Source organism: Bos indicus x Bos taurus, chromosome 7 (genome assembly GCF_003369695.1).
Source record: "Bos indicus x Bos taurus breed Angus x Brahman F1 hybrid chromosome 7, Bos_hybrid_MaternalHap_v2.0, whole genome shotgun sequence".
Taxonomy (NCBI): domain Eukaryota; kingdom Metazoa; phylum Chordata; class Mammalia; order Artiodactyla; family Bovidae; genus Bos; species Bos indicus x Bos taurus.
Window position 1 is genome coordinate 99501031 of NC_040082.1, and position 144179 is coordinate 99645209.

The 144179-nt window shown below is 41.0% G+C and overlaps 1 protein-coding gene and 1 pseudogene across 1 annotated transcript; both read right to left on the minus strand.

Moving 5' to 3' along the window:
- Positions 1–2020: 2020 nt before the first annotated feature.
- ADGRE2 (adhesion G protein-coupled receptor E2) lies at positions 2021–68715 on the minus strand. The gene is given in 21 exon segments (XM_027548026.1): positions 2021–2697; positions 16621–16731; positions 16813–16981; positions 17872–17963; positions 18234–18300; positions 42513–42748; positions 43023–43220; positions 44831–45010; positions 45201–45421; positions 45604–45711; positions 47770–47947; positions 48347–48424; positions 48538–48605; positions 48671–48843; positions 49312–49335; positions 49337–49442; positions 50386–50517; positions 53827–53982; positions 54532–54651; positions 54966–55019; positions 68658–68715. Coding segments are annotated over 21 exon segments (2511 nt in total). The 5' UTR covers positions 68689–68715; the 3' UTR covers positions 2021–2688.
- A 1482-nt stretch (positions 68716–70197) lies between these two features.
- On the minus strand, positions 70198–71071 carry LOC113896382 (annotated as a pseudogene).
- Between the last annotated feature and the right edge of the window lie 73108 nt (positions 71072–144179).

Genomic DNA, 144179 nt, shown 5'->3' on the forward strand with positions numbered 1-144179 from the left:
ATCTGTATGCAGGTCAGGAAGCAACAGTTAGAACTGGACATGGAACAACAGACTGGTTATTTAACTTGTGTGTCTTTCCCCTGTGTTTCATGTGTACTGAAAGTCTGGTCTCAAAGAACAGGTACCAGAAAGGTTTTTCTAGAACGGGCCAGATAGTAAACAATTTTGGCTTTGTGGTCTTTCAGACTGTTTCACAAGCACTCAACTTCACACTGTAGCCTGAAAGCAACTATGCACAATAAACCAGTGAACAGTGTGGTTCTGAATCAGTAAGAGTTTATTTGCAAGACAGGCAGCTTCCTGGATTTGCTAAGCCTCGGTCTAAAGGTTAGATTAGATATAGGTTAATTGATTGGGCTTCTCCGATGGCATAGTGGGTAAAGAATCAGCCCGCAATGCAGACTGTTTCACAAGCACTCAAGACAGGCAGCTTCCTGGATTTGCTAAGCCTCGGTCTAAAGGTTAGATTATGTTAGGTAGGTAGAATAGGGAAAAGGAGTCCAAAATGGCGGTGGCTAAAAGACAAGGACAGTCAAAGGAAGGTCTGAGGACCAGAGTGAAAACTTCAGGCAGAACAAACAGCACTCCTGGCTAAGCCCAATTTGCATAGGGCAGGCCCAGGTGGAGGAAAAAAACATATAAAAGGAGGAGCCAAAGAGCTTTCTCAAGGACTCTCTCTCCCGCGTGCATGCGCACGCTCTCTCTTTTTCTCTCTCTCTCTTTCTCTCTCTCTCTTTCTCCCTCCCCACGCACTCCTCCACTCCCTTCTCTTCGAGTCTTGGATTCTCCTGCTATCTTCTAAATAAAATGGAGCTGTAACTCTGATTTGCCTAAGAGCTGTAACACGGTTTGTCCAAGACCCAAGAGCTGTGATGCGCCGAGGGCTTTAATGTCCATTGCTCCAAATCTTTGTTGTGACGAGACAAAGAACCAAGGAACATACACTCGCGTGACAATTAGATATAGGTTAAATTGACTGGGCTTCCCCAATGGCTTAGTGGGTAAAGAATCTGCCTGCAATGCAGGAAGACACAGGCAGATGAGGGTTCGATCCCTCAATCAGAAAGATGCCCTGGAAGAGATCAATACTAGAGGCAACCCACTCTGTATTCTTGCCTGGAGAGGAGCCTGGAGGGCTGGACATGACTGAAGCAACAGCACACACACACACACACACACACACACACACACACACTTATGATATGGACACAAACCTTTATTTAGCACAAACGGGATGTTTTCAGTTCATGTCTTATCAGGAAATATATAACATTAGACTGATATTATTGATGTTAAGATTGATCATTAAGTTCATTTGGTGCCTATCTGATCTAACATTACAAAAATACACTTTGGTCCTTGTAATAAATCAATAATCACTTAAGAGAATTCTTTAGCATTGTGAGATTGGCCAGTTTTTCAACAAGATTTCCCCCAGTGCTTTTAGTGGTGATTTACTGGATACTGAAAAATTGTCATTATCTACTTCTGTCATATCTTCTACACTTATTTTCAAATATGTTAAGTATCATTATGTACTCATGGATATTTTAAATTTAACACGTTATGATCATTTAAAGTCATTTTCCATTTGGTTTAAATTGATACAAATCTGGTCAGTGGATGTCCATGGGACATTTCTATGTCCCACTGGTCTTGGATCTTGCTAAGATCTCATTCTGAGAATGAAATAGTTTGTTATACATGTAAGTAAAACTTAAAAAATGTGCAGTAGCAATATACTCTTTCTAATCCAGCACACCTTACAAATGTAAGGATGTAGAGATTTTATTTATTTACAGGATTCTGATTTCATTCTTAACAAAACCTTTTCTTTAACATGTAAGCTCTGTGAAATTAGAAACTAGATCTTTTAATTTAGTGCAGTACATGGTGTGTACTGAGCTTCCATGGTGGCTCAGATGGTAAAGAATCTGCCTGCAATGCAGGAGGCCTGACATCAATCCGTGGGTCAGGAAGATCCCCTGAAGAAAGGAATAGCTATCCACTCCAGTATTCTTGCCTGGAGAATTCCATGGGCAGAAGAGCCTGGTGGGCTATGGACTATGGGGTCACAAAGAGTCAGACACTATGGAGCGACTTACAAACACCCACACATATGGTGAGTAGTAAAATATATTTTTCTCATGCATAAGTTTGAGGGTGAAGAAGTTGAAGCATGTATGTATTGAAACCAACTGTCCTGCTTGCTTGTAACTCAAGTGTTTTTAGGACATAATCCAGGAAAAATTTGGGACACCATAGCAATTGTTTACCCTCCATGTATATATTTGAATCTTACTTTCCTGTCTTATGGTATTTTAAGTCAGTTTTCTGAAGCTCATTTTCCTTGTCATATACCTTCAAATATCTTCATATACCTACAAACTTGAGGAACTTTGTAGAAAAAGGTTGAAGCAGGTGATTTAATCTAAGGCAACTGGGGAATTACATCAGAGCCCTTTGACTATGCCAAGAGTGAGGTGAGCATACCATATGGAGTAGAAAAGCAAAATTCTCCCAGCAATCTAAATATCAACAATTCCCATCATACTTCCTTACACAATGGTTCTGTGAAGAGTTCCTTTAACAAACATGAAAACATATTTTAAAAGTTTTGCCCAGAGATGACGGTTCAGAATTTTCCTTTCCGAACAGGATACAAGATCATCTGATTTAGCCGTTAATTTAAGTCTCCTGAGAAGGAATATGTAAAAATGACACTTTGTTAGAAACTGCAAAACTTTTACACCGAAAACTAAAGAAGATTGTCAAAAGAAGTCAAAGAAGACCCAAAGAAATGGATCAACATGCCACATTCATGGATCAGAAGACAATACTGTTAAAATGGTAGCATTGCAGCAAATTGACCTATAGATTCAATGCAATCCTTATCAACATCTCAGTAACCTTATGATGTTGAATAAATATCCCCAGTTTCAATCAACTGATATTACTGTGGATGTTTTGTGCACATGGCTTTGTGCTGACCCTGTGCATTAAAAATAACACAGGCAAGATTTCTGATTTCACAAACCTTACCATCTAGTGGGAAGACAAATACAAATGGTCAATTATATTTGTGAAATGGGAGGTCCCTCTGGCCTGGTCCCTCCAATGATGTCCCTATCTTTTTGCTCTCCATGAAATGACCTAGAGCATTCTCTGTCCAGATGATTCTCTCTGTGTTAATGAAAAGAAAACAAAGGACCTCCCTGGCTTCTTAAAAGATGTGATAAGTGGAAATCAGTGAACCTGAAATCAGTGAACCTGATTTCACCAGGTACAGTAGTGTGGATGAGGGTAGTGGGAAGTTCATGAATAAAGATATGGGCATGAATTGGTATGCTGGGTCCTAGGTTAGGTATGACATTTATCAGTAAAATGTCAAATAAATAACAAGCCCTCCAGATGATTTTTGATGTACTGTAAGACTTGAGAGTCTTTAGTTTCACCAACAGCATATCTTAAGAGTGTCCCCCAACCCATAAGAAAAGTACTACAAGCTAATAGAAAAATATACCAAGGATATGAACAAATTGTTTCCAGAGATTGAAATATTACTGACTCATAAAGAAAGATGTTCCCTTTCACTAATAATAAAAAGGATACAAAGATACACATCTTTCCCTAGATATGCTATTTTCCTCTCAGATGGGTAAAAGTACAAAATTGGATAATAACCTTGTGGTGAGGCTGTAGGGAAATATGTGGCTCAGGATAAAAAATCTGCCTGCCAATGCAAGAAATGCAAGAGATGTGAGTTTGACCCCTAGGTTGGCAAGATCCTGGAAGTGGACATGGCAATGCACTCTAGTGTTCTTGCCCAGAAAATCCCATGGATAGAGGAGCTTGCAGGCTACAGTACATGGAATCACAACAGAGTTCACCAAAAGTGAGCACACACACACATACTACTGTTGTCAGGGTCGATGGAGTGACCTCAAGATGTTGAAATATGGAAGTATCTACAAACATGCAGTTGTGAAATTGACGCAGTATCCAACCTAACTGCATAATCAAAAATGAGATCAATGAAGTAAGTGTAAACAGTTGCAACATTATTTGTATTAGCAAATGATCTAACAAAAACACTCACTATAAGAGCCTTGATATGTAGTTTATCCAACAGAATGCCACATGGTCAAAAAATAATGGAGAATCTCTTTGTAGACTCAAGAGAATAATCTATCAGATGTGTGAAAAAGAAGGATCAAATAAGAAATACATAGATTGTATTTACTGTGTAAAACATCTATTGACACGTGCAGGAGAAGCCAACTTTGGTTTTTGGACCAAGAGGAATTCAGTGTCTGGAGTTCGAAGTGAGATGGAGATGGTTCCTTTCTTATTGTCTTGGCATTCAAAGCCCCAATATTTTAACTCTTCAATAAATGTAAAATTGTGTATTAAGTATGGATATTTTGACATCTAGTCACATGGCTGTAGGAAACATGGCCTTGGATTGTTGTTCAAACTTCTGGGGGCTCCTGTGATTCTTAAGCATTTTGTGCTACAGTCATTTCATGCTTACGTTCATGTGAGTGCCATTTGTATTTCAGTAAATTCCCCATTGTTTCAGGTTGCCAGAGAGTGTTGGTTTTGATGAACCAGAGAAAGTAAGCAGCTCACTTGGTCAGGTGAAGAGGCAAAGATTGCTCCTGACTCACCTGTACTCACTGGTTCCTCTGGTCCCCTCTGACCTCTGCCATCATCAAATCTTTCTTTCTACAGCCCTTGTGCACTCAATTCCAGAAGACTCTCATGGTATTGAGAATTCTATTGACAACCATGTCACTGTCCCCTGTGGTATACATAACCACTTCCAGGTTTGAAATCAAATGCGAATCTGGGTGGGCTTCCAAGGTGGTGATAAAGAATGCAGTAAAGAACACAGGAGACATGAGACACAGGTTTCATCCCAGGGTTGGGAAGATCCCATGGAGAAGAGAATGGCTACCCACTCCAGTATACTTTCCTGGGAAAGTCCATGGAAAAGCAGTCTTGGGGGCTACAGCCTATTGGGTTGCAAGAGTTGGAGATGACTTAGAGACTAAACCACCATGGCTAATTCACATTGTTTTATCACTGAAGCCAAAACAACATTGTAAAGCAATTATCCTCCAGTTTGAGAAAAACAAACAAACAAACAAACAAAAAAAGAACTTCCTCTACAAAAAAAAAAAGCAAAAACACAAACTGAGCTTTCTTTGTTTTTGGAGAAAACATTCAAAGTTTAGAGAGTTTTCATGTAAGGGAGCTTCTCCTGGTGGCTTCCAGATAGAGACACTGTGAGAGGGTCCAGGAGAGGCCACCTGAGAAGGAACACATATAGGCCCTGAGAGCTATACCAGCTCCCTTGCTGACAGATAGGAAGACAATGAGACCTCAGTCCAACAACCACAGGGAACTGAACCTTGCCAGAAGTCAGAGGGTTGGATGAGGATTCCGAGCCTCAATAAGAATGCAGTCCAGGTGGACAGAATGATTTCAGCATTGTAAAAATCTGAGCATCCATCCCAGTTGTACCATGCAAGATTTAATTTTTTCTTGTTTTACATGGGTGGGAATTTGTTACCCAGCAGCACACATTGAATGTAGCCACTCTGAGGGTTCTCCTCTGCACATCATAGTGGGCCATGAGGACAGCAAAGCTGCTGAGGTGGGTGCACTGGCAGGTGGTTCCCACCATCTTGCAGCCTCTGGTGGCCTGGTGACCACTTACATTCTGGCCACACTCCCAGAAGATGCAGTATGCATTCTTCTTTGGCCCAAGGATCACTGACTATAGGGACAGGAAGTAGGTGTGAGCTGGTGGGTCTATTGCTCAGAAATGCTGACCCAGAGCTAGCTTATGCTAGGCTTTCCTGGGGATATGATGCACTTGTGGGGGAGCCCTCTGAAACCCAAGGCTCTGCCCAGGACTCAGGACTCTTCCACATCCACAGTTCCATCCCAGCAGGACTCACATGTTGGAAGACCAAGGTGACAGGGGAGCTGAGGTTCTGGGTGTTATTGTTGCTGATAAAGGTGGATATACCATCTGACATCAGGATGGGGGAGACTTCCCACAGCAAACCCCTGTATGTCTCATGTGCAATTGCCTGTTCCTCAGTATCCAGGACCAGGGGGACTTTATCCAGCAACTTTCCCATCCCAGGTGTGGAGATAAGCCCTACTACCATAGGACCTGCAGGACAAGGACAAGATTGACATCTGGGAGTGCCCAACATGACCCCTCTTTTAGATGGACTTTCTTTGTAGCCCCATCATAACCTGCAATTCCTTTTAAACTTTCATTTTGTTTCATGGTTAGTGGCCACAAAAGGCTGCTCTTAGTGGGGCAAGGTTTCTCTAATAATTAGATACAGCAAGATGACTGAGTTATGCACATATATACATTCTTTTTATATTATTTTCCATTATGATTTGTCTTAGGTGTTTACAGTTTTTTTGAATGCACTGTTCAGTTCAGTTCAGTTGCTCAGTCATGTCCGACTCTTTGTGACCTCATGAACTGCAATACGCCAGGCCTCCTTGTCCATCTCCAACTCCCGGAGTCCACCTAAACCCATGTCCACTGAGTCGGTGATGCCATCCAACTATCTTATCCTCGGTCATCCCCTTCTTCTCCTGCTCTCAATCTTTCCTAGAATCAGGGTCTTTTCAAATGAGTCAGCTCTTCGCATCAGGTGCCCAAAGTATTGGAGTTTCAGCTTCAACATCAGTCCTTGGGACACAGTAAAATTCCGGATTTGCAGGAATTGAGTAACCAATAAGTCCACCACCATGACTTCTTTCACACTGATGACATGATGAATTTCTTGAAACACACACAACTAAGTATCTTTTGTTCTCACTTAATGGCTCAAAGAATAACACTTCAGGTTTTCCATGCAATAAGAAGATACAGTTCAAATGATTTTTTTTCTGCCACTCTGCACAGCTTGAGGGATCTTAATTTCCTGAGCAGGGACTGAAGCTGGGCGCAGAGCAGTGAAAGTGCCAAGTCTTAACCACTGGACTGCCAGGGAATCCCTCCAAAGATCTTTTTAAAATTAATTAATTCATTTTAATTGGAGGCTAATCACTTTACAGTATTGGGGTGGCTTTTGCCATACATTAACATGAATCAGCCATGGATGTACATAGGTCTCCCCATCCTGAACCCCACTCCCATGTCTCCCTTCCACATCCCTCTGGGTTGTCCCAGAGCACTGGTTCTGAGTGGCCTGTTTCATGCATCAGACTTGCACTGGTCATCTATTTTACATATGTAATATACATGTTTCAATGCTCGTCTCTCAAATCACCCCACTTTCACCTTCTCCCACATAGTCCAAAAGTCTGTTCTTTACCTCTGCCTCTCTTTAGCTGTCTTGCAAATAGGGTCATCATTACCATCTTTCTACATTCTATGCTATGCTGCTATGCTATGCTAAGTCACTTCAGTCATGTCCGACTCTATGTGACCCCATAGACGGTAGCCTACCAGGCTCCCCCGTCCCTGGGATTTTCCAGGCAAGAACACTGGAGTGGGTTGCCATTTCCTTCTCCAATGCATGAAAGTGAAAAGTGAAAGTGAAGTCGCTCAGTCGTGTCTGACTCTTAGCGATCCCATGGACTACAGCCTACCAGGCTCCTCTGTCCATGGGATTTTCCAGGCAAGAGTGCTGGAGTGAGGTGCCATTGCCTTCTCCACTACATTCTATATATATGCATTAATATCCTATATTGGTGTTTCTCTTTCTGACTTATTTCACTCTATATAATAGGCTCCAACTTCATCCCCCTCATTAGAACTGACACAAATGCATTCTTTTTTATAGCTGAGTAATTTTCCATTCAGTATATGTACCACAACTTCCTTATCCATTCATCTGCCAATGGACATCTAGGTTATTTCCATGCCCTAGCTATTGTAAACAGTGCAGCAATGAACACTGGGGTACACGTGTTTCTTTCAATTCTGGTTTCTTTGGTGTGTATGCCCAGCAGTGGGATGCTGGGTCATATGGCAGTTCTATTTCCAGCTTTTTAAGGAATCTCCACACTGTTCTCCATAGAGAACAGTGGCCATACTAGTTTGCATTTCCACCAACAGTATAAGAGGGTTCCCTTTTCTTCACACCCTCTCCAGCACTTATTGTTTGTAGACTTTCTGATGGCAGCCATGCTGAAAGGTGTGAGATGGTATCTCATGGAGGTTTTGATTAGCATTTTCTGATAATGAGCAATATTGAGTATCTTTTCCTGTGTTTGTTAACCATCTATAGGTCTTCTTTGGAGAAATGTCTGTTTAGTTCTTTGGCCCAGTTTTTGATTGGGTCATTTGTTTTTCTGGTATTGAGCTGCATGAGCTGTTTGTATATTTTGGAGTTCAATTCTTTGTTGTCAGTTGCTTCATTTGCTATTATTTTCTCCCATTCTGAAGGCTGCCTTTTCACCTTGTTTATAGTTTCCTTCATTGTGCGAAAGCTTTTAAGTTTAATTAGGCCCAATTTGTTTATTTTGTTTTTATTTCCTTTACTCTGGGAGGTGGGTCATAGAGGATCCTGCTGTGATTTATGTCAGAGACTGTTCTACCTATGTTTTCTTCTAAGAGTTTTATAGTTTCTGGTCTTATGTTTAGATCTTTAATCCATTTTGAGTTTATTTTTGTGCACGGTGTTAGAAAGTGCTCTAGTTTCATTCTTGTATGGGTGGTCAGCCAGTTTTCCCAACACCACTTGTTAAAGAGATTGTCTTTTCTCCATTATATATTTTTGCCTCCTTAGTCAAAGATAAGGTGTCCATATGTGAATGGATTTATCTCTGGGCTTTCTATTTTATTCCATTGATCTATATTTCTGTCTTTGTGCCAGTACCATACTGTGTTGATGACTGTAGCTTTATAGCATAGTCTGAAGTCAGGAAGGTTGATTCCTCCAGTTCCATTCTTCTTTCTCAAGATTATTTTGGCTACTCAAAGTTTGTTATGTTTCCATACAAATTGTGAAATTATTTGTCCTAGCTCTGTGAAAAATCAAAGATCTTTTAAAGTAACTTGGAAAGGTAATATTTTAGAAATGATACATGAGACCATAGAAAGATAAATATTTTCTTTGAAAGAAAGAAAAGAAATTTAAGAATTCTTTAGTTAAAAAAAAAATCTCCTTGTCAGATGGACTTGTCAGGATAAGATCAAAATACCTATCAGACTGGATGAAATTTGGTTGAGCCTGGTCTTTCTCAGAAGTCCCATCTCCCTATGTTTCCTAACCCTGAAGTTATAGAATATAATAACAGTTAAATGTCCTTCAAAAAAAAATCTATCTGTTTCTAATTGTATGTCTTGATTCCTCTAATCAGAGTTTAGGAAATGTTTTCTTCATGGAGTCATAAAATGTCAGTTTGAAAATTGATAAAAGTCTAGAAAAGTTACCTGTTGTTAATTGCCTGAGATGTAAAGGAAAAGTCACTGAAGTCCTTTGGGACAATCCTTACCATCCCCAGTATGAGTTATGTATTGCTAGGTCTATAGAAAGCTCAGGGAAAATTCTGGTGTTTGGGATGGGCAACTTCACTCAAGAAGGTTTCAAATATTGTGCTCCAGGAAATTATGCACAATGGAACACAGATAAATTTTGTTTTTCTTGAACAAGATGACAGGAAGCCATAGAAGAAAATTCCAGAATGAAAGAAAGATATCCCTAACTTTTAAGCACTGCTGCTACTGCTAAGTCTCTTCAGTCGTGTCCAACTCTGTGCGACCCCATAGACGGCAGCCCACCAGGCTCCCCCATCCCTGGGATTCTCCAGGCAAGAACACTGGAGTGGGTTGCCATTTCCTTCTCCAGTGCATGAAAGTGAAAAAATAAAGTGAAGTTGCTCAGTCGTGTCCGACTCTTAGCGACCCCATGGACTGCAGCCCACCAGGCCCCTCCGTCCATGGGATTTTCCAGGCAAGAGTACTGGAGTGGGTTGCCATTGCCTTCTCCACTTTTAAGCACAAGAGACACCAAATTTTAGGAGAAAGTAGAAGATGTAATTTCATTAAGCCATGGATTTGTTTGGTCCTTTGCCCATAGATAGTAGAAATAGCTGACCAGATTACTTGAAGTTTAGAATCCTTCAATGGCTATCTGATGCCATTACTGTGTTTCTCTATAGAGAAAGTGTATTTCGTTTCTTCACTATGTATATCATCTCTGCAGGAAGTAGGGGACAGTGGCAAATATTTATTCACACACATTATTCACACACTTCACACATATGAAGAAGATTTCAGTATTTTTACTATAAATCATGAGATTAAAAGATGCTTACTCCTTGGAAGGAAGGTTACAACTAACCTAGACAGCATATTAAAAAGCAGAGATATTACTTTGCCAACAAAGGTCCGTCTATTCAAAGCTATGGTTTTTGCAGTAGTCATGTATGCATGTGAGAGTTGGACTATAAAGAAAGCTGAGCGCCAAAGAATTGATGCTTTTGAACTGTGGTGTTGGAGAAGACTCTTGAGAGTCCCTTGGACAGCAAGGAGATCCAACTAGTCCACCCTAAAGGAGATCAGTCCTAAGTGTTCATCTGAGGGACTGATGTTGAAGCCAAAACTCCAGTACTTTGGCCACCTGATGTGAGGAGCTGACTCATTGGAAAAGACCCTGATGCTGGGAAAGATTGAAGGCAGGAGGAGAAGGGGACAACAGAGGATGAGATGGTTGGATGGCATCACTGACTCAATGGAGATGAGTTTGAGTAAACTCCAGGAATTGGTGATAGACAGGGAGGCCTGGCGTGCTGCAGTCCATGGGGCTGCAAAGAGCTGGACATGACTGAACAACTGAACTGAACTATAAACCTAACCCACATACAATAGATGTGCTAGCAGAATAATGATCCCACAAAGATGTCAACATCTTAACTCTGGAAGCTGCAAATATATGAGCTTACATGGAAAAATGAATTTTTATGATCTTGAGGTGGAAAATGTATCCTGGATTACCCTGATGAGCCAGTGTAATGATCTGGGTCTTCATAAAGGGGAGAGGAAAATAAGAGAGTAAGACGCGGGAAAAGATATAATGATGGAGGTGAGGAAGAGAGAGAGAGAGAGAGAGAGAGAGAGAGAGAGAGAGAGAGAGAGAGAGAGAGAGATGAAAGAGGAAGAAAAGAAGAAGGGGAAGAAGGAGGAGGAGGATAGAGGTGAGCTGACTGATCTGAAAAGCTACACTAAACAGACTTTGAAGATTGAGTGAATTACGAGGCCACTAACCATGGAATGCAGGCATCACCAAGAAGTTAAAAAAAGGTGAAGAAATGTGTATTTCCCTAAAGTCTCCAGAAGGGATACAGACATTTTAATTTTAGTTCTATAAGATCCATTTTGAACTTTTGACCTCTAGATCTGTAGGATAAATTTGTTTGTTTTTAGCAGCAAGTGTGTGGTAACCTGTTACAGCAGCGGTAGGAAACTACACTATGGAAGTGTAAGTTTTCTTGGATTCTAAAGTGAGGGAAGCTCAGATTATGTTCTGTGTCTCCCAGGGACAGGGTTATGCCCTTGATGAGGCTGAGTTGACTCAAGAACATGGAGAGTCAGACACCATTACATTCCCTTAAGCAGAGACTCATGAGTTATTTGTTCTATTCTCTCTGAATGAGTGTAATCCATGAGTGGGACAGGGCTGTGGTAGAGCAAGTCATTGAATCTCTTAGATCTGTGGGGTCCTCCCCATGTGGACAGCATCAATTGTATGAGGGAAGCCACATTAACTCCCGCTAGGTTACACTCTGCAACCTTGGCTGAATCAGAATTTAGTGTGAGGAGGATGTTCAGCACCTCCCGCCCCCCACCAAGACTTGACCCACTTAGAGTCTGAAAAGGGAAGCATGTGGTTAGTTCTGATTGAGTTAATTTAAGAAAATGGTCTTAATTTGGGGGGAGGAGACAAATGAGGCAACTGAGAGTTTAAATGTTTCACAATTTTGAAACAATTTGAAAAGCAATTTGACCTAGCTCACACAGCAAACACTTGGTTGAGCTAATATTTCATTCCAGATTTGTTTCAGCCTGGGAACTAGGATCTACACAATGCTCTGGGATCATAAGGAAATACTTGGGTTTAATTGGTAGACAGGATGGTTAGTAATAAAAAAAATATAGTAGGAGAGAGAATTACCTTGATATTTCCAAAGGAAAGAGGCACCATAAAATAATCAATAATTTTGTCTGATATTTTACCCCCTTAATGATCAGTTATTCATTCATTCATTTTTGTTTAGTAAGTAATTTCTGATCATTTGGAAAATGTTAAACACTGGAGAGAGAGATTGATGAATAATACAGTTTCTGCCCCTTCTTTCAGGTGCAGATTATTCACTCATTAATTTAACCAATCATGTAGCAATTATGCATTGAGTAGTTCTACATGTCTGGCACTGTGTGAAATATTGAAGATATAACAGACAGGAAAAGCAAAATGGTGCCTGCAGATGGTAAATCTAGAAGGAAACAGATATTAATCAATTAATAGAGAAATCAATTAATAGAGAAAATCAAGAGCAAACTGACTCTGACAAAACTCTCTAGGGGCTATTGGAAAGAAACATGGAAGAATCTGATCTAACCTGAGCAGGTACAGGCTTCATGGAGGAATCAACATATAGAGATATGTCTGAAGGAGTACATAGTTTTGAGTCAAGGAATAAAAAAGAGTGTTTTAAAGAGAAGGAATATGTGCAAAGCCTTTGTCCCAAAGAGGCACACTGAATTTTCAAAATTGAAAGAAATTTGATGTGGCTGGAATAATGGTGAGTACATGGTATATGAAGCTGGAGAGGAAAGCAGGAGATGAATCAAACAAATTCTCACCGATGTATGGCTCTTGGTTTTGACCCTATATGTAATGTTTTTACCAAAGAGTGCAATGATTTTATTTGTGTTTTGAAAAGATCTTTCTGATTTCTGGGTAAAGGATGTATTGGGAGGTGACAAGGATGGAAAGAATAATCAGTGAGGTGAGCATAGCAGGTGTTTAGGCAAGCTGGCAGCCTGGCTAAGGAGGAGGTGATGGAAGTTGAGATAGCAGGAGAGATTGTGGACATATTGAAAAGATAAGAACAAAAAGATCAAAGGTGGTATGTTGTGATGGTAATAAGATAGCTGTTGAGAGTAACTTTCAGGATCCAAACTTGTGCCAAAGGATGAATGTGGTATCATGAAGATTGAGAAGGACACCATGAGAAAGAACTGGATTAGGGTAAAGACTGCAAGCCTTAAATTGGAAAGCTGAGTTGATGAAGACTTTGAGATACCAAAAATGTCAAATACTCCATACTCCTTTAGATTTAAGAGGAGAAGTAAGAGATAAAGAAACTAATGGTCACCATTTGCAGCTATTGTGACTGAATCTAAGGAATAAATGTTGTCTAGGAGAAAAGAATAAAACAGGAATTAAAGTTGTTCTGGAACCAATCACTTGTATGGAACTACAAAGGAGACAGAGATTAGCAAGAGAGAATGGAAGAAAGACAAAGAGGAATGTGTAAGTAGAATCTAGTGAGGATAAGGATGGAGTGTTTTATGAGAAAACAGCAGAGAATGATCAGAAATTGTGAAAGACTTTCTGGGAGATGGAGATCATTGTAAATCTAAGAGATATTTGTTTTGGTGAACTATAGGGGAAAGAAACTATAATTTGCATGGGAGCCAGCACGGGAGTTCCCACCCATGACAAAGGTCATGCGGAGAGGACCTGACATGCAAAGGTGAATCAGGACTCGAGAGGCCGCCTGGACCTGCCCAAGCATCTACCCCCAAACCAAAATCTGTCTGTTTTACTATTTCATGACTTTCACCAACTTTTCTGACATTAACGGGGGTGGGGGTGGGGGTGGGGGCTATCCCCGACCACCATTTCTCTGAAGAAAATAAACTTAGAGTTCTAGCTAATAAATCTCCAAGGTATAATAGGTGTGTTCCAATTCAAACCCCTCTGATGACTTTTTAGCTTGCCTGACAGGTTTGTTCAGATTCCTGCAGCTACGAATGTGATTGGCACGGGAAGCTTAAGATATTCTAACAATGCAGAGCTTCTTGGAGAGTTAAGAAATTATTAGAATAGCACTGGTGGAGGGTTTTATTGTTGAGCCAATACTTGCTGCCAAGTTTCCACATCCCCTGTATTGTGTCCTTGGGAGTATATTCATTGATATAGTTGGTATATAGGGAAAATAAATAGTAACCTTGGTGTTAATAACCTTGGACCCTTGAGTTAATTCTTTTATTGTTATAGCCCACCACTCTTTGCCCTATAGGAATGCAACTTTAATGCTTCCGGAGGGTGGCGCCTGACTTCAGAATAATCACCTTTAGAGAAAATAAGTTTTCTGATTGACTAACCATTATTCAGAAGAAAGGGTCATAAAATGTTAACAGGCCTCCTGGCCAGAAGATGATGTAAATCATCTAAAGCCATAAGTTTGCAGAAAGAAAGCCTGGCTTCAATAAGGGTCAAGGACTGCTGACCTTGCATGACTCTCTACCCCCTATTATCCTCTGTGCACAACTTAAGGTATAAAAGCTACTTTGGAAAATAAAGTTGTGGGCCTTGCTCATCAGGCTTGGTCTCCCTGTGTCATTCTTTCTTGTTTCCTTTTCTCTCGTTTTCTTCTCTGTTCTTCCTTCAGGATGACTAACTTGGAGCGTGGGGGCCCTCTGAGACCACTTATTTGCCCGGGCTTCTAAGACCCACTCGAGAAGGTGCCTAAGGTGGGGCACTTTCCACGATTTGAGAGGGCGCCTGTGGCCTCCGTGGTCAGTGCAAACCTGATGTCACAGGTTTTATTGGCTTTCTGGGTAAATCAGTTAGATCAAGCCTTTGTCTCTCCCCTTTTGCTATTCTTTTGCCAACGCTGTCCTCCCGAGGGAATCCCTGGATCCAACCAGGGCTGGGCCCCGGTAGGCTGAAGGCATGAGTTTAAGGCAGGGAAATAAAGACAGAAATGTCAACTCTTGGCTGGTAGCTAGAAGATGGCCAAGTAGTACATGTTTGTAAGACAGAAGAGAACCAAACATGTATCCACAGCTACGGGGAAAATACTGTTGAAAATGAGAGGAAAGAGTGAGGGAAGAAGGGTAAGGGGAAGAGAGAATGAGAGAATATGTGTGAAAAAGAGTATAAGGGAAATTGATAAGCGTTAATAATGGTATTCAAAGCAGAGGTGGAATAATTGTCTTCAGAGAGGAGAAGGTTCATTGTCTCAATGATATAAGAGGATGCACACTGATAGTTTTTATGGCATAGAGTTCACAAAGTATCATCACGACAAGGTTGATTTTCTTTGTGAAATAAGTGCTGAGAACATTTGTTGAGAAAGGGCAAAGTGGTAGAAGATTCAATGGTGGAATCAGTGCTTATGGAAGTTGGGGGGACAGGTAATGTGAGAAATGCAGAAGGGCTTCCAGGCAAATAGTAGTTTCCTTTTAGTGAGATGGAAGATTGAAGGCATTAAATAGAAGATGGAAGAGGTCAGAAAATATAAGGAAAATAAGTTTGTAAGTCTAAACCAGTAAGTGTTGTTTCTTGGTCATCACTTTCATGAATTATCTTGTGTCACTACTGCTTATCTTTTTCGGTTCTGTGGTGGGTAGAGGGAACCAAGGGGCTTTCCCAGTGTCTCAGGGGTAAAGAATCTGTCTGCTGTGCAGGAGACCTGCATTTGATCCCTGGATTGGGAAGATCCCTGGAGGAGTGCATGACAACCCACTCCAGTATTCTTGCTAGAGAATCCCATAGACAGAGGATCCTGGCGTGCTGTAGTCCATAGGAAGGCACGGAATCAGACACAACTGAAGCGATGGAGCACAGCACAGCACAGCACAGCACAGCATAGCACAGAGAGTGCCCCAATATCAGGCAATCTTGTTAAGAAAGTCTAAAATTCCAGCTAACACCTTTCTCTTTGGTGCACAGATAAGTACATAATCTCCCCCCATTTTCTGCATTTTTGAGGGGTGCTGCTGAGTGTTACACAGAGACAGGTGTACAGCAAAATGGTAGGATAATGTGACTCTGAATAGAATGTACCTCACCATTTCAGATCATTGATAGTTGCTTATTTAGTTGACCATGCATGGCACATAGTAAGTTTTCATTAGGAATACTGATATGAGTCAAGATGGACACAGTTCCTCAAAGGAATACAAGTGAAATACATTTTGTAAACAAACTGAGACCACTGCTAATGGTTAGTGTGTGTGTGTGTGTGTGTGTGTGTGCGCGCATGCACACATGCGTGCATGCTCAGTAGTGTCCGATTGTGTGCAACCCAATGGACTGTACCTGCCAGGCTCCTTTGTGCATGGAATTTTCCAGGCAAGAATTCTGGAGTTCATTGCCATTTTCTACCTAGGGGATCTTCCTGACTCAGAGTTCAAACCCAGGTATCTGGCATCTCCTGCATTGACAGGCAGATTCTTTACCACCAATGCCACTTGAGAATGAGTGAAACAGTAAACAAAGGGTAAGCCATCCTAAGACAGCAACAGCTCATATGCAGCTGTCCAGTGTGCTAGGCATGTGCTGATCAATGAATTGGTTAGTGAAGTGCTCTGGGGGCAGTGCATGATCTTACCTCACTGTGTTTGCAACCTTCAGACATGGTCCTGCTGGAGAGCGTGTACTTCTCAGACTCAGCTTTGCTTTTCCTGATTCTTTTCAACCACTTCCTGTATTGCTCACGGACCTGCAAAGCATGCTCTGAGTCAGCTCACCTGAGAGGAGTGAGGGTGGGATGGGTCCTGACAGGGAGTCAAGACAGTGGTACCTGCTGGCTGAGGAGGCAGTACACCAGGAAGATGAAGACGCCCTGCAGGCTGTTGATGATGGTGAAGAGGTAGGCCATGACGCGGGCAGCTAGTCCCACCTGCAGGATTCCCAGAAACCACGTGCATCCCAAGATGAAGAGCTGAGCTGTGGCTTTAAATGTCAGCATCCTGAGTAGGAGGAGAAGGTAAGTTCCTGATACAACCAGAGCCATTCTCATCTTCACTCATGGATGCTCCTTCCTTTCCCTGTTGGTAATGACTTCTCAGACTGGGTTGTGATTCGTTTTATTCTTTGCTGTCAATGATGCTCCACAATAGAAATGCCACTGAGGTCTAGAATGACATTTTGATTTGGATGGAAAGGGAAGCGACACTTCATAAGTTGCAAAATCTTTATGATCCTCTGTGGAGATACCTAATTTCATTCAACCAGTGTTCCTGAGGAAGTACCATGCATCACACTCTGTGTTGGGTCCTGGGCATTAAACATCACAAAGGCGAGATATCTATTTTCATAAAGCTCATGATCTACTCAAATGACTAATACAACAAAACAGTAAGATGCATAATTTAGAAAAGATAATGGTAGAAATGCAAAAGAAAGAGCATCAGATATGCACAAGATTTCCTGGAACAAAGGTCTGCCTAAACCTCTTAGAAGATTTAATGTTCACTGGGATTTTTACCAGGAAGAGGAGTGGGAGAGAGGTGAGAACGAGCTTGAAATGTGGGGTGTGAAAGTGTACTAGAATATGTGGAAGTGGTCACATATTCCTCTAAGTGCTTCATGGGAACATAATTGTTCTCTGCACATTTGTCATAGGACTGCTGACAAAGTCCAGAGAATGTTGCTGAGGGAGTCACAAGGTCACAAACTGGAATTAGAGATGGATAGAGAACACCACTGGGTCTGAACTTGCTGCCTTAGGACACCTCCATTCATTTTACTCTGGCTTTCCTTAGAAAACCTGAGAATGGACACAAGGACCTGTTCAGGCACATGCCTTCACTTTTGCAACCACACATCTGCAGGGCTGTCAGTCTCTTCTCCATCTTACCTCGTGTTCTGGAGGGTGGACACCTCACTATTGAGGGAACAGAGTTTTCTTTTCAAAATCCAAAGGGTCATCAGAAAGAAGGCTAAATTGACCTTCAGGAAACCAGAAAAGATTTATTGAGTAAAATTTCAGTCCCTTGTCTAGCCTGTCCAACATCATTTCCACACTTAAGTAGTTTCTATTTTTAACCATATTAGTGTGTTAAGTTTTAAGAATGGTCTTAGAAAATGCAACCAAACCCATGATAACCCAGGAACACTCCTGTTCTTGTCACCTCTGTCACCAACCCATGCCCCCCACTTTTAGTTCTCTTTAAATGATGCTTAGCTGAGTATTAAAGATGCTTTGATGTCATCACTCACAGAGAAGATGGCACAGACTGGTCCAAGGAAACCCCATTTAAATCCCTTTTCTGAGTGGAGCCAGCAGCTGAGAAGGGAGAGAATAAAAAATGCATTTGTGGTCAAGAAGATGTGGTACATATTTACGGTGGAATATTACTCAGTCAGAAGGAACTAAATAATGCCATCTGCAGTGATATGAATGGACCTAGAGATTGTCATACTAAGTGAAGTAAGTCAGATAGTGAAAGACAAATATCATATGATATTGCTTATATGCAGTATCTTAAAAAAAGTATATAAATGAGCCTCTTTACAAAACAGAAATAAAGTCGCAGATGTAGAAAACAAGCTTATAGTTACAAAGGGGAAAGGAGGGAACAAATTGGGTGACTGGGATTGACATATACACGCTATTATATTTAAAACAGATAACTAATAAGTACCTACTATAGAGCTCATGGTACTGTACTCAATACTTTGTAATGACCTATATGCAAAAAGAATCTGAAAAGGGGCTGAATATATGTATATGGATAATTGATTCACTTTGCTGTACAGCAAAAACTAACACAACATTGTAAATCAACTACAATGAAGGAACACATGTATACCTGTGGCAGATTCATTTTGATATTTGGCAAAACTAATACAATTATGTAAAGTTTAAAAAAAAGTGAATTTGCATTGCATATTAGTGCATATATATGGAATCTAGAAAAATGGTACTGGTGAATTTATTTGTAGATCAGGAAGAGAGGCACAGACATAGAGAACAGACTTGTGGACACAATGAGGGGAGAATGTGGGGTGAATTGAGAGAGCAGCATTGAAATGTGTACATTACCATGTGTAAAATAGTTAGTGGGAAATTGTGGCATAACACAGGGAACTCAACCCAATGCCCTGTGACAACCTAGAGGCATGGGATGGGGGTGGGTGGGAGGGAGTATCAAGAAGGGGAAATGTACGCATATTTATGGGTGATTCACATTGTTGTATGGCAGAAACAAATAGGACACTGCAAGACAATTATCCTCCAATTAAAAACAGATATTTAGTTTCATTTTTTTAACAAGTGGTTGACCAGTTTTCCCAGCACCACTTGTTAAAGAGATTGTCTTTAATCCATTGTATATTCCTGCCTCCTTTGTCAAAGATAAGGTGTCCCTAGGTGCGTGGATTTATCTCTGGGCTTTCTATTTTGTTCCATTGATCAATATTTCTGTCTTTGTGCCAATACCATACTGTCTTGATGACTGTGGCTTTGTAGTAGAGCCTGAAGTCAGGCAGGTTGATTCCTCCCGTTCCATTCTTCTTTCTCAAGATTGCTTTGGCTATTCGAGGTTTTTTGTATTTCCATACAAATAGTGAAATTGTTTGTTCTGGCTCTCTGAAAAATACCGTTGGTATCTTGATAGGGATTGCATTGAATCTATAAATTGCTTTGGGTAGTATACTCATTTTCACTTATTGATTCTTCCAATCCATGAACATGGTATATTTCTCCATCTATTAGTGTCCTCTTTGATTTCTTTCACCAGTGTTTTATGCTGCTGCTGCTGCTGCTAAGTCACTTCAGTCATGTCCGACTCTGTGCAACCCCACTGACGGCAGCCCGCAAGGCTCCCCCATCCCTGGGATTCTCCAGGCAAGAACACTGGAGTGGGTTGCCATTTCCTTCTCCAATGCATGAAAGTGAAAAGTGAAAGTGAAGTCGCTGAGTCTTGTCTGACTCTTAGCGACCCCATGGACTGTGGCCCACCAGGCTCCTCCGTCCATGGGATTTTCCAGGTGAGAGTGCTGCAGTGGGGTGCCATTGCCTTCTTCTAGTGTTTTATAGTTTTATATATATAGGTCTTTAGTTTCTTTAGGTAGATATATTCCTAAGTATTTTATTCTTTCCGTTGCAATGGTGAATGGAATTGTTTCCTTAATTTCTCTTTCTGTTTTCTCATTATTAGTGTATAGGAATGCAAGGGATTTCTGTGTGTTGATTTTATATCCTGCAATTTTACTATATTCATTGATTAGTTCTAGTAATTTTCTGGTGGAGTCTTTAGGGTTTTCTATGTAGAGGATCATGTCATCTGCAAACAGTGAGAGTTTTACTTCTTCTTTTCCATTTTGGATTCCTTTTATTTCTTTTTCTGCTCTGATTGCTGTGGCCAAAACTTCCAAAACTATGTTGAATAGTAATGGTGAAAGTGGGCACCCTTGTCTTGTTCCTGACTTTAGAGGAAATGCTTTCTATATTCCACCCTTGAGGATAATGTTTGCTGTGGGTTTGTCATATATAGCTTTTATTATGTTGAGGTATGTTCCTTCTATTCCTGCTTTATGGAGAGTTTTTATTATAAATGGATGTTGAATTTTGTCAAAGGCTTTCTCTGCGTCTATTGAGATAATCATATGGTTTTTATTTTTCAATTTGTTACTGTGGTGTATTACATTGATTGATTTGTGGATATTGAAGAATCCTTGCATCCCTGGGATAAAGCCCACTTGGTCATGGTGTATGATCTTTAACTTGTAAAAGAATGAAACTAGAACACTTTCTAACACCATACACAAAAATAAACTCAAAATGGATTAAAGATCTAAACGTAAGGCCCGAAACTATAGAATTCCTAGAGGAGAACATAGGCAAAACACTCTCCAATATACATCACAGCAGGATCTTCTATGACCCACCTCCCAGAATATTGGAAATAAAAGCAAAAATAAACAAATGGGACCTAATTAAACTTTAAAGCTTCTGCACAACAAAGGAAACTATAAGCAAGGTGAAAAGACAGCCTTCAGAATGGGAGAAAATAATAGCAAATGAATCAACTGACAAACAACTAATCTAAAAAATATACAAGCAACTCCTACAGCTCAATTCCAGAAAAATAAATGACCCAATCAAAAAATGGGCCAAAGAACTAAATAGACATTTCTCCAAAGAAGACATACAGATGGCTAACAAACACATGAAAAGATGCTCAACATCACTCATTATCAGAGAAATGCACATCAAAACCACTGTGAGGTACCATTTCACACCAGTCAGAATGGCTGGGATCCAAAAGTCTACAAGCAATAAATGCTGGACAGGGTGTGGAGAAAAGGGAATCCTCTTACACGGTTGGTGGGAATGTAAACTAGTACAGCCACTATGGAGAACAGTGTGGAGATTCCTTAAAAAACTGGAAATAGAACTGCCTTGTGATCCAGAAATCGCACTGCTGGGCATACACACTAAGGAAACCAGAATTGAAAGAGACACATGTACCCCAATGTTCATCACAGCACTGTTTATAATAGCCAGGATAAGGAAGCAACCTAGATGTCCATCAGCAGATGAATGGATAAGAAAGCAGTGGTACATATACACAATGGAGTATTACTCAGCCATTAAAAAGAATACATTTGAATCAGTTCTAACTAGGTGGATGAAACTGGAGCCTATTATACAGAGTGAAGTAAGCCAGAAAGAAAAACACCAATACAGTATACTAAGGCATATATATGGAATTTAGAAAGATGGTAACAATAACCATGTATACAAGACAGCAAAAGAGATGCAGATGTATAGAACAGTCTTTTGGACTCTGTGGGAGAGGTAGAAGATGGGATGATTTGGGAGAATGGCATTGAAACATGTGTAATATCATATATGAAATGAGTCGCCAGTCCAGGTTTGATGCACGATACTGGATGTTTGGGGCTGGTGCACTGGGACGACCCAGTGGGATGGTATGGGGAGGGAGGAGGGAGGAGGGTTCAGGATGGGGAACACGTGTATACCTGTGGTGGATTCATATTGATATATGGCAAAACCAATACAATATTGTAAAGTTAAAAAATAAAATATAATATATAAAAAATAAAAAGACCCAGATATTTAAAAAGTGACTCCCTTAAAAAATTAAAAAAATGCATTTATCCTTAGGGATCTATAATAATTATATAATTCACTCCTTATTCAAGACGTATTGAGCATCTCTTTTTTGATAGATTCTGTGATTTTCTCTGACAATAAAGTGGTGAAGAGACTATACATGTAAATCCCGTATTGGCAGGAGATACACAATTTAATGATAAAAAAGGGAGGTTATGACAATGTATGTTTGAATGTAATGCTCAGTTTTGGGTCTAAGGAAATAGAATGGGTTAAGGAAGATTCCCAAAGAAATCATGTTTCAGTAGAAACAAGACCGATGAATAGATGTTCCTGAGATAATCAGGGTTGAAGCAGGGAAGTCTGTAAATGTGTTAGTTTTTGAGAGTCCTCTGAACCTAACATAGTTTTAAGAGCCTTTCTTGCATTATTCAATTTAATTTTTTGTCTACTGTAAAACTCATCCACTGCTTTTTTTTAAATTATGGTTTTATTGAGATATGATTTCATATCCAATGAAATTTATCCATTAAAACTGTACAGTTGAGTGATCTCTGGATAGTCACAGAGTTGTGCAACCATCACCACAGTCTAACTTCAGAACACTTTCAACTCCTCAAACAGAAACTGCATTCACAATAGCATGAGGAAATCCTCATTCCCACTTCCATGCATCCCAACCCTGATCCTAGCCCCCGGGTACCATTAATCAACTTTCTGTCACTGTGGACCTGCCTGTTCAGGATACTCACATAAATGGAATCATACAGTACGTGGTCTTCTGTGACTAGATTCTTTCACTTAATGTTTTCAAGGTTCATTCATGTTGCAACATGGTTTTATGGCTGAAAACTCATTTTTAGTCTTTCTTCATAGCTGAATAATATTCTATTATGTGGCTATGCTACATTTTGGTATGCCTTCATCAGCTGATGGACATATGTCATTCTCAGGCTTTGGGTATTCTGAATAATGCTGAAATGAACACTGATGTGATTTTTTTGTGTGGATTTTCATGTGTTTAGGATATATGCCTAAGAGTGGAATTGCTGGGTCATTTGGTACCTACATATCAAAACTTTTGAGAAATTGTTTTCTACAAGTGGTTGCACTAATTTCATTTCAGCAAGCAATATATGAGGGTTCTAATTGTTCCATAACTTTTCATTTTTCTAATTGCCAGTCTTTATTTCCTTTAATCATTTAAGTGAATGAGTATGAAGTGACGTGTTCTTTTGTGGGTTTTAATTTGTATTTTCCTAATGACTAATGATGTTGAACATCTTTTCATGCACTTATTGTCATTTACTTATCTTTGGAGAAATCTTTATTCAAAATTAGTGTCCTTTTTTGGGGAATGGTGGCGAGTGGTAAAGAATCTGATTTCCAATGCAGGAGATGCAAGTGACTCAGGTTTGACCCAGGGTCAGGCAGATTCCCTGGGTATGCCAACCCATTCCAATATTCTTGCCTGGGAAATCCATGGGCAGAGGAGCCTGGAAAGCTACAGTCCATGGGGTTGCAAAGAGTTGGATACATCTTAGTGACTAAGCAAGCAGGCAAGGAATCACTGTTGAACTTGGTATTAGAGACAGAAATTCTGTTTTCAGAAGAACAATACTTGACATGAATACTTAACCAGATTGAGGAGAGGGTCATAACTAGCAAACAGGCAGAAAAATTGAAGAGATAGACCTGGAGTCAAACGGAATGAGGTCTTGGCCTTTCTGAGTCACAACCAAGAAGAGACCTACAAGTGAAAGGGAGCATGTCCAGGGCTTCTGGTTCAAGATGGAGGAGTAGAAGGATTCTGCTCATCTCCTGCAAAACCACCAAAATCACAACTAGCTGTTGAACAACCACAGACAGGAGGACGCTGGAATCTACCAAAGAAAGATACTCCACGCCCAAAGATAAAGAAGAAATGGCAGGAGATGGTAGGAAGGGCACAATCACGATAAAATCAAATCCTATACCCACCGGGTGGGTAACCCACAACCTGGAGAACAATAATACAAAAGAAGATCACCCACCATTGTGAAGGTTTGGAACCGCACGTCAGACTTCTAGCCTGGGAGCCCAACAAAAGAACTGGGAATCCTCAGGGAATCTGACTGGGAAGGCTAGTGGGATTTGATTACAAGACTTCCACAGAACTGGGGGAAACAGAGACTCTACTCTTGGAGGGCACAAACAAAACCTTGCATGCACCAAGACTCAAAGGAAACGAGCAGTGACTCCACAGGAAACTGAACCAAAACTACCTGCAATGTTGGAGGGTATCCTGTGGAGGTGTGGGTCAGCAGGGGCTCATCACAGGGACAGAGGGGACTGGCAGCAGCTGTCTGGGAATGTCTCCTTTGGTGTAAACCCTCTTGGAGAAATTAACCTGACCACAGAGCCCATAGACCTGAGGGTTGGGTCACCTCAGCCAAAAAACTACCAGAGAGGAAGTGCAACCCCATCCATCAGCAGATAATTGGATTAAAGCTTTATTGAGTAAGGCCCTGCCCACCAAAGCATGACCCAGGTTTTCCAACCACCAGTCCCTGCCATTAGGAAGCTTACACAAAGAGAAGAAGCAAGAAGAACCACAATCCCACAGCAACCAAAACAAAACCACACCACAGAGTTAATCAGCATGACAAAGCAGAAAGTTACATCTCAGATGAAGGGACACGATAAAACCCCAGAAAAACAGCTAAATGATGTGGATGTAGGCAACAGTCCACAAAAAGTGTTCAGAATAATGATAATGAATATGATTCAGGATATTGGGAAAAGTATGGAGGCAAAGATTGAGAAGATACAAGAAATGTTTACCAAAGGCCTACAAGAACTAAAGAACAAAGAAGCAGAGATGAATAATACCCTAGAAGGAATCTGTAACAGAATAACTGAGGCGATAAATGACCTGGAGGACAGAATGGTAGAAATCACTGCCATAGAACAGAATATAGGCAGAAAGAATGAAAGAATGAAGAAAGAATAAAAGAAATGCAGGCAGCCTAAGAGAACTCTGGGATATTAAATGCGCAAACAGTCACATTATAGGGGTCCCAGAAGGAGAAGAGAGAGATAAATGACCTGAGAATATATTTGAAGAGATAATAGCTAAAAACTTCCCTAACATGGGAAAGAAAATAGTCAACCAAGTCCAAGAAGCACATTGAGTCCAGGCAGGGTAAATCCAAGGAGGAACACACTGAGACACATGGTAATCAAATTGGCAAAAATTAAAGACAGAGATAAAATATTAAAAGCAACAAGGGAAAAATAGCAAATGACATACAAGGGAACTTCCATCAGGCTATCAGTTGATTTCTCAACAGAAACTATACAAGCCAGAAGCAAATGGTATGAAGTATTTAGAGTGATGAAAGAGAAGAATCTATAACCAAGAATACTCTATCCAGCAAGACTCTCCTTCAGATTTGATGAAGTCAAATGCTTTCCAGACAACCAAAGTTAAGAGAATTCAGCACCACCAAACCAGCTATATAACAAATGGTAAAGGAACTTCTGTAGGCTGGAAACAGAAAAGGAAAAGCCCTACATAAAGAAAATGCACCCCAAACAATTATGAAAATGATAATAGGATCATATATATCGGTAATTATCTTAAGGGTAAATGGATTAAGTGCACCAACCAAAAGACATAGACTGGCTGAGCAGATGAAAACATGTCCAGGTATGTACTTCCATTTACCACATCACTCTGCTTGACACCCCCCCCCCAATTGTATGTAATTATTTTATATTGTTAGATTAATCATGTTCCCACTATGGTTTGCAATTGTAATCATCTTTTATTTTTTGTCTGGCTATCAATTGTGAAAACTTATGAGCATCCATTCTGTGATTCTGTAACTATTAAATTGCCAACACCTGTTGGATCATAGAAAAAACAAGAGAATTCCAGAGAAACATCTACTTTTGTTTCATTAACTACACTAAAGCCTTTGACTGTGTAGATCAACACAAACTGTGGAAAATTCTTAAAGAGAGGGGATTATCAGACCACCTTACTTGCTTCCTGAAAAATCTGTATGCAGGTCAAGAAGTAACAGTTAGAACCAGACATGGTACAACTGACTGGTTCCAAGTTGGAAAAGGAGTATTTTAAGGCTGAACATTGTCACCTTGCTTATTTAACTTATATGCAGAGTACGTCTAGTGAAATGCCAGACAGGATGAAGCACAAGATGGATTCAAGACTGCAGGGAAATCAATAACCTCAGATATGCAGGTGACACCACCCTTAGGCAGAAGGCAAAGGGGGAGCTAAAGAGCCTCTTGATGAAAGTGAAAAGAGGAGAGAGAAAAGCTGACTTAAAACTCAACATTCAAAAACTAAGATCATGGCATCTGGATCCAGCACTTCACTGCAAATAGGTGGGAAAACAATGGATACAGTGACAGACTTTATTTTCTAGGGTTCAAAACCACTGCTGAATGTGACTACACCCATGAAATTAAAAGACACTTGCTCCTTAGAAGAAAAGCTATGACCAACCTAGACAGCATATTAAAAAACAGAGACATTACTTTGTCAACAAAGGTCCCTCTAGTCAAAGCTATGCTTTTTCCAGTAGTCATGTGTAGATGTGAGTGTTGGACCATAAAGAAACCTGAGCGCCAAAGAAATGATTCTTTTGTACTGTGGTGTTGGAGAAGACTCTTGAGAGTCCCTTGGACAGCAAGGAGATCCAATGAGTCCATCCTAAAGGAAATCAGTGCTGAATATTCATTGGAAGGACTGATGCTGAAGCTGAAACTCCAATACTTTGGCCACCTGATGCTAAGAATTGACTCATTGGAAAAGACCCTGATGCTGGGAAAGATTGAAGGCAGGAAGAGAAGGGGAAGACAGAGGATGAGACAGTTGAATGGCATCACTTACTCAATGGACATGAATTTGAGAAAGCTCCAGGGGTTGGTGATGGACAGGAAGCCTGAAGTTGTGCAGAATCAGTCATGACTGAGCGACTGAACTGAACTACACAATTACTCACTTAGTATTATTGTATCATGATTGGTCAACAGAAAATTATAGAATTCTATATCACCAAAACTAGTATTAATTAGAAAATCTGTAATAAGTTTTTAAAGTCCATATGTATATCAGACAGAGTGCTTGATGAACTATGGACTGAGGTTCATGACATTGTACAGGACACAGGGATCAAGACCATCCCCATGGAAAAGAAATGCAAAAAAGCAAAATGGCCTTCTGGGGAGGCCTTACAAATAGCTGTGAAAAGAAGAGAAGTGAAAAGCAAAGGAGAAAAGGAAAGACATAAGCATCTGAATGCAGAGTTCCAAAGAATAGCAAGAAGAGATAAGAAAGCTTTCCCCAGTGATCATTGCAAAGAAACAGAGGAAAACAACAGAATGGGAAAGACTAGAGATCTCTTCAAGAAAATTAGAGACACCAAGGGGACATTTCATGCAAAGACGGGCTCGATAAAGGACAGAAATGGTATGGACCTAACACAAGCAGAAGATAGTAAGAAGAGGTGGCAAGAATACACAGAAGAACTGCACAAAAAAGATCTTCATGACCCAGATAATCATGATGGTGTGATCACTGACCTAGAGCCAGACATCCTGGAATGAGAAGTCAAGTGGGCCTTAGAAAGCATCACTACGAACAAAGCTAGTGGAGGTGATAGAATTCCAGTTGAGCTATTTCAAATCCTGAAAGATGATGCTGTGAAAGTGCTGCACTCAATATGCCAGCAAATTTGGAAAACTCAGCAGTGGCCACAGGACAGGAAAAGGTCAGTTTTCATTCCAATCCCAAAGAAAGGCAGTGGCAAAGAATGCTCAAACTACCGCACAATTGCACTCATCTCACATGCTAGTAAAGTAATGGTCAAAATTCTCCAAGCCAGGCTTCAGCAATACATGAACCATGAAATTCCAGATGTTCAAGCTGGTTTTAGAAAAGGCAGGGGAACCAGAGATCAAATTGCCAACATCTGATGGATCATCGAAAAAGCAAGAGAGTTCCAGAAAAACATCTATTTCTGCTTTATTGATGATGCCAAAGCCTTTGACTGTGTGGATCACAATAAACTGTGGAAAATTCTGAAAGAGATGGGAATACCAGACCACCCGACCTGCCTTTTGAGAAACCTGTATGCAGATCAGGAAGCAACAGTTAGAACTGGACATGGAACAACAGACTAGTTCCAAATAGGAAAAGGAGTATGTCAAGGCTGTATATTGTCACCCTGCTTATTTAACTTCTATGCAGAGTACATCATGAGAAAAGCTGGGCTGGAAGAAGCACAAGCTGGAATCAAGATTGCTGGGAGAAATATCAATAACCTTAGGCATGCAGATGATACCACCCTTATGGCAGAAAGTGAAGAAGAACTAAAAAGTCTCTTGATGAAAGTGAAAGAGGAGAGTGAAAAAGTTGGCTTAAAGCTCAACATTCAGAAAACTAAGATCATGGCATCGGGTCCCATCACTTCATGGGAAATAGATCGGGAAACAGTGGAAACAGTGTCAGACTTTATTTTTTTGGGCTCCAAAATCACTGCAGATGGTGACTGCAGCCATGAAATTAAAAGACACTTACTCCTTAGAAGAAAAGTTATGATCAATCTAGATAGCATATTCAAAAGCAGAGACATTACTTTGCCAACAAATGTCCGTCTAGTCAAGGCTATGATTTTTCCTGTAGTCATGTATGGATGTGAAAGTTGGATTGTGAAGAAGGCTGAACGCCAAAGAATTGATGCTTTTGAACTGTGGTGTTGGAGAAGACTCTTGAGAGTCCTTTGGACTACAAGGAGATCCAACCAGTCCATTCTGAAGGAGATCAGCCCTGGGATATCTTTGGAAGGAATGATGCTAAAGCTGAAACTCCAGTACTTTGGCCACCTCATATGAAGAGTTGACTCATTGGAAAAGACTCTGATGCTAGGAGGGATTAGGGGCAGGAGGAGAAGGGGACGACAGAGGATGAGATGGCTGGATGGCATGACTGACTCAATGGACGCGAGTCTGTGTGAACTCCGGGAGCTGGTGATGGACAGGGAGGCCCGGCGTGCAGCCTGGTGGGCTGCAGTCCGTGGGATCGCAGAGAGTCGAACACGACTGAGCTACTGAAATGAACTGAACTGATATCAGAATTACCTTGGAATATTTGAAAATACTAATTCCCAGGTATTGCATTTCTTTCTTTCTTTTTTTTTGGCCAGAGCTCCAGATATGTTTCTAATGAGCAGCCACATTTAAAAACAACTGGAACTTTTACTTTTATCTTTTGTTTCACTTTTTCTATTTCATATTCATGGCTCCCATTTCATTTAGTTTATGTTTTCCAATTTCTTCATCTCTTCTTTTTTTGACATTCTTTCTCAGGCCTTTATCAAGTGTAGTTCAAAAGGTTTGGTATGCTGCTACTGCTGCTAATTCACTTCAGTCCTGTCTGACTCTGTGTGACCCTATAGACGGCAGCCCACCAGGCTCTCCCGTCCCTGGGATTCTACAGGCAAGAACACTGGAATGGGGTGCCATTTCCAATCCATGAAAGTGAAAAGTGAAACTGAGGTCACTCAGTCATGTCTGACTCTTAGCTAACCCATACACATATAAATAATACACATATAAATAATACACATATAAATAATATGTGTAATATATATTTTCAAAAACATTAATTTTTGCCTAACTAAAAAGTTTATGACATTTTGATTCCACTTGCTTGACTTAGTATGAAGAGAATGCTAGGTTTCTAATTTAAAAAAAAGGATATGCAACAAGAAACAAAGGTTTACTGTATAGCACAGGGAACTGTAGTCAATATCTTGTATAATGACCTATAATGAAAATAATTTAAAAAATATTATATGTGTACATGTATAACTGAATCACACACACACAAAAGAATTCTACTCTTGAAATTTAGTAATGTTTATCCTTTTGCCAGTTTTTCTAAATGTCCTATGGACATCTAAGAACAACGTATAAGATTCAAACTTTTAAATATATGTGTGTAGCATATGCTTAATATAAATGAATTAAATATGAAGGTCGACACCAAAATCTGATTGATTATATTCTTGGCAGCCAAAGATGGAGAAGCTCTACACAGTCAGCAAAAGCAAGACTGGGAGCTGACTATGGCTGGGATCATGAACTCCTTATTGCCAAATTCAGACTGAAATGGAAGAAAGTGAAGAAAACCACTAGACCATTCAGGTATGACCTAAATCAAATCCCTTATGACTATACAGTGGAAATGAGAAATAGATTTAAGGGAGTAGATCTGAATTATAGAGTGCCTGATGAACTATGGATGGAGGTTCATGACATTGTACAGGAGACAGGAATCAAGACCATCCCCAAGAAAAAGAAATGCATAAAAGCAAAATGGCTGTCTGAGGAGGCCTTACAAATAGCTGTTAAAAGACGGGAAGTGAAAAGCAAAGGAGAAAAGGAAAGGTATACCCATCTGAATGCAGATTTCCAAAGAATAGTAAAAAGAGATAAGAAAGCTTTCCTCAGTGATCAATGAAAAAAATAGAGGAAAACAATAGAGAAACAATAGGGAAAGACTAGAGATCTCTTCAAGAAAATTAGAGATACCAAGGGAACATTTCATGCAAAGATGGGCTCAATAAAGGACAGAAATGGTATGGACCTAACACAAGCAGAAGATAGTAAGAAGAGGTGCCAAGAATACACAGAAGAACTGTACAAAAAAGATCTTTATGACCAAGATAATCGTGATGGTGTGATCACTCACCTAGAGCTAGACAACCTGGAATGTGAAGTAAAGTGGGCCTTAGGAAGCATCACTACGAACAAAGCTAGTGGAGGTGATGGAATTCCAGTTGAGCTATTTCAAATCCTGAAAGATGATGCTGTGAAAGTGCTACACTCAATATGCCAGCAAATTTGGGAAACTCAGCAGTGGCCACAGGACTGGAAATGGTCAGTTTTTACTCCTGTCCCAAAGAAAGGCAATTCCAAAGAACGCTCAAACTACCACACAATTGCACTCATCTCACACGCTAGTAAAGTAATGCTCAAAATTCTCCAAGCCAGGCTTCAGCAATATGTGAACCATGAACTTCCAGATGTTCAATCTGGTTTTAGAAAAGGCAGGGGAACCAGAGATCAAATTGCCAACATCTGATGGATCATCAAAAAAGCAAGAGAGTTCCAGAAAACATCTATTTCTGCTTTATTGACTACACCAATATCTTTGACTGTGTGGATCACAGGAAACTGTGGAAAATTCTGAAAGAGATGGGAATACCAGACCACCTGACCTGCTTCTTGAGAAATCTGTATGCAGCTCAGGAAGCAACAGTTAGAACTGACCATGGAACAACAGACTGGTTCCAAAAAGGAAAAGGAGTACGTCAAGGCTGTATATTGTCACCCTGCTTATTTAACTTCTATGCAGAGTACATCATGAGAAACGCTGGGCTGGAGGAAGCACAAGCTGGAATCAAGATTGCAGGAGAAATATCAATAACCTCAGGTATGCAGATGACACCACCCTTATGGCAGAAAGTGAAGAGGAACTAAAGAGCCTCTTGATGAAAGTGAAAGAGGAGAGTGAAAAAGTTGGCTTAAAGCTCAACATTCAGAAAACTAAGATCATGGCATCTGGTCCCATCACTTCATGGTAGATAGATGTGGAAACAGTGGCTGACTTTATTTTTCTGGGCTCCCAAATCACTGCAGACAGTGATTGCAGCAATGAAATTAAAAAATACTTACTCCTTGGAAGGAAAGTTATGACCAATCTAGATAGTATATTAAAAAGCTATGGTTTTTCCAGTGGTCATGTATGGCTTTGATAGTTGGACTATAAAGAAAGCTTTAGAGTGTTGAATAATTGATGCTTTTTAACTGTGGTGTTGGAGAAGACTCTTGAGAGTCCCTTGAACTGCAAAGAGATCCAACCAGTCCATCCTGAAAGAGATCAGTCCTGGGTGTTCATTGGAAGGACTGATGTTGAAGCTGAAACTCCATACTTTGGCCACCTGATGCAAAGAGCTGACTCATTGGAAAAGACCCTGATGCTTGGAAAGATTGAGGACAGGAGGAGAAGGGGACAACAGAGGATGAGATGGTTGGATGACATCATTGACTTGATGAATATGGGTTTGGGTGAACTCTGGGAGTTGGTGATGGACAGGGAGGCTGGGCGTGCTGCAGTTCATGGGGTCGCAGAGAGTCGGACACAACTGAGTGACTGAACTGAACTGAACTATTTAAGTTATTAAGACATCATTCAAGATGCTCCTCTATTATTTTTTACACAATTGATAAAATATTCTCAGAGAAATATTAATATGTTTCACTATAATTATATATTTTTTCTTTTTCTTTATATTTCTTTTGATTCTTGCTTTATGTGTCTTTGTCTTTGTTGAAAAGGTGTTTAATGGTTTATGATGTCTACTGTCTTTGTGAATTGTACCTTTTATCATTAAAATATTAATGTTTCTTTCATTTAAAATAAGTAAAATTTAAAAATGAGCATGTCCACAGAGACTAATGGATTAATTTGTCTTAGGTTCCAGCACTGCCAAGTCTGGAGTGAGAGGCTGTTCCCACTATGAGCCTGGAGAGTGATCCCATCCTGGGAAAGATTGTGTGGTAAATGTGGGTAGAGAGTCATGACTTGGCAGTGGAGGGTATTATGAAGTCTTAGGACTTTCTCCTCTCCCAACTCCCGAATGCTGTGTCCATTGTTAAATTGAATTATTTGTCTTTTCTTGTTGAGTTATTCAATTTAATTTTAACAACAGTGAAAAACAGAAGTTCTCTTATCGAGTAACTGATTAGAAACTGAAGTATAGAGAACTGAAGTCTATTGCCCAAGGTTTTGCAGATAGAAATCACTCTTGGTCTTACAGTATGGTAAACTAGAGAGTGAGACATTCTAGAATAACAGAGAGCATGGTAGGACATTTCAGGAAAATATAGCAGCCACTGAGAAAAGTGAAGTACATTTCATTGCATTAAGCTTGAAAAAACTGAAGTGTTCGAGGATTCCTGGAGAGAGCTCAGTTGACACAGATAAGCATCAACTTTAGCAGCATGGTATGGTTAAGGGTGCACGTTCTGGGAGAATGACTTCCTGAAAAGGAGACTGAAGACCTTGGTAAACTTGAACTCCTCCGAAAACAACAAAAATACAAGCAAAATAACTAAAACCAACCATTTTAAAACTCTGGCAGTTATCCAAGGCCACAGAACAAAATGAAAATCATTGATCCAAGAGAAACTGTGGAACCCCAATAAGATGGGGGGGAAAAGTCTGTAATGTTTCCCTTTGAACTATTTCCATTCCATCTCTCCCCAGCTAAGTGGTGCAGCAGCCAAACGCTAATAGCATTGCAGGCAGTAAAGATGTGTGACTGTTTTTGGAGCTTCATTAAAAGCATCATATTATACCCAGAGCACAGTCAATATCTTTTTCTGACCCTTTAGCTCCCTGGGAACTCTTTTTTAAACTAACTAAATTTATTTTTAATTGAAGGATAATTGCTTTACAATATTGTGTTAGTTTTTGTCATATATCAACATGAATCAGCTGTCGACTGAAAAAAAAAGATGTTTAACTTGAGAGTTGTGAGTTTAGTTTTATTTAGGGCAAAATGAGGACTGCAGCCCAGGAGGGTGGGGGCAGCATCTCAGACAGCTCTGAGAGACTGCTCCAAAGAGGCAGTGGGGGAAAGTCAATATATAAGGTTTTGGTGAATGGGGAGTTCAACGCCATGAAGCACTTATTTTACAAACGGCTTTTGTTAGTCATGAGGATGTCACCATGAAGGGAGAAGCACTAAATAAGGAGATGCAAGGATTGAGATCATAAAATCTGTTCCTAAAAACATCCAACTATCTAAAGACCTGTCCCACCAGATTCCCTGGAGCACAGAGTGCCTCACTCCACCCTAAACTCCCTCAGGGATTGTTGAAGGTCAACACTATAGCAGCATGGGGTTCCATCTCCATAGAAGCAGATGGCAAATGCCTTTGTTGTTCAGCCATTAGCAATGCTCTTGGTAAGTGCCGATTTGTAGTTGACACAGCCATAGGTATACCTAAGACCCTTCCCTCTTGAACCTCTCTCCCACCACATCCCACCCTTCTAGGTTGTTACAGAGCCCCGATTTGAGATCCCTGAGCCACACAGCCAATTCCCACTGAGTATCTATTTTACATATGGTAATGTATATGTTTCCATATTGCACTCTACATACATTCCATCCTCACCTCCTTCCCCCCAACACCATCCATAAGTCTGTTCTCTGTATCTGTGTCCCGACTGCTGTTTAGTCACTCAGTCATGTCTGACTGTTTGTGATGCTCTGGACTGTAGCCCACCAGGCTCCTCTGTCCATGCAATTTAGAAGGCAAGAATACTGGAAAGGGTTGCAGTTTCCTTCTCTGGGGGATCTCCCTGACTCAGGGATTGAACCTGTGTCCCGTTTATTGGTAGGCAGATTCTGGGAAGCCATTGGTGCCCTGAAAATAGGTTCAGCGCTACCACCTTTCTAGATTCCATGTATATGTGTTAATATATGATTTTTGTTTCCTCTGACTTACTTCACTCTGTATACTGGGTTCTAGGTTCATCCACCTCACTAGCACTGACTCAAATACATTCCTTATCATGACTGAGTAATATTCCACTGTGTATATGTACCACAGCTTCTTTAGCCATTCATCTGTTGATGGACATCTAGATTGCTTCCATGTTCTAGCTATTGTAAATAGTGCTGCAGTGAACATTGGGGTACATTTATTTTTTTCAATTTTGGCTCCTTGAGAACTCTTTAGTCTCCAACTGTGGTGGTTTTTTTGATTTGGGTGACAGCTCATCTTAGTGAGGGACATAATAAAAGCCCACCTTTAGGACATTACCAAAATAATACAAATTACTGTCACATCTCCAGTTTCCCAAAGATATGATCTCAGGTGGAGTCAACTAGATTGTGAATTTAAAAGGAAGTATTGGAGAAAATCAGGGACATGGGGAACTTTGAAAAGTTCTGAAATATTCCCAGAAATCCATGGATGCACAAGGATATGCCCATGCTCAGTGAAGACCTGAGAAAGAAGACAACAGTCTCTCATCTCTGGCTGATCTTGAGGCTTGTGCAGTCAGGAAGTGAAAGCCCACACTGTTAAATAATCTTCCTGAAGTCTGAAGATGTGGCTTCTCACACAGATGCCTTTGTGGAAGTGTGCAAAACATACAGGCAAAGCATTTAAGGAAATCTCCAATTAATAAAAAAAAAAAAAAAGGAAATCTTATGGTCAAACACTGGTTGGCCACTAGATTATACTGAACCAAATATGAGATCCTAGGCACCTAGAACTAAAAAATAAAAACAAGAACCTAAACTAGAACTCAAAGGCCACACACTGCAGGCAATTATCAATACACAGAACTAGTCTAGGAATGTCATTAAACTAGTAAACAAAGAGCAGCAAACTAAAAACAAGAAATCTTCGAAGGCAGAGAGATCTGATAACTGGAGTGTTACAATGTATTATCTAAAACATCTAGTTTTAAACAATAATTATAATATTTCTGGTGGCTCAGCTGGTAAAGAATCTGCCTGCAATGTGGGAGACCTGGGTTCAATACCTGGGTTGGGAGATCCCCTGGAGAAGTGAACTGCTACCCACCTCAGTATTCTGGCCTGGAGAATTCCATGTATTCTATAGTCCATGGGGTTGCGAAGAGATGGACATGACTGAGACTTACTTCTAAGCAACATACAAAGAAACAGGAAAATATGCTACATACAGAGGAAAAAAAAAAAGGAGAAGTGTCTCTCAGAGGTGCAGATAAAGAGGATGTGGTACATATACACAATGAAATACTATCCTGCCACAAATATAATGAAACTGTGCCATTAGCAGCAACATGGCTGCAACTAGCAATTATCACACTAGAGAAGTCAGTCAGACAGAGAAAGATAAATACCATATGACATCACTTATCTATGAAATCTAAAATATGACACAAATGAATCTATCTATGAAATGGATACAGACTCATGGATGTAGTGGCCAGACTTGTGGTTGCCAAGGGGGAGGGGGTTGTGATTACATGTGGAATGGATAAACAACAAGGCCTTGTTGCATAGTACAGAGAATTCTGTTCAATATCCTATCGAATATTGGATTTCATATGTTTATCAGCATAAACATATGAAAAGATGCTCAACATCACTCATTATTAGAGAAACGCAAATCAAAACTACAGTGAGGTATCAACTCACACTGGTCAGAATTCAGTTCACTTCAGTTCAGTTCAGTCGCTCAGTTGTGTCTGACTCTTTGTGACCCCATGATTCACAGCATACCAGGAATCCATCACCAACTTCTGGAGTTCACTCAGACTCATGTCCATCGAGTCAGTGATGCCATCCAGAAATCTCATCCTCTGTCGTCCCCTTCTCCTCCTGCCCCGAATCCCTCCCAGCATCAGTTTCTTTTCCAATGAGTCAACTCTTCGCATGAGGTGGCCAAAGTATTGGGGTTTCAGCTTTAGCTGAACACCTAGGACAGATTTCCAATGAACCCTAGGACAGATTTCCTTTAGAATGGACTGGTTGGATCTCCTTGCAGTACAAGGGGCTCTCAAGAGTCTATTCCAACACCACAGTTCAAAAGTATCAATTCTTTGGTGCTCAGCTTTCTTCACAGTCCAACTCTCACATCCATACATGGCCACTGGAAAAACAGCCTTGACTAGACAGCCTTTTGTTGGGAAAGTAATGTCTCTGCTTTTTAATATGCTATCTAGGTTGGTCATAACTTTCTTTCCAAGGAGTAAGCATCTTTTAATTTCATGGCTACAATCACCATCTGCAGTGACTTTGGAGCCCCTCAAAATAAAGTCAGCCAGTTTCCACCGTTTCCCCATATATTTTCCATGAAGTGATGGGACCAGATGCCATGATCTTAGTTTTCTGAATGTTGAGCTTTAAGTCAACTTTTTCACTCTCCACTTTCACTTTCATCAAGAGGTTTTTTAGTTCCTCTTCACTTTCTGCCATAAGGGTGGTGTCATCTGCATACTGAGGTTATTGATATTTCTCTCGGCAATCTTGATTCCAACTTGTGTTTCTTCCAGTCCAGCGTTTCTCATGATGTACTCTGCATAGAAGTTAAATAAGCAGGGTGACAATATACAGCCTTGACGTACTCCTTTTCCTATTTGGAACTAGTCTATTGTTCCATGTCCAGTTCTAACTGTTGCTTCCTGACCTGCATATAGGTTTCTCAAGAGGCAGGTCAGGTGGTCTGGTATTCCCATCTCTTTCAGAATTTCCACAGTTTCCTGTGATCCACACAGTCAAAGACATTGGTGTAGTCAATAAAGCAGAAATAGATGTTTTTCTGGAACTCCCTTGCTTTTTCGATGATCCAGCAGATGTTGGCAATTTGGTCTCTGGTTCCTCTGCCTTTTCTAAAACCAGCTTGAACATCTGGGAGTTCACGGTTCATGTATTGCTGAAGCCTGGCTCGGAGAATTTTGAGCATTACTTTACTAGTGTGTGAGATGAGTGCAATTGTGTGGTAGTTTGAGCATTCTTTGGTATTTGCTTTCTTTGGGACTGGAATGAAAACTGACCATTTCCAGTCCTGTGGCCACTGCTGAGTTTCCCAAATTTGTTGGCATATTGAGTGCAGCACTTTCACAGCATCATCTTTCAGGATTTGAAATAGCTCAACTGGAATTCCATCACCTTCACTAGCTTTGTTCATAGTGATGCTTTCTAAGGCCCACTTGACTTCACATTCCAGGATGTCTGGCTCCAGGTCAGTGATAACACCATCGTGATTATCTTGGTCGTGAAGATCTTGTACAGTTCTGTGTATTCTTGACACCTCTTCCTAATATCTTCTGCTTGTGTTAGGTCCATACCATTTCTGTCCTTTATTGAGCCCATATTTGCATGAAATGTTCCCTTGGTATCTCTAATTTTTTTGAAGAAATCTCTAGTCTTTCCCCAGAGAAGGTAATGGCACCCCACTCCAGTACTCTTGCCTGGAAAATCCCATGGATGGAGGAGCCTCATAGGCTCCAGTCCATGGGGTCGCTAAGAGTCAGACACGACTGAGTGACTTCACTTTCACTTTTCACTTTCATGCATTGGAGAAGGAAATGGCAACCCGCTTCAGTGTTCTGGCCTAGAGAATCCCAGGGACGCTGAGCCTGATGGGCTGCCGTCTCTGGGGTCGCACAGAGTCGGACATGACTGAAGCGACTTAGCAGTAGCAGCTAGTCTTTCCCATTCTATTGTTTTCCTCTCTTTCTTTGCATTGATCTCTGAGGAAGGCTTTCTTATCTCTCCTTGCTGTTCTTTGGAACTCTGCATTTAGATGCTTATACCTTTCCTTTTCTCCTTTGCTTTTCGCTTCTCTTCTTTTCATAGCTATTTGTAAGGCCTCCCCAGACAGCCATTTTGCTTTTTTGCATTTCTTTTTCTTGGGGATGGTCTTGATTCCTGTCTCCTGTACAATGTCATGAACCTCCGTCCACAGTTCATCAGGCACTCTATCTATCAGATCTGGTCCCTTAAAACTATTTCTCACTTCCACTGTATAATCATAAGGGATTTGATTTAGGTCATTCCTGAATGGCCTAGTGGTTTTCCCCACTTTCGTCAACTTAAGTCTGAATTTGGCAATAAGAAGTTCATGATCTGAGCCGCAGTCAGCTCTCAATCTTGTTTTTGCTGACTGTATAGAGCTTCTCCATCTGTGGCTGCAAAGAATATAATCAATCTGATTTTGGTGTTGACCATCTGGTGATGTCCATACATAGAGTCTTCTCTTGTTGTTGGAAGAGGGTGTTTGCTATGACCTGTGCGTTCTCCTGGCAAAACTCTATTAGTCTTTGCCCTGCTTCATTCCGTAATCAAAGGCCAAATTTGCCTGTTATCCCAGGTGTTTCTTGAGTTCCTACTTTTGCATTCCAGTCCCCTATAATGAAAAGGACATCTTTTTTGGGTGTTAGTTCTGAAAGGTCTTATAGGTCTTCACAGAACTGTTCAACTTCAGCTTCTTCAGCGTTACTGGTTGGGACATAGGCTTGGATTACTGTGATATTGAATGGTTTGCCTTGGAAACGAACAGAGATCATTCTGTCGTTTTTGAGATTGCATCCAAGTGCTGCATTTCAGACTCTTTTGTTGACCATGATGGCTACTCCATTTCTTCTAAGGGATTCCTGTCCACAGTAGTAGATATAATGGTCATCTGTGTTAAATTCACAGCCATCATCAAAAAATGTACAAACAAAAATGCTGGAGAGGGTGTGGGTGCACTGTTGATGGGAATGTAAATTGATACAGACACTATGGAGAATGGTATGGAGATTCCTTAAAAATCTAGAATTAAAACAAACATATGACCCAGCAATCTCACTACTGTGCAATTACCCTGAGAAAACCATAATTTAAAAAGACACATGTACCCCAGTATTCTGCTGCTGCTAAGTCGCTTCAGTTGTGTCCGACTCTGTGCGACCCCATAGACGGCAGCCCACCAGGCTCCCCCATCCCTGGGATTCTCCACGCAAGAACACTGGAGTGGCTTGCCGTTTCCTTCTCCAATGCATGAAAGTGAAAGTGAAAGTCAAGTTGCTCAGTCATGTCTGACTCTTAGCAACCCCGTGGACTGCAGCCTTCCAGGCTCTTCCATCCATGGGATTTTCCAGGCAAGAGTACTGGAGTGGGGTGCCATTGCAGTGTTCACTGCAGTGCTATTTACAATAGCCAGGACATGGAAGCAACCTAGATATCCACTGACAGATGAATAGATAAAGAAGTTGTGGTATAAATATATAATGGAATCTTACTCAGCTGTAAAAAAGAACAAATTTGAATTAGTTGTAGTGCAGTGGATGAACCTAGAGACTGTTACCAAGAGTGAAGTAAGTCAAAAAGGGAAAACCAATATCATATAGTAATGTGGTTATATAGCATCTAGAAAAATAATACTCATGAAGCTATTTTCAGGGAATGAATGGAGATGCAGATGTGGAGAATAGAATTGTGGATACAGTGAGGGAAGAACAAGGTAGGATGAACTGAGAAAATAACATTGACATATATACACCACCATGTGTACAACAAATAGCTGATAAGAAGTTGTTGTCTAATACAGGGAGCCCAGCCTGGTGCTCTGTGATGACCTGGAGGGGTGGGATGGTGGGAAGGGAGGGAGACTCAAAGGGGCAGAGTATATATATATGTAATCATGGCTGATTCACACTGTTGTATGGCATAAACCAACACAACATTGTAAAGCAATTATCCTCCAATTTTAAAAAATGCATAATTGAAAATAGTATTGAAAATAATATATATGCATATGTTCATATATAACTGAATCAGTCTGTTGTACAGAAGAAATTAACATGACATTGTAAATCAACTATATTTCAGTTTAAAAATAAACCAAAGAAATAATGAAATACTTAATATAGGCCAGTAATTAATATAATACCCTTTGGGAGGATGTGACTTTTTATTCTGAGAAGAGTGAAAATCATTTTCACTTAAGATGGATGACTGCATCCCATAAGGTAGAAACAAAAACTATATTGCTGTTGATGATGGATATGTGGATATCTTCAAATATGTGTAGAAATATGCACATAGTTCTAAGGAGCCCAAGGAGTGGATTCTAGAAGTTACTAACTTTTTGCCTGTTGACTGCAATAACATCCTGCTTTGTTCTGCTTTGTAATATCATCTTGACCCTATAGACATTTCTTCCTTGAGAGTTGGATTCATGTCACGATTTTATGATAATCCAACACCATTTTTTTTTGAAAAGTCATTACCTGGTATTTTCAATGGCAATATTAATAAAATCAAAAGTTTCAAAAAAAGGTAAAATATTTGAATATGTGTTTCTCCAAAGGAAATATGCAAATGGTCAATAAGCAGGTGAAAAGATGCTCAACATCAATAGTCATTGGAGAAATCACAAATTGAAACCACAATGAAATTTGACTCCATTCTCATTAGGATAGCTAAATTTTTAAACATAGAATATAACTATTGATAATGACATGGAGAAACTGAAAGCCTCTTATATTGCTAGTTGGCTTGTAAAATGGTCCAGAAGCTTTGGAAAACAAGTGGTGGTTTGTCAGAAGGCTAACCAGATCTTCCCTTTGACCCCAAGATTCTACTTGTAGAGTAGATATATAACTAGGAAAAATGAAACTTGTACATTTATGTTTGTAGTGATCTCATTCATAATAGCTTTACAAAAAGGTAAATAAGCTAAATGTCTACCAGCTGATGGTTGGATAAATAAAATGTGACATATCCATATAATGGAATATTATTTGCAAAATGGTAGCAACAAAAACAACAACAAAAAGTGAGGTCATGATACATACTACGATATGAATGAACCTTGAAAACTTCAGGCTAAGTAAAAACATCCACAAAAGACCACATGCATAATTGCATTTATGTGAAATATCCAATAGAGACAGAAAGTAGATAAGCATTTGTCAGGGGTTGGGGCAGAGGAGTGGGTAGAAGGAATGAGAAGTGAATTTTATTGTGTATGAGGTTTCTTTGGGGAGTTGAAAATGTTGTAAAATTAGACTGTGATGATAGCTGCAGTACCCTGTGGCTATTCTAAAAACCACTGATTTGTACACTTTTAAAGGGTGAATTTTGCAGTGAGCAAGTGAAAGTTGCTCAGTCACGTCTGACTCTTTGTGACCCCCTGGACTATTCAATCCATGGAATTCTCCTGGCCAGAATACTGGAGTGGTAGCCTTTCCCTTCTCCAGGGTTTCTTCCCAACCCAGGGATCGAACCCAGGTGTCCCACATCTCAGGCAGATTCTTTACCAGCTGAGCCACAAGGGAAACCCTACAATATATGTAGCATATGTCAACAAAAATGCAAAAACAGTAAGTCTAGTATTAAAAGCTGAAAATAAAAGTGTAAGCTAAGAATCTTGACTCTGAATTTGAATTAAGCTTGGCTACCTACTAAACTGAATTAAACTGTGCATGTTTCTGCATTTACTTAAACTATTTGTGCTTCAGTTTACTTATCTGTAAAGTGGGGTGAATTACAGCGTCTACTATTACAAATGAAAAATTGAAACATCCTATAGAATTAGGATAAAAAAGCAGGCGATATTTTTCTAAATGGTGCCCTAAGCACTTCTTTTGATTTCCTCTTTGTTATTTCACGAACAGAGGTTGAAGGCATTCTCCTTAATTATTATCATCCTCTACCAAAGATGACCTAGGGATTATTACTTAGTGTCTATGTATTGGGATCTGTCATAGTCAAATACTACATTTGTTCTACAACACATGATTGTGCTGGAGAGATAAGAACAGTTGGAAGTTAATTTACCTGGTGGAAGTCCCATAAAGATGAGGCCTGGATGCTGCAGAAATGGCCACAATCACAGCAGGGACTCCGTAGCCAACAGGGAACATGGCCTTCTTCATGAACCTGTTGATACTGGAGTAGTTGACCACCGTCAGGTTGCGTGCAGAGAGGAAGAGGTGCAGGCCCACCAGCAGCATCCAGGTGAAGGAGGCCAGGTAGAGATAGTGTAAGGCACCTGCAATGATGGCGCACAGCACCTGCGGGAGGAGGAAGGTGTCACGAGGAGGGACTGTCAGGGTGGAGCACGGCCCCGGTACTTCTATAACTTTCCACTAGGGAGAACTTTGATGTATATGAAGAAGTTGTCAACAGAGTCTTTGTCTTCTAGTCATGGCAGTCAATGTGAGACTGGTTATTTACCAATTTAACCTTACCTGAAACCCAAGTCATTTTATTAAAGTGTCCGAAGCAGTGTGGCTCCATAAACTCAGAATCCCCTGGGGGAGGAGTATTTTGGAAAAGTATACGAACCTTGCTCTCAGTTCTGTCGATGGCTGTGAGGAAGAGCAGGTGGGCCAGGAAGAGGCAGAGTGAGAGCTGCAGGTGGAGCGAGGTGCTGGTGTTCTGGATGGCTTTGCACAGCAGGAAGGTGAGGACCGCCAGGAGGAGGCAGAGCAGAGAGAGGCTCAGCCCCACGTAGGTGATCACAGTCAGTGCGGGATCCTCCTCCTGGGACCCAGCAGAGAGGGGACCACAGTCACGCTTTCCTGCTCTGGGTAATGACCCTTCCACCATTTTTATTTTTAGACATAGAAAAATCAGAATAGAAGGCCTAGATAGAGTTAGTATATTTATGGATAGCTTTCTCCAGCTTCTGAATGTTAGAATTTTATGGGATCTGAATGATGAATTCTGTCCCTGGAAGGACAGAGGGACAGGAGAATCTTTAGTCAAGAACAAACTCTGGAACTCACAAGGGTTTATTTTCCTATAGACTTTTGTGCATGACTCAGCCTCCCAGTTACCACAGTAGGTACACAGAGGCATGAAACTTCATGCTGAACACCACCCTCCATCCCCACCATGTGATGGTGTGTGATAGAGTCTGTACCTGAGACTCTCTGTCCAGGTATTAACCACCTGCCTTGGACGTGACTCACCCATCCCTGAAATATCCATTCTTAGAAGGGAACTAATGACTATAGATTAGAACTGAACCCTTTATGGAGGACGTCTACTATATTTTGACAATGGTGGTAGCATAAAATTCATATTTTCTGCAGCCCCTGAGCACCCTGTTGTGAAGACCCCTGGGGTAAACAGAATTTTAATTTGGCAACCACAGCCTCATCTCCATCTTCTGCTCTATGTTCCGTCAAGAGCCAACCGAGGTGCTGCTGTGAGGAGAGTGTTGCAGGTGAAATTCAAGCCCTCCATCAACTGACTTAGAGAGTTTATCCTGGTTGGACCTGTTGTAACCAGAAGAGCCTTCAGAAGAGGTAGGCTCTTCTTGGATAAAATGATTCAGAGTTTGAGAGAGTTCTGACATGAGGGAGTTTCTGCTGCTGATCTCCAGACAGATTCACTGGTGCACTGTGAGAGGTCCCAGAGAATTAGGACCAGAAAGAAGGGTGAGCACTGAAGAATTGATGCTTTTGAATAGTGGTGCTGTAGAAGACTGCTGAGAGTCCCTTGGACAGCAAAGAGATCAAATCAGTCAGTCCTAAAGGAAATCAACCCTGAATATTCATTGGAAGGACTGAGCTGAAGCTCCAATACTTTGGCCCCTGATGCACACAGAGTCCACTCATTGGAGAAGACCCTGATGCTGGGAAAGAATGAAGGCAAAAGGAGAACGGGACAGCAGAGGATGGGATGGTTGGGTGGCATCAATGCCTTAGTGGATATGAATCTGAGTAAAATCTGGGAGATACTGAAGGACAGGGGAACCTGTCCTGCTATAGTATATGGGGTCGCAAGGTGTGGGACATGACTTAGCAACTGAACAACAGCAACAGATGAGAAGGAATGCAGGCAGCCATGGGAACTGAGCCTGGTTCTCTGCTGCCAGAGATAAAGAAAACACTACCTCAATCCTACTAACACCAGGAACTGAAATCTGCCATAAATCAGGGAGTTAAGGGACGACCCCAATTTTCTGATGAAAGGTTTATAAGACTTGTAGGAACCTGAACAGAAAGCTCATCTGAACCACGGCTATTTGCTAACTTGAAGAAACTATGAGATAGTAATAAATCTATGTTTCTAAAGCTGCTGTGTGTGGGGGAATTTGTTGCACAGCAGTAGCCCTTGGATGCTGCCTGTGTGAGAGTTCTCACCTGAACACTGTAGTGGGCCATGAGGACAGCAAAGATGCTGAGGTGGCTGCACTGGCAGGTGGTGCTGTTGTCTCTGGTGCTGGTCACCCGGCAGCCTCTGGTGTCCCAATGACCACTTCCATTCTGGCCATGCTCCCAATACACACAGTGCACCTTCTCTCTTGGCCCAGGGGTCACTGACTGTGTTAACAGGAAGAGGAAGTGGGTGTGAGTTCGGGGTTCTGTTGCTCAGAAATGCTGACCCAAAGCTAGCTTGTGAAGGGCTTTCCTAAACAGTTTATGCACCCATGGCACAGCCCCCTGAAGCCCAAGGCTGGGCCCAGGACTCAGGCCTGTTCCACACCCACCACTCCATCCTATCTGGACTCACATGTTGGAAGACAAAGGTGACTGGGGACCTGAGGTTCTCAGTGTCCTTGTTGGTGATAAAGGCAGATATGACATCCGACAGCAGGATGTGGGAGGTTTCCTGCAGCAAACCCCTGCGTGTCTCATGTAGAGTTGTCAGTTCCTCAGCATCCAGGACCAGAGGGGCCTCCGCCAGGAATTTGTCTATCCCTGGAGTGGACAGGAGGCCCACCACAGCAAGACCTGCAGGACAAGGCTAAGGTTGACATCTTGCAGTGCCCGAAAGGACCTCTTCTTCTACAGATGGACCATTTCCTTTTGCCCCACCATAACCCACAATTCCCTTTAAACTTCAATATCCCATTTGTCATATCCTTGGGCATCTTGACACACAGTGAAGACTTACCCGCTGTCTCAGCCATTACCTGAGTCACCAGAATCATGCACTGTATCCCAGGTCAGCATCATCTTTGTCTGTTTCTGAATCAAGGTGATATTCGTGTAGCTTGGCGCCTGCACCTCCAGTGACAGTTCTATGAATTGTGGGAGTTAGATTAGTAATTGTGATTGTTTTGATGACTACAACACCATGCTGTTCAGTTGCTAAGTCATGTCCAACTCTTTGCAACCCCATGGACTGTTTCATGTCAGGCTTCCCAGTGCTTCACTAACCCATGGAGTTTGATCAAATTCATGTCCATTGAGTCAGTGATTTCTATCTAACCATCTCATGCTCTGCTGCCTCTTTCTCCTTTTGCTTTCAATCTGTCCCAGCATCAGGGTCTTTTTCAATGAGACACAGATATACTATATGTGCTTATATAGTATATCTGTTTAATTATTATGATGGAGAATTCCTGGCCATTTAGTGGTTAGAACTTGGGCTTTCACTGTGGTGACCCGGGTTCAGTCCCTGGTCAGGGAATTAAGATCCTGCATGCTGCATGCCATGGCCAAAAGAAAAAAAAATAGGCAAAAGGACTTGAGTAGATAGACATATTTCCAAGAAAGGTACAAAAATGCTCAACAATGACATAAAAAAAAATTAAACATCCTTAGGTACTAGAGAAATGCAGATTAAACCATGATGCAATCTCTCCTGACAGCTACTAGAATGGCTATGACAGAAAAAAAAAAAAAAATGGAAGCAACAGGTGTCACTGACAATAAGGAGACTGGAACCCTTGTACATTGCTGTCGGCAATGGAAAATGGAAAAAAAGCCACTTTGCTAAAATAGGTAGGTAGTTTCTCAAAAAGTTGAAAATAAAACTACTGCATAACTCACCAATACCACTCCTAGCTTTGTGACTTAAATGAATTAAAATAGATATTCAAGCCAATACCTATACATCAATATGCACAGTAGTACTGTTCACAACAGTCAAAATGTAGAAATAACCCAAATGTTTATAGGAAATATAATATATTTATTTCTATTTATAGGAGCTATCCAGGATGGAAATCCATAGGGACAGAAAACCAATAACTGATTGCCAGGGCTGAAGGAAAGGAGAAATTTGTGACTGTTTAGTGGACAGAGAGTACCTTTGCAATTATGAAACTGTTTTAGAAATAGAGGTGAAGGTTATACACCTCTGTGAATACACTACTACATGTCTCCAAATTGTACACTCTGGTTAAAATGGTGAATTTATATTAAGTGCATTTCAACTTAATAAAACAAATCAGACTTAAATAGCAAATAATACTAGATTTATACACTTCCAAATTTAATACCTTGTTTTCTTTTGAAAAGAAAGTGAAAGTATTAGTGACTCTTGTCTGACTCTTCACGATCCCATGGACTGTAGCCCACCGGACTCTTCTGTCCTTGGAATTCTCCAGGCAGGAGTACTGGGAGTGGATTGCCTCTTCCTTCTTTAGGGGATATTACTGACCCAGGGATTGAACCCAGGTATCCTGCATTGCAGGCAGATTCTTTACCATCTGAGACAGCAGGTGGTCTTGTTTTGAAGCCATTTATATTTTATCATAAATTCTTCAGTATAATTATTTCCTTTGCTGACACTTCATTTTACAATGAAAGTTTAGTTTTTCATTTATTTTTAACCTCTTTTTCTCTCTGTTTTTCACTGAAGTGCAATTGAACTAGAATATTATAATAGTTTCAGGTGTATGATACAATGATTTGATATTATCATACATTACAACATGATCAGCACACTAACTCTAGTTACCACTCATTTCCATATATTATTGACTACATTCCCTATGCTGAACATCATTGGTGGTGGTTTAGTCACTACGTCATGTCTGACTTCTGCAAACCCCTGGACTGTAGCCCTCCAGGGTCTTCTGTCCATGGATTCCCCATGCAAGAATACTGGAGCAGGTTGCCATTTCCTTCCCCAGATTCTGTACCTTACATCCTTTTATTTATTTCACAACTACAAGTTTGTACCTATTAATCCCTCTCAACGATTTTGCCCTTAACCTTTTATTTTAATTTGTTTATGACATTAAAGGGAGATATAGGCATGGTCACTTTGCTCTAGTGGGATTGGAAGAGCAAGGAGGCAGGGAACAAGCGAAGCAGGAACCTGCGGTCAGACTCAGGTACTGACTTACCTATGCCTGCAGATGAACTGAAGGTAAATGACCCTTTAGGCAGTGCCTTGCTCACCCCTCTCAGGACATTTTCCAGGCCAAAGAGCAGGTTAGTGACCACAAAGTGCTGCTCTGAGAAGGGCAGGGTTTTCAGGTCCCCGGGGGTCTCCAGCAAATCACCCGTCTCCTGTACGAGGTCCTGGGGGGATGGGGACACAAAGCCAGTAGCCCATGCATCTGAGAGGCCGTATGAAGTTATGACCCAGTCACAGAAAACAGACTAAAGAGACTCTCTGGGTGATACAGGTGGTACTGGATGGGATTCCCTGGGTGATTTTTGCCCCTTAAATCCAGCCACTCAGAGGTCAAACTTTTTCATTAGTGTCAAGGATGATGTAAACCCAATATCCAGAAATAGGGAAAGGAAAGGGCATTAGTAGATGTGCCATGGTGTTCAGTAGTCATTACACGTATCCACTGTTCCCACCCACACTGTGGGAGAGTGCACCATTGTTGTTGGGGTGTCCCTTTCCAGATCAAATTTTCCCAAGGCTTCTATGGGATGCTTCTGCCTGCCTCCCTTGGGTCCGGCCCTTACCCGAACAGTGTTCAGGACAGAGGCTGAACTGAAGTTTCTGCCCAGATCCTGGATTCTGTTCAAGAAGTGAGAGAGTGCCTAGGGGAGAAGACAAGGTGGTCAGAGAGCCTCATGTGAGTGTGGGAGCTTGGGGGAAATGAACGGGCTTTGCGAAGAGATTTCCTGCTGCCTGTCCCTTTGGGGCCACTCACCTGGCTCTTGATTCCAGAGGGAGCAGTCCAGATGGGGAAGGAGATCTCTGCAGGGGACAGGTGAGCAACTCATTAGGTGTGGCAGTGTCTGTGTTTGCTGTGGGTGGGTCTTAGATCAGGGTAGGACAGGTACCTTTACAGATGGTGTCCTTTTGCTTATCCTTGAGTCCAGGTTTAGGCTCCCAACCTTGGCGGCAGTGGCACGTGTATGAACCCACAGTGTTGACACAGACGGTGGAGTTGTGACACTGATGCTGCCCGGAGCTGCACTCATCCACATCTGGGGACAAGAAGGAGGGGGTAAGACTCTGCCTCAGTCCTGTGAGGCCCCTGTCCTCCTTGTGCCCCTCTTTTTCCCCATATTATTTCCCCAGGAGGTGATGCCACCTCCTAGAATCAAGGACAGCACATCCTTGAGTAGTGGATGCTGTGAAAATATATATAGGAAGTGTGTAGAGTTCTGACAGACAGCAGATGAGACAAGTACAGCTTGTGAAAATACTGAAATATCCTCTTTCCAGTTGGTAATTCGCTGTTGCCTGGGGTCCCTGGGAGACTTCTGCTTGGTATCCCAGCTCCTTCTCTAGGACCCCCCACCCCTTCAAGATCTTTTCACATTTAGCCTCAAAATGTGTAACACCTTACACAGCAGGGGACCCCCAGTGATCTTTCTGTTTGATTTGTGTGGGTACCAGTGAGTATATAATTAGATGTTTTGAGTGAGGGTCTCCAAGAGTGTAGCCCCTGAGCTCTAAACCTTTAAACAATCTAAACCAGACTGTGCTGTTTGGGCCATTGGATCAGCTTCCAGCCAGTGCGACAGCAGCACTCAAAGCTGCCCACGGAGTTGAGGCAGTGGGCGGAGCTGTGGCATGGGTTTCTCCCCGAGGTGCATTCATTCACATCTGAGGAAAAAGCCAGAAGATCAGAGCTACCCCCCTTCACTCACTGCACCCATTCTTCAAGCCCCTTCTCAGATTTCTTAGTGCTGCGCTCTGAGGACACCCTCTGTCTGCAAGTTACTTGGCCTGCTGGGTTACAAATGTGTGATAGCATTTTCTAATGCAAAAGTTCCATAAGCTCAGATCCTCCCTGCAGGGTGGATGGGGACAACTTTGTGGGTGCAGGTGTAATCCCAGACCAAGCTGAATCCCTTCACGTCTGGTGCAGGAGGCTCTGTGGGCTTCTAACCAGGGAGGTTGTAGCACTGATGATGACCACGTGTGATGTGGTGGGTGAGGGGGAGGCACCACTGCCATCTGGAGCTGCATCCCTGCCTTATTAGAACAGAACCCAGAGGACCAGTCCAGTGCAGCCCAGGTCTCCTAGCTCCTCACTGTGCTGAGGACACAGCTCTCCTCATAGTGCTGCTGCCTCTTCATTGCCAAAGTTTGTCATGGCAGCTTCCCTTAAGATGACTCCAGATGGGACATTGTTCCTATTTTTAAGAAGAAAAATGAGGTAAAAATAGAAACTGGGTCATGGAAGCTCAACTTCCCCATCAAGGCTCTTACTCATGTTCTCTTTAGTCCTGGACCAAGGTTCCCCCTCTAAAAGCCAGAGGTGACACCTCCCTCTGCTCGAATGTAGCAGATGCGGAAGGGGTGAGGTCTGGGGATGTTCTTGGGGGGCAGGGAACTCTACAAAGAAACCCCAGGCCCAGAAGGCTCTGCTGTCTCCCTGGTCTGTGGTGGGGCCATTTGAGGAGGTGATCCTTGGGCAGGGCCCCAGCAGGCCCTTGGTGTCACAGGAGCCTGAGTCTCGTCTCCCTCATTCTTGGGGTCCCTGAACCACCTCAGCTCCTTCCCCAGCTCCAGGCCTGCCTCACACTGTCTTCCGAGGGTCTACATGTGCAATGCCTTTGGTCCTCTGGGGTGAACTCCAAGCCGGGTGGGCACTGGCAGGTGTAGCTGCCCTCGGTGTTGATGCAGACGCTGAGGCCTTTACAGACTCGGGGTCTGTGCTGACATTCGTCCACGTCTGCAGGGGAAGGAGAGTGTGATGGATACCTGCTGCTGTGGACAGCCTTCTGGTCTGGATGTCAGCCACGTTTCTCAGCATAGAAGCATCTAGAAGGGCCTGCTCTCTCTTCCTTGGTGAGTGGGGCCTCTCCTCATTCAGATTGAATTATGCTATGGATGAGCATGGTGACCCGGAAGTTCTGTTGTCTAGAAGTGACCGTAAGTGGCCCAGTTACCCAATCTGCTATCTCTGACTTAGTGAGCCTCCCGGGGAATAACCCAGCTGGGATAGGGGCATCACAGCTGCCCGTGTCCAAGGCTAAAGATTTGGACAAAGGCCTGGGTGGGTCTTCTTCGTAACCGAGTACAGCTTTGTTCCTTGAGCAGGGCCCATCTTGGTTCCCAGTGATGCACTTTGTCCTGACTTCCCCAGGGCAATGATGCCACTGAGTTCTCCTTAGATCCTGCTGACCCTGACAGGACAGCGCTTTTCCATTCATGCTAACTCTGAGACTCCAGCTCTGTGGACATGGATGAAGACCCACCCCTGAGTCATGCAGCTCAACGATGAGGCTTGTGGGCAGTTGCATAGAAAATGAAAGTGAAAGTGAAGTCGTTCAGTCGTGTCCGACTCTTTTCGACCCTGTGGACTGTAGCCCACCAGGCTCCTCTGTCCATGGGATTCTCCAGGCAAGAATACTGGAGTGGGTTGCCATTTCCTTCTCCAGGGGATTTTCCCGACCCAGGGCTCGAACCCAGGTCTCCTGCATTGCAGGCAGACGCTTTAACCTCTGAGCTACCAGGGAAGCTCAGTGGGCACCAGGCTGTGCTGGACATTGGGTTTGTTGTCTGGCTAGTCAGCTTTAGGGCTGTGAAGGTGCCTTTATCTGATTCCCATGAAGGCATACCCCAGACTTGCAGGAAGTGATGAGAATCCACAGCTGAGCAAGGCTCATGATGGGCGAGGGCTGGGTGGCTGGAGCAGGGAGAAGGTGCTCATGGGCGAAGGGTGGCAGGTGTTTCTGCCATCTTGACACTTGGCCTCCCACTAGAGATGTGGACATGTGCACACTGCTGGGTGGGGCTCAGCCTCTACCTTCTGTCCTCACATGGTCTGGGTCATTGTGCAGTCTGGGTTGACCTCCTTAGTAGAGGGTCAGACCGGAGGAAATGGTCCCTGGTGACAGCTTATCATTGAGGCCAGATGGAAACCTCTTCATTTACCTGATTCTTCCAGTGAGTTGGGGGTTGATGTCACCCTGCCACACCCCTGACACAACATCCTCCCAGGCCGCAGTCATCAGAGCTACCTCAGGCCCATGAACTGAAATTATGGAAGAGGGTCAGGTGGAACCTTGTGTGGGGAAATAAATGGAAGCTGAGCAGTTGAGATGTTGCATCAGGGTGCCAGGAGACATCTTCTCCAGGCAGTTTGCCGGCAGGGTCAGTGATGGGTGGGGACTCAAGGAATTCCTTGAGTCTTCCTCCTCTCACATTTCTGGATGGGGCCCCAGAGTCCACCATGACCCAGGGTCTCAGAAGCCCCAGTGGGGGCAGGTCTTCTCCCAGACAGCACTAACAGTGGCAATGAGGACAGATAGTGTTATGGAACACACGGTGCTGTGACCACACTGAGTATCTTGAATGTCACTCCCTCTTTTGTTTTAAGAAGATAAGAGGCCATGTGACAGTGGGATGTTCTGAACATCCAGAAGAGACCCTCTGCAGAGGTTCTGAGTCTTGGGGTTCAGAGAGGGTTGGGAGACTAGATAGGCACACAGGACAACCATCTGATGCCTGGAAAAGTTGAACAAGGAGCCCAGGGACCCAGCCCAGGTCTTCTTCTCATGGCAGACCTCATGGCCTGAACATGGATGGAGATGTACTTGGGTGCAGTGAGGGCTGGAATGCTGAGGTGGGGAGTGTAAGACAATCCAGCTGAGCCTGTCACAGATCTAGGTCTTCAGGCAGAAGGTTTTGATGCAAACCAGCAGGTGGCTCTCTCCCTGTCATCCACCTTGAGGTCTGTTGAGGTCCCCTCCCACATCAGTCTTCTACATCTATGTCTCTGGAGGGTCTCACAACAATGAGTGAGCAGCCCCCTTAGTGCAGACACACTGAGTGGGATCAATGATCACCATGTGCAGCTGTGCATGTTGCTTACTGCACAAGAGTATCTGGCCAATGAGGCAAATTGGGGGTGGAAAGTCAACTCAGTCTCCATTCCCCAAACACACAGTAGGCCTGGAGATGAGGGACCATTACTAATTTACTGAAGGCTCTGTCTTCTGACCAGGTCATGAGTTCAAGCACAACAGCCACCCACCAAGGCTGCTATAGGCTAGCAGGGACTCCACACAGATGCAGGTCCCCTCTTCCCTCCCACTAGGGAGGCTCTGCTGCCCTCTGTCTGCAGTGCAGGAGGGAAGGGACTGGGCCCACAGTTGCTGGCTCTTCTCCCTGTAGCAGGGTGGTCAAAGAACCCTCTTCAGAGTTCTCTGTACCCTGAGCTCAGCATTCTTCTCACCTCCCACCTTCTCTCTCCTCCCCTCCTCACCCTCAGTATTCAGGTGTACCCCTCTTCATGGACCCTCTCTGGAGTCCTGTCTGACCCACTGCTGGCCCCTTGCCCCTTTCCCTACCTGGCTGCTCCCCCTGGAAGTGGGGCAAAGCCTGGTGATGTGTGGAGGCCATGCTCCTCCTGGTCCTGGTGAGACAGTGGGCAGGACAGCTGCTTCTGAGCACCCACCTGGGGCAGAGCCCTCAGGGATGCCCATGATGGAAAGGGTATGTTAGATCATGATGACCATAATTTAAAAGCCCAACAGCCATCAGTGTTTTGTGCTTTGTGACCTCATATACCTTTCCAGCAATTCTGAGGTAAACACCATAATTCCCCTTGCCCGCATTTTTTATAGTTAGGTAAGCTGGGGCACAGAGATAGGTGAAGTAACTTGTCCAAGGTCACGTAGTGATCTTGGCAAAGTTGCTTTTGTTTTTATTTGTGCAAGATAGGGGTACTTAAAAAAGAAAATAGAAAATCATAATAATATTATCACATCTCCCATGTTAACAGTGATTTCTGAATAAGTGTTCTGGCCAGTGTCACACAGGCAGCTCTCAGGTGGCAAAGCTGGGACCTGGTTCCTTGGCTTGTACCATCTGCCTCTCTGTGCAGGTGGGACAGATACCTGTAAACTGTCCCAACTCAGACCTGGGTGCTACACCTGTAACCAAGGTCCTGTCCCCTGGATGCTTCAGAAATGACTCAGCATTTCAGCCCTGAAATGTCAAAAATGAGAGGCAGGAAATGCAGCCTCATTCTTACCTCGACATGTGTTCTCACTCTCATTCCGGAAGATCATTGCCCCAGAAACAGGCTCATATCCTGGGCTGCATGTGCAGTAGTAGCCCCCTTCCGTGTTCTGGCAGTCTGCTGAACTTCCACAGTCCACTGGTGAGGGCCGTCCACACTCATTGATGTCTGGAACACAACAGGGCAAAGGGTCACCTCCCAAAGATGTGTGTCCCCTCAAGACAGAGATCCCCATCCCCTACCTGACTCTGTAGCACTGGGCCTGATATGTAATCCATGTCTCTCTGGAACGATTTAGACTCTTGGTCAATACTGCTGAGTTTAGGATGCAGCTGGAACAAGCCATCCCTGAAGCTTGTGCAGTCAGCTCTGATCTTCCTAGCCCTCTGACTGGCACCCCAGATTGGGACACAGTGGGCAGTGCTGAAGTGGGGAGTGGGTAGAAGTTTTGCATCTCCCTCCTCAGTCCTGAAAGGACAAACTGAGGCTCAGACTCCAGACTCCTGAAGACCTAGCTCCTCCCCAGAAAGCCAGGATTATTCACGTTATTCATGTCTCATCTCTCCACCTTTGTATGTTTTTGTTTTTCTTTTTTTCTGTGCTTGACAGTTCTGAGGACAAAGCCTGAGGCACCCATCGAATATCCATGTCTCCTATGGGTACTGGGCTGTACCCCACATTCTCTGCATGTCCTGCAACCACCCCAAATCTTCGTACCATCACAGCTTTCCAAGGGGTCCGTGAAGATCTCCCCAGAAAAAGAAATGAATCCTGGAGCACAGCGGCAGGCAGTACCATTGACACATGAGGAGTTTGGAGGGCATGGCAGAGCGCAGGCTGTGGGGGGCAGAAGTGGGGATGGAGACCATCATCAGAAGTTCCAGAGAATGAAAGAAAGCTATCACCTGGGGGTCCATGGGCAGAATGGAAGGAAGCATGAATGGGAGGAAGGGAGGGAGGAAGGGGGAGAGACAATGCTATCCAAACGGGAAGAGCTCAGAACATTCTGGGCATTTGGGTAGAAGAAACAACTTCTCTTGTTCCCAGAGAACCGTTTCTGAACCTCACTTGAAAAATAAGTCTCCTTTTCTCCCTTGTCGGTGAGAGAACCCAGACCCTGGCATGCATTCTCCACCTTTCCCCAGACTCACCTTTACTGTTCTGGGCTGTAGGTCCCATTGGGAACAGCAGCAGCACCAAGAGTCCTGGGGCAGAAAGACAGAGATGACAAACATAGGAAAATGGAGCTTCAATTTCAACCCTTTCCATGTGGCCACTGCATCCTAGGGAGATGGTGGTGTCTCCACTGCCCACCACTTTCCAGCAGCCTCCCCAAGGTTCCTGTGCTTTGCACAGAACTGAGGACTCTGCCTTTCCCCTGCATCTCCTGGGACTCCACAAGGAATCAGTTACTGACAGGCACAGCCCTCATGGAGCCTCAGGTGCTAGATGTAAAGGTACAGAGTATACACAGAGAGCTGATAACAAGGACACATCTTAGAAACTCCAACCTTTCCCAAATGAGGGGGCATATTTGAAGGAGGAAGAAAGTCCTCAGATTGGTGCCTTTGCCCATACTCAGATTCTTGATCCTCTGGCAATGGCTGAAACCTCTCTGGATTTCTCTCCAGGATGGTTTCTCCTGTTGAAGTTACATGTTTCAGGACACATAGGAAAAGCATGGATATTGCAGTCCAAGATTGGAGTTATACAGTGGCCTCTCTAGGTTCAGCAGCCATAGCTGCTATGGTTCCCTGCAGATGAGCTCCTGGCCTTTCTATAGTGCACTGAGGTCACAGCTCCTCTGCTTGATTTCAGTCCAGGCCTGAAAGGAATCACTGGCAGCAGTAGGTTTTGTGATATGAAACCACTGTGGGTGTAAAGGGATCAAGTATACCTACAAAGAGTACCCAGTCTGTGATCCCATCCAAGTGAGAAGTTGAACCCTAAGAAAAATCTTTTCAGAGCTGTGTGCTTTACAGGATATTTCTTCTGAGGCAAAGATAAAAAAGAATTCCTCTTCAGGCTGTACTGCCATTTCAACACTGTTATGTGACAGAGGATCCTGGTGGAGAATGGATTTGAAGACCCAAGTCTGCATACAAACTTTCACTTGATGGCGACGTGTCTTTGGAAATGTCACCTGTCCTTTGAAGCACAATTTCCCCAATGCAAAATGAGTTGTTCTTCAGTTGTTAAGCCGTGTCCAACTCTTTGTGGCCCCATAGACTGCAGCACATCAGGCTTCTCTGTCCTCCACTACCTCCCAGAGTTTGCTGAAACTCATGTCCCTTGAGTCAATGATGCTATCCAAACATCTCCTCTTCTATTGCCCCCTTCTCCTCATGCCCTCGATTTTTCCCAGCATCAGCGTTTTTTTTTTCCCCCCCAGTGTGTCAGCTCTTTGCATCAGGTAGCCTAAGTATTGGAGCTTCAGCTTCAGCATCACTCCTTTCAAAGAATATTCAGAGTTGATTTTCTTTAGAATTGACTGGTTTGATCAAATGAGTGCAATGGTAGTAATAGCATAATGGCATAAGCTTTATTTCAGTTGTAGATGACTGAAGACTAATAAGGTTTAGTTGATATTATGGTTAATTTTATGTAGTAATGTGGCTGGGCCGCTGTACCCACATATTTGGTCTCACACTAGTCTGGATATTGCTGTGAAGGTGTTACATGAACTAGCATTGTTTGGCAGGAAAAATAATTTCTTCCATCTTTATCTTATAGTGGATCACAGTTGATTAACAATGTTGTGTTAGTTTCAAGTGTATAGCAAAGTGATTCATTACACATATACGTATATCTATTCTTTTACAAATTATTTTTGCATTTAGGCTATTACAGAATATTGAGTAGAGTTCCCTGTGCTATGCAATAGGTGCTTGTTGATTATCTATGTTAAATATAGCAGTGGGTACATGTGAATCCCAAACTCCCAATCTATCTCTCATCCCCTACTTCCCCCCTGTAATCATAAGCTTATTTTCTAAGTCAGTGAGTCTGTTTCTGAGTTAACATTTACATCAGTAGACTCTGAATAAAGCACATTACCCTCCATAATTTAGGTGAACCTCATCCAATCAGTTAAAGGCCTAAGAGGAAAAAGAAAATTGATCTCCTTGAAGAAAAAAAAAAAAAAAAAAAAGCTTCTGGAGGCCCTCGAATGTGAGATGCAACATCAGGTCATCCTGGGTTTCCAGTGTGCTGCTGGTTCTTGAGGTTTTTGGGCTTTCCAACCTCCACAATTTCATGAATCAGTTTCTTAAATAAAATCCTTTCTCACCTCTATTGATTCATCCTATTGGTTCTGTTCCTCTTGAGAACCTGGGCTAATATAGGTGGTAAAATGAGAAATCTTAGTTAAGTTTCACTAGGAATGTATTTCACCAACTTGGGACTTTCCTGGTAGTCCAATGGGCAGGAATCTGCCTGCCAATGCAGGGGACACAAATTCAATTCCTGGTCCGGATGGTCCCACATGCTGCAGAACAACTTAACCCCGTGAGCCACAGCCACACACATAGAGCCCATGCTCTGCAATGAGAAGCCACCAGAGTTTGGAGGAGAATGGGTTCATATAGATGTATGGCTGAGTCCCTTTGCTGCCCACCTGAAACTATCATAACATTGTTAATCGGCTATGAAAAGTAAAAGTGAAAGTCGCTCAGTTTTGTCCGGCTCTTTGGACCCCATGGACTATACAGTCCATGGAATTGTTCAGGCCAGAATAGCAGAGTGGGTAGCCTTTCCCTTTTCCTGGGAATCTTCCCAACCTAGGGATCAAACCCAGGTCTCCCACATTGCTTGCGATTCTTTACCAGCTGAACCACAATGGACGCCCAAGAATATTGGAGTAGCTAGCCTATCCCTTAATCAGCTATATGCCAATATGTAATACGAAGTTTTTTAAAAGAGGGAGTTGGGGGTGGTCCTAAGATGGTGGAGGAATAGGACAGGGAGACCACTTTCTCCCCCACAAATTCATGGAAAGAACATTTGAAGCCTGAGCAAATTCCACAAAACAACTTCTGAATGCTGGTAGAGGTCATCAGGCACCAGAAAGGCAGCCCATCGTCTTTGAAAGGAGATGGGACAAAATATAAAAGATATGAGAGACAAAAGAGGTAGGGACGGAGATCTGTCCCAGGAAGGGAGTCTTAAAAAAGAGAGAAGTTTCCAAACACGAGGAAACACTCTCACCTGCGGGTCTGTGGCAAGTCTTGGAATCTCATAGGGCAACATAAGTGCAAGGAAAAATAAATAAATACCTACTTAAACCTGACAGATTCTGTGCCTAACGGCAACTTCCAGCGGAAAAGCAGCCCAGATGCTAGCATCCACCGCTAGCAAGTGGGGGCTGGGCAGGGAGGCGAGGGCTGCATTGCTTAGGGTAAGGACCTGGCCTGAATGCCCCGACGACAATCTGGGGGAACTAACATGAGATATCAACCCAGACTGGGGGATAGCCAGAGAGAGAGCTAGAGAGAGAGAGAGAGAGAGAGAGAGAGAGAGAGAGAGAGAAAGAGAGAACTATCCAGTGAAAAGCTCTAACCTAAGACACTGCCAGGCCTGCTCACAGAACAAAGGACTGAGCAGAGCTAGCCAGCTGTGGACTGGCCCATCCCCCACGGGAGACAGGCAGGCGGGAGCAGCCAGAGCTGGAAGGGGGCAATCGTGGCTCCAGAGAGGCATCCTCTACCAAACTGAAACCAGGCTTCATTGCTAACCAAGACTTCTTGGGATTCTGGATGGTTGACATTCACCGGGAGGGTCATAGCCAGAGATCAGCTCCCCAGAAGAGACACACGGCACACCTGAGAAGGTGCGCCCATTGTGCACCCAGAAAACTGAGCGGCTGAGATGGGGGAGGGGATAAGACGCACCCCCCACCTGGGGGTGACTGTGCTCGCCAAGCACCTGATCATCTGAGCTGCTTGGACCTGGGACGGGCACAGAATGCAGGCCCAACCCAGTCTGTGCCTTTGTGGAGTACCTGAGAACCTGAACCTGAGTGGCTTAAGCCTGGGAAGTGCACGCAACCCAGGGCCCACCTCAGACTGTTCCAGCAGAGCAATCTAGAGCCTGAGAAGTGTAGACCATGAAAGCACACACGCTGTGAGCAGGGGCAAACCCAGTGTGGCCGAGACACTGTGAGCACTCCACACACACGCCAGTGATATTTGTTTGCAGTGTTCCTCCCTCCCCACAGCACGACTGAACAAGTGAGCCTAAGAAAGTGACCACCATCGCCCTCTTGTGTCAGGGCAGAAATTACACACTGTAGAGACCAGCAAACAGAAGAAGCTAAAATAAACAGAGGGAACCACTTTGGAAGTGACAGGTGCAAAAGATTAAAACCCTGTAGTTAGCACTGACTACATAGGAAGGGGCCTATAGATCTTGAGAAGTATAAGCTGGATCAAGGAACTATCTGAAAATGAATTGACCCCACACTGTCCGCAACAGCTCCAGAGAAATTCCTAGATACATTTTTATTATTATCATTTTTTAAATTAAAAAATTAAAAAAATTAAGTATTCCTCCTTTAATTTTCATTTTTTAAGCTACTATTACCTTGAAAAAAAAAAAGACCCTATTTTTAGGCAAACTTCACATATATATTTTATTATTTTTGTGACTTTGTTCTGTTTTTTTAATATTGTATTTTTGAGAGTCTAGCCTGTACCCTAGATTTTTAATCTTTGCTTTTGATATTTGTTATCAATTTTGTACCTTTAAGAACCCAATCTTCAGTACCCAGTTTTACTTGGGAGCAAGATTACTAGCTTGACTGATCTCTCCCCCTTTTGACTCTCCTTTTTCTCCACTAGGTTGCCTCTATCTCCTCCCTCCCACTTCTCTTCTCTACCCAACTCTGTGAATCTCTTTGTGTGTTCCAGGCTGTGGAGAACACTTAGGGAACTGATTACTGGCTGGATCTGTCTCTCTCCTTTTGATTCTCCCTTTTATCCTCCTGGCCACCTCTGTCTCTTTTCTCCCTCGTCTCTTCTCTGTGTAACTCCATGAACATCTCTAAGCAGTCCAGACTGTGGAGAGCACATAGGGAAATGATTACTAGCTAGATTGCTCTCTCTGCTTTTGATCCCCCATCTTCTTCTCCTGGTCCCCTTTATCTCCCTCCTCCCTCTTCTCTTCTCCAGGTAACACTGTGAACCTCTCTGGGTGTCCCTCACTGTGGAGAAACTTTTCATCATTAACCAAGATGTTTTATCATTGGTGCTATAGAGATGGAGAAGTCTTGAGGCTACTGTAAGAATAAGACTGAAAACCAGAGGCAGGAGGCTTAAGTCCAAAACCTGAGAACACCAGAGAACTCCTGACTCCAGGGAACATTAATCGATAAAAGCTCATCAAAAGCCTCCATACCTAAACTGAAACCAAGCACCACCCAAGAGCCAACCAGTTCCAGAGCAAGACATACCATGCAAACTCTCCAGCAACACAGGGACATAGCCCTGAGCTTCAATATACAGGCTGCCCAAAGTCACAGCAAACCCATAGATATCTCAAAACTCATTACTGGGCACTTCATTGCACTCCAGAGAGAAGAGATCGAGCTCCATCCACCAGAACACTGACATAAGATTTCCTAACCTAGAAACCTTGACAAGCCACCCTTCCAGCCCCACCGGCAGCAAGAAACCTCCACAATAAAGAGGAACCACAAACTGCCAGAATATGGAAAGGCTACCCGAAACAGAGCAATATAAACAAGATGCAAAGGCAGAGAAATACTCAGCAAGTAAAGGAACAGGATAAATGCCCACCAAACCAAACAAAAGAGGAAGAGATAGGATATCTACCTGATAAAGAAGTCCGAATGATGATAGTAAAAATGATTCAAAATCTTGAAAATAAAATGGAGTTACAGATAAATAACCTGGAGACAAGGATTGAAAAGGTGCAAGAAATGTTTAACAAGGGCCTAGAAGAAATAAAAAAGAGTCATTATATAATGAATAAGGCAATAATGAGACCAAAAACACTCTGGAGGGAACCAAAAGTAGAATAACAGAGGAGGAAGATAGGATAAGTGAGGTAGAAGATAGAATGGTGGAAATAAATGAATCAGAGAGGAAAAAAGAAAAAAGAATTAAAAGAAATGAGTACAATCTCAGAGACCTCGGGGACAATGTTAAATGCCCCAACATTCGAATCATAGGAGTCCCAGAAAAAGAAGATGAAAAGAAAGACCATGAGAAAATACTTGAGGAGATAATAGTTGAAAACTTCCTTAAAATGGGGAAGGAAATAATTACCTAAATCCAAAAAACCCAGAGAGTCCCAAACAGGATAAACTCAAGGCGAAACACCCCAAGACACATATTAATCAAATTAACAAATATCAAACACAAGAACAAATATTAAAAGCAGCAAGGGAAAAACAACAAATAACACACAAGGGGATTCCCATAAGGATAACAGCTGATCTTTCAATAGAAACTCTTCAGGCCAGAAGGGAATGGCAGGACATAGTTAAAGTGACGAAAGAGAAAAACCTACAACCCAGATTACTGTACCCAGCAAGGATCTCATTCAAATATGAAGGAGAAATCAAAAGCTTTACAGACAAGCAGAAGCTGAGAGAATTCAGCACCACCAAACCAGCTAGCTCTCCAACAAATGTTAAAGGATCTTCTCTAGACAGAAAACACAGAAAAGTGGATAAACTCGAACCCAAAACAACAAAGTAAATGGCAACTGGATCATATTTATCAATAATTACCTTAAATGTAAATGGGTTGAATGCCCCAACCAAAAGACAAAGACTGGCTGAATGGACACAAAAACAAGACCCCTATATATGCTGTCTACAAGAGACCCACCTCAAAACAAGGGAAACATACAGACTGAAAGTGAAGGGCTGAAAAAAGATGTTTCATGCAATTGGAGACAAAAAAAAAAAAAAAAAAAAAAAAAGCAAGAGCAGCAATACTCATATCAGATAAAATAGTCTTTGAAATAAAGGCTGTGAAAAGAGACAGAGAAGGATACTACATAATGATCAAAGGATCAATCCAAGAAGAATATACAACAATTATAAATATATATGCACCCAACATAGGAGCATCACATTATGTAAGGGAAATGCTAACAAGTAAAAAGGGGGAAATTAACAATAACACAATAATAGTGGGAGACTTTAATACACCACTCACACCTATGGATAGCTCAACTAAACAGAAAACTAACAAGGAAACACAAACTTTAAATGATACAATAGACAGTTAGACATAATTGATATCTATAGGACATTTTACCCCAAGACAACGAATTTCACCTTTTTCTCAAGTGCACATGGAACCTTCTCCAGGATTGATGACATCCTGGGCCATAAATCTAGTCTTGGTAAATTAAAAAAATTCAATCATTCCAAGCATCTTTTCTGAACACAGTGCAGTAAGATTAAATGTCAATTACAGGGGGAAAGCTATTAAAAATTCCAACGTATGGAGGCTGAACAACATGCTGCTGAATAACCAACAAATCACAGAAGAAATAAAAGCGAAATCAAAAGATACATAAAAATGAATGAAAATGAAAACACAACAACCCAAAACCTATGGGACACTGTAAAAGCAGTGCTAAGGGGAAGGTTCATAGCAATACAAGCTTATCTCAATATATAAGAAAAAAGTCAAACAAATAACCTAACTCTACACCTAAAGCAACTAGAAAAGGAAGAAATGAAGAACCCCAGGGTTAGTAGGAGAAAGAAATCTTAAAAACTAAGGCAGAAATAAATGCAAAAGAAACAGGAGACCACAGCAAAAATCAACAAAGCCAAGCTGGTCAGACTTTATTTTTCTGGGCTCCAAAATCACTACAGATAGTGACTGCAGCCATGAAATTAAAAGATGCTTACTCCTTGGAAGGAAAGTTATGACCAACCTAGATGGCATATTCAAAAGCAGAGACATTACTTTGCCAGCAAAGTTTCGTCTAGTCAAGGCTATGGTTTTTCCTGTGGTCATGTATGGATGTGAGAGTTGGACAATGAAGAAGGCTGAGCGCCGAAGAATTGATGCTTTTGAACTGTGGTGTTGGAGAAGACTCTTGAGAGTCCCTTGGACTTCAAGGAGATCCAACCAGTCCATTCTGAAGGAGATCAGGCCTGGGATTTCTTTGGAAGGAATGATGCTAAAGCTGAAACTGAAGTACTTTGGCCACTGTTGGGGGCCAGAGTGAGGTACTCCGCCCGTGGCAAAGGTCATGAGGAAGGAGGCTCGACATACGCAAAGGTGGGATTGAGCCTCAGGAGTCCCCCTGGAAATCCTCGAGCATCTACCCCCATAACCAGAGCCTTACTGCTTTACTACTTTGTGCTCCTACCTACACCTCTGACTTTACGGGGGGCTGTCCCCCACCACCTCTTTTGGAGAAGGAGTTAACTTAGAGCTCCAGTTAATAAAAACTCCTGGGTGTGACAAGAGTGTTTCAACCTACAAACTCCTCTCAAAGTTCTCTAGCCTGCCTGACAGGCTTGTCCGGCCACATGTGATTGCTCACAGCCTCCCAACCGTGAGAGGCACGAGATGCTTTAAACCTTCTAAAAACAGGTTCCTTAGAAAAGTTAGAAAACTATTAGTATAAGTATAATGGGCTGATTAGAAATTGTATTGGTGAAGGGTTTTTCATTTGTTGAGCCAATGTTTGTTGCTAAGTCTCCATATCCCCTGCCCTTACACACATTAATGAATATATAGAAGAAATAAGTATTAACCTTTGATATTAACCACGTTAGACCTTAGGCTAAGTAAATTCTTTCCTTAACTAAAACCCACTACACCCTCACCCTATAGGAATGTAACTTTATTTGGGTGGTGTCTGTTTTAAGAATAATCACCCCTGGAGAAATAAGTGTCCTGGCTGACTGACAGCTGTCACAAGGAGAGGGTCGTAAATTGTCAGCAGGCCCCCTGGCCAGAAGATGATGTAACACCCCTAAGACCTCTCTATACATTTGTATGAAACACCTGACTTTGATAAAAGTCAGGACTGCTGACCCCCCGTGACTTTTGCATAACATCTCAATGTATAAAAGTAGACCATGGAAAATAAAGAATTGGGATCAGTTTCTCGAAATACTGGTCTCCCCATGTCGCTCTCTCTCCCAAATTCTGGCTGAGTCTCCATCTGGAGCCCGGAACCCGCCGTGCTTGCTAAGTATGCCTGGGCTTCTAAGATCCGACTGGGGAGGCCTCAGTGTCTCCTCTCCTTTGGGAGAACGGAAGGACGCCTGTGGCCTACGTAAGTGGTGCAAACTTCTTGTCTTGAAGTTTTATTGGTCTCCCGCATAAACCAAGCTACTCAGCCTCTTTTCTCCACTGAATTTTCCTACTGAGCTATCCTTATTCTATTACTCTTTATATCCTTAATTAACGTTTAATTAAGCAATTATTTCCTGATCCTCGCCTACGCCATCTCTCCTTCAAATACCCTGGATCAGCCAGGGCTGGACCCTGGCAGGCCACCTCATGTGAAGAGTTGACTCATTGGAAAAGACTCTGATGCTGGGAGGGATTGGGGGCAGGAGGAGAAGGGGACGACAGAGGATGAGATGGCTGGATGGCATCACTGACTCGATGGACGTGAGTCTGAGTGAACTCCAGGAGTTGGTGATGGACAGGGAGGCCTGGCGTGCTGGGATTCATGGGGTTGCAAAGAGTCAAACACGACTGAGTGACTGATCTGATCTGATCTGATCTGAAGCTGGTTCTTTGAGAGGCTAAATACAATTGACAAACCATTAGACAGACTCATTAAGAAACAAAGGGAAAAGAATGAAATCAACAAAATTAGAAATGAAAATGGAGAGATCATAACAGACAACACAGAAATACAAAGGATCATAAAAGAATACTATCAGCAACTATATGCCAATAAAATGGAAAACTTGGAAGAAATGGACAAATTCTTAGAAAAGCACAACTTTCCAAAACTGAAACAGGAAGAAATAGAAAAATCTTAACAGACACACCACAAGCACGGAAATTGAAACTGTAATCAGAAATCTTCCAGCAAACAAAAGCCCAGGAAAAGACGGCTTCACAGCTGAATTCTACCAAAAATTTAGAGAAGGGCTAAAGTGAAGAGGAACTAAAAAGCCTCTTGATGAAAGTGAAAGAGGAGAGTGAAAAAGTTGGCTTAAAGCTCAACATTCAGAAAACTAAGATCATGGCATCTGGTCCCATCACTTCATGGCAAATAGATGGGGAAACAGAGGAAACAGTGTCAGACTTTAATTTTGGGGCTCCAAAATCACTCCAGATGGTGATTGCAGCCATGAAATTAAAAGACACTTACTCCTTGGAAGGAAAGTCATGACCAACCTAGATAGCATATTAAAGTGCAGAGACATTACTTTGCCAACAAAGGTCCATGTAGTCAAGGTTATGGTTTTTCCAGTGGTCATGTGTGGAAGTGAGAGTTGGACTGTGAAGAAAGCTGAGTGCCTAAGAATTAATGCTTTTGAACTGTGGTGCTGGAGAAGACTCTTGAGAGTCCCTTGGACTGCAAGGAGATCCAACCAGTCCATTCTAAAGGAGTTCAGTCCTGGGTGTTCATTGGAAGGACTGATGCTAAAGCTGAAACTCTAATACTTTGGCCACCTCATACAAAGAACTATCTCATTGGAAAAGACTGATGCTGGGAGGGATCGGGGGCAAGAAGAGAAGGGGACGACAGAGGATGTGATAGCTGGATGGCATTACCGACTTGATGTACATGAGTTTGAGTGAACTCCGGGAGTTGGTGATGGACAGGGAGGCCTGTCATGCTGCGATTCATGGGATCACAGAGTCGGACAGGACTGAACGACTGAAGTGAATTGAACTGAACACCTATCCTACTCAAACTCTTCCAGAAAATTGCAGGGGAATGTACCCTTCCAAACTCATTCTATGAGGCCACCATCACCCTAATACCAAAACTTGACAAAGATGCCACAAAAAAGAAAACTACAGGTCAATATCACTGATAAACATAGATGCAAAAATCCTTAACAAAATTCTAGCAATCAGAATCCAACAACATATGAAAAAGATCATACATCATGACCAAGTGGGCTTTATCCCAGGGATACAAAGATTGTTTAATATCCGCAAATCAATGAATGTAATACACCACATTAACTAATTGTAAGATAAAAATCATATGATTATCTCAATAGATGCAAAGAAAGCCTTTGACAAAATTCATTAACATCCATTTATGATAAAAACTCTCCAGAAAGCAGGAATAGAAAGAACATACCTCAACATAATAAAAGCTATATATGACAAACCCACACCAAACATTATCCTCAATGGTGAAAAATTGAAATAATTTCCTCTAAAGTCAGGAAAACAACAAGGGTGCCCACTCTCACGACTACTATTCAACATAGTTTTGGAAGTTTTGGCCACAGCAATCAGAGCAGAAAAAGAAATAGAAGGAATCCAAATTGGAAAAGAAGAAGTAAAACTCTCACTGTTTTCAGATGACATGATCCTCTACATAGAACCCTAAAGACTCCAGCAGAAAATTACTAGAGCTAATCAATGAATATAGTAAGGTTGCAGGATATAAAGCTAACACACAGAAATCCCTTGCATTCCTATACACTACCAATGAGAAAACAGAAAGAGAAATTAAGGAAACAATTCCATTCACCATTGCAATGAAAAGAATTAAATACTTAGGAATATATCTATCTAAAGAAATAAAAGATCTATATATATAAAACTATAAAACACTGGTGAAAGAAATTAAATAGGACATAAGTAGATGGAGAAATAGACCATGTTCATGGATTGGAAGAATCAATATAGTGAAAATGAGTATATTACCCAAAGCAATCTGTAGATTCTATGCAATCCCTATCAAGCTACCAACAGTATTTTTCAGAAAACTAGAACAAATAATTTCACAATTTGTATGGAAATACAAAAAACCTCGAATAGCCAAAGCGATCTTGAGAAAGAAGAATGGAACGGGAGGAATCAACTTGCCTGACTTCAAAGCCACAGTCATCAAGACAGTATGGTACTGGCACAAAGACAGAAATATAGATCAATGGAACAAAATAGAAAGCCCAGAGATAAGTCCACATACCTATGGACACCTTATCTTTGACAAAGGAGGCAAGAATATACAATGGAGAAAAGACAATCTCTTTAACAAGTGGTGCTGGGAAAACTGGTCAACCATTTGTAAAATAATGAAACTAGAGCATTTTCTAACACCATACACAGAAATAAACTCAAAATGGATTAAAGATATGAATGTAAGACCAGAAAATATACAACTCCTAGAGGAGAACATAGGCAAAACACTCTCCGACATAAATCACAGCAGGATCCTCTATGACCCACCTACCAGAATATTGGAAATAAAAGCAAAAATAAACAAATGGGACCTAATTAAATTTAAAAGCTTCTGCATGACAAAGAATTAATCTCAAAAATATACAAGCAACTCCTGCAGCTCAATTCCAGAAAAATAAATGACCCAATCAAAAAATGGGCCAAAGAACTAAACAGACATCTCTCCAAAGAAGACATACAGATGACTAACAAACACATGAGAAGATGCTCAACATCACTCATTATCAGCGGAATGCAAATCAAAACCACAATGAGGTACCATTTCATGCCAGTCAGAATGGCTGCTATCCAAAAGTCTATGAGCAATAAATGCTGGAGAGGGAGTGGAGAAAAGGGAACCCTCTTACACTGTTGGTGGGAATCCAGACTAGTACAGCTAGTATGGAGAACAGTGGAGATTCCTTAAAAAACTAGAAATAGAACTGCCATATGGCCCAGCAATCCCACTGCTGGGCACACACACCAAGGAAACCAGAATTGAAAGAGGCACATGTACCACAATGTTCATCACAGCACTGTTTATAATAGCCAGGATAAGGAAGCAACCTAGATGTTCATCAGCAGATGAATGGATAAGCAAGCTGTGGTACATATACACAATGGAGTATTACTCAGCCATTAAAAAGAATACATTTGAATCGGTTCTAATGAGGTGGATGAAACTGGAGCCTATTATACAGAGTGAAGTAAGCCAGAAAGAAAAACACCAATACAGTATACTAACGCATATAAATGGAATTTAGAAAGGTGGTAATGATAACCCGGTATGTGTGACAGAAGAAGAGACACAGATGTATAGAGCAGTCTTTTGGACTCTGTGGGAGAGGTTGAGGGTGGGATGATTTGCGAGAATGGCATCGAAACATGTATATTATCATATGTGAAATGGATCGCCAGTCCAGGTTCAATGCATGAGACAAGGTGCTCGGGGCTGGTGTACTGGGATGACCCAGAGGGATGGGATGGGGAGGGAGGTGGGAGGCGTGTTCAGGATGTGGAACGCATGTACACCCATGGCGGATTCATGTCAATGTATGGCAATACCACTATAATATTGTAAATTAATTAGCCTCCAATTAATATAAATACACTTATATTAAAAAAATAAAAGATGGAGTTGCCAAAAAAATGAGAAGCCCTTGCACTGCAACCAAGAGGAGCCTCCATGCACAGCAAACAGAGAAAGCCCACATACAACAGCAAGGACCCAGCACAACCAAAAATATAAATTAACTAACTAATTAAAAGTTTCACCAACCTTCTCCTTTGAGAACTTAACATAATTGAGTTAATACCCTTCTTAAATTTCCTTCCCTGCTTTCCTTTGTAAAGATAGTGGGAAAACCAGAAAAAAACTTTTAAAAGTAAAGAACAGAGGAAATTCTCAAACTGGATAAGGAGTCTTGGACAGCTTTAGTTGTCTAACTCCATCGTTATAATTCTACTTACCTGGAAGCAAACTTAGATACTTGTTTCTCATGGTGCAGAGAGCAGAAAGCCCAGCCACAGAAGATGTCTTGTCTTTCTCTGTGTGTGGGGGAGGGACTTCTGGCTTTCAGTATGACTTCTGCTTTTCATGGGGCTCATCCAGGTGGCGCTTGTGGTAAAGAATCTACCTGCCAAAGCAGGAGACTGAAGAGACATGGGTTTGATAGCTGTGTTGGGAAGATCCCCTGGACGAGGGCATGGTGATCCACTCCAGTATTATTGCCTGGAGAATCTTGTGGACAGAGGAGCCTGGCAGGCTATGGCCCATAGGGTCACATAGAGTCGGACATGACTGAAGCGACTTAGCGCACACGTATCCTGCTTTTCATTACTTAACAGGAAATCACTGGTCTGGATGTTTCTTCCTCCTGTTTTGCCTGATGATTACTTCCCTGAAATTTCTAAGCATTTGCATAGCATTACTGGTATTTGTAGCGCAAGACTCTTCAAAAGTGGTTTTTATATTGTTTTGATATATGAAGACCTCCTATATCGAACATGAAGACTCATTTTACTGGTCTTTTTGCATGTATGAGGACCTTGGTTCAGAGTGAATAGAATTATTTATTTGCTATATATTAACAGATTAAAAATATTTTTGTGTACACATTTAGTTTTATTGTAACCAAGCAACTTGTACACGTTTAACGTTTAAAACTGAGCATTATCTTTCCTTTCCAGTGAAACAAAAAGAAAAGTTTAAGAATAAACAGGGGCAAAATTACAATAGAGAACTTTGATAGCAAATAAGATCCTACAGGTTCTGCTGATTCTCCCAGCAAGCGGCAGGGCTCAAGTCATCATTAGGAGAGAATTTTATTTTAAAATGTCACCTTAAACTGCAAGGATTTGCATTAAACATCACAATTAAACATGCCAAAGGAGAAGCCATGTTGTCAAAATGCCCACTTAACCCACCCAAACATCTGAAACCCACCCTTTCTAACCTTCTATAAATCCCGTTTTTAAAGTATTTTTTCTTTTTTTTAAACAAGAGAAAGTAGACAGATACATGTTGGTAAATGCTAACTGTCCATATTCATATAGAGACACAGTGTACTCTCTGAGCCCAATATACAGAGAAGAGAGGAAAAAAGGTAGAATTCTATGCACTACTACACAGGGGCCTAGAACCCTTCAGTTTCCAGCAGAGCTAAGGGAGCAGGAGGTTTTTCTTTTTTCCCTACAGAGCATGGTGGTGTTGATTCCATAAAATTTTTGTTGAGACAGGAAGGGATAAAAATGAATTTGGAACAGAAATGGGTAGAGATTCTTTACTGAAGAATCTAGTATTCTTCTAGCATCACTGAATTCTTCTCAAGGTATTCCCCACCCCCACCCCCACCCCCCAAATAAGTTCTGAACCATGGTATAAAGGGAAAAGAGACTTCAAAAGCAGGGCTCTGAGAACAAGAGGAGAGAATAAAAAAGACTGCTACTTGCTTTCAGGGACTGGAGAAAATAAAAAAAGGTTGGAATCCACCATCGTTCCTTTCATTAGTCATCTATCTCCTTCATCTTCCTCTCCTTCCTCCCCCTCATCTTCTTCACCTTCATTCTCATTCCCTTCTTCATCAGTATCTTCCAATCCTTCATCCTCTTCATCATTGTTGTCTTCTTCTCCTTCCCCTTCCTCATCATCCATGTCAGGAACCAAGTAGTACTGTAATGGATTTGGCAAATATCATCTTTGATGACCTCTCCTAACTCATCTGTACCTGCATCAGAATGATCAGTAAACCAGGTGAAGAAGCTTTCTGGTTCCTGATGCTGTCTCTTCCTGCTGGCTTTATTCTGTGTTTGACCTGATTGTTTCATCAAATCCTTTTCAGATTTCCATTTGATTTCAGTGGACTTTGAAGATGGGTCACCACTCTCATTCAGATGAAATTCGTTGGAGAGAATTTTGTTTTCAAAGTAAGGGTTTTCATCAAAGTAAAAATCTATTCTTGAACCTGATTTAATGTTTTCAAATTCTGTCACTTTGACTCTTGTCAAATAACGTAGTGCCTCTTCATCTTCCTCCCCAAGCTGTGCAGACACTTGTGGATGATGATCAAATATTGCTACCCAAAATTTTGGGATTTTTGCCATCAATTCTGACCACTTTTGAAAAAATGGTTGGTGAAGTTTGTTATATTTCTATGCTACTTTCAAAATCTCCTCACTGGCTTGTTCATTAAGTCTATCTCATTTTGCACTTCATCAATATGCTCAATTGCTTCTTGCTATTCTTTTTCTTTCTTCAGTGAAGTTGAAGAAGCACATGCCTCGTCTGGCCTGGAGGCAGGAGTTGGCCTCGCTTTCTTTGGTTTCTTCACTTGGGATGGAAGTGAAGACTGGTGTATGGGGGCCATGCTGGGAAAAAAAAAAAAAAGAAGTCAAGAACAAGCTCAGAGAACTCAGACTTTTTTATTTTTAAGTTTTATTTTGAAATATAGATTAAGAGGAAGTTGCAAAACACTACCGAGCAGTCCTGTGTAATCTTCAGTCTTTTTCCCACAAAGATTACATTTTCATATAATGATAGTCCAATATTTAAATGAAGAAACTGACATTGGTATGATGTGTGTGTGTAATTCCATGTCATTTTATCATATATGTAGATTCCTGCAACTGTCACTGCAATCAAGATCCATCAATATTCCATCACCACAAAGATTTCCCTCATGCCACCAAAGCATCCCTAAACCTTGGCAGGTCTAAAACTAAGGATTTTATTCTTCAACAAAGCTCAACAGAGTTGAGATTCATATTTGATGGTGAAAGAAAATATTCCTGGTATGTTTTTAAAGATAAGAAAAATATATCCCTCAAATTTTCTGGAAGTCTGTGTGATGGAATTATGATAATTTTGTTTGTTTGCATTTTTAAACTTTTACTGTTTTCTATGTGACTATGATTATCAGTTCTGCTAGAGCTGCCACAACAAAATATAGAATGAGTGTCTCAAAGAGCTGAAATTTATTTTCTCACAATTCTGGGGCTGGATGTCCAAGATCAAGTGCTGGAAGGGTTGGTTTCTGATGAAAGCAAGCCCTCTCTGGGCTTGTACCTGGCCCTGTTCTCATTGTGTCCTCATATGACCCTTTCCAATCTATGTGGAAAGGCAGTGATCACTGGTGTCCTCTAGTTCTAAAAGTAAAGCTCTTCATGCTCCATCTCTTGGACATGACAACACCGGTGTCCTATTCCCTCACTCTTCCCTTGGCCTCCGTTCCCCTGATAAAGTGCTTCTGTGCTGCTCTGTAGTGTCACTGACACCCCAAATCTCCATACTGTTGTCCATAGTGGCTGTACCAGTTTACATTCCCACCAACATGTAGGAGGGGTCCCTTTCCCCCACATCTTCTCCAGCACTTGTTGTTTGTAGAATTTTGGTGATGGCCATCCTGACCAGTGTGAGGTGATACTTCTTTACAGTTTTGATTTGCATGTCTCTAATAATCAGTGATGTTGAGCATCATTCATATCCTTTTTGGCCATCTCTACAGATGGTGACGGCAGCCATGAAATTAAAAGACGCTTACTCCTTGGAAGGAAAGTTATGTCCAACCTAGATAGCATACTGAAAAGCAGAGACATTACTTTGCCAACAAAGGTTCGTCTAGTCAAGGCTATGGTTTTTCCTGTGGTCATGTATGGATGTGAGAGTTGGACTGTGAAGAAGGCTGAGCACCAAAGGATTGATGCTTTTGAACTGTGGTGTTGGAGAAGACTCTTGAGAGTTCCTTGGACTGCAAGGAGATCCAACCAGTCCATTCTGAAGGAGATCAGCCCTGGGATTTCTTTGGAAGGACTGATGCTAAAGCTGAAACTCCAGTACTTTGGCCACCTCATGCAAAGAGTTGACTCATTGGAAAAGACTCTGATGCTGGGAGGGATTGGGGGCAAGAGGAGAAGGGGATGACAGAGGATGAGATGGCTGGATGGCATCACTGACTCGATGGACGTGGGTCTCAGTGTACTCTGGGAGTTGGTGATGGACAGGGAGGCCTGGCATGCTGTTATTCATGGGGTCATAGAGAGTCAGACACGATTGAGTGACTGATCTGATCTGATCTGATGTGGGGTATTTGGGGTAGGCTTCCCAGGTGGCTCAGTGGGAAAAGAATGGTCCTGCAATGCAGGAGATGCAGGTTCACTCCCTGATTTGGGAAGATCCCCTGGAGGAGGGCATTCCATTGCAATATTCTTGCCTGGAGAATTCCATGGATAGAGGAAGCTGGTGGGCTGCAGTCCATGGGGGTGCAAAGAGTCCCACATGACTGAAGTGACTGAGCACACACCTACGCATACCTTCTTTGGAGAAATATCTATGTAGATCTTCTGCCCATTTTTGTTTTTCTTTTATTTTAGCATTGAGCTGCACAAGCTGTTTGAATATTTTGGAGATTAATGCCTTGTTGTTTGCTTCTTTGGAAAATATTTTCTCCAGTTCTGAAATGGTCTTTCTTTTGAAAAATGTTTATTTGTCTGTTTATTTGGCTATGTCAGATCTTATAAATTGTGGTGGGATGTGGGATCTTTATTGCATCACGTGGGATATTTCACTGAAATGTGGGCTCAGTAGTTGCATGTGGGCTCAGTTGCCTCCAGCATGTGAAATCATAGTTCCCCGACCAGGGATTGAACCCACTTCTCCAGCATTAACCAGTGGGCCACCAGGGATCAAAAAAGATATTGTTACAATTTATGTCAAGGAGTGTTCTGTCTATGTTTTCCTCTAAGAATCTTATAATATTTGGCCTTAAATTTAGGTGTTTAAACCATTTGAGTTTATTTTTCTGCATGGTATTTGAGAATGTTCTAATTTTATTTATTTTTTAATGTGGCTGTCCAGTTTCTCAGCACCATTTAATGAAGAGACTGTCTCTTCTCCATTGTATATTTTTGCCTTCTTTGTCATAGAGTACATAACCACAGGTGTATGTGTTTGTTTCTGGACTTTATATCCTGTTCCATTGGTGTATATTTCTGTTTTTGTGCCAGTAGCATACTGCTTTGAATAACTGTAGATTTTTAGTATAGTCTGATTTCAGGGACCCTCATCCCTCTAGTTCTGTTTTCTTTCTCAAGATTGCTTTTGCTATTTCATACAAATTACATTTTTTCTGTTTTAGTTTTGTGAAAAAGGCCATATAAGACAAATCCACAGTTAGCATCATACTCAACAGAGAAAAGCTGAGAGCACTTTCTTTAATTAAGAAAATTTTGGAGGATTCAGGATGGGGAACACGTGTATACCTGTGGCAGATGCATGTTGATATATGGCAAAACCAATACAATATTGTAAAGTTAAAAAATAAAATAAAATTAAAAAAAAGAAAATTTTGGTGAATCCTCTTCATCATTTCTGTAACAGTCATATCATTTGTGTGTGTGTGCACTGTATGTGTGAGCCAGTGTTCCTGATGGTATATTTGTGGATGATCTTTTCTTAGAGTTTAGGCTTCTTTGTTGTATATCAGCTCTCTCTGGGTTCAAGGAAAGGCATGACTTTGTAGTTTCTATGAATATTTCTCATTACTAGTTTGGTGTTACCTGTTTCCATTTTCTAGCCAGAAATCTAAGTATTCTCTATTTTCTTCTATATTTTAATAATTTTATTTTATTTCTAAGTTTTAAACTTTAAATCATCACCACATAGCCATACCAATTCATATATTTATAAGGTATCTATTTACTAAGTTAGTTTTTTATTAAAAAAGACATTTTTTTGTCTACCTAAAAATTCATGAGTATGCATGTTTTTAAGGAATTATTAACTGATTATAAATTTGTTTCTTTTGTTTCTTTTTTTTAAATTTTATTTTATTTTTAAACTTTACATAATTGTATTAGTTTTGCCAAATATCAAAATGAATCCGCCACAGGTATACATGTGTTCCCCATCCTGAACCCTCCTCCCTCCTCCCTCCCCATACCATCCCTCTGGGTCGTCCCAGTGCACTAGCCCCAAGCATCCAGTATCGTGTATCGAACCTGGACTGGCAACTCGTTTCTTACATGATATTTTACATGTTTCAATGTCATTCTCCCAAATTTTCCCACCCTCTCCCTCTCCCACAGAGTCCATAAGACTGTTCTATACATCAGTGTCTCTTTTGCTGTCTCGTACACCGGGTTATTGTTACCATCTTTCTAAATTCCATATATATGCGTTAGTATACTGTATTTATGTTTTTCCTTCTGGCTTACTTCACTCTGTATAATAGGCTCCAGTTTCATCCAGCCCATTAGAACTGGTTCAAATGTATTCTTTTTAATGGCTGAGTAATACTCCATTGTGTATATGTACCACTGCTTTCTTATCCATTCATCTGCTGATGGACATCTAGGTTGCTTCCATGTCCTGGCTATTATAAACAGTGCTGCGATGAACATTGGGGTACACGTGTCTCTTTCCCTTCTGGTTTCCTCAGTGTGTATGCCCAGCAGTGGGATTGCTGGATCATAAGGCAGTTCTATTTCCAGTTTTTAAAGGAATCTCCACACTGTTCTGCATAGTGGGTGTACTAGTTTGCATTCCCACCAACAGTGTAAGAGGGTTCCCTTTTCTCCACACCCTCTCCAGCATTTATTATTTGTAGACTTTTGGATCGCAGCCATTCTGACTGGTGTGAAATGGTACCTCGTAGTGGTTTTCAGTGGAGACTTTGCAACACTTTATTCTTTAATACATCTTCATCAAACATTGAAAAATTTATAGAATATGCTTTACATAATTATAATACTATTATTTCACCCAAGAAAATCAATAGTTTCATAAGTAACTTTAAATATCTGAGGCATACTCAAATTATCCCAACTGTGTCCAAAATATTTTTATAGCATATATCCAAACCAGAGTCCTACTAAGATTGACATTGAATTTGATTGTCATGTCACTTTTCTCACTTTGATCTAGAATAACCTTACGAACTTTTTACAAGGATACTGACATTAGAAGAGTTTCCTATGTTCTGTAATTGCCTGATTGTTTCCTCGTGATGTCATTTAACTTGTGTGCTTTCCCCCTGTATTTCAAGTGTACTGAAAACCTGGTCTCAAAGAATAGGTTCCTGTAAGCTTTTTCTAGAATGAGCCAGAAGGTAAATATTTTTGGCTTTGTGGTCTTGCATTCTCTTTCACAAGCACTCAACTTGATATTGTAACCTGAAAGCAGCTATGGGCAATGAACCAGTGAATGGTGTGGTTAGGACCCAATCAGAGTTTATTTACAAAAACAGGCAGTTTATTTCCAGATTTTTCCTGAAAATTGTAATTTGCCAAACCTTGGGGTAAAGGCTGGATTAGCTTTAGGACAGATGTATTTGTCACAATCCTTTATTTATCACAAACGAGATGCTTCTACTTCATGTCTTATCAGGAAATATTCAATGTCACACTGATATTTTTAATGTTGAGATTGATCATTAGTTCATTTGGTGGCTGTCTGATCTAACATTATTTAAAAAAAAAAAAAACAACACTTTGTTCCTCATAATTAATCAGTAATCTCTTGGGAAATTTTGTGGGATTGACCTGTCTTTCAACAAAATTTCTCCCAGTGCATTTAGTGGGCATTTACTACCGAAAAGTTATCATGATCTAGTTCTGTCATATTTTCTATATTTATTGGCAGGTATTTTACTAATATCTATCCTCCAAGCTAGGCTTCAGCAGTACATGAATTGAGAATTTCCATATGTTTGAGTTGGGTTTAGAAAAGGCAGAGTGTCCAGAGATCAAATTACCAACATTTGCTGGATCACAGAGAAAGCAAGGAAATTCCTGAAAAACATCTACCTCTATTTCATGGACCATGCTCCTGACTGTGTGGATTGTAACAAACTGGAAAACTCTTCAAGAGATGGGAATATGGGACCATCTTACCTGTCTCCTGAGAAACCTGAATATGGGTCCAGAAGCAACTGTTAGAACCCTGTATGGAACAATTGACTAGTTCAGGGTTGAGAAAGGATTGCGACACTTTATAAGGCTGTTTATTGTCACTCTGTTTACTCAACTTATATACAGAGCACATCATGCTATATGCCAGGCTGGATGAGTTACAAGCTGGAATTAAGTTCTCGGGGAGAAATAGTGAAAGGTTGTAGTTGAATCACGCGAAGACATGGGGATTCTTGGCCCCCGGAAGAGAAGAATTCAATCCAGGGCCAGAGACGAGGCTTGATCGCTCAGAGCTTTTATGTAATAAAGTTTTATTAAAGTGTAAAGGAGATAGAGAAAGCTTCTGACATAGGCATCAGAAGGGGGCAGAAAGAGTACACCCTTGCTAGTGTTAGCAATGAAGTTATATCAGTTCAGTTCAGTCGCTCAGTCATGTCCGACTCTTTGTGACCCCATGAATTGCAGCATGCCAGGCCTCCCTGTCCATCACCAACTCCTGTAGTGCACTCAGACTCACGTCCATCTAGTCAGTGATGCCATCCAGCCATCTCATCCTCTGTCGTCCCCTTCTCCTCCTGCCCCCAATCCCTCCAGCATCAGAGTCTTTTCCAATGAGTCAACTCTTTGCATGAGGTGGCCAAAGTACTGGAGTTTCAGCTTTAGCATCAGTCCTTCCAAAGAAATCCCAGGGCTGATCTCCTTCAGAATGGACTGGTTGGATCTCCTTGCAGTCCAAGGGACTCTCAAGAGTCTTCTCCAACACCACAGTTCAAAAGCATCAATTCTTCGGCGCTCAGCCTTCTTCACAGTCCAACTCTCATATCCATACATGACCACAGGAAAAACCATAGCCTTGACTAGACAAACCTTTGTTGGCAAAGTAATGTCTCTGCTTTTGAATGTGCTATCTAGGTTGGTCATAACTTTCCTTCCAAGGAGTAAGCATCTTTTAATTTCATGGCTGCAGTCAGCATCTGCAGTGATTTTGGAGCCCAGAAAAATAAAGTCTGACACTGTTTCCACTGTTTCTCCATCTATTTCCCATGAAGTGATGGGACCGGATGCCATGATCTTAGTTTTCTGAATGTTGAGCTTTAAGCCAACTTTTTCACTCTCCACTTTCACTTTCATCAAGAGGCTTTTGAGTTCCTCTTCACTTTCTGCCATAAGGGTGGTGTCATCTGCATATCTGAGGTTATTGATATTTCTCTCAGCAATCTTGATTCCAGCTTGTGCTTCTTCCAGCCCAGCGTTTCTCATGATGTACTCTGCATAGAAGTTAAATAAGCAGGGTGAATACATACTCTGCAATGAATCCAAAGAATGTCTGGAGGTTGTAAAGACCTCACCAGACCTACTTCCATAATTTACATTCTAAGATAATAGAATTAGCCAGAAGGTTTAATCCAGAGACTGTCCTCAGGCAGGATACATTATTGTTATATAATCCTAAGGAATGTAGAGAAGGAAAAAAAAAAGTTTGTCCTTTCTTCCCCCTTGAGAATTCCAGACCCCTCTCTCCTTGGGACCCCTAGACTTCTTATCTGCCTAGGAAATGACTCAATAGCAACAACCTCAGATATGTGGATGATACCCACTCTAATGTCAGAAAGCAAAGAGGAACTAAAGAGTCTCTTGATGAGGGTGAAGGAGGAGAGTGAAAAAGCTGGCTTAAAATTTAATGTTAAAAAACTAAGATCATGGCATATGGTCCTATCCCTTCATGGCAAATATAAGGGGAAAAGGTGGAAGCAGTGACATATTTCCTCTTTTTAGGCTCTAAAATCACTGTGGATAGTGACTGCAGCCATGAAATTAGAAGATGACTGCTACTTGGCAGGAAAGCTATGACAAACCTAGACAGTGTGTTGAAAACAAAGACTTCACTTTGCCATCAAAGGCGTGTATAGTCAAGGCTATGGTCTTTCCAGTAGTCATGTACTGATGTGAGAACTGGACAACAAAGAAGGCAGAGTGCTAAAGAATTAATGCTTTCAAACCATAGTGCTGGAGAAGACTCTTGAGAGTCCCTTGGAAAGCAAGGAGATCAAACTAGTCAGTCCTAAAGGAAATCAACCCTGAATGCTGATGGTGAAGGGACTGATGCTGAAGCTGAAGCTCCAACACTTTGGTCACCTGATGTGAAGAGCTGACTCATTGGAAGAGACCCTGATGCTGGGAAAGATTGATGGCAGACAGAGCAGAGGAAGACAGAGGATGAGATGGTTGGATGGCATCACCAATTCAATGGATATGAACTTAAGCAAACTCCAGGAGATAGTGAAGGACAGGATGGTGAGGGACATCTTCTGACTCCAGGAGATGGTGAGGTGTGCTGCAGTCAATGGGGTCACAAATAGTCAGACATGACATATCAACTGAACAACATATACCCATTGATGAGGCTTCCCAGGTAACTCAGTGATAAAAAATCTGCCTGCCAATGCAGGAGATATGGGTTTGATCCCCGGGATGAGAAGATCTCCCAGAGAAGAAAATGGCAACCCACTCCAGTATTCTTGCCTGGGAAATCCCATGGACAGAAGAACCTGGTGGGCTGCAGTCCACAGAGTTGAACATGACTTAGTGACAAACAACAGCAACTGAAGGGAATTTTAAATTTAGTATATTATGATCATTTCCAGTCATTTTCCATTTGGTTTAAAGAGATACAAAGGGGTCAGTGGCTGTTTGTAGGGCATTCATTGTAGGTGAAATCTTTTGGTTTAGATCTTGCTTAGGTAACATTCTGAGAAAGAAATAATTTATTATATATGTAATAATATGTTATATAAGTAAACAAAACAAAACTGTGCTGTAACAATATATATTTTTTATCCAGCTCAGCTTATAAGATGTAAGAATCACAGGGTTCCAATTTTACTCTGATAAAACATTTTATTTATCATTTAAGCTCTGTGAAATTAGAATCCTAATCTCTCAATTTAGTGCAGTGTATGATGAGTAGTAAAATATATTTTTCTAATGAAAATGTTAGTAATCTTTAGAAATGGACAGTGAAGTTGAAGCATGCATGTATGGAGACCAACTGCCCTAGGTTGCGTGTGACTCAAGTTTTTTTTAGGACATAATCCAGAAAAATCTTGGGAAACCATGTTAGTTGTTTACCCTCCATGTAGGGTTTGACCTTATTTCCTCTCTTACTGCATTTTAAGATAGACTTCTGAAGCTCAATTTCCTTGTCATATATCTTCAATTAGAGGCACTTTATAGGAAAAAAGATTGAAGCAGGTGATTTAATCCAAGGAAACTGGGAAATTGGGTTGTAACTCCTTGACTATGCTGGGAGTGAAGTGAGCATACCATGTGGAGCAGAAAACTAAAATTCTCCAGCAATCTGAATAGCAGACATTCCCTTCATGCTTTCTTCCACAATGGTTCCATGAAGAGTCACTTGTAAAAAACATGAAAAAGTATCTTTTTTTCCCACAAAGATGACGGTTCAGAATTTTCCTCATCATCCAAGACAGCAAATTATGTGGTTTACTGGTTAATCCAATTCTGAGAAGGAATGTGTGAAAAATAATACCTTGTTAGAAAGTAGTAGACTTTTACACTGGAAACTATAAAAGATCACCAAAAGAAGCCAGGGAAGACTCAAAGTAATAGATAAACATCCCATGTTCATGGATCAGAAGATAATACAGTTAATATGGCAGCATTCCACTAAATTGACCTGTAGATTCAATACAATCCTTATCAATATCTCAGTTATTTTTTTCAGAAATTGACAGGCATATCTTTGAATTTACATGGGACTTCATGGGATCCAAAATAGTTGAAAAATCTTGACAAGAACAAATTGGTAGAGTCAATTCTCCAAAGTAAAATTTACTACAAAACAACATGACTCAAGATAGATGAGTGTAACAGCCAAGGATGCAGGCATAAAAACTTATTGATAGTAACTTATTTTAACAAGGATGTCAGTACAAGTCCCTGGGGAAAGAGTAATCTTTTCAACAAGTGATGATGGGACAACTGTATAACCATATGCTGAAGGTGGACTTCACAAAAAGTTATGAAACTCATACCAATAAAAAGTTAATTCCAAATGGATATGCCTATATGCAGTTACTAAAACTACTAAAGTCTTGGAAGAAACATAAGTGTAAATTTTTGTGGTCTTGTGGTAGGTCATTGCCTTTAAAATAAGACAGCCAAAGGTGAAGTGAACATAGAGAAACTGGACTTGTTAAAAATTAAAACTTCTGTGCATCAATGAACACCATCAAGAGAGTAACAATATTGGGAGGAAGGATGGGCTAAAGTCCTTGCACAATTTATATAGACCCCATTGTTTCAGTTTTTTCCCCTATCAAAGGGAAACATAATAATACTTACCTTACCTTCAAGTGGTCATACGAAGAATATATAAAACAAAAATATGACAACTGTTTTTGTAAACACAAAAATAAAATTGCTTGGTAAGATTCACCTTGCCAGGATCTCTCCTATGCACCCTGTGATTATCAACCTGTTATGCATTGTTTGTGTGTGTTGCAAATTCCAGGAATGACTACATAATTTGAAGGAAATTCTCCAGTCTAACGTAATGCTTATGTCACCTTACTTTTATGACTAAACCACGTATTTACTGTTTTCTATATAGAGGTGGTGTTAGTGGTAAAGAACACACCTACCAATGCAGGCAGATGCCAGAGACAAGCATTTGATATCTGGGTCAGGAAGATTCCCTGGAGGAGGACATGACAACCCACTCCAGTATACATGACTGGAGAATCCCATGGAAAGAGAAGCCTGATGGGCTATGGTCCATAGGGTTGCAAAGAGTCAGACACAACTGAAGGGATTTGGCAGAAACACACACATATAGAGGGGTACCGTGGTTGACAAGAGTGTCTCTGGATTGCTTGTGCATCTCTGCTTCAGATCGAGTTACTGTTTAAGTTGAGCCTAACATAGGAACATTCTCTGTTTTTTTTTTTTTTTTTACATATTTTGTGCATGAAAAAGTCCATACAGCATGTTACAGAAAATGGGTGCTCAACCCAGGTGGAGAATAAGAAGATAGTTATGTACAAGGGTTAAGATGAGCATAGAAACACAACGAGCAGAAGTAGAGGAAGACCTTTTTCCATGACAGAGAAATGTCCTGAGTGAGCCTAGATATAAACCACTGTGAGTCATAATAGGGTATCGCCCCCTTTATACCCAATTGTCCAGTGTAATAGGCATGTGCTGCTCAATTGATCAGTGAGTGAAGTGCTCTGGGGGACAGTGCATGATCTTACCTCACTGTGTTTAGAGGGTTCTGACATAGCCCTGCTGGAGAGTGTGTACTTTGAACCTTATCTTGTATTACTTTTGCACCTGTAGAGGCAAATCATGCTCTGGATCAGCTCACAGAGAGGAGTGAGGATTGGATGAGTCCTGGGGTGGAGTCAGATAGTGGTACCTGCTGGCTGAGGAGGCAGTGCATCAGGAAGATGAAGACATCCTGCAGACCGTTGATGATGGTGAAGAGGTAGGCCATGACGTGGGCAACCAGTCCCACCTGCAGGATTTCCAGCCACCACGTGCATCCCAAGATGAAGAACTGAACTGTGGCTTTAAATGTCAGCATCCGTAGGAGGAGAAAAGAGGCTCACAATGCACCCTGAGCAACACAATCAAGGCCTTTTCTTCTCTACTGCTGGATGTCTCTGACTCGGTTGTAGCCACTCTGATCTTTACCGTGAATGATTCTCTAAATGTTTCTTTGGGTTCAGAATGGCATTTATCTTGGATTGAAGTTGGTAGTGACACTTCATAATGTGAGTTTCAGTAATACGATGTTGTATGAATATTCTGTTTCAATCAACTGATATTACCGTAGATGTCTTGTGCTGGCCCTGTGCATAAACAATAACAAAGGGAAGATTTCTGATTTCACAAACCACCTGGTAAAACCAGGTTGATATCCACATATCACATCTTCTAAGAGGCTAGGTATGTCCTTTGCTTTCTTTTCATTTACATAGAGTGAATCATCTAAACAAAGAATGGTCTAGGTCAATTCATGGAAAGGAAAAAGATAGGGACATCATTGAAGGGACAAGGGCAGAGGGATCTCCCATTTAACAAATATAATTGACTATTGTCAAATATAATTAACAAATATAAAATACCACTGTATTTGTCTTCCCACTAGATGGTAAGGTTTGTGAAATGCAGAGTTCCAAAGAATAGCAGGGAGAGATAAGAAAGCCTTCCTCAGTGATCAATGAAAAGAAATAGAGGAAAACAACACAATGGGAAAGACTAGCGAGCTCTTCAAGAAAATTAGAGATACCAAGGGAACATTTCATGCAAAGATGGGCTCGATAAAGGACAGAAATGGTATGGACCTAACAGAAGCAGAAGATATTAAGAAGAGGTAGCAAGAATACACAGAAGAACTATACAAAAAAGATCTTCATGACCCAGATCACAATGGTGTGATCACTCACCTAGTGGAAGATATCCTGGAATGTGAAGTCAAGTGGGCCTTAGAAGGCATCACTATGAACAAAGCTGGTGGGGGTGATGGAATTCTAGTTGAGCTATTTCAAATCCTGAAAGATGATGCTGTGAAAGTGCTGCACTCAATATGCCAGCGAATTTGGAAACTCAGCAGTGGCACAGGACTGGAAAAGATCAGTTTTCATCCCAATCCCAAAGAAAGGCAATGCCAAAGAATGCTCAAACTACCACGCAATTGCACTCATTTCACACACTATCAAAGAAATGCTCAAAAATTTCCAAGCCAGGCTTTAACAATACGTGAACCATGAACTACCAGATGTTCAAGCTATTCTTAGAAAAGGCAGAGGAACCAGAGATCAAATTGCCAACATCCACTAGATAATTGAAAAAGCAAGAGAGTTCCCAAAAAAGGTCTATTTCTGCTTTATTGACTATGCCAAAGCCTTTGACTGTGGATCACAATAAACTGTGGAAAATTCTGAAAGAGATGGGAATACCAGACCACTTGACCTGCCTCTTGAGAAACTTGTATGCAGGTCAGGAAGCAACAGTTAGAACTGGACATGTAACAGTAGACTGGTTCCAAATAGGAAAAGGAGTATGTCAAGGCTATATATTGTCACTGTGCTTATTTAACTTATATGCAGAGTACATCATGTGAAGTGCTGGGCTGGATGAAGCACAAGCTGGAATCAAGATTGCCGGGAGAAATATCAATAACCTCAGGTATGCAGATGACATCACCCTTATGGCAGAAAATGAAGAAGAACTAAAGAACCTCTTGATGAAAGTGAAAAAGGAGAGAGAAAAAGTTGGCTTAAAGCTCAACATTCAGAAAACTAAGATCACGGCATCTGGTCGCATCACTTCATGGTACATAGATGCAGAAACAGTGGAAACAGTGTCAGACTTTCTTTTTTTGGGCTCCAAAATCACTGCAGATGGTGATTGCAGCCATGAAATAAAAAGACACTTACTCCTTGGAAGGAAAGTTATGACCAACCTAGATAGCATATTGAAAAGCAGAGACATTACTTTGCCAACAAAGGTCCATCTAGTAAGGTTTTTCCAGGAGTCATGTATGTATGTGAGAGTTGGACTATAAAGATAGCTGAGAGCTGAAGAATAGATGTTTTTTAACTGTGGTGCTGGAGAAGACTCTTGAGAGTCCCTTGGACTGCAAGGAGATCCAACCAGTCCATCCTAAAGGAAATCAGTCCTGAATGTCCATTGGAAGGACTGATGCTAAAGCTGAAACTCCAGTACTTTGGCCACTTGATGCAAAGTGCTGACTCATTTGAAAAGACCCTGATGTTGGGAAAGATTGAAGGCAGGAGGAGAAGGGGATGACAGAGGATGAGTTGGTTGGATGGCATTAAAAAAAAAAAAAAAAAGTGTTGGCATTACTGACTGAATGGACATGAGTTTGAGTAAACTCTGGGTGTTGGTGATGGACAGGGAGGCCTGGCATGCTGCAGTCCATGGGGTCTCAAAGAGTTGGACACGATTGAGAGACTGAACTGAACTAAACCACCTGTAGTCATGATGTGCAAGTATCAACTCCTAACTCTGAATTCAACACACTTTATCCCTGTAATACTTCTTCATGGCTGGCCACTAATCCTTGCAGAATTAGAACTAAATTCTTTGGTAAAATAGGCCACTGATTCTTACAGATTTAGAACTAAATTCTTGGGTAAAAGAGGAAAACTACTATACTTAGATGATGGCGGTAGCCTAAAATTCATATTGTCTGTCTCTTTTTGGCCTGGATGCATGCTCAGTCTCTCAACTGTGTCTGACTCTTTACAGCCTCATGGACTGTAGGCTGCCAGGCTCCTCTGTCCATGGAATTTTCCAGCCAAGAATGCTGAAGTGGGTTGCCATATCCTCCCCTGGGGGATCTTCCCAACCCAGGTTTTTGAACCTGAGTCTCCTGCGTCTTCTGCATTGGTAGGTGGATTCTTTACTATTAAGCCACCTGGGAAGCTCCCCTCTTTTTGGAAATCATCCAAAGTCCTTGAGGACAAGGAAAAAATACCTGCCAATTGCCTTTTACTACTAGTCTGGGTAGGTAGACAGAGAAAGGCAGAAATAGATGCACAAAGGATGAAGAAAATGAATGTTAAAACCTGCAAATTAGGTGCTTCTGGATAAAAAGCAATTGAGTATGGTAGCACCAAATTTATTTTTGCAGCATGTCTCTATGTTTGAATTTTTTTTTTTAGGAATAAAATGTTTAAAAATAAATAACAAGCCCTCCAGATGATTCTGACGCACTTTAACTTTTGAGAATACTTGGCTTATTGCATAAAACTAATTTTTGTACTGTACTAAAGTTCCCAAGAGAGGTTCACATGGGAAGAAATGCAGGTAGCCCTAAGAGCTAAACATGGAGACCTGCTGACAGATAGGAAGTCAAGGAGACCTCAGTCCTACCACCACAAGGAACTGAATTGTGCCAAAAATTCGAGGGTTAGAGGAGGACCCCAAACCTCAGATCAGAATGCAGTCCAGGCTGACAGAATGATTTCAGCCTTGGAAGAACCTGAGCAGACAATCCAGCTATACCATGCCAGATCACTGACCTGCGATAACTGGGAGACAGTATTTTTTTCAAGTTTTACATGTGTGAGAATTTGTTCCACATCAAGATATTGAATGCAACCCCCCTGAGGGGTGTCATCTGCAATCGTAGTGGGCCATGAGGACAGCAAAGCTGCTGAAGTGTGTGCACTGGCAGGTGGTGCTGTCGTCTCTGCTGTCCATTGTCCTGCAGCCTCTGGTTGCCCAATGGCCACTTCCATTCTGGCCCTGCTCCCAGAAGACACAGTGCACCTTCCCCTTTGTTTCAGAGGTCCTTGACTGTAGAAACAGGAAGTAGGTTTGAGCTGGTGGTTCTGTTGCTCAGAAATGCTGACCCAAATCTAGCTCATGATGGACTTTCCTTGGGATATGATGCACCCGTGACAGACATCCCTGAAGCACAAAGGCTGTGCTCAGGACTCAGGTCTCTCCCACACCCACAGCTTCATCCCCCCAGGACTCAGATGTTTGAAGACAAATTTGGAGAACTGAGGTTCTGTGTGTTACTGTTGCTGATAAAGGCAGATATGACATCAGACAGCAGGGTAGGGGGGATTTCCTGCAGCATTTCCTTGTGTGTCCCATGTGGAACTGCCTGTTCCTCAGCACCCACGATTGGGGGGCTTATTCAGCAACTTTTCAATCCCAGATGTAGAGATAAGGCCCACCACAATGGGACCTGCAGGACAAGGGCAAGGTTGATATCTTGGGGTATCCAACATGACTCCTCTTTTAATGAAGCATTTCCCTGTGGCCCCACCATTACCCATAGTTCCCTTTAAAGTATACATTTCTGTTTATTTCTTCTTTGAGTATTGTGTCCTACTTTGAATCCCTAGGAACCTGTACCCTGCCACAACCATTACCTGAGTCATTAGATTCATGCACTGTATCCCAGATCAGTATCATCTTTATGTTATTCTGAATCAAGGTGACATTCTTATCTTCTTTATCCAGTCCCTTCAGTGACATTTCTAAGAGTTGTGAAGGTTATAGAAGGAAGTTAAATTAGTAATTGTGTCAATAGTGGAACACATACTTCCATTATTTGCATACATAAAAATAAAAATTTTATAAATATGTAAACATGCTATATATTACATAATGCATTTTATATACACATAATGGTATTATTTATTATAAGTAATACCATTCAGTACACATAATAATGGCATATGTGTATATCATTTGAATTTACAAATGATTGTAAGAGAACATTATAAGCAATTATTCAACAACATGTTAGGAAACCTAGGTAAAATGGAGAAATTCCTAGAGACATGGTATACCAAAAAGTGACTTAATAAATTAGAAAATCAGAACAATTCAGTAACAGGTAAGTACATTGAATCAGTATCCAAACCTCTCCAAAATGAAAAGACCAGGACATCTGGCTTCTACAGTGAATTTTCCCAGCCATGCATAAAAGAATTAACACTAATTCTTTGTAAACTCTTCCACAGAATAGAAGAGAAAGAGCACTACATAAATAATTCTATGAGACCATCATTACCAAAGAACAAAACAAGATAATATATCACAGAAATCTCAATAGAAAGCCAGTATCTATTATGAACATAGTTACACACATAGTCATCAAAATACAAGGAAAATTTTTATTCAAGGAAACTCAAGATTTGTATATTGAAAACTACAAAAGACTGTTGAAAGAAATTAGAAACTCTAAATAAGTCATAAGACGTCCTATATTTATGGATTGGAACCATCATATATCTCAAAAGTCCCTGAAATAATCTATAGATTCAATGTAATCTGTATCAAAATTCTGACATCATTTAATTAATTTTTTGTTAGAAATGGAAAGTTCATCCTATAATCTATAAATGATTACAAGTGGCCTGGAAAAAACAAAGCAATCTTAAAAATGAAAAATAAATTTGGAGGAGTTATAATTTCTGATTTCAAAACTTACTGCCAACCCACAGTATTCAAAACAGTGTGAAGTTACCATTTGAATACAGACCAGTAAAACAGAATTGAGGATCCAGTAATAAATTCATTCATCTATGGTCAGTTGATCTTCAAGAAGCAATAACAAGATCCTTCAATGGCCAAAGAAAAATCTGTTCAACAGTGATACTGAGACATTTGGCTTTTCATAAGCAAATGAAGGAATTCAATGACCTACTTCACACAATAAATGTTTAAAAAATTAACTCAAAGTAGATTGAAGATCTACATTTAAAAGTTAAAACTAGAACAAGTAGGACACAAACACAGGGGTAACTCTATATGACCTTGGGTTAGGAAATGGATTATTAGATATGAAAAAATATGCAGAACAGCAAAAGTCCCAATAGATTATATGACCTTCATCAAAATGGAAACATTTATTTTTTAAAGTGAAAAGATCACAAAAAAGTGAAAAGGCAACCTACAGAACATATTTGTTAAGACATATCGGATAGGATCTACTATTAGAATATACAAAAATCTCCTACAGCTTAAAAACCAAATGCCAAAAAAAAAAAAAAAAAAAAAAACCCAAATGCCAAATAACTGAATTTGAAAAGAAAGAAAAAAATACTTGAGTAGATATTCCTCCAATAAAAATAGACAGATTCAACAATGACATGAAAAGATGCTTTGACATCTTTAGTTACAGGGAAATGTAGATGAAACCATGAGATATCACCTGACACACACTAGAATGGCTACAAGGAAAAGAAAGCAAAATGGAAGTAACAAGTGTTGCTGAGGATGAGGAAATTGAAACCCTCGTGCATTTCTGTTGAAAATATAAAATGGAGAAATAACCACTTTGGGACACTAGTTTTGTGTTTCCTCAAAAAGCTGAAAATAGAACTACCACATCACTAAGCAATTTTAAACACTATTATGTGCCCCAAAGAACTTTATTCAACAGTTATTCAAGCCAAAACTTATACTACAGGGGTGTTTTTGAATGGAAATGAAGTGGTAAGACTCATCATCTGAGTGAGGCCAGCTTTGTGTGAGGGCTGGGTGGCCAAACAAGGGAGCAGGTGGTGATGGATGAGGAGTGGCTGGTGCTTCTGTTTTCTTAGCCCTGGGCATCCAACTAAGGATGCAAACTTGTGGGCTCCTTCTGCAGAAGGCTCAAGTGGTCTGGGTCAATATGGGGCCTTTGTTGAATTCCTAAGTAGAGAGTGGTCTAGGGTAATGAAGCCCAGTGACACTCTCTCTTTCCATCTGCTTCAGATGGGAGCCACTTTGAGTATGTGTGGTGTGGTTCATGTCATTCTGACATGAACACCCATTCTGACAACATCCTCCCAGGTCATTTGAATTTCCCATAGGCCTGTGAATTGAAATTATTGGTCAGGGGCATGGTGGATCCTTGCCAGGAGAAATAAACAAAGGCTGAGTGGCCAAGGAACTGGGCCAGGGGCCAGATGTGGTTGCTGTCCAGGGACAGGGCTGGCTGGGGAACATGGGGCCACCTTGAATATCCCCCTTCCCACATTTCTAGACAGAGTTCTTGGGTCCATCATCCCAGCAGAGTCTGAAAGGACCCCTGACTTACCCAAACCTGTATAGGATCCAGTGCAGGATGGTCTCATCTTGGCAATTGATGAAGAACACAGATAGTGCCCTAGGGCTCATTGCACTGGAGGTCAACTCCTGAAATGTCTTTAATACCACCCCTCTGTTTGTTTTAAGAAAATAAGATGCCAAGTGTCAAGGGGGCATTCCAAAATTGCAGAAATGATAATCTGTGAGAGGTTCTGACCCTTGGGGTTTGGAGAGAGAGGGGATACCAGTAGATGCTGAGAACAGACCTCTCTGGCTTGGAGTAAGTGGCCAAATCTCATGAAAGAGGAAATGAAAGAACGGATTCCTTTTTACCAGAACATGTGTTAGTACACTCATTCTCAAACACTACTTGAGAAAGAGATCTGTTTTCTCTGCATTGACGGTAGCTCTTGTTTAAGTTCTGGCAGTCTATATAAATTCCACAGGACAGTTTCCATGATGTTCCACACTTGTTGATGTCTGGAACACACAGAACAAAAGGTCACCTTACAAAGGTGTGAATTCCATTGTGAATTCACATGGCTCTGGCCTCCATCCTGATCCTGACACAAGGACTGAACTGACTCAGCTCCTCAATAGCTCTCCTGGAGTTGGACTGAGCTAGAACCAGCTGCTCTAGAAAGCTGGCTTACTATTCCATTCATCTCTGCTCTCTGGCCGTATCTGAGTGTACCTCAATTCAGACACCCATATGGGGGTTAGAAGGAAGTCTGCATCCCCAATGTAGGCCTTTTGGGGTAGACAGAGGCCATGATTCTGTTCCAGACCATCCTCTTGGTACTGTTTGCATCATCAGGGACCTGAATATGAGCTCCAGTCAGTCCTAAGTGTGAGTGACAGTGACATTTAAGGCTTTCCACGATGCTGAGGAAATGGAGGGAAGTTACGGCTGGGGGATTATCCAGAGTAATATGAATCATTTGCACTGAGGTTAGATCTAGGTGGTCAGGCTCCTACACATTGCTCTCCTCCATCTCCCCTTTAGCTATAGAATCCCTAGAATACCCTGAAATCCTCATCAGGCACTTGCCCAGTTCTCAATGTTAAGACTTCTCAAGATGCTTGAGGAAGTCTCTGGGGGAGTCTTGCTGTCTCCACTCCTGGAAAAATCCCATTTTATCAGAACCTGTTATGCATGGGAGATGAGGAAGCAACAGGAATGCTCATAGCTGAGTTGTTTTGAGTGTTTTCTGGCATCTTACCTCTTCCTGTTCCTAAACATAAGAAAAAAGGTGCCCATGACCCAGGTCTTCTTGGAGTAGGCCAGGAAACCATACAGCAAGTGTTAGACACCAATGCTAAGAACAACAACAACTTAGTAAAAATGCAGGGATAGGATGTTTGGCCTTTGTACATGTTTGAGCTCCTTGCAGTCAGGAGACTAAAGACTTTTGGAGCCTGGAAGGACTCACAGGGTCATGATCAGTCAGGGAAGACAATTGGTGTTCCCCAGGTCAGAATTTCTTATCCAGACTCTTGATGTTCCCTTCTAAGGCCCCAGGTCCAGGTTGTGGGTAGTATTAACATAAGGATATGAATGGAAGTGGGAGGGATGCTGAGGAATTCCTGTTCGGCCCCCATCTGAGCGCTGAAACTTCCTTCTCTCAGATGATGGCAATAGCTGGAGACCCGTATTAAAGGCTGAGGGATAGAAAGGAGTGAATGGGGGCATATGGGAATGAGTGCCAGAAGGGGAAGACATGAGGATGGGAGATTCCTCAACCTGACAAGCATAGTCCAAGGAAGGAGCAGGAATCCAGTTACAGCAGCAGCCAGATTTCCTCTCCATGTTCAAAAGTCTGCATATCTCTGTAAGACACAGACACACACTTTGTCTAAGTGCACAAAGGAATCTTTAGGATACCTCCAGGGTCATGTAAGGGCTGTGCAGTAACCATAACATCTTTTTTTTTCTTTTATAAAATTTACTTTCTCCCCAATTTTAAATAATACATGGATACTTGGAAAACAGAGAAAAAGTAAAAAAAATGGAAAAAAAAAATCACCCAGAAGTCTAGTATCCTAGAATATTGTAGGGTTTTTTTTTTTTTTTGTAACTCATTGTTTCAAATATACTATGAATAATTTATTTTATTACCAATAATAAAGACTATTTTAAGTAGATGAAGAGTACTTCACAATGAAAAATCATATAACTTCCCCCCCTCATTTAAAAAATAATTATGGTAAAATGCCCATAGCAAAAGTTTTCATCTTAACATTTATGTTTAATAATTTCCTTTTCTGATTCTATTTTGTTGAAGAATAAAAACTCCTTGGCTTTAAGCATGGTCTGTTTCTACCACCTTATTAGTTATATAACTTTGGACCAGTCAATCTCTTTGAGCCTGAATTTGATAACTACAAATCAAGACTATCATGAAATCATAAAATTCTAAAAAAAAAAATCAAAATGTGTAAGCTCCTTGACACTGGTCTTGGCAATAACTTTTTTTTTTTATTTGACAGCAAATGCAAACACAACAGGAGAAGGCAATGGCACCCCACTCCAGTACTCTTGCCTGGAAAATCCCATGGACGGAGGAGCCTGGTGGGCTGCAGTCCATGGGGTCGCTAAGAGTCAGACACGACTGAACAACTTCACTTTCACTTTTCACTTTCTTGCATTGGAGAAGGAAATGGCAACCCACTCCAGTGTTCTTGCCTGGAGAATTCCAGGGATGGGGCAGACTGGGGGGCTCCCGTCTATGGGGTCACACAGAGTCAGACACGACTGAAGCGGCTTAGCAGCAGCAGCAGCAGCAAACACAAGAGAAGCAAAAATAGGGAGGTGGGACTCCATCAAATTACAAAGCTGTGTACAGCAAAGAAAACTATCAAAAAATAAAAAGGCAGTCTACAATTTCAGAGAATAATTTACAAATCATATATACACAAGGGGTTAATATCCAAAATATATAAAGAACTCATACAAATCAATGGCAAAATAAACAAAGTGATTGAGTCAAAAATGGGTAGATGACCAGAAGAGACATTTTTCCAAAGAAGACTACCAGTTGGCCAACAGGTACATGAAAATGTGTTCAACATCACCAATCATCAATGAAAGGGAAATAAAAACCAGAATCAGATATCACCTCACACTTGTTAGAATAACTATTATCAAAAAGACAAGAAAGAACAAGTGTTAGCGATGATGTGGAGGAAAGGACTTTTTTCCATTGTTAGTATCAATTAAAGTTGCAGCCCCTCTGGGCCTGCTCAGTTCCTTCATGCTTTCTTAAAGTGTCTCCTTTTTATTCTCAACAAAGTGATTCTGTGCTGTCCTCAGAGCTGAATGCTCTAGATGTACCACAGCCTCTCCCCAAATATGTCTGAGCATTTCCACCACCCCAAGGCTCTGTACCATGGCAACTCTTCAAGGGGCTGGTGAAGCTGTCCTTAGATGCAGAACTGAATCCTGGAATGCAGTGGCAGGCATCAGTGTTGACACATGGAGGGTTTGGAGGGCACCACCAAGCACAGGCTGTGAGGGAAGAAGCAGTGGGGATGGAGACTTAGTCAGAAAGTCAAGGAATGAACAAAGCCCACTTCAAGCTGGTGATATAGTAGTAGAGGAAGGGAAGGAATGGATGGGGTGACTTCCATTAGAAGTTGTCGTTTAGTCACTAAGTCGTGTCTGAGTCTTTGTGACCCCATGGACTTTAGCCCGCCAGACTCCATGGGATTCTCCTGGCAAGAACACTGTCATGGGTTGCCATTTCCTTTACCGGGGGCTTTTCATTATCCAGGGATTAAACCTGTGTCTCCTACATTGGCAGGCACATTCTCTATCACTGAGTCACCTGGGAAGCCCTCTGTTGGAATAGGAAGAGACAAGAACTTCGGAGCATGTTGGGGTGGGGAGGAATAACTTCTCTTACATTCATAAAACTGTGTCTGAGCCTTACATTCAGGATAGTCCTACCTTCCTCTTCCTTTGTTGGTAAGAGGACGTAGACCCCAGCAAATACGTCACAGTTTATGTCCCTAATGGGCCTGGCTGAGCAGACTTATGTTTCTTGTTTGAGGATGTGGATTCCAATTGCAAAAACAGCAGCATCAAGAATCCTGGGACAGATAAACAGAAAGAGGACAAAAATAGTAGAGTCACACACAATTTCACCTCCTGTCCCTATAACCATTGCCTCCTGGGGAGGTGGCTTTGGGCCCTGCATCCTTCTTCTTCAATGGCACCCCATATCCTCCTGTACTGTACTCAGAATCAAGAACTCAGCCTTTCACCTCCAACTCTTGGGACTCCCTGAGGAGTCAGTCAGCAATGGACACAGTCCTCATAGAACTTCAGATGCTACAGGTAAAGGATAGAGCATACATAGACTGACAGCTGATATCAGCAGCATATCTTAGAAATTCCACCCTCTCCCAGTGGAAGTGTTAGACTGTAGAGGAGAAAGTTCTTTAGATTGGTGTACCTAGGTTCTTTGTTCTCTGGCAATGGCAGCAATCTGCTCTGAAGATTTCTCTTCCAGGATCTTTCCTCAGGTTTAAGATACATGACACAAGATGAGCATGGACAGTAGAAGTGAAACAGCCTTGAGTTTGAGCTCGAGCTCACAATTATGTCAGCAGGGCGTGGACTCCTGGAATCAGGAGACAGGGAGTTGAGGACAGGTGAGAAGTAAGAACTAAGGCAACTTCTAAGGTAGAATAACTAAGGTATAGTCACTGTCCCCTGGTTAAGTGGCTTCTCCATGTATAGCACAAATGACTTCTATGAAACTGAAAGAAAATGTTAGTCACTCAGTCATGTCCAACTCTTTGCGACCCCATGGACTGTAACCCACCAGGCTCCTCTGTCCATGAAATTCTTCAGGCAAGAATATTGGAGGGGGTAGCCATTCCTACTGATAGCTTATGGTAACGGTGTCAGATTCATGATCTCCACAGAAGATTTAACTTTGGGACCAGGGACCAGGCTTTATCACTCAAGAACTTTTGTATAGCAGAGTTTTATTAAATTATAAAAAGGGGCAGAGAAAGCATCTGACATAGACATCAGAAGGGGGGCGGAGAGTGCCCCCCCCTGCTAGTTTTAGCAAGCTGTTTTATGTCTGTTAGAAAGCTATTAATCAGATAAGAGAGCCACCTCAAGGCTGAAGGAGTTTCACCAGGCCCCTCTCCTACAATATGCATTTTTGAGGTAGGATGGCACGAGGTTTGCCATCTCCCAGCCATAAAACAATTGATATGAATACTGGTTTGTTGAGCTATTATTAGTCCAAAGTTTGAGAAAAGAAAAAAGTTAGTCTTAGGTGGAACCATTTTAAAGAAAGGCAAATTCCAAAGCAAATGCATAGTTTCATTAACACAGCTTAAGAAAAACATTTCCATAGAGAAAACTTCTTTTAATTTTGTATGGAGAAGGAAAAAAATCTGACACTTGTAGTTTGTTTCTTCCTGCTGCTTAAGAGAGAGATAAAAAATGTCTGACACTTGAAGCCTATTTCCTCCATTCGGAGATCCCTGGCCTTCCTGCCTGTTACCCTCCCACTATCTCCAGGGGATCTTTCCAACCTAGGGATCAAACCTGGGTCTCCTGCATTGCAAGGACATTCTTTACCATCTGAGCCATGAGAGAAGTCCAATGACCTCCCTGGTTCTTTCCAAGTGAGTTCCTGGTCCTGTGCATCAGGGCACAGCCTTTTTCCTTGATCTCCCAGTTCAGTCTGAGAAAATGAGTTACTGATCAAGGTTTCTGTTATGAAAACAACCCTTATATGTGGTATCTAAACAGAAATGTACAAATGAGCTAACTTATAAAACACAAAATCTCATATTTGTAGAGATGAACTTATGGTTTCCAGGGGGAACGATGGAGGGAAGGGATTGTTTGGGAGTTGGGGATGGGCATGTATGCATGGCCATATTTAAAATGCATAACCAACAAGGACCTACTGCAGAGCACATGGAAGTCTGCTCAATGTTATGTGGCATCCTGGATGGGAGGGAGTTTAGGGGAGAATGGATACATGTATATGTACGGCTGAGTCCCTTCACTGTTCGCCTGAAACTATCACAACAATGTTAATTGGCTTTACTACAATCCAAAATAAAAAGTTTAAAAAGTAAATAAAAAGAAAACAACTATGGGTGCAAATAAATAGAATTTATTCTTAGAGGCAATATGTGTACCATTTGGTAGAATCTTTCATCATATCCATATGACCCAGTGAACCCTATGAAAACCTCTTATAATTTGTGAGTCTTTACAGAATTTCCCCCAAATGTATCCAGCATTAAGAAATGTCATGTTCCACTTATCAGAAGATAAGAAATATGGCTATTCTCATAAAAACCAGGAAGCAATTTACAGCCAAGCAAGAAAATATGACTTACTAGGTAAAAGGAATTATTCTAAACAGTGAAAAAAATAAAGACACATCAGAATTAAGCTGACCTGATACAGTTTTTTCACCAATTCACTGTTGAAAGTATTAGTCTCTCAGTTGTGTCCGATTCTTTGCCTCCCCATGGGCTGTAGCCTGCTAGGCTCCTCTGTCCATGGAATTCTCCAGGCAGGAATACTGGACTGGTTTCCTTCAAATCATTCCATCCCACATAAAGCCTATAGACTATGTAATCTTGATTTTTCTTATTCCATTAGAATTTTCAAATAGTATGGTTTCCTACTCTTGTGAAAAACAAGACAAAACAAAACAGCTATTTTATCAGCTTGTCTCAGCCATAGTATCAGAAGTTTGGTCACACATTAGCCTAGATGTTGCTGTGAGGGTGTGTGTGTGTGTGTGTGTGTGTGTGTGTTTTAAATGAGATTAACATTTAAATCAGAGCTTCCCATGTCACTTAGTGGTAAAGAATCCACCTGCCAAGCAGGAGTTGTGGGTTCAGTCCCTGGGCTGGAAAGATCCCCTCAAGAAGGAATTGGAAACTTGCTGGAATATTCTTGCATGGGAAATCCCATGGACAGAGAAGCCTGGAGGGCTACAGTCCACGGGGTCCCAGAGTCCAACACAACTGAGGGACTGTGCACACATGCACACACACAGCATTTAAATCAATAGACTTTGAGTAATGCAGATTACCTTCCGTTATATAGGTGATCCTTTTTTCAAGCAGTTGAAAAACAGAGTAAAAAGATTGACCTCACCGAGGAAGAGGCAATTCTTCTTCCAGATTGCATTTGGACTTGAGAAGCAGCATCAGGTCATCCCTGCCTCTCTGCCCTGCAGATTTTCAACTTTCCAGTCTCCACAATCCCATGAGCCAATCCCTTAAATAAATCCCTTTCTCTCTTCCTCTCTATACACATTCTAGTGATGTCTGTTTATCAGGAGAACCTGGACTAATGCTTGTGGTAAAATGAGGAATCTTTAAGTCTCCAATTTGTCTAGAAGTAAGTTTCACCATTTTTCTCCTTTGAAACTTGCTATCAGATCAGATCAGATCAGTCGCTCAGTTGTGTCCAACTCTTTGCGACCCCATGAATCACAGCACGCCAGGCCTCCCTGTCCATCACCAACTCCCGGAGTTCACTGAGACTCACGTCCATTGAGTCACTGATGCCATCCAGCCATCTCATCCTCTGTCGTCCCCTTCTCCTCCTGTCCCCAATCCCTCCCAGCATCAGAGTCTTTTCCAATGAGTCAACTCTTCGCATGAGGTGGCCAAAGTACTGGAATTTCAGCTTTAGCATCATTCCTTCCAAAGAAATCTCAGGGCTGATCTCCTTCAGAATGGACTGGTTAAACTTGCTATACATGTGCTAATATTCTTAAAATTTCTACTCTCTATTCCCTTATAGAGATAGTGGGAAAGCAAGTCAAATATCAAGGAAGAAAGAAAGAAGAGATAATATTTGCAGACTGAATAGGCAGTTCTCAGACAGTTTTACTTGTCTATCCCCCATGTTATATTTCTGGACATCTGGCAGCAATCTTATGCATGCATTTTTAGTGTTGTAGAGACCAGCAAGCCCAGCCACGAAAGACATCTGATCTTGGTCTGTGTGTATTGAAAAGGCTTCTTGTTTTAAGTCTAACTTGCACCCTGGAGGCGCTGACTTAGGAAAACGCTGATCTGGATTCTTTCTTCTCCCTGATCTCTCCTCTTATTAGCTTCTTAGAAACTCCAGTCTTATTTTTAAACTATTTGCATGGTGAAAGTGAAAGTTGCTCAGTCATGTCCGACTCTTTGTGACCCTGTGAACTATATAGTCCACGGATTCCTCCAGGCCAGAATACTGGAGTGGGTAGCTGTTGCCTTCTCCAGGGGATCTTCCCAACCCAGGGATTTAACCCAGGTCTCCTGCATTGCAGGCCAATTCTTTACCAGAGCTTAACTAAATTAGGCAAGTTAACTCACAAGCAGGTGTTCTTTGATGTCCCTCACATTTATTTTCTTAGTCCTCAAGGTCCAAGATCTCTAGTTACGCACAACCACCACCATCACCTGCACCATTTCTAAGGTACATTCTGTTTGACCATAAACAATTATGGTGCCTCATCCCCAGTCAGAGATTGGTTTCAGAAAGGACTGGTGACTCATTCTTGCAATGAGGACAAAAATCCATGGGGCTTCTAGTAAGATTCTGCCTTCCTAAGAAAAAACTTAGAGCCCCTCCCTTTCTAGACATTTTTATGTCTGGATGCAATGCTGGAAAGGCTCCATCCAGCAGCCTGAAGGTGGCACCAGTCCAGTCAGAAAGGCAGAGCAGAAAAATGGACCTAGATGACACTGTTGACCAGCTAAATCACCCAGTGCTGAAGCTTGTTTGGCCTCAGAACTTCCCAATATGTAAGATAATAAATTTCCCTATTGCTTAAGCTGGGGAGTAGGGAGAGAGAGAGAGAGAGTCCATCACTGTGATTACTGTCCATAGATAAGAGTGATTTACAATGGAACATTAAAATAAAAAAAAAGAGAGGTTTACTTTGTTAGAAAATTTACAATACGGCATTATTAACTATTGTCAGTTCACTGCACGTTATTATCTGCATGACTTCTTGATCCCTTTTACCCAGTGCACCCACTCCCCCTTCCTGGCCTCTGTCCTCTGTATTTAAAAGCTTTTTTTTGGTCTTATCTTCCTTCTCTCCACCTTTTAAAGCCTTCTTTTTGTCTGATGTATGAAATGTTTGTACATATTTTAGCTATTTCTGTGTTTTAAAATAAAATTTTTTTATGCTATAAACTTTGTCCTTGAAGTTCCTTTAGTCAGTGATAGTTTTGGGGAGTTATTTAATGTCATTGAATGTAAATCCACACTTTTCTTTTTGGCTGCTGTTGCATATATCTAGATTATTCAATATGAAGAAATTATATTTTTCTGTTCTCTATTTTTTTGTGCCCATACAATAATGCTGCAGTGAAGGTCTCAAAAGTAGCACTAGGAGAACATTTGTTGTTTTCCATAGAATAGATATTATATAGTTGTAACTTTGGGTTGTTGAGTACAGTTTAGTCGCTAAGTTGTGTCCAACTCTTTGCGACCCCATGAACTGCAGCACACTAGGCCTCCCTGTCCATCACCAACTGCTGGAGTTCACCCGAACCCATGTCCATTGTGTCGGTGAAGCCATCCAACCATCTCATCCTCTCATCCCTTCTCCTCCTGCCCTCAATCTTTCCCAGCATCAGGGTCTTTGCAAATGAGTCAGCTCTTCGCATCAGGTGGCCAAAGTATTGGAGTTTCAGCTTCAACATCAGTCCCTCCAATGAACACCCAGGACTGATCTCCTTTAGGATGGACTGGCTGGACCTCCTTGCAGTCCAAGGGACTCTCAAGAGTCTTCTCCAGCAACACAGTCCAAAAGCATCAATTCTTTGGTGCTCAGCATTCTTTAAAGTCCAACTCTCACATCCATACATAACTCCTGGAAAAACCATAGCCTTGACTAGCTGGACCTTTGTTGGCAAAGTAATGGCTCTGCTTTTTATGTTGGTCTAGGTTGGTCATAACTTTCCTTCCAAGGAGTAAGCGTCTTTTAATTTCATGGCTGCAGTCACCATCTGCAGTGATTTTGGAGCCCAGAAAAATAAAGTCTGACACTGTTTCCCATCTATTTTCCATGAAGTGATGGGACTGGATGTCATGAGCTTCATTTTCTGAATGTTGAGCTTTAAGCCAACTTTTCCACTCTCCTTTTTCACTTTCATCAAGAGGCTCTTTAGTTCTTCTTCACTTTCTGTCATAAGGGTGGTGTCATCTGCATATCTAAGGTTATTGATATTTCTCCTGGCAATCTTGATTCGGCTTGTGCTTCAAGTAGCCCTCTATTTCTCATTATGTACTCTACATATAAGTTAAATAAGTAAATATATATATTTACTCTTTCTCTCTCTATATAAATATATATGCATATAAATATATATTACATTGTGATAAATTCTACACGTCTTCTATTTAATGGTACTGCATTACCCAGGTGTTATAGGATGGAATCAACTTCCTATATTCAGTTAAAACTTATGCTAATATACTTCTTTCGCTTTTCATTCTTAATATAAAAATTTTTGTTGTCATTTGGCTTCAGTGACTTATACGTACTACTTCACCATTTATCTCCTTTAGAAGAAAATGAATAGAAGACTAAGATAGAGGAACTTAAAAATTTTAGGAAGTTGTATTCATTATATATTAGATAGAAAAAAAGAGTCCAAGATGGTGGCTAAAAGTGTCACGCAAACAGCAAGTAAGAAAAAAAGCCTGTAAAAGAGGAGCCTGAGGATAGGGGTGAGAACCTGTGGTAGGAAAACACGCCCAGAGCACATCCCATTTTTTTGGTTGGCCTTGAGTATATGCCCATTTGCATTCCCTTTCCTAATTGGTGGTAGGTATATGACCTAAATCAAATCCCTTATGATTATACAGTGGAAGTGAGAAATAGATTTAAGGGCCTAAATCTGATAGATAGAGTGCCTGATGAACTATGGAATGAGGTTCATGACATTGTACAGGAGACAGGGATCAAGACCATCCCCATGGAAAAGAAAGGCAAAAAAGCAAAATGGCTGTTTGGGAGGCCTTACAAATAGCTGTGAAAAGAAGAGAAGCAAAAAGCAAAGGAGAAAAGGAAAGATATAAACCTCTGAATGCAGAGTTCCAAAGAATAGCAAGAAGAGATAAGAAAGCCTTCTTCACCAATCAATACAAAGAAATAGAGGAAAACAGCAGAATGGGAAAGACTAGAGATCTCTTCAAGAAAATCAGAGATACCAAAGGAACATTTCATGCAAAGATGGGCTCGATAAAGGACGGAAATGGTCTGGACCTAACAGAAGCAGGAGATATTAAGAAGAGATGGCAAGAATACACAGGAGAACTGCACAAAAAAGATCTTCAGGACCCAGATAATCATGATGGTGTGATCACTGACAGAGAGCCAGACATCCTGGAATGTGAAGTCAAGTGGGCCTTAGAAAGCATCACTATGAACAAAGCTAGTGGAGGTGATAGAATTCCAGTTGAGCTATTCCAAATCCTAAAAGATGATGCTGTGAAAGTGCTGCACTCAATATGCCAGCAAATTTGGAAAACTCAGCAGTGGCCACAGGACTGGAAAAGGTCCGTGTTCATTCCAATCCCAAAGAAAGTCAATGCCAAAGAATGCTCAAACTACCGTACAATTGCACTCATCTCACACGCTAGTAAAGTAATGCTCAAAATTCTCCAAGCCAGGCTTCAGCAATATGTGAACTGTGAACTTCCAGATGTTCAAGGTGGTTTTAGAAAAGGCAGAGGAACCAGAGATCAAATTGCCAACATCTACTGGATCATGGAAAAAGCAAGAGAGTTCCAGAAAAACATCTATTTCTGCTTTATTGACTATGCCAAATCCTTTGACTGTGTGGATCACAATAAACTGTGGAGAATTCTGAAAGAGATGGGAATACCAAACCACCTGATCTGCCTCTTGAGAAACCTATATACAGGTCAGGAAGCAACAGTTAGAACAGGCCATGGAACAACAGACTGGTTCCAAATAGAAAAAGGAGTACATCAAGACTGTATATTGTGACCCTGTTTATTTAACTTATATGCGGAGTACATCATGAGAAATGCTGGACTGGAGGAAACACAAGCTGGAATTAAGATTGCAGGGAGAAATATCAGTAACCTCAGATATGCAGATGACACCACCCTTATGGCAGAAAGTGAAGGGGAACTCAAAAGCCTCTTGATGAAAGTGAAAGAGGAGAGTGAAAAAGTTGGCTTAAAGCTCAACATTCAGAAAACGAAGATCATGGCATCTGGTCCCATCACTTCATGGGAAATAGGTGGGGAAACAGTGGAAACAGTGTCAGACTTTACTTTTCTGGGCTCCAAAATCACTGCAGATGGTGACTGCAGCCATGAAATTAAAAGACGCTTACTCCTTGGAAGGAAAGTTATGACCAACCTAGATAGCATATTCAAAAGCAGAGACATTACTTTGCCAACAAAGGTTCGTCTAGTCAAGGCTATGGTTTTTCCTGTGGTCATGTATGGATGTGAGAGTTGGTCTGTGAAGAAGGCTGAGCACCGAAGAATTGACGCTTTTGAACTGTGGTGTTGTAGAAGACTCTTGAGAGTCCCTTGGACTGCAAGGTGACCCAACCAGTCCATTCTGAAGGAGATCAGTCCTGGGATTTCTTTGGAAGGAATGATGCTAAAGCTGAAACTCCAGTACTTTGGCCACCTCATGCGAAGAGTTGACTCATTGGAAAAGACTCTGATGCTGGGAGGGACTGAGGGCAGGAGGAGAAGGGGACGACAGAGGATGAGATGGCTGGATGGCATCACTAACTCAATGGACGTGAGTCTGAGTGAACCCCAGGTGTTGGTGATAGACAGGGAGGCCTGGCGTGCTGCGATTCATGGGGTCGCAAAGAGTCGGACACGACTGAGCGACTGATCTGATCTGATCTGACAAGCACTATTTTGAGTAATGCTGAACGCATCACACTGGAGGAGGAGGAGACAGAAGTATAAAAGTGGAAGGCAAGAGGGATCAAGGCTCTCCTATGGAGTCTGTCTGTTCTCACATCTTAAAGAGTTTACTATCTGCTGCCTGCTGCCTGTTTGAGCTATAACTAGCCTACTAGAACTTTAACTTCTGTTTCAATGAAACAAGAACCTTGAGGGTACACTGTCTGCAGCCTCCTTAATTAAGCCTGCCTACTTGAGTTATAACTAGCCTACTTGTGGTATAACTAGTCTGTTGATGAGAGGAGAACCTTGAGGAGAATCCTGAAAATGCAGTCTGCTGTCTTCTTAACAAATCCTGCCTAGTTCAGCTGTAAGTAGGCTATTGTCTTGAGTCCTTGCTATGACCAGACAAGAGTCAAGAAATCATGCCTGCTTGAACTGTAATTAGTCTGTCATTACTAATCTTTGTTATGAGGAGACAAGAACCAAAGTGAGAGAAATAAACTGGCCCGACATGTCTGTGGATACAAAAAGGTCAAAACTTCAAGCTCATGAGCCACTGTCTCTGAAGGAGCACAGTTCCCCCACCCCCCCAACAGAATGGCAGTATATAATTTGTAAAGAACCAGTCTAGATAATTTGTAGAGAAACTTTCAACTTTACATTTATAATATTCTGTAAGGCTTGCATTTAAACATTAGGAGACTTAGGAATCTTGATATTGTACATTATCACATGGTTTCAACTCCCTCAATTTAATGGATAAACAATTTATTTTAATCTCAGAAAAATTTGTATTTCTTTGATTACCAGTATAGTTGAAATTTTCATGTATTTTTGTATTTTCATGGTACTCTGTGAATTATATACTCATATCTTTTGCAAACTCTCCATTTTATTCATTGTATTTACTTACATTGTTAAGAATATATACATGTGCATGCTGTGTGTATATGTCTTTTTTTGGAAAAAACATAATGCAAATTTTTTAACGGTATCACGTCTTCAAACTCTGATTGTGGTGTCTTTTGTTACCATATTTTTTTTCCCTGAAAATTTGTTACCTGTTTTATTCCTGGAGAAGAGTAAACAAAAGAGAGAAGCTATTCACTTTAATTTGAGAGGCAGCTGTGTTGGAAGCAAAAGTATCAACCATTTTAAATCCCTAAGAATATTCTCAGCAGTAAAGGGAATGCTGAATCATCTTTGGAGACTAGAGCAAGACGATCCATTTTCATTGAGATAAAAGAATGAAGAAAAGCAAGCTCAATAACACTACATGGGGTTTTAACACAGAAATTAGCACCAGGTTACTTCTTTCAAATGCAGATTATTTTAATGAAAATATGTGTGTAAGTCATAGTTCTATTTCCTCTGAATTCAGTTGGTCTCCTACCCATAGTAGGAGCCTGAAGAAAAAAGGTATTAGTTTTTTCTTAATTTTTTTTTTTGCCAATTTAGTTTTTAATTGAAAGACATTTGCTTTACAGAATCTTGTGTTTTTTGGTCATACATCAACAAGAATCAGCCTTAGGTACACCCATGTCCCCACCCTCCGAAACCTCCCTTCCATCTCCCTCCCCACCCCATCCTTCTAGATTGTCACAGAGCCCCTGTTTGAGCTCCTTGAGTCATACAGCAAATTTCCATTGGTTGCCTATTTTACATATGGTATCATAAATTTCCATGTTACTGTCTCCATGGGTCTCAACCTCTTTCTCCTCCATGTCCTTATGTCTGTTTTCTATGTCTGTTTCTCCATTGCTCCCCTGAAAATAAATTCATCAGTACCATCTTTCTAGATTCCATGTATATGCACCAGTATACGATATTTATATTTCTCTTTCTGACTTAATTCACTCTGTATAATAGGCTCTAGGTTCCTCCACCTCATTAGAACGGACTCATATGCATTCTTTTTTATGGTTGAGTAGTATTTCATTGTACATATGTACCACAGCCTCTTTATCCATTCATCTGTCTATGGACATCTAAGTTGCTTTCATTTTCTGGCTATTGTAAATAGTGCTTCAATGAACATTGGGGTACATGTGTCTCTTTTCAGTTTCGGTTTCCTCAGGGTATATGAGTAGTAATGAAATTGCTGAGTCATATGCTAGTTTTGTTCCTAGTTTTTAAAGGCATCTCCGTACCATCCACCATCCATAATGGCTACATCAATTTACACCCCCACCAGAAATGCAAGAGGGTTTCCTTTTCTCCACACTTTTTCCAGCATTTATTGTTTGTAGACTTTTTGATATGGCCATTCCGACTGGTGTGAGGTGGTATCTCATTGTAGTTTTGATTTGCTCTTCTCTAATCATAAGCAATGCTGAGCATCTTTTAATCAGTTTGTTAACCATCTGTATGTCTTCTTTGGAGAAATATCTGTTAGGTCTTTCCTCCACCTTTTGATTGTGTTGTTTGTTTTCCTGATATTAAGTTGCATGAACTGCTTGTATATTTTGGAAATTAATTCTTTGTCAGTTGTTTCATTTGCTATTATTTTCTCCCATTCTGAGGGTTGTCTTTTCACCTTGTTTGTAGTTTCCTTTGCTGTGCAAAAGCTTTTAAGTTTAATTAGGTCCCAGTTTTTTATTTTTGTTTTTATTTCCATTACATTAGGAGGTGGGTCATAGAAGATCTTGCTCTGATTTATGTCATTGAGTGTTCTGCCTATGTTTTCCTCTATGAGTTTTATAGTTTCTGGTCTTACATTTAGGTGTTTAATCCTTTTTGAGTTAATCTTTGTGTCTGGTGTTAGGAAGTGTTCTAATTTCATTCTTTTGCACACAGCTGTCCAGTTTTCCCAGCACCACTTATTGAAGAGGCTTTCTTTGCCCCATTGTATATTCTTGCCTCCTGTGCCAAAAATAAGGTACCCGTAGGTGCATGGGTTTATCTCTTGTCTCTCCATCTTATTCCATTGGTCTATATTTCTGTTTTTGTGCCAGAAACATACTGTTTTGATGACTTTAACTTTGGAGTATAGTCTGAAGTCAGGAGGGTTGATTCCTCCAGATTCATTCTTATTTCTCAAGACTGCTTTGGCTATTTGGGGTCTTTTCTGTTTCCATACGAATTGTGAAATTTTCGAACAAAGGCATTACAATCAAGTCAACCAGATACAATCCAGTCAACCCTTCTAAATTGGGATATGACTACCAATGGCCTTTCTAGCTCACAGCTATCTCCAGGTATGGAAATCAGTAAGTATGTTGTCAGGAAAGACAGATACTGAGGATGAACCAGTCAAAACTTGAATGCTGTGCAGTGGGTCCAAGATGATTTTCACACTCTGTTCACTGCACATTTTCTGACCTCTATGCACAGGAGTATCTAGATACACCAGGCTCAGTTGATGATGATGCATGTCCATGCTCATGTTGATAGCAAACAGGGTAAATATCATTCCTATTACAATTGTAATAAGATGAAATTGGCAGTTATGTCATTACAGACTTTTATTTTGGTCTAGTTTTTCAATTATTTACTATATGGATTTTGCTTTAGTCTTGCCTAGAACATTGTCCTTCATCTTCCAATGTTTATTTGGTAGGTTTTTAGTGCCCCTGGAACTTGTTCAATCAATAATTTTTTCCTGAATAAATAACCTGCTGTCTTGATGTGATTTATTAGAGAAATTATTGTGACTTTCCTGACTTCACATGTACTCTTTCATAACATAGATTTAAAATATTATATCTACCAAACATTAAATTTCTATACATGATGTATTTGTGATTCTGTTTCATGAATCCATTTTTCCATTTCCAGACCAATATCATGCTTAAAATGCTTTAATTTGTTTTTATAGATGCTATGAGGCAAATTTGTGTATTTTCTTTTAAATTATTGTAAATCTGGTTGGATAAGAAGAGACTTTCATCAAGAAGTCTATTGCAATAGGGAGAATGCTCTGATCTCAGAAATCTGTGAGCATCTCAAAATCATACAGAAAAATAGATTTTTGTTTTTTTTTAATAGGGTAAATGAGGAAGCAGGCAAAAATAAACTTAATTTTATGGGGCTGGTGGACAAATAAGGGGAAATTACCCCTGGTTTGTGACAGGAAATGCGTTTTACTGTGGTCAGCCATTTTCCAGGAGAAGTTATAAATTAAGGCATGTTCCACTTTATTTTGGTGCTTACACAGGCTTGTGGATAAACTTAGTTCAGGGACCTATAAGAAAGAGAAACACCTGTTTCAAGTTTGATCACTGGTAAGGCAGAGGGTAAGAAATATCAGTTATGAACAATTAATCAATGTCATTATTTACAACTGTGCTATTTCCCCTTTCACATTTTTCTTCTAGAAACTTTAATAAGTTTAATAAGTTCCATAAAATGTCCTTTGGACTTTGATTTTGATTGAACTGGTTGTGTAGATTAATTTGAACGTAATTGATTCCTTATAAAACTAAGATTTCCGAACACCACCAGTATAGCTCTCTATGTAAGCATATGATTTCTTTTACTTACACTTTATAGTTTTCTCCTTGAGAAATACAGCATTTCAACAACGGAGGATTCTTCCTAGTTTTATTCTTAAATTTCAAATAATTTTCCTATATTAAAATTGGATTTTCCATTGATAGGAAAACCAGTGGGCTTTCCATGTTTATCTTGGTATAGACGTGAAAGTGAAAGTGAAGTCCATCAGTCATGTCCGACTCTTTGCAACCCCATGGACTGTAGCCTACAGGCTCCTCTGTCCATGCGATTTTCCAGGCAATAGTACTGGAGTGGATTGCCATTTCCTTCTCCAGGGCTTCTTCCTAACCCAGGGATCGAACCTGAGTCTCCTGCATTGTAGACAGATGCTTTACTGTCTGAGCCACCAGGGAAGTCTGATATAGACGTAGAACTCTCTATATTTTTCAATAAACTCTCTGAAGTTTCTTTTGTAGACAACTATGCCTTCTACAAATAGTGTCTATTTTGTGTATTTCTTTCAAGCACTTGTACTTCTCTTCTTTCATTGCATGTGTGTGCGTTTTGTGGTGGAATAAAGATTTGTGAGTGAACACAATTGTCAGTGTTCAAAATATTTTGAGATGAACATTTATCATATGGTCCATGAGGTTTCACCACAATAAATCCTGCTTCCTAACAATGATAAAAGCTCAATTGCTTTGTAATTTAAGAAAATATATCAGATGTTTTGTATGCATGAGGAATTTCAAGAAGTTTTGTTGGTAGAGCACAAACAGAATATGTTTGTGCCTCAGAATATGTCATGCCTTAGAAGGTGTTTTTCAGTAATTATATTCTTGCCTTATCAAAATTGAAAAAATCATTTTTGATACCGACAACATGAGTAAATATTGGTTGAAAAAAATATACCCAAAACACAAAAGACATATGGTTGATTACTACCTTGATCTAGGCTTTCTTAAATAGTTATCATCTACTATCACAAAATTATAATTTGTTCTGGTAAACATAGAATCTAATCTTCATCTTGAAAGTTATATAAGATTGTCTGTAAATATTCAAGTATTAATAATATATACTTTTAGAATTATGAGGTATTTTACTGAAAAATCACCCAAAAATTTGAACTCTCTTTATAGTGTACGTGAAAATTGTTCCATGTCAATATAGGTAGAAATAATACAGTCTTTGAGTCCATGGGCCAGTATTCCTTAAAACTGAGATGACTTTTCATTTTGCTATAGTTTATTAATGGTTCATTCGAGTAGTTTGTGTTTTCTTCTTACAATGCTGCAATGAACCAATCTTCTCCATGAGCTCCCTAGTTTAGAAGTGTTGAGAGCAGAGACTTCCTATTGTCTGATAGATAAAAATGATCTTTTCTAAGATCTCACATCTATTCTGCTGATTGCCAGAAGCTGGTATTCTCAGGGATCCGGAAACCAGGAGTTTGTGAGTAGAGGACACTGGGAACCACGTACTGTAACTTCCTGTAAATGGAAACCTGAGACTAAGGGGAATTGAAATTGCAGCCTTGGGCCTCCAGGAATCCAGAAGCATGACTCAGGAATCTAAGGCTTGATCCTCGGGGATGCTGAGAACCCAAGAAATAGTTCTGCTCCTGGTGGATATGAAACACATATGTTCTTAGATGCGAACACATTAAACTGAGAAGTGGAAAGTTATTGATAAATGTGCTTCTTTTTCTTTGATAGCAATAAACAATTTTGTCATACCACAAATATGGATATTCTCTTTCAAAGAAGTTAAATATGTATCAATACAGCAAAATACAAAAAACTATCTTACACACAGCTGATGACAACAAGATACAAAATATCCCTTACACTGCTAATCTGTCCAAAACACAGTCACAAATGGACTTGCATTTTCTTTCTCACTTATGAAGGTACTTATGATTTACACTTCATAATAACACATTCAGTTCAGTTCAGTTCAGTTGCTCAGTAGTGTTCGACTCTTCACGACCCCATGAATTGCAGCACGCCAGACCCCCCTGTCCATCACCAACTCCTGGGTTCACTCAAACTCATGTACATCGAGTCAGTGATGCTATCCAGCCATCTCATCCTCTGTCATTCCCTTCTCCTCCAGACCCCAATCCCTCCCAGCATCAGGGTTTTTTCCAATGAGTCAACTCTTCACATGAGGTGGCCAAAGTATTGGAGTTTCAGCTTTAGCATCAGTCCTTCAATGAACATGTAGGGCTGATCTCCTTTAGAATGGACTGGTTGGATCTCCTTCCAGTCCAAGGGACTCTCAAGAGTCTTCTCCATCACCACAGTCCAAAAGCATCAATTCTTCAGCACTCAGCTTTCTTCACAGTCCAACTCTCACATCCATACATGACCCCTGGAAAAACCATAGCCTTGACTAGACGGACCTTTGTTGGCAAAGTAATGTCTCTGCTTTTCAATATGCTAACTAGGTTGGTCATAACTTTCCTTCCAAGGAGTAAGTGATCTTAGTTATCTGAATGTTGAGCTTTAAGCCAACTTTTTCACTCTCCTCTTTCACTTTCATCAAGAGGCTTTTTAGTTCCTCTTCACTTTCTGCCATAAGGGTGATGTCATCTGCGTATCTGAGGTTATTGATATTTCTTCTGGAAATCCTGATTCCAGCTTCTGCTTCTTCCAGCCCAGCGTTTCTCATGATGTACTCTGCATATAATTTAAATAAGTAGGGTGACAATATACAGCCTTGACATACTCCTTTTTCTATTTGAAACCAGTCTGTTGTTCCATGTCCAGTTCTAACTGTTGTTTCCTGACCTGCATACAGGTTTCTCAAGAGGCAGGTCAGGTGGTCTGATATTCCCATCTCTTTCAGAATTTTCCACAGTTTATTGTGATCCACACAGTCAAAGGCTTTGGCATCATCAATAAAGCAGAAATAGATGTTTTTCTGGAATTCGCTTGCTTTTTCCATTACTTTTTCTAAATATTAATCTACATGGATTTGCGTATCTATATTTTTAAAAATTTGTATCAAAGACTCTATACATGGACATCACCAGATGGTCAACACCAAAATCAGATTGATTATATTCTTTGCAGCCAAAGATGGAGAAGCTCTATATGGTCAGCAAAAACAAGACCAGGAGCTGACTGTGGCTCAGACCATGAACTCCTTATTGCCAAATTCAGACTTAAATTGAAGAAAGTGGGGAAAACCACTATACCATTCAGGTATGACCTAAATCAAATCCCTTATGACTATACAGTGGAAGTGAGAAATAGATTTAAGGGCCTAGATCTGATAGATAGAGTGCCTGATGAACTATGGAATGAGGTTCATGACATTGTACAGGAGACAGGGATCAAGACTATCCCCATGGAAAAGAAATGCAAAAAAGCACAATGGCTGTCTGGGGAGGCCTTACAAATAGCTGTAAAAAGAAGAGAAGTGAAAAGCAAAGGAGAAAAGGAAAGATATAAACCTCTGAATGCAGAGTTCCAAAGAATAGCAAGAAGAGATAAGAAAGCCTTCTTCAGCTATCAATGCAAAGAAATAGAGGCGGAGGAGCTAAGATGGCGGAGGAGTAGGACGGGGAGAACACTTTCTCTGCCACAAATTCATCAAAAGAACATTTAAACGCCGAGTAAATTCCACAAAACAACTTCTGAATGCCGGCAGAGGACATCAGGTCCTCAGAAAAGCAACCCATGTCTTCGAAAGGAGGTAGGAAAAAATATATAAGACAAAAAAAGAGACACAAGAGGGAGGGACAGAGCTCTGTTCTGGGAAGGGAGTCTTAAAAAGAGAGAAGTTTCCAAACACCAGGAAACCTTCTCACTGCTGAATCTGTGCCAAGCCTTGGAAGCACAGAGGGCAACATAACAGGGAGGGAAAATAAATAAACAATTAAAACCCGCAGATTACGAGCCCTAAGGTAACTCCCCCAGTGGAGAAGCAGCGCAGACGCCTGCATCCGCCATTAGCAAGCGGGGCCTGGGCAGGGAGGAGCGGCGCGGGCTGCATCACTTAGAATAAGGATCTGGCCTGAATACCCTGAGCGCTATCTGAGCAAAATAATTTGGGCTAGCAAACCAGACTGTGGGATATCTACCACGTGAAAAGCCAGCCCTAACCTAAGACACCACCAGGCCCGCGCATGTAACAAAGGACTGTACAGAGATAGCCGGCTGCAGACCATCCCCCTCTGGTGGCAGGCAGCCAGAACCTGAAGGGGGCAATCACAGCCTCAGAGAGACATTATCTACAAAACTGTAAGCAGGCTTCTTTGCTAACTAAAACTTCTTGGGGGTCTGGATGGTCAACATCCGCCTGAGAAGGTGCGCCAGTTGTACACCTGGATAACCAAGTGGCGGGGAGGTGATAAGTCGCAGCAATCATGCTTGCCAAACACCTCATCACCAAGCTGCTTGGACCTGGGAAGGGCACAAAACGCTGGCCCAACCAAGTCCACACCTCTGAGGACTACCCGAGTGCCTGAACCTGAGCAGCTTAGACCTGGGAGGTGCAAGCAGCCCAGGGCCGGCCACGGATGGTTCCTGGCAGAGCAACCTAGAGCCTGAGCAGTGTGGGCAGGGAGGCTACACGCGCTGTGAGCAGAGATAGGCCCCAGTGTGGCTGAGGCACTGCGAGCACATACCAGTGTTATTTGTTTGCAGCATCCCTCCCTCCCCACAGCGTGACTGAGCAAGTGAGCCTAAAAAAAAAAAAAAAAGTGTCCACCACTGTCCCCTTTGTGTCAGGGCGGAAACCAGACACTGAAGAGACCAGCAAACAGAAGAAGCTATAACAGAGGGAACTGCCTTGGAAGCTACAGGCAATAGATTAAAACCCTGTGGTTAGAACGGAACACATAGGAAGGGGCCTATAGATCTTGAGAAATATAAGTCGGACCAAGGAACTAGCTGAAAATGAACTGACCCCACAGTACCCAAAACAAAACCAGAGAAAGTCCTAGATATATTTTTACTATGTTTATGATCATTCTTTCTTTTTTTTTAATTAAAAAAAAATTTTAAGTCCTCTATTATTCCTTTAATTTTCACTTTTAAAACCTACTATTACTTTGCAAAAAAAAAAAGACCCTATTGTTTTTTAAAAGCAAACATATATATATATATTTTATAATTTTTGTGATCTTGTTTTTTTTTTTTTCTTCTTTTCTTTAACATTGTATTTTTGAAATTCCAAACTCTACTCTAGATTTTTAATTTTAGCTTTTTGGTATTTGTTATCAATTTTATACCTATATATATATATTTTAAAATAATTTTTGTAACTTTTTTTCTCTCTCTTTCTTTCTCTTCTTCTTTTATATAACATTGTATATCTGAAATTCCAAACTCTACTCTAGATTTTTAATTTATGCTTTTTGGTATTTGTTATCAATTTTGTCCCTATATTTTCTTTATAATTTTTGTGACTTAGTTTGTTTTTGTTTGTTTTTTTCTCTCTTTCTTTTTCTTCTTCTTCTTCTTTTTTTTTTAGCATTGTATTTTTGAAATTCCAGACTCTATTCAGGATTTTTAACTTTTGCTTTTTGGTATTTGTTATCAATTTTGTACCTATATTTTCTTTATAATTTTGCGATTTGGTTTGTTTTTGTTTTTGTTTTTTTTCTCTCTTTCTTTTTCTTCTTCCTTTTTTTTTTAACATTGTATTTTTCAAATTCCAGACTCTACTCTAGATTTTTAACTTTTGCTTTTATGTATTTGTTACCGATTTTGTACCTTTAAGAACCCAATCTTCAGTACCCATTTTTCACTAGGGAGCGAGATTACTGGCTTGACTGCTCTCTCCCTCTTTGGAGTCTCCTTTTTCTCCACCAGGTCGCCTGTGTCTCCTCCCTAACTCCTCTCTAATCTATGCAACTCTGCGAATTTCTATGTGTTCCAGATGGTGGAGAACACTTAGGGAACTGATTACTGGCTGGATCTGTCTCCCTCCTTTTCATTCCCCCTTTTATCCTCCTGGTCACCTCTATATCCTTCCTCCTTCTCTTCTCTTTATAATTCTGTGAACATCCTGAGCGGTCCAATTGTGGAGTGCACATAGGAAGTGATTACTGGCTAGCCTGCTCTCTCCTCTATTGATTCCACCTCATCTCATTCGGGTCAGCTCTAACTCCCTCCTCCCTCTTCTCTTCTCCATGTAATGCTGTGAACCTCTCTGGGTGGCCCTCATGGTGGAGAAACTTTTCATCTTTAAAGTAGACGTTTTATCAATGGTGCTGTATAGAAGGAGAAGTTTTGAAACTACTGTAAAAATAAGACCGATAACTGGAAGCAGGAGGCTTAAGTCCAAACCCTGACTCCAGGGAACTCCTGACTCCAAGGAACATTAATTGACAGGAGCTCATCAAATGCCTCTATACCTACACTGAAACCAAGCACCACACAAGGGCCAACAAGTTCCAGGGCAAGACATACCAAGCAAATTCTCCAGCAACAAAGGAACACAGCCCTGAGCTCCAAGATACAGGCTGCACAAAGTCACCCCAAAACCATAGACATCTCATAACTCATTACTGGACACTTAATTGCACTCCAGAGAGAAGAAATACAGCTCCACCCACCAGAACACTGACACAAGCTTCCCTACCCAAGAAACCTTGACAAGCCACCTGTACAAACCAACACACAGTGAGGAAATGCCACAATAAAGAGAACTCCACAAACTGCCAGAATACAGAAAGGACACCCCAAGCTCAGCAATTTAACCAGAAGAAGAGACAGAGCAATACCCAGCAGGTAAAGGAACAGGATAAATGTCCATCAAATCAAACAAAATAGGAAGAGATAGGGAATCTACCTGATAAAGAATTCTGAATAATGATAGTGAAATTGATCCAAAATCTTGAAATCAAAATGGAATCACAGATTAATAGCCTGGAGTCAAGGATTGAGAAAATGCAAGAAAGGTTTAACAAGGACTTAGAAGAAATAAAAAAGAGTTAATATATAATGAATAATGCAATAAATGAAACTAAAAACACTCTGGAGGCAACAAATAGTAGAATAACAGAGGCAGAATATAGGAGTAGTGAATTAGAAGATAGAATGGTAGAAATAAATGAATCAGAGAGGAAAAAAGAAAAATGAATTAAAAGAAATGAGGACAATCTCAGAGACCTCCAGGACAATATTAAACGCTCCAACATTCGAATCATAGGGGTCCCAGAAGAAGAAGACAAAAGAAAGACCATGAGAAAATACTTGAGGAGATAATAGTTGCAAACTTCCCTAAAATGGGGAAGGAAATAATCACTCAAGTCCAAGAAACCCAGAGAGTCCCAAACAGGATAAACCCAAGGCAAAACACCCCAAGACACATATTAATCAAATTAACAAAGATCAAACACAAAGAACAAATATTAAAAGCAGCAAGGGGAAAACAACACATAACACACAAGGGAATTCCCATAAGGATAACAGCTGATCTTTCAGTAGAAACTCTTCAAGCCAGGAGGGAATGGCAAGACATACTTAAAGCAATGAAAGAAAATAACCTACAGCCCAGATTATTGTAGCCAGCAAGGATCTCATTCAAATGTGGAGGAGAAATCAAAGGCTTTACAGACAAGCAAAAGCTGAGAGAATTCAGCACCACCAAACCAGCTCTTCAACAAATACTAAAGGATATTCTCTAGACAGGAAACACAAAAAACGGTGTATAAATTTGAACCCAAAATAATAAAGTAAATGGCAATGGGATCATACTTATCAATAATTACCTTAAACGTAAATGGGTTGAATGCCCCAGCCAAAAGACAAAGACTGGCTGAATGGATACTAAAACAAGACCCCTACATATGCTGTCTACAGGAGACCCACCTCAAAACAGGGGACACATACAGACTGAAAGTGAAGGGCTGGAAAAAGATTTTCCATGCAAATAGGGACCAAAAGAAAGCAGGAGTAGCAATACTCATATCAGACAAAATAGACTTTAAAACAAAGGCTGTGAAAAGAGACAAAGATGGTCACTACATAATGATCAAAGGATCAACCCAAGAAGAAGATATAACAATTATAAATATATATGCACCCAACACAGGAGCACTGCAATACGTAAGGCAAATGCTAACAAGTATGAAAGGAGAAATTAACAATAACACAATAATAGTGAGAGACTTTAATACCCCACTCACACCTATGGATAGATCAACTAAACAGAAAATTAACAAGGAAACACAAACGTTAAATGATACAATAGACCAGTTAGACCTAATTGATATCTATAGGACATTTCATCCCAGAACAATGAATTTCACCTTTTTCTCAAGTGCACATGGAACCTTCTCCAGGATAGATCACATCCTGAGCCATAAATCTAGCCTTGGAAAATTCAAAAAAATTGAAATCATTCCAAGCATCCTTTCTGACCACAATGCAGTAAGATTATATCTCAATCACAGGAGAAAAACTATTAAAAATTCCAACATATGGAGGCTGAACAACACGCTGCTGAATAACCAACAAATCACAGAAGAAATCAAAAAAGAAATCAAAATTTGCATAGAAACGAATGAAAATGAAAACACAACAACCCAAAACCTGTGGGACAGTGTAAAAGCACTGCTAAGGGGAAAGTTCATAGCAATACAGGCATACCTCAAAGAAAAAAGTCAAATAAATAACCTAACTCTACACCTAAAGCAACAAGAAAAGGAAGAAATGAAGAACCCCAGGGTTAGTAGAAGGAAAGAAATCTTAAAATTAGGGCAGAAATAAATGCAAAAGAAACAAAAGAGACCATAGCAAAAATCAACAAAGCCAAAAGCTGGTTCTTTGAAAGGATAAATAAAATTGACAAGCCATTAGCCAGACTCATCAAGAAACAAAGGGAGAAAAATCAAATCAATAAAATTAGAAATGAAAATGGAGAGATCACAACAGACAACACAGAAATACAAAGGATCATAAGAGATTACTATCAGCAAATATATGCCAATAAAATGGACAACGTGGAAGAAATGGACAAATTCTTAGAGAAGTACAACTTTCCAAAACTGGACCAGGAGGAAATAGAAAATCTTAACAGACCCATCACAAGCACGGAAATTGAAACTGTAATCAAAAATCTTCCAGCAAACAAAAGCCCAGGTCCAGACGGCTTCACAGCTGAATTCTACCAAAAATTTAGAGAAGAGCTAACACCTATCCTGCTCAAACTCTTCCAGAAAATTGCAGAGGAAGGTAACCTTCCAAACTCATTCTATGAGGCCACCATCACCCTAATACCAAAACCTGACAAAGATCCCACAAAAAAAGAAAACTACAGGCCAATATCACTGATGAACATAGATGCAAAAATCCTTAACAAAATTCTAGCAATCAGAATCCAACAACACATTAAAAAGATCATACACCATGACCAAGTGGGCTTTATCCCAGGGATACAAGGATTCTTCAATATCCACAAATCAATCAATGTAATACACCACATTAACAAATTGAAAAATAAAAACCATATGATTATCTCAATAGATGCAGAGAAAGCCTTTGACAAAATTCAACATCCATTTATGATAAAAACTCTCCAGAAAGCAGGAATAGAAGGAACATACCTCAACATAATAAAAGCTATATATGACAAACCCACAGCAAACATTATCCTCAATGGTGAAAAATTGAAAGCATTTCCTCTAAAGTCAGGAACAAGACAAGGGTGCCCACTTTCACCATTACTATTCAACATAGTTTTGGAAGTTTTGTCCACAACAATCAGAGCAGAAAAAGAAATAAAAGGAATCCAGATTGGAAAAGAAGAAGTAAAACTCTCACTGTTTGCAGATGACATGATCCTCTACATAGAAAACCCTAAAGACTCCACCAGAAAATTACTAGAACTAAATGATTATAGTAAAGTTGCAGGATATAAAATCAACACACAGAAATCCCTTGCATTCCCATACACTAATAATGAGAAAACAGAAGGAGGAATTAAGTAAACAATTCCATCCACCATTGCAACGAAAAGAATAAAATACTTAGGAATATATCTACCTAAAGAAAATAAGACCTATATATAGAAAACTATAAAACACTGGTGAAAGAAATCAAAGAGGACACTAATAGATGGAGAAATATACCATGTTCATGGATTGGAAGAATCAATATAGTGAAAATGAGTATACTACCCAAAGCAATTTATAGATTCAATGCAATCCCTGTCAAGCTACCAACGGTATTCTTCACAGAGCTAGAACAAATAATTTCACAATTTGTATGGAAATACAAAAAAACCTTGAATAGCCAAAGCTATCTTGAGAAAGAAGAATGGAACTGCAGGAATCAACTTGCCTGACTTCAGGCTCTACTACAAAGCCACAGTCATCAAGACAGTATGGAACTGGCACAAAGACAGAAATATAGATCAATGGAACAAAATAGAAAGCCCAGAGATAAATTCATGCACATATGGAGACCTTATCTTTGACAAAGGAGGCAAGAATATACAATGGATTAAAGACAATCTCTTTAACAAATGGTGCTGGGAAAACTGATCAACCACTTGTAAAAGAATGAAACTAGACCATTTTCTAACACCATACACAAAAATAAACTCCAAATGGATTAAAGATATGAATGTAAGACCAGAAACTATACAACTCCTCGAGGAGAACACAGGCAAAACACTCTCCAACATACATCACAGCAGGATCCTCTATGACCCACCTCCGAGAATATTGGAAATAAAAACAAAAATAAACAAATGGGACCTAATTAAACTTAAAAGTTCTATCCTGGAGAAAGTTCCATGTGCGCTTGAGAAAAAGGTGAAATTCATTGTTTTGGGATGAAATGTCCTATAGATATCAATTAGGTCTAACTGGTCTATTGTATCGTTTAAAGTTTGTGTTTCCTTGTTAATTTTCTGTTTAGTTAATCTATCCATAGGTGTGAGTGGGGTATTAAAGTCTCCCACTATTATTGTGTTATTGTTAATTTCTCCTTTCATACTTGTTAGCATTTGTCTTACATACTGCGGTGCTCCCGTGTTGGGTGCATATATATTTATAATTGTTATATCTTCTTCTTGGATTGATCCTTTGATCATTATGTAGTGACCTTCTTTGTCTCTTTTCACAGCCTTTGTTTTAAAGTCTATTTTATCTGATTGCAGCACTGTTTATAATAGCCAGGACATGGAAGCAACCTAGATGTCCATCAGCAGATGAATGGATAAGAAAGCTGTGGTACATATACACAATGGAGTATTACTCAGCCATTAAAAAGAATACATTTGAATCAGTTCTAATGAGGTGGATGAAACTGGAGCCCATTATACAGAGTGAAGTAAGCCAGAAGGAAAAACATAAATACAGTATACTAACGCATATATATGGAATTTAGAAAGATGGTAACAATAACCCGGTGTACGAGACAGCAAAAGAGACACTGATGTATAGAACAGTCTTATGGACTCTGTGGGAGAGGGAGATGGTGGGAAGATTTGGGAGAATGGCATTGAAACATGTGAAATGTCATGTATGAAACGAGATGCCAGTCCAGGTTCAGTGCTCGATGCTGGATGCTTGGGGCTGGTGCGCTGGGACGGCCCAGGGGGATGGTATGGGGAGGGGGGAGGGAGGAGGGTTCAGGATGGGGAGCATGTGTATACCTGAAATTTAAAAATGTTAAAAATTATTAAAAAAAATAAATATGAAAATATAAAACTTGAACAACAACAAAAAAGTAAATAAATAAATAAATAAATGAAAAAAAAAGAAAAAGAAAAACTTAAAAGTTTCTGCACAACAAAGGAAACTATAAGCAAGGTGAAAATACAGCCTTCAGAATGGGAGAAAATAATAGCAAATGAAGCAACTGACAAACAACTAATCTCAAAAATATACAAGCAACTCCTACAGCTCAACTCCAGAAAAATAAATGACCCAATCAAAAAATGGGCCAAAGAACTAAACAGACATTTCTCCAAAGAAGACATACAGATGGCTAACAAACACATGAAAAGATGCTCAACATCATTCATTATCAGAGAAATGCAAATCAAAACCACTACGAGGTACCATTTCCCACCAGTCAGAATGGCTGCGATCCAAAAGTCTACAAGTAATAAATGCTGGAGAGGATGTGGAGAAAAGGGAACCCTTTACACTGTTGGTGGGAATGCAAACTAGTACAGCCACTATGGAGAACAGTGTGGAGATTCCTTAAAAAACTGGAAATAGAACTGCCTTATGATCCAGCAATCCCACTTCTGGGCATACACACGGAGGAAACCAGAATTGCAAGAGACACGTGTACCCCAATGTTCATTGCAGCACTGTTTATAATAGCCAGGACATGGAAACATCCTAGATGTCCATAAGCAGATGCATGGATAAGAAAGCAATGGTACACATACACAATGGAGTATTACTCAGCCATTAAAAAGAATACATTTGAGTCAGTTCTAATGAGGTGGATGAAACTGGAGCCTATTATACAGAGTGAAGTAAGCCAGAAAGAAAAACATCAATACCGTATACTAATGCATATATATGGAATTTAGAAAGATGGTAACAATAACCCTGTATATGAGACAGCAAAAGAGACACTGATGTATAGAACAGTCTTTTGGACTCTGTGGGAGAGGGAGAGGGTGAGAAGATTTGGGAGAATGGCATTGAAATATGTATAATATGATATATGAAACGAGTCGCCAGTCCAGGTTTGATGCACAATATTGGATGCTTGGGGCTGGTCCACTGGGACGACCCAGAGGGATGGTATGGGGAGGGAGGAGGGAGGATGGAGGAGGGTTCAGGATGGGCAACACGTGTATGCCTGTGGCAGATTCATTTTGATATATGGCAATACCAATACAATATTGTAAAGTTTAAAAATAAAATCTAATTTAGAGGCTCCTGCCTTTTTGTGTGTGTCTTTGCTAAACTCCAGAAAAGCATATTTGGGAGAGTGACATTGAAACATGTAGAATATCATGTAAGAAAAGAGTTGCCAGTCCAGGTTCGATGCGCGATACTGGATGCTTGGGGCTGGTGCACTGGGACGACCCAGAGGGATGGTGTGGGGAGGGAGGAGGGAGGAGGGTTCAGGATGGGGAACACATGTATGCTTGTGGTGGATTCATTTTGATATTTGGCAAAACTAGTGCAATTATGTAAAGTTTAAAAATAAAATAAAATTAAAAAAAATTTATTTTACTTAAAAAAATATAATTAAAAAAATACAATTAAAAAAAAATAAAGAAATAGAGGAAAACAACAGACTGGGAAAGACTAGGGATCTCTTCAAGAAAATCAGAGATACCAAAGGAACATTTCATGCAAAGATGGGCTCGATAAAGGACAGAAATGGTATGGACCTAACAGAAGCAGACGATATTAAGAAGAGATGGCAAGAATGCACAAATGAACTGTACAAAAAACATCTTCATGACCCAGATAATCACGATGGTGTGATCACTGACCTAGAGCCAGACATCCTGGAATGTGAAGTCAAGTGGGCCTTAGAAAGCATCACCAAGATCAAAGCTAGTGGAGGTGATGGAATAACAGTTGAGCTATTCCAAATCCTGAAAGATGATGCTGTGAAAGTGCTGCAGTCAATATGCCAGCAAATTTGGAAAACTCAGCAGTGGCCACAGGACTGGAAAAGGTCAGTTTTCATTCCAATCACAAAGAAAGGCAGTGGCAAAGAATGCTCAAACTACCCCACAATTGCACTCATCTCATACATTAGTAAAGTAATGCTCAAAATTCTCCAAGCCAGGCCTCAGCAATATGTGAACCGTGAACTTCCTGATGTTCAAGCTGGTTTTAGAAAAGGCAGAGGAACCAGAGATCAAATTGCCAACATCCGCTGGATCATAGAAAAAGCAAGAGAGTTCCAGAAAAACATCCATTTCTGCTTTATTGACTATGCCAAAGCCTTTGACTCTGTGGATCACAATAAACTGTGGAAAATTCTGAAAGAGATGGGAATACCAGACCACCTGATCTGCCTCTTGAGAAATTTGTATGCAGGTCAGGAAGCACCAGTTAGAACTGGACATGGAACAACATCCTGGTTCCAAATAGGAAAAGGAGTTCGTCAAGGCTGTATATTGTCACCCTGCTTATTTATCCTATATGCAGAATACATCATGAGAAATGCTGGACTGGAAGAAACACAAACTGGAATCAAGATTGCTGGGAGAAATATCAATAACCTCAGATATGCAGATGACACCACCCTTATGGCAGAAAGTGAAGAGGAACTCAAAAGCCTCTTGATGAAAGTGAAAGAGGAGAGTGAAAAAGTTGGCTTAAAGCTCAACATTCAGAAAACCAAGATCATGGCATCTGGTCCCACCACTTTATGGGAAATAGATGGCGAAACAGCAGAAACAGTGTCATACTTTATTTTTCTGGGCTCCAAAATCACTGCAGATGGTGACTGCGCCATGAAGTTAAAAGATGCTTAGTCCTTGGAAGGAAAGTTATGACCAACTTGGATAGCATATTGAAAAGCAGAGACATTACTTTGCCAACGAAGGTTCGTCTAGTCAAGGCTATGGTTTTTCCTGTGGTCATGTATGGATGTCAGAGTTGGAGTGTGAAGAAGGCTGAGTGCCAAAGAATTGATGCTTTTAAACTGTGGTGTTGGAGAAGACTCTAGAGAATCCCTTGGATTGCAAGGAGATCCAACCAGTCCATTCTGAAGGAGATCAGCCATGGGATTTCTTTGGAAGGAATGATGCTAAAGCTGAAACTCCAGCACTTTGGACACCTCATGCGAAGAGTTGACTCATTGGAAAATACTCTGATGCTTGGAGGGATTGGGGGCAGGAGGAGAAGGGGACGACAGAGGATGAGATGGCTGGATGGCATCACTGACTCGATGGACCTGAGTCTCATTGAACTCCGGGAGTTGGTGATGGACAGGGAGGCCTGGCATGCTGCGACTCATGGGGTCAGAAAGAGTCAGACACGACTGAGCGACTGATCTGATATGATACATAAGAGTATGTAACTAGCATTTTTCACATAAAAATATTCCTTTTACCCAGCAATCCGACTGCTGGACATACACACCGAGGAAACCAGAATTGAAAGAGACACGTGTACCCCAATGTTCATCGCAGCACTGTTTATAATAGCCAGGACATGGAAGAAACCTAGATGTCCATCAGCACATGAATGGATAAGAAGGCTGTGGTACATATACACAATGGAGTATTACTCAGCCATTAAAAAGAATACATTTGAATCAGTTCTAATGAGGTGGTTGAAACAGGAGCCGATTATACAAAGTGAAGTAAGCCAGAAAGAAAAACACCATTACAGTATGCTAACGCATATATATGGAATTTAGAAAGATGGTAACGATAACCCTGTATGCGAGACAGCAAAAGAGACACAGATGTATAGAACAGTTTTTTGGACTCTGTGGGAGAGGGAGGTAGTGGATGATTTGGGAGAATGGCATTGAAACATGTATACTATCGTATAAGAAGTGAATTGCCAGTCCAGGTTTGATGCAGGATACAGGATGCTTGGGCTGGTGCACTGGGATGACCCAGAGGGATGGTATGGGGAGGGAGGTGGGACGGGGGTTCAGGATAGGGAACACATGTACACCCGTGGTGGATTCATGTTGATGTATGGCAAAACCAATACAATATTGTAAAGTAATTAGCCCCTAATTAAAATAAATAAATTAAAAAAATAAAGTGAAACAAGAACAACAATAACAAAAATATTCCTTTTATGTATACATGCCTTTGATTTTTATTCCTATCTGTATATCTTTTCCTATTACATCCCTGGTGGCTCAGATAATAGAGAATCCACCTGTAATGTGGGAGACCTGGGTTCAGTCCCTGGGTTGGGAAGATCCCCTGGAGGAGGGCATGGCAACCCAATCCAGTATTCTTGCCTGAAAAATCCCATGGGCAGAGGAGCCAGGTGAGCTACAGTCCATGGTGTCACAAAGAGTCAGACATGACTAAGCAACTAAGCACATTATAATTGAACTCTGATTTAACTCTGCCTTTTTAGCAAATGTTTAATTTTAAACGAGAGTTACACATTTCAGGCAGATGCAGATTTGATATGGACATGATATCAGCGTGGAGGAGGACAAAGACCCCATATCTGTCTGTGAAATCCTTGAGCTTTTACAAAGATAGGCAAAAAAAAAAAAAAAAAAAAAAAGGCCCATGATCAACTGTAGAAATACAGGGCTTCAGTATTCAGTATCAGTATCCGTTCAGTTGCTCAGTCTTGTTCGACTCTTTGTGACCCCATGAACTGTAGCACTCCAGGCCTGTATATTGTCACTCTGCTTATTTACCCTATATGCAGAGTACATCATGAGAAACCCTGGACTGGAAGAAACACAAACTGGAATCAAGATTGCCGGGAGAAATATCAATAACCTCAGATATGCTCCCAGAGTTTACCCAAACTCATGTCCATTGAGTTGGTGATGCCATATAACTATCTCATCCTCTGTCGTCCCATCCTCCTCCTGCCTTCAACCCTTCCCAACATCAGGGTCTTTTCAAATGAGTCAGCTCTTCGCATCAGGTGGCCAAAATATTGGAGTCTCAGCTTCAACGTCAGTCCTTCCAATGAACACCCAGGACTGATTTCCTTAAGGATGGAATGGTTAGTTCTCCTTGCAGTCCAAGGGACTCTCAAGAGTCTTCTCCAACACCACAGTTCAAAAGCATCAATCCTTTGGTGCTCAGCCTTCTTCACAGTCCAACTCTCACATCCATACATGACCACAGGAAAAACCATAGCCTTGACTAGACGAACCTTTGTTGGCAAAGTAATGTCTCTGCTTTTTAATATGCTGTCCAGGTTGGTCATAACTTTCCTTCCAAGGAGTAAGCGTCTTTTAATTTCATGGCTGCAATCACCGTCAGCAGTGATTTTCTGTTCAGTTCAGTTCAATTCAGTTCAGTTCAGTCGCTCAGTCGTGTCCAACTCTTTGCGACCCCATGAATCGCAGGACGTCAGGCCTCCCTGTCCATCACCAACTCCCGGGGTTCACTCAGACTCACGTCCATCGAGTCAGTGATACCATCCAGCCATCTCATCCTCTGTCATCCCCTTCTCCTCCTGCCCCAAATCCCTCCCAGCATCAGAGTCTTTTCCAATGAGTCAACTCTTTGCATGAGGTGTCCAAAGTGCTGGAGTTTCAGCTTTAGCATCATTCCTTCCAAAGAAATCCCATGGCTGATCTCCTTCAGAATGGACTGGTTGGATCTCCTTCCAGTCTAAGAGACTCTCAAGAGTCTTCTCCAACACCACAGTTTAAAAGCATCAATTCTTCAGCGCTTAGCCTTCTTCACAGTCCAACTCTCACATCCATACATGGCCACAGAAAAACCACAGCCTTGACTAGACGAACCTTCGTTGGCAAAGTAATGTCTCTGCTTTTCAATATGTTATCTAGGTTGGTCATAACTTTCCTACCAAGGAGTAAGTGTCTTTTAATTTCATGGCTGCAGTCACCATCTGCAGTGATTTTGGAGCCCAAAAACATAAAGTCTGACACTGTTTCCCCATCTATTTCCCATGAAGTGATGGGACCAGATGCCATGATCTTTGTTTTCTGAATGTTGAGCTTTAAGCCAACTTTTTCACTCTCCACTTTCACTTTCATCAAGAGGCTTTTGAGTTCCTCTTCACTTTCTGCCATCAGGGTGGTGTCATCTGCATATCTGATGTTATTGATATTTCTCCTGGCAATCTTGATTCCAGCTTGTGTTTCTTCAATCCAGCATTTCTCATGATGTACTCTGCATATAAGTTAAATAAGCAGGGTGACAATATACAGCCTTGACGAACTCCTTTTCCTATTTGGAATCAGGCTGTTGTTCCATGTCCAGTTCTAACTGTTGCTTCCTGACCTGCATACAGATTTCTCAAGAGGCAGGTCAGGTGGTCTGGTATTCCCATGTCTTTCAGAATTTCCCACAGTTTATTGATTTTGCAGTGATTTTGGAGCCCCTCAACATAAAAGTCAGCCACTGTTTTCACTGTTTCCCCATCTATTTGCCATGAAGTGGTGGGACCGGATGCCATGATCTTAGTTTTCTGAATGTATTGGAAGGCAGGAAAAGTTGAATCGCTCAGGAGAGTAATCTCCTTAGGGAGCAGGGAGAGGGTGATCCTATGGACACTGTTATTGAAACATAGCAGGACCGTCTAGTCCTTGCCCTGTCCCCCCCCTCACCATGTTCTATGCCTTCGTTTTGCTTGTGGAAGACTTCAGTCAAATAATAAGTTTAATCAGAGAAGTGAGAGATTCTCAAACAAGGGAAAACAGTTAAAGGAGACTAAATTATAATAATGTAGTCATTAAGCATTGTCAAGACAATTAGTTCTTTCTCAAGTGCTGTAGATAATATTCTGAACCATATCCTGTGAGCTGTCTTATAGATACTAAAACCTCAGATGGAAAAGTTAACTACATGATGACCAGACTCTATCCAGGACATGAGCTACCACAATTCCAGGAACTGACCACAAAGAAATGGGAACAAATGGACCCTGGAACTGAAGATGAACTGTACATAAAACATTCAAAATGATGCTGGTAAGACCAGTGATGACCAAATTGAAGATGACTCTTAGAGGTGACTGTGCTCTTTCTGCATGTACCCCCACCCCCACATTTGTCTATAGAAGCTCTCACTTCATGCTAGTAATAGGGTGGGGAGGAGTCAGCCTTTGAACAGATGTTTGCCACCTTCCCCCAACCAGTTGCTGCATCTGAAATAAAGCAAACTTTCCTTTCCACCAATCTGGCCTGTTTATTGGCTTTTGAGTGACGAACAGCCAGGGCTTCCCCCCACACTCCTTTCAGCAACATTATCTTATGGTTCCCCCTGCCCAGAGCATCACAACTCCCACACTTAGTTGAGAATTGTGGCTGTCTACAACCACACAGATAAACCTGGTACGCCAGAGATGTCTGTGTTCCCAGTGTACTGCTCTTCCTTATATATTTTAGCATATATATATCTTTTCTCTTTGATCTTTATGTCAAAACATCAGTAGTCAGGAGAATACTTGAACTATTTATGCAAACACTCAGAAGATATCTCTTGTTCTTTACACTCTGTTGATTGTAAAGTACACGAGCACTAGGACTTCCCTGGTGGCTCAGATTGTAAAGAATCTTCCTGCAATTCAGGAAACCCAGGTTCAATTCCTGGGTTGGGAAGTTCCCCTACCTACTCTAATATTATTGTCTGGAGAATCCCTTGGATACAGAAGCCTTGCAGGCTACGTTCATGAGGTCATGAAGAGTTCGACATGACTGAGTGATTAACAGTTTCACTTCACACAGGCACTAAGTGCTTATGTTGTAATTTTAAATAACTTACTAGAACTGAGAAATTGTTCCAAACTGCTTCTTGAACACTGTTCCAATCCCAGGACCTACAGCATAATTTTTATCCTTTACAGCTAGAATGTGTATTCTATCTTATAAGCTTAAGACAAAATTTGTTGCTCTGTTGTTCAATTGCTAACTTGTGTCTGACTCTTTGTGATCCCATGGACACCAGGATTCCCTGTCCTTCACTGTCTGTTGGAATTTGGTCCATTGAGTCAGTGATGCTATCTAACTAACTCTCCTCTACAGCCCTCTTCTTTTGCCTTCAATCATTCCCAGCATCAGGGTCTTTTCCAATGAGTCGGTTCTTCACATCAGGTGGCAAAAATATTGGAGCTTCAGTTTCAGCATCAGATCATTCAATGAATATTCAGGGTTGATTTCCTTTAGGGTTGACTGGTTTGATCTCCTGGCTGTCCAAGGGACTCTCAACAGTCTTCTCCAGACCAACAATTTGAAGGCATCGGTTCTTCAGCACTCAGCCTTCTTTATAGAGGACTTTCACATCTGTATGTGATTACTGGAAAAACCATAGCTTTGACTATTGGGACTTTTGTCTGTAAAGTGATGTCTCTGCTTTTTAATACATAACCTGTTAATCATATCAGTAAAGTATATTCTTGCTGAAACATCTCGGACATTGCAAAAGTTGACATGCCTCTAATCACTGCCCCAAAGTTAAGGTTTTTACTTTGCACCTGTAAAAATAGAATATTTTACACTTTATACAAAATTAACTGAACAATACTGTGCACATTGTATTTCAAATTGCTTTATTTTAGACTCAGCTAGGTATATTGAAGACCTTTTCTTGTCTTTATAGAAGCTATGTCACAGATATATGCATTTTATTCTTTTTTATTCATAGAGATATATCCTAATGTATTTTGACAATTTTAAATGAATGGATGCTTGAATATTTCGGAGAAGGCAATGGCACCCCACTCCAGTACTCTTGCCTGGAAAATCCCATGGGTGGAGAAGCCTGGAAGGCTGCAGTCCATGGGGTCGCTGAGGGTTGGACATGACTGAGAGACTTCAATTTCACTTTTCACTTTCATGCATTGGAGAAGGAAATGGCAACCCACTCCAGTGTTCTTGCCTGAAGAATCCCAGGGACGGGGCATCCTGGTGGGCTGCCATCTATGGGGTCTCACAGAGTTGGACATGACTGAAGTGACTCAGCAGCAGCAGCAGCTTGAATATTTAAAACAAATTGAGAATTATTTTAGTTAAAAAAGTAAGAATCTAAGTAATTGGAAAGTACAACGAACTGTAAACAATTCTGATTTTTTACATTTGATAGAGCATCCTTTTCTACAAACTGTAGGAACTTCAATTATTAGCAAACAGGCTACACTGCAAGAACTTTCCAATCTTATCAAGCATTGAGGTCGGATTATTATTATTTTTTTTGAGACTACTAAAATTTAGAGTCCTCAGAGAACTCCCCAAAACATTGTTTTTAATTTGGATGTGTGTGTGTATATATATACATATATATACACACACATATATATATATACACATATATATATACACACATATATATATATATATATTTACTTAAATATATAGATTATTTACAATGCAGTTCGCAAAGCAACAGTTAGAACTGGACATGGAAAAACAGACTGGTTCCAAATAAGAAAAAGAGTACGCCAAGGCTGTATATTGTCACCCTGCTTATTTAACTTATATGCAGAGTACATCCTGAGAAACGCTGGGCTGGGAGAAGCACAAGCTACAATCAAGATTGCTGGGAGAAATATCAATAACCTCAGATATGTGGATGACACCACCCTTATGGCAGAAAGTGAAGAAGAACTAAAGAGCCTCTTGATGAAAGTGAGGGAGGAGAGTGAAAGAGTTGGCTGAAAGCTCAATATTCAGAAAACTAAGATCATGGCATCCGGTCCCATAACTTCATGGCAAATAAATGGGGAAACAGTGGAAACAGTGGCTGACTTTGTTTTTTGGGGCTCCAACACCGCAGTTCAAAAGCATCAATTGTTTGGCACTCCAGCTTTCTTCACAGTCCAACTCTCACATCCATACATGACCACTGGAAAAACCATAGCCTTGACTAGATGGACCTTTGTTAGCAAAGTCATGTCTCTGCTTTTCAATATGCTGTCTAGGTTGGTCATTGAAGATGGTTATTGCAGCCATGAAATTAAAAGACACTTACTCCTTGGAAGGAAAGTTATGACTAACCTCAGTTCAGTTCAGTTCAGTCACTCAGTCATGTCCGACTTTTTGTGACCCCATGAATCACAGCACGCCAGGCCTCCCTGTCCATCACCAACTTTCGGAGTTCACTCAAACTCACGTCCATCGAGTCGGTGATGCCACCAAGCCATCTCATCCTCTGTCGTCCCCTTTTCTTTCTGCTCCCAATCTCTCCCAGCATCGGAGTCTTTTCCAATGAGTCAACTCTTCGCATGTGGTAGCCAAAGTACTGGAGTTTCAGCTTTAGCATCATTCCTTCCAAAAAACACCCAAGGCTGATCTCCTTTAGAATGAACTGGCTGGATCTCCTTGCAGTCCAAGGGACTCTCAAGAGTCTGCTCCAACACCACAGTTCAAAAGCATCAATTCTTCGGCACTCAGAAGAATTGAAGAATTCTCTGAGTTGAATTAAAGAATTCAACTCACTTCTTTACTTTTTCCATGTGCTCCTGCTTAATTGCTCAGTCGTGCCTGACTCTTTGTGACCCTACGGACTATAGTCAAGCAAGCTCCTCTGTCCATGGGATTTTTCAGGCAAGAAAACTGGAGGGGTTGTCATTTCCTCCTCCAGGGGATCTTACAGACTGAGGATTAGAACCTGAGTCTCCTGCATCCCCTGATTTGTGGGTGGATTCTTGACCGATATGTCATTTGAAAAGCCACATCCTTTGCTGATTTGGACTTTCCAGAGAAAACAGTTCCCTGGTGGCTCAGTGGTAAAGAATCTGCCTGCCAATGCAGGAGATGCAGGAGACTAGGGTTTGATCCATGGGTGGAGAAGATCTCCTGGAGGAGGAAGTGGCAACCCACTCAAGTATTCTTGCCTGGAAAATCTCATGGACAGAGGAGCCTAAAGGACTGTATTCGATGGGGTCACAAAGAGTCAGAGAGGTCTTAGCGACTTAACAACAATAAAAACAGTCTAACTGTAGATCCTGCTATTCTAACTCTGATGAAATTATTACCCCTAAGTTTGGCTAGACTATATTTCTGAACTTTAATCTATCAGTGAGTCACACTTGTCAACTTTAAAGGTAAAATTAAGTTAAAGTTAAGACTGCTTCTATGTTTCTTTGATATAGCCCCATTATGGTGGAATATTTTCTTTAATACTCCCTTAAAGATAAAGTTAAGACAACACCAATACAATATTGTAAAGTAATTAGCCTCCAATTAAAATAAATAAATTTAAATTAAAAAAAAAGACAGCCAAGTTTCATCACCTCTTTGCTTCTAGTAGTCCAGTGTCTTCAGATTAAAAAGAAAATGAAAACCTCAATCTACTGGAGGTACATTTAAATAATTCTGATTCTGCTAAATATGACTAGTCTTATTTTAGTGGCAATTAAATAATGTTTTCCACACAAGATGTAAATCACTAAATCACTTGACCTCTATGTTCTGTTCTAATTTTTAAACAACCAAAAGCCCACCTAGAGATTCCAATAATCCATCAATGTTCTTTTAGAGAATGTTACCAAGGGTTTGGTGGAGGGGACGGCAGTGGGCTCAATTTGACCCATACACTGCAGTGTTCCAGCCTATGATCTACAGTTAACTATAAGAATATAGATACATCTTGAAAGTATGAGTGAAAAACAAAACAATTTTCTGAATCATATATACAGAGTGATGCCATTTATTTCACAAAACATAAAATTAAGCATTTAAAAGTATACAACCCAGTGACAGTACATTCATAATGTTCAACCTCATGTCTATCTAGTCCAAAATATTTTTATCACCCTCAAGAAAACTCAGTACACAATAGCTTTCCTTTTTAATTTTCACATTCTCCCAGCCTCTGAAAATAACTAATTTTCTTTTTGTCACTATGCATCTGCCTCTTCAGGGAATTTCCTATAAGTATAATCACACAATATTATGTTCGTTTCTGGCTTTTTTCACTTAACATGATGTGTTTGAGATTTGCCCATGTTGTGGAACATATGGTTTTTCCAATAGTCACATATGGATGTGAGGGTTGGACCATAAAGAAGCCTGAGCACCTATGATTTGATACTTTTGAACTGTGATGCTGGAGAAGACTCTTTCGAGTCCCTTGGACAGCAAGGAGCTCAAACAAGTCAATGCTAAAGGAAAAAAAAAAAAAAAACCTGAATATTCACTGGAAGGACTGATGCTGAAGCTGAAGCTCCAATACTTTGGCCACTTGATGTGAAGAGCTGACTCACTGGAAAAGACCCCGATGCTGGGAAAGATTGGAGGCAAAAACAGAAGGGGATGTTAGAGGATGAGATGGTTAGATAGCATCATTAATTTAATGGACATGAATGTGACTGAAACTCCAGGAGATAATGAAGGACAGGGAAGCCTAACATGCTGCAGTCCATAAGGTCACAGAGTCAGACACAACTTAGCAACTGAAGAACAGTGTGTTATCAGCACTTTATTTTTTTACTGTTGATAATATTTCATCATATGGATATACCAACTTTTCTTTAATGATGTATTAACTGTTAGATATTTGGCTAGACATTTGGATGGACATTCTTTTGTCAGTGTATATTTTCCACAACATTGAGATGTCCAACGTTATTCTTTAGATCTTTGGAGAAGGAAATGCTCCTCAGAGTTGGATAGGGCAATCATGGAGTACTCTGCATATTAGAGATCACACCTAAAGAAAAGTAACTTCCTCTTTGGAGGGAAGAGCCCAATGGGATAAGAAATGCACATGAGTTCCAAAGATATATACCAAGGTTCAAAACTGTCACAAGTATGTATTCTATAGTTATTTCCTCCAGAGAACCAGGTCTCTCAGAGAGTAGAAGATAAAAAACAAAACAACAACAACAACAAAAAACACACCTCATTATTGAAACTCTTGAGAATTCATCCCCTAAAGTTACAGAAACTGTAAATGTTTCTGCTACATTCCCTTAGGACTACTTTACTAATATCAGATGGTGAGAAAACTCAACACTCATAAGCTCCAGGAGCTTATGAGTGGGTCCATCTTGCTGCCCTTGCTAAGTGTAGAGCCACCAACCTCAGCCATCATCCAAGAGAGAAACTGGATCACTGAATTCAGGCTGTTACCTGATAATTTCTGGGTGAGGTACAGAATTTTCACAGGTGTTGGGGGTGTGGCATAGCACGAGGGACTCCTTTTCTTGGTAGTAACCTTGGGGGTAATCCACAGAGACAAGTAAAACCTTGATGATACAAAGCCCTGTGGCGCTACTGGCCCTGATTCCAGATAGAGATTCCATATGCACTAAAATAACCTTTTTCTTCAATCTGTCTCCTCTGGTTGCTGGTTCTCCCTCAGAATATTTCCTCTGGCCTCACTGCTTCTTCTTCTCCCTCACTGATGGAAATATACATCTAATCTCATTCCACTACTTGTCCTTTCAGATGTTCAACAAATTTTTATTTAGTAATTACTCTATATTAGGCGCCAAGCTGTATTCTAGAGTTGAAGGAAACAATGAAAACATTGTTTTTTCTCTCAAGGAGCTTACAGCTGAAACAGGGGTAAGAGACATGAAAAGAAAGTTATACCCTAAGCCAGTGCTGCAATCCTGGTTCAGTGGATGTGAGTGTTTGACTTTTTCTGAGGAAATTAGTGAAGGCTTCACAAGCAAGCAAATACTTTTACTGAACTTTAAAGTAGGACTTGAATTCTTCCAGTGGGGAAAGGGTGTGAGGTGTCAGGGGGAAAATGTGGAGATTACTTAAATTGTAAAGTGTTTTCAGATCAGATCAGATCAGATCAGTCACTCAGTCGTGTCTGACTCTTTGCGACCCCATGAATTGCAGTACGCCAGGCCTCCCTCTCCATCATCAACTCCTGGAGTTCACTGAGACTCACGTCCATCAAGTCAGTGATGCCATCCAACCATCTCATCCTCTGTCGTCCCCTTCTCCTCTTGCCCCCAATCCCTCCCAGCATTAGAGTCTTTTCCAATGAGTCAACTCTTTGCATGAGGTGGCCAAAGTACTGGAGGAAATTGCAAATAGTTCTTAATACTGGACCAATAAAGAGGGCCGGGAAAGAAAACTGAAAGCATGAGTTGGGCCAGTGAAGCAGCAGGCTGATAATAGAGACCTTATATTTTCATTATTGAATCGATACTTAATTCTTTTTTTAATTAATTTTTTTTTTTTTTTTTTGCTGGATGGCATGTGAGATCTTAGGTCCCTGGCCAGGGATGGAACCCCATGGCCCTGCGCTGGCAGCCCAGAATCTTAACCACTGGACCATCAGGGCATGTTAAGTTGCTTTAGTTATGTTTGATACTTTGTCAGGCTTCTCTGTCCATGGGATTTCTCAGGCAAGAATACTAGAGTGGGTTGTCATGCCCTTCTCCAGGGGAATCTTTCTGACTCAGAGATTGAACCTGCATCTCTTACATCTCCTGCATTGGTAGGTGGTTTTTTTTTTTTTTTTTTTTTTTACCACTGGAGCCACCTGGGAAGCCAGTCCTGATAATTCTGAAGTTAGGGGAGTCAGGGCAAGATTTATAGTGGGTGGTGCTCATGATCAGCTCACTCTGTGTAAAGATCACTCAGGTCAATGTAAGCAACAGAGTACTGAGGCTGTCAAAGCTATATATATAGATGATGAGTGGAAATAGAAAAATGGATGTAAGATTGTGAGGTGGGAAACAGATCTGTGAGTGATTGAAACAGTATGTCTGAAAATTCACTGATTAATAGTAGTCATACAAGGGCATTTATATTAGTTGTTTTATTTATATCTTGCAGTGCTCAGTTGCTTCATTAATGTCCAACTCTTTGCAACTCTACAGACTGTGGTCCACTGGGTTCTTCTGTTCATGGTATTCTCCAGGCAAGCATACTGCAGTGGGTTGCCATGCCCTCCTCTAGGGAGTCTTCTTGACCAAGGGATGGAACCCATGTCTCCTGCATCTCCTGCATTGGCAGGCAGATTCTTTACCCACTGAGCCACCTGGGAAGCCCTTTTCTTGCAATAACGTTATAGAATTGGATGTCATTATTCCAATTTTATGGGTAAAGAATGTGACACTCACTGCAGTGATATTGCTTGTCCAAGGCAAGTATTAGACTCTGGAGTCGAATTCGGAACCTGCTGTTTCCAAGGTGCTTACATTTCACTAAAATTTTAAATAAACATTATTTGTTAAACAGCTTTAGACTTAAGAAAAATTGTAAAGATAGCACACAGAGTTTTCATAAACTCCATACCCAGTTTCCCTTATTTGTAGCCTCTGTCTAGGATACCACATTACATTTAGACATTTCTTTCTTCTTGATTCTTCTTGCCAGTGACAGTTTCTCAGATTTCCCTTGTTTTCAATGAATTAAATTTTGAGGAGTACTGATCAGGCAATTGGTGATTGCAGCCATGAAATTAAAAGGCGCTTACTCTTTGGAAGGAAAGTTATGACCAACCTAGATAGCATATTCAAAAGCAGAGACGTTACTTTGCCAACAGAAGTCCGTCTAGTCAAGGCTATGGTTTTTCCAGTAGTCATGTATGGGTTGAGAATTGGACTCTGAAGAAAGCTGAGTGCCGAAGAATTGATGCTTTTGAACTGTGGTGTTGGAGAAGACTCTTGAGAGTCCCTTGGACTGCAAGGAGATCCAACCAGTCCATTCTAAAGGAGATCAGTCCTGGGTGTTCTTTGGAAGGACTGACACTAAAGCTGTCAGTCTAATACTTTGGCCACCTCATTTGAAGAGTTGACTCATTGGAAAGACCCTGATCCTGGGAGGGATTGAGGGCAGGAGGAGAAGTGGGTGACAGAGGATGAGATGGCTAGATGGCATCACTGACTCGTTGGACATGAGTTTGGGGGAGCTCCAGGAGTTGGTGATAGACAGGGAGGCCTGGCGTGCTGCAATTCATGGGGTCACGAAGAGTTGAATACGACTGAGTGACTAAACTGAACTGATCAGGTATTTTATAAAACATTCATTGACAGGAAGTAGTCTGATGTTTTCTCATGTTTGGAGTGGTTTATGATTTTGAAGAGGAAGACTATACAAGTGAAATTCTTTATTCATCATACCATATCAAGGGTACATATACTATCAGCACAAGTAATCACTGTTCACTGTGACACTGATTACCTGGCTGACTGTCAGGTTTCTTTGCTGTAAATTTACTCTTTTTCCTCCTCTCAAACTGCATTCTTTGTAAGAGGGTTATTGCATATACCTTCCATTTCAAGAATGACAGGTTACATTCCACCTCTTTGAGAGTACAGTGTCTACATAATTTATTGGATTTCTTTTGCATTAGGGATTTGTCTCTATAATATTATTGATGATTTACTTTATCAGTGTGAACTTAAGGATATTTATTTTAAATGCTTAATTATAATCCAATACCACTTTATTTAGCTTGTTGCTCAAAATTTTCTAGCTTTGGGTATTGGGAGTTCTTTCAGATGGCACCTATGTTCCTTTGATATAATATACTCCATTATGATAGAGGTTTCTTTTTTTTTTAATACTCCCTTACTTTATCAATGGCAGCCCACTCCAGTACTCTTGCCTGGAAAATCCCATGGACAGAGGAGCCTGGTAGGCTGCAGGCCATGGGGTTGCTAAGAGTCGGACACGACTGAGTGACTTCACTTTCACTTTTCACTTTCATGCATTGGAGGAGGTAATGGAAACCCACTCCAGTGTTCTTGCCTGGAGAATCCCAGGGATGGTGGGGCCTGGTGGGCTGCCATCTATGAGGTCACACAGAGTTGGAAAGGACTGAAGTGACTTAGCAGTAGCAGTACTTTATGGAACCATCAGATGCTCCTTGCTTATCTTATCTTTCCAGCTCCAGGCCTAGAAATAGTTACTCCTCCAAGGAGCCCTGGTTCCTTCTGTTGGAGAATGGTATTAGAAATCAATATCTGGGACTTCCCTGGTGGTTTAGTGGTTGAGACTCTGAGCTTCCTATGCAGAGGGCACAGGTTTGATCATTGGTTGAGGAACTAAGACTCTTGTTAGGGAACTAAGATCCCACATCTTACACAACATGGGCATAACACAAACAAAACAAGATCTGGATTCCAGTTGTCTGTTTATACAAGAGTCATTCGCCCTCTCAGTTGATGAAATAAATGTATGTGTGTTTGGTTTCCCTGGTGGCTCAGTGGTAAAGAATGGGCCTGTGATGTAGGTAATGCAAATTTGATCCCTAGGCAGAGAAGATCCCCTGGAAAAGGAAATGGCAACCCACTCCAGTATTCTTTCCTGGAGAATCCTATGGACAGAGGAGCCTTGTGGGCTATAGTTCATGGAGTCACAAAAGATTTGGACATGACTTAGTGACTAAGCAACAACAACTCATGTGTGTATACTAATCTGTGTGCATGCATGTATGGTTAGTCATTCAGTTGTGTCCAACTCTGGGTCTCCATAGACTGTAGCCTGCTTGGTTTCTTGTCCATGGGATTCTTCAGGCAAGAATACTTGAGCGGGTTGCCATGCCCTCCTCCAGGGTACCTTCCTGACCCAGGGACTAAACCCAGGTCTCCTGCATTGACAGGCAGATTCTTTACCTTTGAACCACCAGGGAAGCCCTACACCAATCTGTGTATGTATGTACATATATGTATACACATACCTGTTTATATAAAACCTGTGTCTAAATAACTTGTCTCTAACCTGATTTATTACCATATAGTTACTCGAGCCCTTTCCCCTTTCTTATGTGCAAAAACCACTGCAGTAGTGAGATTCTGGGTTTCCACATCTGTCATCCACTTACTTAATTGTTCCATTCCAGTATACACCTATGCTGCTGCTGCTGCTAAGTCGCTTCAGTCATGTCCGACTCTGTGCGACCCCATAGACGGCAGCCCACCAGGCTCCGCCATACCTGGGATTCTCCAGGAAAGAACACGAGTGGGTTGTCATTTCCTTCTCCAATGCATTAAAAAGTAAAACGTGAAAGTGAAGTCTCTCAGTCGTGTCCGTTCTTCGTGACCCCATGGACTGCAGCGAGCATCATAATTGTTAACTCATATTATGGTGGAATGCAACTGTATCAACTTGAATACAGTTCAGTTCAGTCGCTCAATCGTGTCCGACTCTTTGCGACCCCATGAATCGCAGCATGCCAGGCCTTCCTGTTCATCACCAACTACTAGAGTTCACTCAGATTCATGTCCATTGAGTCAGTGATGCCATCCAGTGATGCCATTTCATCCTCTGTCGTCCCCTTCTCCTCCTGCCCCCAATCCCTCCCAGCATCAGAGTCTTTTCCAATGAGTCAACCCTTCACATGAAGTGGCCAAAGTACTGGAGTTTCAGCTTTAGTATCATTCCTTCCAAAGAAATCCCAGGGCTGATCCTCTTCAGAATGGACTGGTTGGATCTCCTTGCAATGCAAGGGACTCTCAAGAGTCTTCTCCAACACCACAGTTCAAAAGCATCAATTCTTCAATGCTCAGCCTTCTTCACAGTCCAACTCTCACATCCATATGACCACTGGAAAAACCATAGCCTTGACTGGACGGACCTTTGTTGGCAAAGTAATGTCTCTGCTTTTGAATATGCTATCTAGGTTGGTCATAACTTCCCTTCCAAGGAGTAAGCATCTTTTAATTTCATGGCTGCCGTCACCATCTGCAGTGATTTTGGAGCCCCCAAAAATAAAGTCTGACACTGTTTCCCCATCTATTTCCCATGAAGTGATGCGACCGGATGCCATGATCTTCGTTTTCTGAATGTTGAGCTTTAAGCCAACTTTTTCACTCTCCACTTTCACTTTCATCAAGAGGCTTTTGAGTTCCTCTTCACTTTCTGCCATAAGGGTGGTGTCATCTGCATATCTGAGGTTATTGATATTTCTCCTGGAAATCTTGATTCCAGCTTGTGTTTCTTCCAGTCCAGCGTTTCTCATGATGTACTCTGCATATAAGTAAATAAGCAGGGTGACAATATACAGCCTTAACGTACTCCTTTTCTTATTTGGAACCAGTCTGTTGTTACATGTCCAGTTCTAACTGTTGCTTCCTGACCTGCATATAGGTTTCTCAAGAGGCACGTCAGGTTGTCTGGTATTCCCATCTCTTTCAGAATTTTCCACAGTTTATTGTGATCCACACAGTCAAAGGCTTTGGCATCGTCAATAAAGCAGAAATAGATGTTTTTCTGGAACTCTCCTGCTTTTTGCATGATCCAGCAGATGTTGGCAATTTGATCTCTGGTTCCTCTGCCTTTTCTCAAACCAGATTGAACATCTGGAAGTTCACGGTTCACGTACTGCTGAAGCCTGGCTTGGAGAATTTTGAGCATTACTTTACTAATGTATGAGATGAGTGCAATTGTGTGGTAGTTTGAGCATTCTTTGGCATTGCCTTTCTTTGTGATTGGAATGAAAACTGACCTTTTCCAGTCCTGTGGCCACTGCTGAGTTTTCCAAATTTGCTGGCATATTGAGTGCAGCACTTCCACAGCATCATCTTTCAGGATTTGAAATAGCTCAACTGGAATTCCATCACCTCCACTTGCTTTGTTTGTAATGATGCTTTGTAAGGCACACTTGACTTCACATTCCATGATGTCTGGCTCTAGGTCAGTGATCACACCATCGTGATTATCTGGGTCACGAAGATCTTTTTTGTTCAGTTTTTATGTGTATTCCTGCCACCTCTTCTTAATATCTACTGCTTCTGTTAGATCCATACGATTTCTGTCCTTTATCAAGCCCATCTTTGTGTGAAATGTTCCCTTGGTATCTCTAATTTTCATCTGAGTTAAATTCACCCATTTCAGTACATTTTAGTTCACTGATTCCTAGAATGTTGATGTTCACTCTTGCCATCTCCTGTTTGACCGCTTCCAATTTGCCTTGATTCATGGACCTGACATTCCAGGTTCGTATGCAAATATTGCTCTTTACAGCATCGGACCTTGCTTCTATCACCAGTCACCTCCACAACTGGGTATTGTTTTTGCTTTGGCTCCATCCCTTCATTCTTTCTGGAGTTATTTCTCCACTGATCTCCAGTAGCATATTAGGCACCTACTGACCTGGGGAGTTCCTCTTTCAGTAGCCAATCATTTTGCCTTTTCATACTGTTCATGGGGTTCTCAAGGCAAGAATACTGAAGTGGTTTGCCATTCCTTTCTCCATTGGACCACATTGTGTCAGACCTCTCCACAATGCCCGCCTGACTTGGGTTGCCCCACGGGCATGGCCTAGTTTCATTGAGTTAGATAAGGCTGTGGTCCTAGTGTGACTAGATTGACTAGTTTTCTGTGATTATGATTTCAATGTGTCTGCCCTCTGGTGCCCTCTTGCAACACCTACCATCTTACTTGGGTTTCTCTTACTTTGGACGAGGGGTATCTCCTCACCACCACCTCTCCTGACCTTGAACATGGAATAGCTCCTCTAGGCCCTCCTGCACCCGTGCAGCCACCACTCCTTGGACGTGGGGTTGCTCGTCTGGGCTGCCGCCCCTGGCCTCGGGCAGTGGGTAGCTCCTTGTGGCTGCCACCCCTGACCTTGGCCGTGGGATTGCTCATCTTGGTTGCTCCTGTGCTATTGCAGCCTGACACTCTTGGCCGCTGCCCTTGACCTCGGACATGGGGTAGCTCCTCTCGGCTGCCACCCCTAACCTCGGACGTGGGGTAGCTCCTCCCAGCTGCCGCCCCTGACCTTGGACGTGGGGTAGCTCCACTCAGCCGTTCCTGCGCTGTTGCAGCCTGGTACTCTTGGCCACTTCCCCTGACCTCGGACATGGGGGTAACTCCTCTTGGCCGCTGCCCCTCAGGCATGGGGTCCTCCTAGCTTCTGTCCCTGACCTCAGCCATGAGGGAAGGGCACCTGAGTACAGTAATTATGTACAATTCTTTGCCTTTAATTTTATAGTCTCTACTCATTTCCAGTAATACTAAGTTCACCACTGTTTCCCCTTCTTCCTTCAGTGAAGGTGTTCCATTTATTTGAGTACAATTAGATTTTTTTGTCGACAGTCTGCATTCCATCCTCGAATTCCCTTAACCTTCTAACTGATGTCTTTATTTGCATACCTAGATATTTACTCTTTGTAAAGTTAATACATTTTGATAAATACATACTCTCACATGTTCACAGTTACAGTATCTTATGGAATAGTTTCACTGCTGGAAAAACTGCTTGTCTTTTAACTTTTCATTGTTTCTTCCTCAGAGTCATACAACCTTAACTTTTCAATCTGACTTCATTCATTTAGAAACAAGCATATAAGATTTATCCATGCTATTTTATGGCTTCCATGAATCAAGGCAAATTGGAAGTGGTCAAACAAGAGATGACAAGAGTGAATGTCGACATTCTAGGAATCAGTGAACTAAAATGGACTGGAACGCATGAAATTAACTCAGATGACCATTATATCTATTTCTGCGGGCAGGAATCCCTCAGAAGAAATGGAGTAGCCATCATGGTCAACAAAAGAGTCCGAAATGCAGTACTTGGATGCAATCTCAAAAACGACAGAATGATCTCTGTTCGTTTCCAAGGCAAACCATTCAATATCACAGTAATCCAAGTCTATGCCCCAACCAGTAATGCTGAAGAAGCTGAAGTTGAACGGTTCTATGAAGACCTACAAGACCTTTTAGAACTAACACCCAAAAAAGATGCCCTTTTCATTATAGGGGACTGGAATGCAAAAGTAGGAAGTCAAGAAACATCTGGAGTAACAGGCAAATTTGGCCTTGGAATACAAAATGAAGCAGGGAAAAGACTAATAGAGTTTTGCCAAGAAAATGCACTGATCAAAACAAACACCCTCTTCCAACAACACAAGAGAAGACTCTACACATGGACATCACCAGATGGTCAACACCAAAATCAGATTGATTATATTCTTTGCAGCCAAGATGGAGAGGCTCTATACAGTCAACAAAAACAAGACCAGGAGCTGACTGTGGCTCAGATCATGAACTCCTTATTGCCAAATTCAGGCTGCAATTGAAGAAAGTAGGGAAAACCACTAAACCATACAGGTATGGCCTAAATCATATCCCTTATGATTATACAGTGAACGTGAGAAATAGATTTAAGGGCCTAGATCTGATAGATAGAGTGCCTGATGAACTATGGAATGAGGTTCGTAACATTGTACAGGAGACAGGGGTCAAGACCATCCCCGTGGAAAAGAAATGCAAAAAAGCAAAATGGCTATCTAGGGAGGCCTTACAATAGCTATGAAAAGAAGAGAACCAAAAAACAAAGGAGAAAAGGAAAGATACAAGCATCTGAATGCAGAGTTCCAAAGAATAGCAAGAAGAGATAAGAAAGCCTTCTTTAGCAATCAATGCAAAGAAATAGAGGAAAACAACAGAATGAGAAAGACTAGAATCTCTTCAAGAATATTAGAGATACCAAGGGAAAATTTCAAAGATGGGCTCAATAAAGGACAGAAATGGTATGGACCTAACAGAAGCAGACGATATTAAGAAGAGATGGCAAGAATGCACAAATGAACTGTACAAAAAAGATATTCACGACCCAGATAATAACGATGGTGTGATCGCTGACCTAGAGCCAGACATCCTGGAATGTGAAGTCAAGTGGGCCTTAGAAAGTATCACTACAAACAAAGCTAGTGGAGGTGATGGAATTCCAGTTGAGCTATTCCAAATCCTGAAAGATGATGCTATGGAAGTGCTACACTCAATATGCCAGCAAATTTGGAAAACTCAGCAGTGGCCACAGGACTGGAAAAGTTCAGTTTTCATTCCAATCCCAAAGAAAGGCAATGCCAAAGAATGCTCAAACTACGGCACAATTGCACTCATCTCACATGCTAGTAAAATAATGCTCAAAATTCTCCAAGCCAGGCTTCAGCAATATGTGAACCGTGAACTTCCTGGTGTTCAAGCTGGGTTTAGAAAAGGCAGAGGAACCAGAAATCAAATTGCCAACATCCACTGGATCATGGAAAAAGCAAGAGAGTTCCAGAAAAACATATATCTCTGCTTTATTGACGATGCCAAAGCCTTTGACTGTGTGGATCACAATAAACTGTGGAAAATTCTGAAAGAGATGGGAATACCAGAACACCTGATCTTCCCCTTGGGAAATTTCTATGCAGGTCAGGAAGCAACAGTTAGAACTGGACATGGAACAACAGGCTGGTTCCAAGTAGGAAAAGGAGTACATCAAGGCTGTATATTGTCACTCTGCTTATTTACTTTATATGCAGAGTACATCATGAGAAACGCTGGACTGGAAGAAGCACAAGCTGGAATCAAGATTTCCAGGAGAAATATCAATAACCTCAGATATGCAGATGACACCACCCTTATGGCAGAAAGTGAAGAGGAACTCAAAAGCCTCTTGATGAAAGTGAAAGAGGAGAGTGAAAAAGTTGGCTTAAAGCTCAACATTCAGAAAATGAAGATCATGGCATCTGGTCCCATCACTTCATGGGAAATAGATGGGGAAACAGTGGAAACAGTGTCAGACTTTATTTCTGGGGGGCTCCAAAATCACTGCAGATGGTGACTGCAGCCATGAAATTAAAAGACACTTACTCCTTGGAAGGAAAGTTATAACAACCTAGATAGCATATTCAAAAGCAGAGACATTACTTTGCCAACAAAGGTTCGTCCAGTCAAGGCTATGGTTTTCCCTGTGGTCATGTATGGATGTGAGAGTTGGACTGTGAAGAAGGCTGAGTACCGAAGAATTGATTCCTTTGAACTGTGGTGTTGGAGAAGCCTCTTGAGAGTCCCTTGGACTGCAAGGAGATCCAACCAGTCCATTCTGAAGGAGATCAGCCCTGGAATTTCTTTGGAAGGAATCATGCTAAAGCTGAAATTCCAGTACTTTGGCCACCTCATGCGAAGAGTTGACCCATTGGAAAAGACTCTGATGCTGGGAGGGATTGGGGGCAGGAGGAGAAGGGGACGATAGTGGATGAGATGGCTGGATGGCATCACTGACTCGATGGATGTGAGTCTGGGTGAACTCCAGTAGTTGGTGATGGACAAGGAGGCCTGGCGTGCTGTGATTCATGGGGTGGCAAAGAGTTGGAAACGAATTTATTTTTATTCATTTGTACAGATGTACTACAGTGTCTTTATCCATTTACTTAATTGAAGGGCACCTTGGTTGCATTCTATTTTAGAGACCATGAATAAAGCTGCTATAATTATTTGAATGCAGATTTTTGTGTGGACATGTTTTTGGATTAGTTGGGTGTATACCTTAGTTGTACATCCCAGGTTTCACAATGGTAAAGGATTTGCTTGCTGATGCAGGAGATACGGATTTAATCCCTGGGTCGGGAAGATACCTTGGAGGAAGAAATGGCAACCCACTCCATTATTCTTGCCTGAAAAATTCCATGGACAGAGGACCTACCAGGCTACAGTCCATGGGGTCACAAAGTGTGGGACACGACAAATGACTATGTAGACATGAACATACCTAGTAGTTACACTGCTGGATTGTATGGTAAGATTATATTTAACTTCAGAAGAGTCTACCAAGCCATCTTCCTAAGTGGCTATGCTATTTTTTAATCCCACTGGCAATGAATGAGAGTTTCTATTGCTTCACATACTTGTCAATTGGTATGTCGAGTATTTTCTTTTGTTTTCAGCCATTCTAATTTGTGTGTATTGGTTATTGTATATTCTAATTATGTAATGATAAAAGATGCTGTGAAGTTTTCCAGAAGCTTTCTTGCGTTAGTGTTTCTTTGGTGAGATGTCTTTACCTTCGTTCATGCTAAGTCACTGCAGTGGTGTCCATTTTAAATTGGGCTATTTGTTTTCTTACTGTTGAATTTATGAGTTCTATGTATAATTTGGATTCAAGTCCTTTATTAGACACATTTTTTCAAGTACTATTTCTAAGATTGCTGCTTGACTATTGTCACTCTTAGCCACTTTTACAAAGCAGATTTTTAAATGAATGAAATACAACTTTTTTTTTTTTTATGAATTATTCTTTTCGTGCTGTGTCTAAAACCTCATTGCCAAATCTAAGACACTCTAGATTTCCCCCAGTGTTTTCTTCTAGATGACTTATGGTTTTGTGTTTTAAGTATATCATACATCTTGAGGTAATTTTTGTGAAAGGGCTTTGTCCCATTTTCTCACCATCAAGTAGGATTTTATTTTCGGCTCTGTGTTACACATTCTCTACACAACAGAGGAAGTTCCTATACTCAATCTACTGCAGGTTTGTTATTATTACTATGAACTTGTTTTGGGTTTTATCAACTGCTCTTTCTACATAAATTGATATGATTTCTCTTCATTAGCTTGTTGACATAGTAGATTAAATTGATTTTCTTTTTAGTATTTTAAAAATTAACATGAAAAGTTGTAGTTTTCTAAGAATTTGTCCATTTCTTCCAAGTTGTCCATTTTATTATTAACAAAATTTAAAGTTAACACTATTGTTAACTGAAGGAGGGAATAGATTACATTTATTTTCACATTTTTAACCCATCCTGCATACCTGGAATAAATTCTCCTTGGTCTTGGTATAAAATTCCCTCTATTGTTTGTTTTGATTTGCTAATATTTTGTTGAGGACCTTTGTACCTATATTTGTGAGTCATACTGATCTGCAGCTTTCTTTTCCTGTAATAGGTCTACGTAGCTTTCTGTTAGTTAAGGCTTGCTTTACAGAATGAATTAGAAAGTATCTTAACTGTTTCTACTTTCTGGAAACATTGTGGGGAATTGAAGTAATTTCTTTCTGAAATTATCGCTAGAATTCACTATCATTTCAGCAATATTTTTAAAATAACCATTTAACCTATCAAAACATTTCCCAGGTCACTAGATTTTGGGGAAAAAAAAGACCTTTAAAATGTTTTGCTTTAATTCTATCAATTTTACTATATATATTTAAAAATTTAAAAAATTTTAAATCTTTTTTTTTCTTTTTTAACTTTACAATATTGTATTGGTTTTGCCATATATCAACATGAATAACATGAATCCTCCACAGGTATACATGTGTTCCCCATTCTGAACCCTCCTCCCTCCTCCCTCCCTGTACCATCCCTCTGGGTCGTCCCAGTGCACCAGCCTCAAGCATCCAGTATTGTGCATTGAACC